Source organism: Schistocerca cancellata, chromosome 1 (genome assembly GCF_023864275.1).
Source record: "Schistocerca cancellata isolate TAMUIC-IGC-003103 chromosome 1, iqSchCanc2.1, whole genome shotgun sequence".
Classification (NCBI taxonomy): domain Eukaryota; kingdom Metazoa; phylum Arthropoda; class Insecta; order Orthoptera; family Acrididae; genus Schistocerca; species Schistocerca cancellata.
The window spans coordinates 772,182,921-772,327,099 of record NC_064626.1 but is presented as its reverse complement, the minus strand read 5'-3'; the positions used below and the strand labels follow the sequence as shown (position 1 = coordinate 772,327,099).

At 40.3% G+C, this 144,179-nt stretch overlaps 1 protein-coding gene across 1 annotated transcript; it reads right to left on the bottom strand.

Annotated features, from left to right (window-relative positions):
- Positions 1–31,655: 31,655 nt before the first annotated feature.
- LOC126187104 (nuclear pore complex protein Nup153) lies at positions 31,656–135,278 on the bottom strand. Its single transcript, XM_049928267.1, has 9 exons — positions 135,103–135,278; positions 134,425–134,653; positions 106,077–106,325; positions 105,864–105,986; positions 105,653–105,771; positions 105,465–105,578; positions 61,780–62,144; positions 58,372–61,692; positions 31,656–32,595 (listed from the first exon to the last, which is right to left on the bottom strand). Exons 1-9 carry the CDS (start codon positions 135,169–135,171, stop codon positions 32,511–32,513), a joined length of 4,674 nt encoding a protein of 1,557 aa, XP_049784224.1. The 5' UTR covers positions 135,172–135,278; the 3' UTR covers positions 31,656–32,510.
- Between the last annotated feature and the right edge of the window lie 8,901 nt (positions 135,279–144,179).

Here is a 144,179-nt window from a genome sequence, read left to right as displayed (position 1 = left end):
TGCTTCCTGTAGTATGCGCAATACTTGAGGCCCTTCAAGACGCTGTTAGTAGGGATGTCGCCACTGAAGCATACCAACTGCAGACTGCCATGGAAAAAGCCAATTTATCATGTCGCTTGTTATATTACGAACATTTTTTTCGTATACAGCGAACCTGAATAAAGCAATGCAGAAGGTCAATGTTGACCTGATGAACACTTGGAGTTATGCAAAAACAGTTAAAAGTACTTTACAAAATATTCGGAATGAAAGTGAGTTCTTAGTCCTTTTCGAGCAGGCAAAGCAGATGAGCTCAAGTGACATAACTGTTCCAAGAACGACTGGAAGGCAAACCCAGCGCAGCAATGTACCAGGAGAAACTGCTGAAATATATTATCGTCGAAATGTATTTTACCCTTTTACTGAACATGTGATCACAGAACTTGGTGCTCGTTTTAAACCACATGAAGCAACAATCGAAGGAATTCAGATGCTTCTGCCAGAGAAAACCAATAATGACTCCAGGACAAAAGAAAATCTTAAGAAGATAGCGCAAACATTTCTTGGTGAGAATGTAGGCACAACAATTCTGAGTGAATACGAGATATGGCACAATCACTGGAAATCTGTAGAGGAAAAACCCGTCACTGCTATAGAAGTTATTGATCAGTGTGATGAACTATTTTTCCCTTCGATAAAAAAGTTTATTATCATATTAGCCACACTCCCAGTGTCAACGCCGACCCCTGAAAGATGTTTCTCGACTATGAAGAGGCTAAAAACTTCCATAAGGAATAAAATGGGAGGTGAAAGACTTACTGATCTTGCTCTAATGAGTGTTCATCGTGATCTGGCGGTGTAACTAGATTGTGAAGAAATTATTAGTAAGTTAGCAGCAAGACGTAAAAGGCTAAATCTAATACTTTAAATTAAATTAATTAATGTTTATTTTTAAATTATCTTATGACCTGAAGTTACAGCAAAATGCCAAAGAGTCACAATTTAAATACAAAGACTAATGTAATAATATTATTGCTTAATATTAATGATTTATTATGATATTCAAAAATATATAATTACCTCCAATGTTAGCTTACAATTAGTTGCTTTTTCATAAATAAATACCTCAACAGCTACAATACATATGTTTTATTTAAAGACGCTTGGATCAATTAGCGTTTCTCTACAGTTTTACCTGCATGTAATATGGGTGCTAACGTATTTGTGTGTTTTTTTTTTAATTTCTGCTTGATTGACTCTATTGGCGTTAACAGCAAAACCTTTTTATGTGGTGGGCGAAGATAGGTTTACCTTCCTAAAAGACAGTGTTGCCGCCCCCCCCCCCTTTCACAAGCTGTAGGTACGTTCCTGAGTCAATCATACTTACACCAGAACATAAGCATGATTTACATGCCATATTGAAATAGTTCTCTCACGTTTTTGAAGAAAAACTATAGTTATAAAGGGATACGTGTATCAAATGAAGGTACACCCACATGAAACTCTCTGTCGCACGCTATATGCAATTTCATGAATGAAAAAGAAGGCAATAGTCAAACCTGATGTTAGTGTTCGCCTTGTCCTTGAAGCTATGGTAATAAATAAAATCATCATACCCATAAGAACCAGGCCAGACAATACTGAAGAGCAATTGTTAAAATTGCACGTAGTTAAGTATTTGACCTCAGGGCCTCGTACTGCCAGTTTGACTCCACCCTGGAAGACGCCAGTATACTGCCTTCCTGTGCAACGGTAGAAGTTTGCGTTCTGCCTTAATGTGAGTCTCGGCGTATTTATTGCAGCATTAGATACAGTGCTTAGGCCAGAACATTTGAGTCAAATCACTATATTATGTGGATGACCTTATAGCTACATCCACGTGGGAAGCACATGTACAAATACTTAGAAAAGTCTTAGAATGGTTCTCTGAATAAGAAGTTACCGCTAACTTGTAAAAATTTGAGTTTGCGCGGGAAGAAAGAAAATTTTTAGGCCGCATCATCTCACCTACAGGTATTAGACCTGATCCCAAAAAGCTAGACGCAATCGGACATTTTCCTTGACCACAGACAAAGAAATACTTAAAGGCATTCCTAGGGTTAGCATCATTTTTTCGAAAATTCGTGCCCAATCAGTTATTAAATAGCGATGCTCTGCCAAATTTATCAAGGAAAAACACACATGGTTGTGGATGCCCAAGTGCCAAGAATGAAGGCAATGAAACAGGTTTTAATAAACTCAGACACATACCCAGTCATCACAAGGACTGGGGACAATATTGTTTCAAACCACATCAGAACAGGGACGTCAACACATGAACATCATCAGTTTCGCAAGTCGTACAGTTACAGAAAGTGAACGAGCTTATTCAGTCACAGAAACTGAGACATTGGCAATAATATGGGCGTTTCGAAAATTTCAGTATTTATTAATGGGGAAATCACACTAAGATATTCTGTGGTAATCAAGCGCTTTCATTCCTATTAACATGCAAATTATTACACCAACAGGTAGCCTGATGATGCCTATTTTTACAAGAATTCGATTTTGATGTAATTTATGTCAATGGTGAACAGAATTAAAGTTGAATCAAATGAGCCCCTGGTCACAATTTTTAGTCTTAGTAACCAGGTTTCAACATTTCTAAGAGTGCCTTTATCAGAATGTAAACGTTGAAAGTTACAAATTATGGGAAAAGAAATTTTTTACAGCCAGCTGTACAGGTATGTCTCGGTCTTGTATTGTTAGTCAGTACTTAAACTTTTTTATATATAAAATATTTCTTTTCCCATTAATTTGTAATTATGTTATAAGCCACATTAAACATTTAAATTCTGCTGAAGGCACTCTTAGAAGTGTTGAAACCTGGTTAATAAGACTAAAAATTGTGACCGAGTGCTCATTTGTTTCAAGTTTAATTTATAAACCGTCAACGAAAAACTCAGCCATGTTTAAAACTTGGTACACAGAATATTTTGGCAGACGCTTTGTCTAGGATTCCGCAAGGATTGAGAGAATATGTGGAACTCAAGGAGCAAACCTCAGATTTCAGACTAGTACTTATGCATGACGATTCTCTTAGACCTTATTATCTTAAAATGGTGTAGGAACATGCCCCAGTAACAAGGAGAGGATGAACAGTGGCATAAGCAACATACAGTTTGTGAACAACAATTCTAAAGTAGGGAAACGACACAAATAGAAGAAAGGAGTATTATTTTACTAAAGAACACATGAATCTCAGAAGTGGTGTGGCTGCTTGCCAGAAAAATGCATTGACAGCTTCACACAGTTCACACACAATGCATGGGGACATTATGGCATGACAAAGTGTACTAGTAAAATCACATCTTACTGTTATTTCCCAAATATTAGAAAACGGCTACTGCAAGTAATCAATTAATGCATTATATGTCAAAACGCTAAACAACCAAATAAATCATGTCTGAATGAACTGTCTCCAATCCTACCAACAAAACCCAGAAACCTCGTGTCTATTGACGCGGCGGAACTGTTTCCAACCGCCAGAGGAGGTGCAAAACACGTAATCGTCTTATAATAACAGATTTCCAAATATATTAAAATTGTATGTCACCAAATCTCTTGTAGCGGGAGCCATAATAAAGAGAATAGTAGGAGGTTATTTTGTTTGAGTCTGCAAGCCGAACGCCATACTCACTGACCATACTATCAATTTTACAGGCTCTAAATGGAAAGAATGTGTTAAATCTCAAGGCATAAAACATATTTTTGCTATCTGAATTCCACCCAGAAACAAGCCCCATTGAACAGGTATTTCAAGAATTCAATAGACTCATCAGAACATACATCCCCACTAAACACAGTACACGGATACAGTATGTAACAAATTTCGAACAAATAATAAACAACTTGGCTCACTTATCTTCAGGGTACACATCTTCCTAAAATAATGTTTGACAAGCTTTAAAGTGATGATTGGGTCAAGCCTTTACCAAAATTATACTAAAAAACTGTATCTTTCGAAGAAATGGTACGACAAGGATTGATAGCTCTAGAACAAATTACACAGTACAGGAAGGCGGAGTACTATAAAAAGATTGGTCATACGACTGCCTTTCATGTTGGGTAAGAAGTGTTGTTACGGTCACATCCACTATCAACAAAACATAGGATACTTAACCGAAAATGCCAATTAGTGTATGTAGGACCTTGTCGTTGTTGTGGTCTTCAGTCCTGAGACTGGTTTGATGCAGCTCTCCATGCTACTCTATCCTGTGCAAGCTCCTTCATCTCCCAGTACCTACTGCAACCTACATCCTTCTGAATCTGTTTGGTGTATTCATCTCTTGGACTCCCTCTACGATTTTTACCCTCCACGCTGCCTTCCAATATTAAATTAGTGATCCTTTGATGCCTCAGAACATGCCCTACCAATCGATCCCTTCTTCTAGTCAAGTTATGCCACAAACTTCTCTTCTCCCCAATCCTATTCAATACCTCCCCATGTAGGACCTTACGTCATACATAAAATATAATATCCAGGATGTTACTGAGTAATACGAAAATCGGGAAAAATGTGTGGATTGTACCCACATAAAGATGTGAAAGTATTTATACGATAAGACGGAGGTCATGGACAGACTACGATTACGAAAGAGTCATTTGCAAATAACACATGAAAGCGAAATATGAAGGTGGTCATAAAAATCCCAAATTTTTTTTAGGATGATATTTATTCCATACTTTAGAGACTTGTATATAAGGAAAGAAGGTGAAGGAACTAAGTGAAAACACACACTTCTATATAGTTTGGGATGTAATATAATGTAAAGTAAGGTAAGTAATATGACTAGAAAAAATTAGTTTGTGAGAGAATTTATATTTGTAGCACTCTTAGAAAAGGTAAAAATTATAAACATTACACTGCGTATTATTTCACATTTGCTGGAACCTCATTGGAATTCGTTTCACGTGGAGCGGATGTCAAGCTGCCTCGAGAACAGTCAAGTAAGACAATGAGGATACGTTTTATGCTGTGCGTTACGCGTACGTACATCGACTCAGATGATACGGGGCGACAGCTTTACAGGCACATTGAACTTGGACAGCACTGGCCAGGAAAGTGATCCAAATAAGCTGCAGTTCTGCGAACAGTTGTAGTAAAGATGCAAAAAGAAACAATATAGCTTTGGATGTAAATAAACAATATAGCTTTGGATGTCAATTTTTAAACAGATGGAAATAATGTGTGGCAAAACTTACAATTCTTAGGTGACCAGTCGAAAAACATAAAATGCTCTCGATCTTAGCTAACATTGTATTGCAATTAGACACAAGATTGAAGAAAATTCCTGACTTTAACAAGGGTAATTTTTCTGCATGAACCGTGTGTGGCGTAAAAGCGCACTTCTCTTTCCCATGTAGTTAAATATTGAAGTCACTGAAGGTATTACACTCAGTAGTCTGGTAGCCTCTGAACTCATTTCGTATCGGACTTCGAGGAATACGGTACAAATCAGTTCTGTTACGTTGATAACGAGGCGATCAGTTACAGAATCCAAATACACTAAAAATCCACATTTCCTCCTCCTTTTTTATGATGTGTTGTCTACATTTCGCCATCGTTCGACAGTGACGTGTCACAAAGCTTCGTACATTAGTTTCAATACCTTTGGCAGGTTAAATGTCTCGTTATTACTCGCGAAAAATCCCTTAACTTGGCTCCAGATCAATTCTACTGGATCCAGATTGCAGTTTTACCGCGAAAATGTTTTCCATGTTTTTATGATGTTTAATCAGTCTGGGTCGTGTGAAACCACATCTGTCCACAAAGCAATGGGTATATTCAAATAAAGAGTATTTCATTTTCCATTTTTCTCCAAAAAATTTAATTGTGTACTGTTTTCTTAACTTCAACAATATTTTATAAAATATTGTCATGTAGAAGGAGGTGCAATTAGATGAATGACGAAAACTAACTTCACTTAATGAAGGTTTATTCACGACTTGCACATACAGGAGCGCAGGGCGAACTGCCTCCGGCCAGAACACATACAGTATATATACAGATACAGAACATTCCAGTACAATGAGTCTGGACATTTGTGGATACTTCTAGAATGTACTCGAACCGAATATAGAAATTAAGACTGTACAGTCCAGGTGAGTTTCGAACTCACGCCCCTCGATAAAACAGTTTATTATCATAACCACTACACCACAGTGCAACTCATCTTCTTTTGTGACATTGCTCCCTCCTTAAGAGAACAGCGTCTCGGTGTTATGTCCTCCTAGTCTGGCAATGAGTCATCGGTCCTGCATACTCTGACTCCCAATGACTGGCGGTGATCTTCTTAGAACTGCTGCTACGCTCTTCATCATCTTTCAACTTGTTGCCTGTCGCTGGAGCTTCGAATTTACTCTGGGTTGCAGGATCCTTGTAAGGCTTCATTCGAAGTATGTGGACTGTATCTCTGCTCTTTCATCGTCTTGTGTCAGGGTCGAAATCTTCCAACTTCATAAGTAACATCATACAACTGTCTTACAACCTTATAAGGTCCAAAGTAGCGCCATAGGAGCTCCTCAGAGAGATCAATCTTCCAAACAGGAGTGAAGATCCAGACAAGATCATCAGGCTGGTGGCTCACATCATACCTTCGTCGATCTTTTACTTGAGTCTGCAGCCTGTGGAGTCGAGCTAACTGGCGTGCTTCCTCATCTCTGATTAACACCTGACCGATGTAGTCGTCGTCATCCACATCATCAGGATGTAATGGAAACACAATGTCCATCATCGTAGTCGCCTCACGCCCATGCACCAGGAAAAATTGCGTACATCCTATGGTGCCTTGTTTGGCAGTGATGTAGGCAAACGTCACGAAAGGTAGCACCTCATCCCAGTTGCTCTGCTCAACACTGACGAACATTGATAGCATGTCGGCCAAGGTCTTATTAAGGCTTTCAGTAAGCCCGTTACTTTGTGGATAGTAGGCAGTTGTCATGTGATGAGTTATGTTGCACCGACAGTTTATCTCTGTCACAAGATTCGATTGAAAAACTTTCCTTTGATCCGTAACTAACGACCTTGGAGCACCGTGTTTTAATACAATGTCTTCCACGATGAATTTGGCTACCTCAGATGCTTCGGCTATTTTTGCGGCTTTTGTAATAGCATAGCATGTCAGATAATCAGTGCAAACAATAATCCATCTATTGCCACTAGGAATCGTTGGAAATCGTTCAAGGAGGTCAAGTCCAACACGCTGGAAAGGCGTTTCGGTTGGAGGAATTCGTATGAGTCGGCCAGGTGGTTTCTTAGGAACTGCCTTTCTCCTCTGGCACTCTTGACAGTGCGACACATACTGACGGACACTCCTAAATAAACCTGGCCAGAAAAATCTCTTGCGGATTCTATCGTATGTCTTAATAAATCGTAAATGTCCGGCCTCAGGTGTGCCATGGAATTTCTGTAGAACATCTAAGTGCATATGTTTAGGAATCACTGTTGCCACCTCTTTCAAAACGGATCAAAGTTTTTCGTGCGAAGTAATCCATTAACTAGCTTAAATTGTCCTTTCACATCCTCTGACCGATTTAAGGCAAGCATAATTTGAGATATCTTGGCGTCCTCCTTCTGCTCAGCTTCGACCCTGACTACTGGAGTGCAGCAAGACAGTCGCTATCTTAATCAAACTCTTGATGGTCTTGTGCAGGGTTTCTTGAGAGACAGTCGGCATCTTGGTGTTTTCTTCCACTTTTGTACACTATGGTAATGTCATACTCCTGAAAACGCAGTGCCCACCTTGCGGGTCGTCCTGTTGGATCCTTAAGACCTGTCAGCCAACAAAGTGAATAATGGTCTGTAACACCTGTGAATGGCCTTCCATAGAGATATTGTCGAAATTTTCACACGGCCCAGATCACAGCAAGACATTCTCTTTTTGTGTAGTTGTGTAGTTTCTCTCAGCTTTTGTAAGTGTCCTGGAAGCATAGACTATAACCTTCTCTTTTGCATCACAAATTTGCACCAGAATAGCACGAATCCCATACCAACTGGCATCTGTGTGTAGTTCTGTAGGTGCTCTCTCAACATACAGACCAAGTACAGGGTCAGTCGCCAGAGCTTTTCGCAGCACATCGAAAGAATCTTGTTGAGCACCAGCCTAGATAAATTTAGCATCACCTTTTAACAACTCTTGGAGTGGCCCGGCTTCGATATAAAAGTCTTTGATAAAATGATGGTAATAAGAACATAATCCGAGGAAGATTCTCACATCTCTAATACTTTTAGGAATAGGAAATTCCGTTATAGAGCTCACCTTTTCTGGGTCTGGCTGCACACCTTCGTTTGACACAATGTATCCCAAGTACAGTAGAGCGTCGATTATCCGAAGTAACTGGGGGACATGGGTGTTCGGAACACTGGTTTGTTCGGATAATCGAACTGTACATGTTTATTTGCCAAAAAGAAGTACTGTACAGTAAATTTATTCATAAAAACAGGCATCTCTTTTAGTATTACAAAGTAACATACAAAGGCAACTTCAGTAGGAATATATAGTATGTGGCACAGTTTATTAAACAAAAATATATACATATTACACACGCATTTTGCATGAACAATACACACAGTATACAAAATTAACGTTTAAAAAATCCTTTATTTTGTTCTGTCTAAGCAAGCCTACATGCTTACTAGCAGCTAAGTCACATACTTTTTTCATTACAAGTATCAGAAACTGGGCACTTTCAACTTGGGCTTCAAACCATCAAAAGGCAATATCTAAACAAGTGAACGCCTCAGAAGCTGTTGGTAAACTTTCATCTTCACTTTCTGGCGCACTGATTGATGAGATGCTGGCGGCGTCATCTTTATCAGTGACGACGTTTACAATATCGCTGTCCTGCCTGATTTGGTGTCCTGGATTTGCATCATCGATATTCATCCATTCATGAACGTCTTCTTCATCACATTTGTGGCAATGTATTTCTTTTAGCATACCGATAATTTCGAACATATCATTCTGTTCGCCATTTTCAATCACACCTTGTGAATTTTCTTCTGTGTCCAAAATTTTATTCCAGGCTTTCTTCAAATTCTCTTCCTTTACAGTATTCCATGCTGCACTTATCATGTAGGACGCGTCTTTCAAGTCAATATTCTTATGATTTCTTAAGAGACTTTCTTCTCTATCCTCTTCTCTTTCTAACAATAACTTACGTAACAATTCTTTCTTGTAATATCGTTTGAAAGTCTCAATAACGCCTTGCTCCATGGGCTGTAATAAGGAAGTTACGTTAGGTGGAAGAAATATTACCTTTATGAACTCGTCTTTATCGTTTAAAATATCACATGACGGATGAGTTGGTGCATTGTCAAGGAGAAGTAGTGTTTTCTCCCTCTTCCCATTCTTTAGCTGATGAGCTTTTACAGAGGATACGAAAACGTCCAGAAACCACTTCATAAAAATCGTACTATCCATCCAGGAACTCTTTTGTGAGGCGTACACAACAGGCAAGGCTGACATATTGCCGTGCTTGAAACAACGCGGTTTTTTACTTTTACCAATGACGAACATAGGCAGTCGGTGACTTCCAGTAGCATTAGCACAAGCCAAAGCTGTAATACGGTCCTTGCTTGTTTTAGGACCATGTGCTGCTAATTCATGACGTGAAACAAGAGTTTTTCTCGGTAAAGCTTTCCAGTAAAGTCCAGCTTCGTCAGCATTGTAAACGTTTTCCAGAGCATAATCTTCTTCCCTTAATACGTCCCTTAGTTCGACTTTGAAAGAATCAGCTGCTGAAGAATCAGCCGACAGTTTTTCTCCCTGTATTGTAAGCTCATGAATGCCGTGTCTTGACTTGAAGCGTTTTAACCGGCCCAGGCTCGCTTTAAAGTTCGAAGGCCCTCCAAGTTTTTCGTTGAACTGCATTGCCTTCTCACACAAAATGGGACCTGAGATAGGTTCTCCTTCCGATCTCTTTTGTGTAAACCACTTGTAAACAGCATCATCTAGATCTGTGTCAGTGGCGAGCTTCATAGTTTTACGGCTTGTTGATCCATCAGTAGAATCAAGCATAGCTATAAAATTTGTTTTTTTATGTCCGTAATTGTCGACTTCCCCACCTTGTACTCATTGGATAAAGTGGTTGCAGATTCACCTTCTTCTAACCTTTTAATAATCTCGTACTTGTCCCTCATAGAAAGGACAACAAGTTTACGTTTAAGCATTTTGTATCGTCAAGTTCACTTCTTCACGCAGCAGCACACGAGTGGTCGTAACAGAGAACAGAAGGTGACCGTTTGCACCGTGATAAGCTCTTCTTGGGGGTGCGCAGTCCTTCAAACTGCGCGGAGCGGCACGCTTCAACTCTTTTAGTTGGCGCAGCTGTTGCTGTGAACAGCTTTGATACTGCCGCTGCTTCTACTACCAATGCCAAGCCGACAGAAGTGTGCTGATTGTTGAAACACATCGACTGGCGGCTTCGCCGGTCAGCAGCGCCATGTGAAGGCCCCATTAGAAGCAATGTTCCGCCAGCGGTGGCCCAGTGCGGTGACTACTGTGGAATACTTGGTTTGGGAGTGAGGGGGATGATGGACGGTAGGGTGGGAGAGTAACAGGTGCGAGCGAGTACACAGTTCGGTTAAGCGGTCGTTCGGTTGACCGACGTTCGGATAATCGACGCTCTGCTGTAATTTGATTTCTTTTGCTCCAAAGAGACACTTTCTTGGATTAAGTTTCAGTCTGCCTAATTGGAGACACTTAAGAACGGGCCTCAGTCTTTTTATATGTTCATCAAACGTCTCCGAGAACACTATAATGTCATCTAAATAACAAAGACACATCGTCCACTTCAGGTGAAGTAGAAGATTATCCATCAACCGTTCAAAAGTTACTGGTGCATTACACAAACCAAACGTCATTACCTTAAACTCATACAGACCCTCAGGGGTGATGAATGCAGTTTTCTCACAGTCATCCTCATCTACCTCAATTTGCCAGTATCCCAAGTACATGTCCATGGTTGAGAAAAACTTAGCAGCCTTCAGCCAATCTAGTGTATCGTCAATTCGTGGAAGAGCGTAAACATCATTTTTAGTTATCTTATTAAGCTTCCTGTAATCAACACAAAAGCGCCAACTGCCATACTTCTTCCTGACGAGAGCCACTGGTGACGACTTCGGGCTCGGCAAAGGCTGAATGATGTCATTCTTCATCATTTTCTCTACGTAGTCACGAATTATCCGACTTTCTGTTGCTGACACACGGTATGCTCTCTAGCTTATTGGTTGATGGCTTCCAGTGCTAATCCAGTGCCTCGCCATCGATTTGCCTAATTTGCTCTTCACCTGTGGATTGAAGCACTCAGAGAACTAGAAGAATGGCAAGTAGCTTCTTCTGTTGTTCCTTAGTGGAATCTGGTGATAGTCGAGGTAGAAGATCTTGTCTCATAGTGGTAGCGCTAATTTCGCCCACAGACTCAGCATGGAAGGTTTCTATGACACACACAGCTGTTCTGCAATTAACGGCTCAGCGTTTGCCGTGCGCATGCGTCTTGGAAGGGCATGTTGTTCATAGTGACAGTTAACTATCCGCACTTCACTGAATCCATTATTAAACGAGACGACAGAGGCTGGGATGACGAAGTTATTCTTCAGTGGTATGCTTCTCTTAGATTCCAGTACAAGATCCATGGGTTGATGCATGGCATGACACATGACAGTTACCTTTCTAGTGCTGACTACAGGAATGATCACTTCATCCAGCACACAGTCTCCACACACTCGGATGCACGTCTTCCTGTCCACAGTATCTCACCCCGTCTAGCATAATCTTTGAACGACCACAATCTATAATTTTCTGAGACGCTTTCAAAAAGTCCCATCCGAGAATGACGTCATGACTACGCTCTTGTAAGATGATGAATTCTAAGGGCTGTGTGTGGCTACTTATACCCACACGAATGCTACATCTTCCTGTAGGTTTTACATATTTTCCATTAGCCACCTTCAGCAGAGATGTTTTGTTGTCGATTAATATGGTTTTCTAGAAGTGGGGACAGTACTTCTCCGAAATGACTGAATATGATGCTCCAGAGTCCAAAAGAGCTTGGGCTGGTCCGCCATTCATGAGGATATCGACGTAGTTTCCTATCACTTTTGTAGTGATCGACGACGAAGGATTTTTCTCCTTTTCGGCCTCACCTCCAAGGAAGGTCGCACCCTTTAGTTTTCCAGGTTGCGGCGGCCAGGTGATCGGCTGGAGCTTCTAAACCGGAGTTGGCATCGGCTAAGATCGGTCTGCTGTCTTCTGGCGCGGGTGTCATCAAATATCCGCCGCCTTTCTTGACACTAGCGCTCCACATGTCCCCGTTGTCCGCAGTGGAAACAAACTGGTTGGTTATCCTGGATGCTCCAGGCGTCAGTCTTCCTTGGTACCCAAATATGTTCCTCATGCGGCATTACGGGAATGTAACTTCACCTGGGTCTCGAATTGTTTACCGTTTTAAAGAGAAATGAAGGACGAGAGATTGGGTTCAATGTCTGTTCCACTTCCTCCTGTATGACCTCTTGAAGCGTCTCGGTTTTTTGCTCGCCTTGCAATCCAGATGCCTTCTGAACTTCCTCTCTCACTATCTGATGAAGAACACTTATGAAATCAGTTGCTTCCTCCATCACAGACATCGATACGACGTTTGGAAGCCATTCAAACTTTTTGCGTGTAATTCTTTTTTGATGCATTGTCTCGATATAGTGGTACATTTTATGAAGTCGTCTGCAATCGAAACTTCCTTCAGGAGTAGGGCTTCATACATGTCTTCAGCAACACCCTTCATGAGATGTGCAACTTTGTCTTTCTCCTTCATTCTAGGATCCACTAATTTACACATCTCCAAGACGTCTTGAATGTAGGATGCTGTAGTTTCTCCTGGACGCTGTGCCCCGCACTTTAATTTATCTGCAGCCTTTCACTTCTGTCGTTGTGTGTCGCCGAAATACTTGTGCAGTTCCATCTGGAATACTTCCCAGCTTGTGAACTTCTCCTCATTGTTCTCATACCATTGCCAGCCGCAGTGGCCGTGCGGTTCTAGGCGCTGCAGTCTGGAGCCGAGCGACCGCTACGGTCGCAGATTCGAATCCTGCCTCAGGCATGGGTGTGTGTGATACCCTTAGTTTAGTTAGGTTTAATTAGTTCTAAGTTCTAGGCGACTGATGACCTCAGAAGTTAAGTCGCATAGTGCTCAGAGCCATTTGAACCATTTCTCATACCATTGCTTGGCAGTGCACTCCAAGTAGAAAAATACGTTACCCAAACACATGGTGGCATTCCATTTGTTAAATTTGGCAATATGCTAATATACCTTCAGTCACTTGTTTGGATCTTGGCCATCGTCACCAGAGAACCTGCAAGGATGTGTCATGTGGTGGCACACAGTCTCTGGTAGATTGCGATCTGTTGAATATGGTTCGAACTCGGGTTTCTCGCCACGTAAACGGCAGCTCTGTCGTGGCGTGATGGGAGCTGCTGTGTCGTCGATAATGTGCGCTATCACAAGTTCCAATACCCAGCGCCTCCACCGGAATAATGCCACGTAGAAGACGATGTAATTAGATGAATGACGAGCACTAACTTCGTTTAACGAAAATTTATTCAGAACTTGCACATACAAGAGTACGGAGCGAACTGCCTCCGGCCATAACCCATACAGTATATCACTTTCAGACCAGCACCTAAACTTGAAATGAAAATTTTGAAATAAATGAATTTTTGTAACTATAAAAAATATAGAATCGTGGACCAATTGCTTAGAAAATTTTATTTTTTAATTTTGATACAAATTTTGAACCCACACGATTGTGTGGGCCGGGATTATCTTACATATTTATGTCATTTCTTGCAGTGATATTCCCGAAAGCAATTACTGTCTTTTGACAAACACAAATAAATGTTACACTTCAGACATCTTGTCCTCGTCCTCTTCTTCCAATTTTTTTGCCTGCAGCAACGAGCTGAAGGCAAATCATTAACAATGGCCAGTGATGATATCTGTCTAGCCGCTTCTCATCACATGGTGTGTTTGCTGGTTTGTACATTTTATTTGGTGGCTCTTCATCGGATTCACTTTCATGTTCCTGTCCTGAAGAAGAAGAAATTAGCGCTTCCCCAATCGCTTGTCGGAATCCAAGAAGATCTAAAGTGATTTTCTTTTGTACTTTATTGGCTTCGCATTCAACTTTGTATTGTAACCAGCAATTGACACAAGCCAAATCAAGTAAATGAATCAAAACTTTTTTGTCTTCAAGAAAGTCCTGTAGATCTCCATCATTTGATCGCAGAGGTCCACTCCTCCCATACACAGGTTGTACTTCACTACGACTGCAGGACATGGCAATAAGATGTACTTCTTTTCTGGTTTACTCCATCTCTCAACATCGCTTACAGGTTCACATGCTGTACAAGTAGAGGCAGGGGTCACAGCTTTTGAATCTTTCCACTGGACAATGACTATTTTATCATCGGCCCTGCAGAATTCTTCTATATCTCCTCTCTTCAGTCTTTTTTCTTCTGTCAGGTGAACTGGTTTCACTCTGTTTTTCATTATGGTTCCTGTTCCTTCCAGCCCTAGGTCAAGTAACTGTTGCAATAATGGTAAAGCTGTAAAATATCTGTCAAAATATAGCCTTGCACATTGAGGTAATGTTTGAGCAAGGTGAAGTATTACAGATGGCCCAAGACCAAGGCCAACATCTGGCAGAGGAGTTGATTTACCTTAATAAAATTCAAAATCAAGTACTAAACCTTTCGTTGTTGCCAAAACAAATTTTTTAATTCCCAAAGGGCGCGATTTGTTTGGAACATAATAAGACAATGTGCAGCGTCCAGTAAATGGTACCATTTGCTCATCAATGGAATAATCATTTCCAGAAGGGCGTGGAAGTCTCAAAGAAGCACTGCGTACAACATTAATTGCAGATTGTACTTTCTACAATCTATTAGTTTCTGATTCACATGGAATGTTGTTAGTGTCCACAACATGCAGTGCTGTTCTGAGAGTGAAGAACCTGTCTCTAGACATACAACCTGCAATAGTTGGCATACGCAATGACTTCTATCAGTACATACGTGTACAAGGATATCTAATGCATCCCATAAGTACATGCATGCCATACAGCTTTTTTATCTCTTGAGGATTTGTATGAGGCAACTTCCCTTTCTTCGAAAAGTAGTAACTGTTAGTGCAGTCAGATGCTAACTGAAAAAAATCTTCTGGGTAGTACTCGCTGAAATAGCTCATTGGAGTTTTAATTTCCTGTCCTACCTCAATCTCTGAGTGTGCAAAAATTTTGGAGGTGAATGGTCTTTTTCTCCAAGTGCACAAAGGACGATGTGTTTCCACTGTTTTTTTAGAATTCTTTCTACTGTATTGACTGGGAAAATTGTCCTGAACTTCTGGAGCAACTGTTAGTATTGTTGCAGAAGCAGTTACAATTTTCCTCCTCGTCAGAAGATTCAGAGCTTTCTCCATGTCTAGGTTTGATTGTTGGAAGACTCCCAAGTTGTATCTAACAATTCGTCATAACTACTGAAGACTTCCGCTTCAGAGTCATCTAATATCGCTAGAATTTCCTCGTCAGTAAGCCCTAAAACGAAACAAACAAACGAACTGTGAAAATAATGCGTAAATACAATAGTAAAATGACTTATCTATTCCGTAATCTGTTCCGAATCGTAACCACAAACATCGACCGAAAACGACAAGATGTCGGTAAAATACTCCCAACACGCACAATTGTGCGTATGGATATTACAGTCATTGTAGCTATGAAAGTATTCAAGTAATTGTGGCGGACATATTTTTGTTTACTTCTGTACACCTTACGGAATCTCAAACACATTTTTCCAAATGTCAAAACGCGATAAATAAAGCGCAATAAACATTTCCCTCGACACACATGCTTCCGACCCGCCATCTTGAAAATTACCAAAGATTAAGACACAATATCTCGCGTCTGTAACGAGATATCGATATAAATCGAGTTGTATACGAAACAGCAATTCCTGCACACTCGTGTGACTTAGAACTCAACTGCATAGCGGAATAATATGATGCTGCAACGCAAATAAACCGCGCCACACAATTGTGCGTATCGGGTCTGAAAGGAATATATACGGCGACAGGACATTCCAGTACAATGATTCTTGACATTTGTGGATACTTCTAGAATGTACTCGAACCGAATATAGAAACTGAAATTTTACAGTCCAGGTGAGTTTTGAAATCACGACCCTCCATACAACAGTTTAGTATCATAACCACTACACCACGGTGCTACTCAGCTTCTTCTGAGATAATATCGATAATAAAGAATGTATATTTGCAATGAAAACCAGACTTTGCATCCAATATGTAATTAGAAACTGGAAGACGTGCATTTTTATAGAAGAATGATAGTTAAGTATGAGTCAGTTAACATATATTTGATGAATTTAGATATTCTAACTGAAAAAAAATGTTTTATAGAACACATCGAGTTTCAAACCGCCGCCCACCAGCATACACGAATTTCATTCTACGACAATATCGTTGCCCCACACATAGTAAAATACAACACATTGTATTTATTACATAGTGTTTCTCGAAAAACGTCAGACCTGACTTTTCTCACTAAACTTGAGAACGGTGTTCCACATGAGTGTTTCACTAGGAAGCAGGAAACTGTTGTCCATGTCCACAGTGCATATTAATAGCGAGGCAATCAGAGCACAAGTAATATTCGCACAGACAAAGTTGATAATCGGCACGGTGGCTGATGAGAGCGACTGTAAGTGGGAAATGCCTTTACAGTCGCTCCCCTCAGCCACAGCGCCGAGTGTCAACTTAGTTTGCGTGTGCAGTAACGTTTACGGAGGTTATGACTGTACACAATTTTTGAAATAAAAATCACGTGGCTAAAGTATGATTAAGAAAAACTATGATGGTTGTTAATATATTAGAATATCTTAAAGGTTCTTTTGTAGTGACGTAGTAGTAAGATGTCTAATACATAAGTTGGACCTACTTCCAAGAGTGGAACAACGCCCAACTTACAAGAGATACGGATTCCGACCAATCATCGTGTTTGTGGATGTTTATATCTGGTTTATTCTTATGATGAACGAAGTATAGGAATACGCTGTTGAGGTTCCTACAAAGAGGCAAGCGCTACTGTGTGCAACTAAAAGAGCAATTAATCTGACCAATCAGATAAAGATTTCTTAATTCAGTTGAGAATAAATGTTGTAAATAGATCTTTGTTGGCTAGTGCTAACACATTCACCTACAGTATTAAGCAACGATAGGAAGGGCCAATTTATGTACATATTTATCTTAATTAAGGAATATGACACATCTGGTGGCTTCAGGAACGAACTACTATTCTGAATATTTGAATGAATAAATGAAGTGCCAGTGTTGTTACTCTTCATGAGCATGTAAATAAGATGGGAAATAGATTAGGATAGTGGGAAGCAATATATACAGGAGGAAAGGAGATTATACAGGGTGAGCACAAAGTCTTGCCCTGATTATAAAAATTTATAAGAGAATAACCGTTTGACATAGTAAGTAACATTTGATGCCGTTACAAGGGTTAGTGTTATTAGTTGTTGTGAGTTGTGACCAGTAGATGGCGCTAGAGCTCCACAACGCCGACGTGGTCTGTTAGGTCACGTTAGTTGCTGGCGAAATGGCATCGAAGCAGGAGAAAGTGCAGTGTGTGCTTTGGTTTCACGAAACGAAATGGCCCATTAGTGTTCAGTGTAAATTTCGGGCTTCTTACGGGTGCAGACCTCCTGATGTTAAATCAATAAAACGATGGTATGCAAAGTTTAACGAAATAGGCAGCGTTGAAGATCATCCTCGAAGTGGCAGACATCGTGTGAGTGATGCAACTGTTGATCGTGTTCGGCAATAGTTTCAGCGGAGTCAGTCTGAATCAACTCATTAAGCATCACGTGAACTTCAAATACTGCAAGCAAGTGTGCTGAAGATTCTGCAGGAAAGGCTTAGGTTGCATACTTACAAAGTGCAAATTGTGCAGGCCTTGCAGCCGAATGATTTGCTGACACGTGCTGAATTTGCAATTGAGATTCTTAACAGGGATGATGGTGCTAACATTTACTTAAATCACATATGCTTAACTGATGAATCCATCTTTCATGTCAGTGGAATGGTAAATAGGCATAATGTCCGTATATGGGGTTCAGAGTCCCCACATGCTACTGTATAGTCACAGCGAGACAACGAATGTTTGGTGCGGCCTCATGAACAACCAGGTTTTTGGACTGTTTTTCTTCGCGGAAAAATCCATTACTGCTAACATTTACTTAGACGTTTTGCAACAGTCCATTGCCCCACAGTTAGAAGAATATCAACCATGGATACTTTTCAGCAAGATGGAGCACCCGCCGCCCCCCCCTCATCCCTCTGGTCTTTGATAGTGCGTGATTTTCTGGATGAACCATTTCTGGATCGGTGGATTGGAAGAAACAGTCCACCACCCTGGCCACCCCGCTCTCCAGACATTACGCCTCTTGACTTTTTTTTCTGGAGTGTATCAAGGAAAGAGTCTTCGTCACAACAGTTGCTGACGTCGACGAACTGAAGGCTAGGATACAAGCTGCTGTGGATACTGTGACAGAATACGTTACGAAACACCTGGGCGGAACTGGAATATCGCCTCGACATTCTCCGAGCTACCAAGGGAGCACACACTGACGTTTACTAACGTAAGTGGTCTTAGTTTTTTTTTCAGAAAAAAAACCTTTGTAACGGCATCAAATATAAATTATTATGTCAAACGGTTATTCTGTAATAAATTGTTATAATCAGGACAAAACTCTGTGCCCACCCTGTATATACACACGAACTATTTAAAAACATAGAAACACAAAGAGAAGGAAAAACTATATACAACGAGATTATTAAGCGAACAAAAGAACGAGTTATACGAAAACTAAATACGCTTTATATTCTACTAGCTACTCCTATTTAATCTCAGAACGCCACATGCTAAGTTTGCTACGAACTACAACGGATTAAGCTACTCAGCTACAAGCTACACGAAACTACAGCTAGTGAAACTTATATGTAATTGGATTACTACTACGCTAAAACGCCGAAAGGAATGTTAGCTATACACGTAAATGGATTCGACACAGCACAGTGAGCGGAAGCAAGTTGCAAAGCTAAGTTAAAACGCCACAACACAAAACGTGATCCAGAAAACACATCAATGCAGGGGAATTCACTGCCAAATATTGAAATAAGCAGGTAAAGAGCGATTTGTTCTCAGGAAAGCAAATAAACAGGTGTCTAGCAATCTGCAGAAGTACATAGCTGCAAAATTTGTACGTATGTGTGTGTGTGGAAAAGTTGTCTATAGTCTCTCGGAGCGACATGTATACTTAAGGATTTATGTCATAATTAATATTGCATATTAAGTGTAGGCAGCAGGTACCCCAAAAAGGGACCCTCCCCTACGTTCTATTACTTTTAGGTATGTATGTTAGTGATTGTGTGCGAGTGGTAATGAGAATTGTCCAAGCCGAGTACAGTTGTTCTTTTACACTGCAGCGGTAAGCTTGAACTCTTGCTGCATTGCCTACTAAGGAAGAGAACCGATCCAATTCGCACTATTTACAGCCTGCGTGGTGGAATACTGACACAAAAAAGTATCAAATGATCCTTGTTCACGCATTACATTAGATTATGCATAATGTATAAATGCATTAATTAATATTCTATTACTCTAAGGTACGAGATTACAAGTTCTGAGGAATATGATAAAATATACATCACCGCTAATGTTTGTTCAACGCAATGACTTTTGAAGATGAAGGTAGCTATTAAGTCAGAATTTAATAAATAGCTTGACTGATCAGTTGCTTAATGAAGTCCTTTCCTATCCACACCTCATGTATGGTCGAAATGTTCTTGTATTTATGATGACAGTAATATTAACGATTTCCGAACTCAGCTCGCAGAAGTTCTCTCTGTTGTCTGAAGGAGAAAGCTATAATAAATAAAAGGAAAAAAGGAATGGTGTCCACGGAGGAAGTTTACCTCAAAAGTAGCTGGTAAGATGACACTAGAGGAGATCTAATTTAAATTTCAAAAATACATAAGATTTAAAAAACTCTAATCCTTCATAAAACTGTTTGTTTCCAAAATTTGTATATGTATGTTGAGTGTTGTATGTGGAAGTGCAAACATGTCTGATCGAAAAGTGTGAATTAGAGAGGGGGGGGGGGGGGGGGAATCATGACGCAATGAATTAAGCGTCCCAAAGGTCTTACAAACCACGCGAAGGAATCAATTTATTAGTGACACCAGGATTTATGATCATAACAATGATGCGTTGTTGGTGAAGACATGCGGTACCCACCTCAGATACTGGAATAATTTCTTCGGCTGTGGATGTTCTGGTGGGTTCCTAAGGCGATGCGCATCTGTGCTGTCATCGGAGTCTGTGTGTTATATAGACAAAATTAAGAACTGGTCTCTGACTCCACACTGTTACCCTTAAATTGCGAGGTGTCTTTTCTGTAACATATACCACGAGATGGGGTATCTGGAGCCCCTCTGTTTAAACCAAGGTTTAAGGCAAAAATCATTTGAAATTCTTAATTTATGCTATATAACTTTTATTTTTACAGTTACTTAAGTGTTGTTTAAATGCTTCTAGTTCATTTTATTGCACTAAACAAAGCCTGCAGCATTTTATTATTTATCACACAAATGCACAAAATTTTGTGTGGTTCTTTTAAATAGTACTCATAAATAGACTGTTGAAGAGTACTGAATTTGAAACTCTGAACAATTATACAATCTCTGTAGGAAATAGACTTCCAAATAAAACTTAATTCCTGGGTTTAAATTTTCGCATAAAAACTCCACCCAATATGTACAAAAAGAAAGTCGGTAAAATTGACACTCACTGCTGGGAAGTACATTTTTCTTATCACCACTCAGAACACATTCGATTTTAAGACATTTTACGTAATAAGTACTTTTTTCTCTTTTGTTTATTTTTGTCATAATAATAGAAAGCAATATTTTAATGTTAAGCTATGATCAAAGCAGTCTCCATCGTAACTGAACATATCACCTTATGTTCCCAGAGAACAGAGGTTGAAAAATAAAGCCTCTGCCCATATGGCCTCACTAAATGACAACACATTGCCTCCCCCTTTATATTTGTATATGAAATTTTTGTGATAACCAAAATCTTTATGTAAAGTCAATGATCAATTATCTATACGTAATGTGTACTGTACATCTTTGAAGTACCAAACAATAGGGGGAAGATGTGGCAGTACTTTTTAAGTTTATTAAAAGACATGCTCTCTGACCGCTAGTCAGAGATAACATTTGTGCCAACAATGAAAGATAGTGAGATCAGAGATGATTATTAATGAGCAATCCAGCTCGCACTAATTACTTAGAAGCTGTCTGTATGTATTCAGAGACTAGACGTGTGTGGACGCGCGTCAAGTATGATTAACATTGTGAATGTATTACGAAAATGTTGCCTGTGAAAATATATTCAAGACAGTTTTAAAAAGTTATTTATCAGTCCATCAATTCCAATGTAACAATTTTGGATGATCGTGAGGGTCTGCAAGGTCACCAGTAATAATAGAGGGAAACTCCAGTGTTAAAAGAGGTATAAAAAGAAAATGATTTCACAAAGAGACACATTACCATAGGGGTAAAAGTCAATAGTTACTGAACATGAAAAGGTAATGCAGAGGATGACAACAGATCTGCAACTGTACATGAAGCAAACAAGGGACACACCAAAGGGGGATCTAAAACAGATAGTCACACTTAATTACATTGGATGAGGAATTAACAATGGCCAAATTAGTCCATGACTTAATTGATAGTATAGAGGATGCTAGATTAGAGATTACTCTGTTGCAGGAAGCGATTCACCGTGCTACCCATTGGCAATTAAGTATTAACAACACAATGGTTGTTAAAGGGTCTGCAACAGGCAGAGAATGATTTTCCAGCTGGCCTACAACACAGTCACAATAGATAAGTAGCAACATAGAACTCTCTTATCAAGGTTTATACAGATCAAGCCAGACTGTACAGAAATACAGTTTCTTGTAACCAGATTAAATACCCAGTACTAATATTATAATATACAACAGAAACTTTTCAAGTGGGAACACGCCAATAAAGGGGGGCAGGTTTGAACTCACGAAATATTGTTTGGTTTGGAGAAGAGGAATACACATGTCGGCAGCAATTTCAGTAAGTGTATCAGGGAGTTAGTCACCATTTTTCCAGCCCAGGTTGTATATACTGTCAGACAATCATGCAACTTTCAGTTGTTGGGTCAGATGGAAGCACCAGAGTGTGAAGGAGTAGTGTCACTGCCTGGGCCACATTTCAAAAGTGTGGGGTATCACTGGATCTATTCTGTTTTTACCAGAAAGTGGCAATAAATTTTGAGACTTTCAAGGGTTTAGCAAATTTGAAGTACAGGGGAGGGGGGGGGGGCTATTGATTAATGGTATGAGATTTGATATGGCTGAAACACAATTTAACCTTCCTATTACAATTACTGGAACTGCTACGATTACAGATTCATGACCAATGTTGTATTAGCCAGGAACACCTTTCAGTGTAGTACTTACACAAAATTTAACTTTTCTGAATAGCACTTTAGATTTCACATTGCTACCTGATCAAATCAGAAAGAAGACAAGTGTCAATGAGTTGCATGTTACAACATGTACAGGAGTGTTATATACAACGTAAACTGTACATTGTAACAATTGGTGTATCAACCACTAGTATTACTGTGTTGCTAGCATTTGTTTGTGTTTTATATTCTTAGACAAATAATCAGGAATGCAAATGAGAGACCGATTCATGAAATTCCTGTACAATGAATTAACATAAACAAGTAAAAAGACGGAGAAATGTGCGATTAAGCTGTGTAAATAGGATAAACTCGAGTTAGAAGTTAGTAATTAGAACTATTGTTATAATAACATTGTACGATGTACTAATAAATAAACAAAATGTGGGACGAATGTTCTAAGAGGAGGAAGGTGTGGCACAGTGGAACATTTTTGTGTGGGAAGACAAAAAACTAAGGTTATCGGCCGAGCATTGCATCTGCAGTGAAGCCAGTGTGTCAACAGCTGTGGCATTTGTCTTAAGTGAGTACACTTGGCAAATAGGCTGGCAGAAACAGCAAGCTTGGCAAGGCAGTGTGTGGCTACGAGCAATTCAGTAAGAAGTGAGCAACACAGACAGGTGAGTCTCAATGTGCCTCCACATTATTTATGGAGCACGATTCACATTGCAACTCCATTCACCATGGGTTTATCAAGAGGGCTAACATAACAAAACAAATCGTTAAGCAGATGTAGCAGTGGGGGAGAATACTGATGGCTAGGAATAAATGGATGATGGTTTGGTCACTACAAATGATGTCTAATAGCAAGACCCCCTTCTCCAACTGTAATAAATACACCAACAGACAGGCCAGTAGTCACTTGATCAGAGGGATCGACAGCGTTCGTCTTGTTCATGCTCAAATCTGTTTGCTGTTAGGTAAAGTTTGTGAAGATTGTTCCAGTTCACTGGTATATCTCTGCTACACTGATGGGTCAGGATGACTGATATTTGTGAGCTGTCTTCAAGACTGGAAAGACAACTGCCACTGATGAGCTACTCAGGAGGCAATCATCATGACACTGAGATTGGGCACAAGCTGCTCTAGTGTCGCAGCCACCAATCCACCACCGGTTTGCAGAAGGGTGGGTCAGGATTGGTAAACAGCATGACATCACAACACAGTCATGTGCTGGGCAATAGCATCGGTCATCACAAAAACCAACAACAATTAAGTGCCTGGTGGTGCATCTGACAACTCTACAACACAGTGTGTGAGGCGAGGGGAGCCGTGGGAGGGACTGAGCACTCCTGCTCTCTCTCAGAGGTCCAGTCAGAGAACCACAGCAGCCAACAGACATTAGTCTCTGCTCCCAGGACCTAGCTTAGAAAGGAAGCAGCTCTCTGGATTGCAAAAATTACTAAACAAACATGTCTTACAATTAATTCTTCTGTCACTGCATCTGCTCATGCGTCTAGGAAACTACCACAACCATCAATGACACACTAGAGGCACCAGCTGGATGTGCTGGCTTCTACAGTAGTGAGATGTATCAAGTGCTATGCCTAAATGTTTCTTCTCATCATCAGCGTTAATTGCCACTTCTGGGTCTAAACATGTGGTGCCCTTTGTACAGGAATACCCCCGGCAGTGATTTATCCACAATTTCGGATCTCATACTCTTTAATAAAAGGAAGGCAGTCATTCTGGAGTGCCAAGATACCTTTCTCTCATACTTCACATTGACCTGTAGCTTTTTTAGTTGTATATCTGATATCAACCTTTTGAGGCCACAGCATACTTATGTTGTCATGTGGATCTATTTTTAAGCTAACCTGTTCCTACAAAACTTCTAGTTTGAAAAATTTCCTGTTTAAGGGAGCTACGAGAGCATCTGACTGATATTAGTCACAGATAGCTCAACCTGACTAGACAGTCTCAAAAGATGGGAGATGAGCTCTCAACAGCTTATCTCTCAAAGCCTGACTTAGTAATTCCAGTAGTGACTTAAGGTTTTTGTTTTGCCTTCTTTTTCCTTTGTTTTTTCACATACTTTTCAACAGCTGTTAATATTTTCCACCCACTAGAGAGGGCAAAACTTTTGCGAGACAACAGACATGGCTATAATATTGTTGGAATTAGCTGGGCAGGATGGTGGTCAGAAGCAGCCCGAAAAGCTTGCAAGGGTGTTGTCCAGAATAACTTTCACCGTTTCTGATTTAATTAGCATCAATGTTGGCCAATCGAGTTGTAACACGTGAAAATTCAAGCAGCCTGCCAGAGACACTGATGCCAAATGTGTTCATTCTTCGTTTGGTTTCCCAACTTAAATTTATCACTTCCAAAGAAGGAACATTTTTACTGGTAATAAGCATTTGAATAAGAGGTAACTTAGGGACCCACAGGTGTCTGTACCTTACCACATTTTAGTTCATGCAAATTCTTGAACTTGTTTGCATGGCGACCTGGTTGGCTAACTTCAATGATAAATAAATCAGAAATAACAAACGCACTGAATTTTTTTATTAACAATTATATCCCAGCTCAACCACCCCTCCAAAAGCCTTACAAGTTTTCTAACTGGTTCTAACCACCCTGTAGTAAAGCTCTCAGAAACTGAAAAAGGTTCTAGTCAACATTAGGACAACCTGTCCGAAAGGCAAGCCGTAAGTCCCAAAGCTCGGGATCCTCTGCATTATCCTCAATTTTAAGTTTGCTCTTCAGTTCTCTTAGGAATGTCTTATTAAAATTAGGGCCATCTATGGACACATGAACAACTTGGGTTTTCAGATATATCTTATATTGGGATGCACTTCGCTCAAATCCTCCAACTAAATCTTTCGCAGGACTTTTTCCAAAAATCATTGGACGAGGTACTTGCTCGAAACCTTGCCCAATACAATATTCCAGAACTTAAAAAAAAAAAAAAAAAGAAACAGATCACTCTGCTGGTTTTGGCTAAGCTTATTCAAACTCTCCCCAAACCCGATAATGACTATGTTGCAGGCAGCAACAGTATCCTGTAGTTGTTGACCGAGAAGCACTGTTATCAACTGTCTTTTAGTAGCAGCATGTACAGGGTGTATACAGGGACAAGGAAAAAAAATTCCCGGATATCTCGTTTAAAAAATATGCTTTTTCCCGGGCGACCTACTGTCACTTAGCACAGAAAAAGTTCCATCGGAACTGTAAAACTTATCAATCCTTTGAATGGTTAACGTTTTATATAATCGCGTAGAACTTCCCGGAAAAAAAAAGAAAAGCCGGAGCAGAGAAGTTTTGGAAAGACCTTTGATTTGCAGTAACATATACGCTGCATATTTTCGTATTACGAAAGTATAAATTCGAATTGCACCAAACACAGCTTGTTAGTTTCCGGAGCGTTGCAACCGAGGTTGTGATGTCCTTTTGTAAGCGACTCAAGGCACGAGATCTCGCCAGCCGATGACAGCAGCTATTCAGAGCATAGGGCACGTGTTATAGTCAACCACTAGCAAGATAGCGCGAACACACAAGAGGAAAAGTTAACGGTTTACATTAATGTACACAGTACCGTATATCTACAAGAAAAGCTAAGCTTTCACGTGTAATATTGGTCTTTTTTTGGTGTGATATACTTTAAGATACATCACACAAATGTGCCAGTAAATTTAAAATTGTGACATAAATGCTTCGGCTCGAAATTCTTTAAGTGGCTGGTCCTCAAACTGTTCAGTTTCGAATGCTCTGTGATTTAGATATCCATCCCACTTTCACACACGTAACATAATTCATCTTGCGTAAAAAGAAATTTACTTTGAAAGTAACGCTTCTCTAACCACCGTTCGCAATACTGTTAGTTATAGGTTCGATTTACCAGTTGCCAGAGAGCGCCAAAAAAGAATTATTGTGCGTGTGCAACTGCAGTGGTGTAGGAAGCCCGCATGTTCATGTGTATAAAGCACTAAGAGAGCTTACACTACACCATAAAAGAAACAGGGCATCAGAGGATACTCCAAAATGCATCAAAATTTCGTGAACCATACTAAAATGCATAATTCGGCTTGAAGTGCACATTGGTTTTTTCCAGATTCACAATGAAGTAGGTCCCATCTGATATTAAGCTTTTCAGTGTGGTTTTTGGGATGTAAATTTTCTTGGAGTACCAGTACTCTACGATCTCATGTTTGGTTCTTTATTATGGCATAATGCCATACATGGCAGAAGATAACGTGCACTTGAAATTCACCGAACAGTTGGAAGTACCCAAAATTGTTAAATGAAACACTTCGTTTCAAATAAAATGATTGCCTCAGCGGAATTTCTTTAGCAAACTTGCAAAAATAACTTCATTCTTCTGCAAGGCGATTAATGCTTGACTGCTACTAACTTGGAAAGAAAATAAAATCAGAAACTGAAATTAATAATATATTTTTGCCCTCTGTAATTATGTGAATGCATTTTAATTCACTTGATAGCTCCCGGCCACAGAAATCCGTTTTGTTTTCATTTGACGTGGGAGCTGTACACGAAGAGAAGCAGCGGAATCACTTAACGTAAACACGGGTCACGTGGAGACTAACCCCCTCCCCACTACAACTCAGACAACTCTGTGCAAGCGCGAATCTGGCAGCTAGGGCGCGCGAGAAAAATTTTTCTCGTTTGCATCTGGCTGCTACTACCGATGCAGCTAACAGCCAAACTTCAAGAAGCGGGAAGCGAGAGAAGGTACTGCTTATACTCGAGTCAAATGCGCATGCGCAACAGACCGCTGGCAACTGGTCAAACGAACCTAATGTGAACAGTTGTGACGTCATGCTCATAGCAAGCAGTTTATTGTTACGAAGAATTACAGTCTGCGCCCTACGGCCTTTAACATATTTTTGCTATCTGTAGACGCTTGTGCGTGCACGGTGTTTTGTTGTCGTAAAATGCACATTTCCTTTGTCACTACAGTTTTATTTTTTTCCCTCTCGTTTATATTTTATTGCTGCAGTATCATTCTCCAGTAGCAGGATACAATAACATTCTTTGCTAGAGAATCAATTCTGCAGTCAAAACTACAAAAATGTAACTGAAAGCTAAAACAATGAAAAATTCCCGGAATTCCGAAAAATTCCCGGTTTTCTCCCGGATGAAAAAATTCCCGGGTTTTTCCCGGTTGTCCCGGGTCGTATACACCCTGATGTAAGACATGCACAATAATTATTACATTTCCGTTAAGTGCCAATGGGGGGAAAAAAATCTGAACACAATACTATAATTTATTTTTGACTTTTGAAGCTGCACTTTGCAGAATAATGTTACTGCCTGGGAACAGATTCGGTAAAAGATTAACAAGGCTGCAAGAAGATTGACATCTCACAGCAGCCAACACACAAACAGATCTCTTTCCTTCATCACTGCATCCCTTGGTACGTAATCCAGCACCATTGGCCATCTATCAGACTTTTCTGCAGTTGGTGCTTGATGCAAATGCTTTGGGTTAGGACCATGTTGTCGAGACATCACAACTGCATGACACATTCAGTGCCCGAGCCACAGCAGACTAAATATGCATGGGGACTATTACAAAAGACTTTTTTTTTCCACTGAAATTTTTCTTTCCAGTGCATATACGGAGTCAAGAGCAGTCAGGATTGTTCTTTCCAATGTCAGAGTGGATGATTGCATTTCTTCAAAACTTCTTTTCCTTCTGTTCCTCATCTCTATGGATCTTGAAGTATGGGCACCAGCCTATTAAAATAAAATGTTAACTATTGTTGCAGCTTGAGACATGCAAACTTCATATGACTGGGATGGCCACAATTGAGTGTTTTATAAAACATACCAACATTTATCACCTAGGTATGTAACTCACCCTGAAATCTGTATCATTCTTAAAACTCACAGTTAAGGCTGTATCTCTATTCTGATATGCTCCTGTTGTCACTGACCAGCCCCATGATTGCTGAACACAAGCTTCCAGTGCCAGTGGTTTCTTCTTCTGGCAGAAGAGTTGAAGGAGAAGGAAGAGGGGGTGAAGGAAAAGGACTGGAGAGGTTTAGGGGAAGGGGTACAGTTCAGAACAGTCACCCAGAATCCTGGGTCAGGGGAGACTTACCAGATGGGCCTTCTCATCCCATCTGGTAAGTCTCCCCTGACCCAGGGTTCTGGGTGACTTTTCTGAACTGTACCCCTTTCCCTAAACCTCTCCAATCCTTTTCCTTCCCCCTTCTTCCTTTCCCTTCAACTCTTCTGCCAGAGTGAGCAACTGGCTCGGAAACCTCAAACAGTTAAATCCGTGTGTGTGTGTGTGTGTTTTTTTCCCCTGCCGCCACTTTTTTACCTGTATATTACTGAACTGACATCACATTTCTGTCTATTGTGATTCTTCTTGGCAGGTACACAGCACTAGGAGCAGGAAAACTTACCTGTGCAACTTTCACTCCCCCCCCCCCCCCCCTCTTTTGCTTCTGTGTGTAACACAATTATTAAATCAAACACCTCATTACAAAACCTCAGATTATAAGTTCACCCACAACATATTTTGTATTCCTTGAAAAAAAAATTCATTTGCAACCCTTAAATGCTTTCTTGATTTTACATTAAAAAATTTAGCAGACATGTGACTCCCAATGGTTCACACTAAAATGTCCCTACTGGGTTAACTACAAATGCCAGTGGCCTTTCTTAAGTTTGGCACTTAGTTTTCAGATATTCAAGGAAAGATAATGGACGGTCTACCAGTTTTCAAACTACTGTTGGAAAATCACACTATATGCAGTGCAGGCCACCATGCAAATTGTGGTAAGTTCTTTACAAAATCAGAATAGAGCCAATGGTGTAGGGACTTTAATCATGTGCTACCACACAAAAAGTAGAAGCACATACAACAGTTATAACATTTCCCTTTCAATGCCAATGGAACAACTATAGCAATACAAAATGTGCATTACAAAATTCACATTATAAATCATCATTTTTTGATGTTATCAACTGTCTTTTAGTAGCAGCATATAACATGTACAAGAGTTATTACATTTCCCTTAAGTGCCAATGGAACAACTAATGCAACAAAAAATTTACAACACAAAATTCTCATCAAAAAGGAATCAAATATTTCTTTAAGTTATCAGTCGTCATTTACTACATCATGGCATCTTTCAATACACATTCTAGTACTTCCTTGCCCCTGTGAGACTGCTCTATCTTTAATTTAGGGCTGCTGAATCCTGCTTCAGTAAACTGAAAGTTTTCAATATTTATACTGAGTCAGACTGTGTCTGACCCATTACGATCCTTAAGATATGAACAGTCACACTCTTTCAATATTGCTTACAAATAGCAACAACATGGTTTATTTTCCTGTGTTGAGTTACAGCCATTACTTCTTGAGGGGTATCTTCCCCATATATTATGCTGCATAATCAGAAGGATAATTCTAACACTATTTCTCTCTTGTGTATCTTCTAAAGAAAATATAGTTTTAAGAAATTATGTACTTAATTCTGACCATGCTCAATCTTTGCTATTTCGATTTAGAGGGGAAGGAGAGCAGAAGGAAAGCTGCTTCAAAAATAGAAGACTATAAAAGAATGGACTCTATACTAAGTGAAAAATTGACTTACAGGAAGATACCCACCAATACTGAGACTGAATTCAGTTTTCTACACACTACTTGCAACATCACACTACCATCCAAACATATATAATAGCTTTACCCTTTATTTTCAGGGGTGTTGTTGACTTTATTACATGGAAAAAAAATTATTCAACACTTAAGGACAACAGATGAACTATATTTAAAAAGAAGTTGTTCTATCAGTAAGTCCAGAATCAAAAATGGAACAGTGGAGATATATACATGTTCTTTGTGTAAGAACACACATGTGATACACCAAACAGCAATTTTAAGAAGAAACTTAAGGTTTGAAAACAATATATTTTGAACATGTTATGGATACAGATGTAATTTACATGTACAAGCTGTAATATGGAAACCGGATCATTTTCAAGTTGGTATAAATACTGATCAAAAATGAAATAGTATAAACTCTAGAAAAGAATCATACAACAATTCATACTGCTTCAACATTGTCTCTTAGACTTACATACACTATACTTGCTAAAATTCTTAAGGAAATTAATGTCACTCAGCACTGTGTCGGAAAAGGAAAACATTTACTGGGCCATAGAATAAAACAAAACGACTTTGAGAGTCTCAGACAGTGGGAACACACTGATATACCACAGAAAAATAATCATAAAGGCACAAATAATTGTATATGTGTGTTTGTCTGTGTTTGTGTGTCTTTAAACATACATATTTATATATTTGTTCACTCATTCATTCATTTATTTATTGGTGCTGAAAATTTCATCTTATATTTTCAACATATTTACACATATTCTGAAGAAACATAAAGTCAACAGGCATAACACATTTGCACACGACATACACATATATATATATTATATAAACAACTATTCAAGATGTCATGTAGAAATGTTTTCTGTTGATATGGAGTCACAACCATCTATGTACAAAACTATCATAAGCATTACAAAATGGTATTCCACAAATATATAATAAGTACCAAGATGAAACTTTCAGCAGTAAATTTAAAAATATGACATTACAATTTAGTACAGTATTTACACACTAAGCAGTCTAACTCCTTACACGCATTTTTTCATTTTCCTTTTTTTTAACCCATAAAAATTGTAACAAAATCATTTATAGATATTCAAAGCACACGTCACTCACTTCATAAATCCACTATGCTGGTGACAGTCATACTGTACAAACTAAAATAAGCTGTATAACAAATTGGCCAGCGTCATTATTTCTAAAGAGGAATCTTCAAGGAGTGAGCCTGCCTATGCACAAGGCCTGGCCCACTAGAATATCACAGAAATGCTCATTCCCCACAGTTTGTGGCGATTTTGTTTTGGGCCTTGCCAATTTATTCAATTGTCTTGTTTTACCTCAATATTGTGTACACACAGAAGCCTCAAAATAAATTCTATGGACCAGGCCATTATATCGGTGTGTGTGTGTGTGTGTGTGTGTGTGTGTGTGTGTGTGTGTGTGTGTGTGTGTGTGGTGTTTTGTTTACATAAAAAAGGTGTCATTTCACTGCAACTAATACTTATATCATTCTAGTGCAGTAAATGACCTCTACCACTAAGTCATTACATAAATATTCACTAAAACTATGAACATTCTCTTTCATTAAATACATGGCACTTAAATAAGGCCCTGATACAATTTACATTCTTTCAAAATATTAAATTCAATATACATATTCTAGTCCAAATACTCGAGGAATGACAAATGAGGACATAGCCCTCAGATAACTGAGAATGTTCACAGTGTTCTTCTTCTATTAAAAATCCAAAGGAATCTACATGCTCAGTCACAGTAAATGTGCAATCACTACTATGAGTGAATGATGTGGCTGAGCAAAGCTCTAAGGAAAGGGATAAGGAATTGAAGAAAATTCCAAACATCACAGAGCCTTAAAACTTAATAACAACATAGTGCACTGCACAGACACCTCAAGCACAACACATTAACAAGTTGTGCTAAAACGTGAATTATAATCTGATTGTTGGGTTAATCAATCAAAACTGTAATTTCAATAATGATTTCAGAATATTAAATTTACAAAATTATTTTACGATGATCATTATGCAGGTAAACTTTGAAAACAGTTCTCAAATGTCTGAGGTAGAACTTTTTCCTTAGGAAATTAATGTGAGCTTCTTTATTACATGAGAACATGAATATGCAAACAAATACAGTGTAACTAAATTTGCATCAAAACAATTTAACTACCAAAGGCATTAATGCTTCCATCTAGTTAACACAATAATGCTTAGCGCCACTGTAGTGAGCCAATTATAAAGCATTGGCTCTTGCCTGTGTTCTGCGTACTGCCTTTTTAATTCGTCGTTGAGCAGGAGCAGGTGAATTAGCTTCAGCTCTGGAATCAAAATGAATGAATTATTTATCCTCAATAAATAGAAAATTGATATGTCTGGATTACATTTAGTTAAGATTTTTATACTAATTTGCTCAAAGCGCTAAATACAGAAACAAAGAAATTGGTTCAATGATCTCTGTAAATCTCTTCCAATCGCGTTATGCAAACATCTATGAAGGTGTTGGCAGACAACACAGTTGTTAACTAAATGGTGACATTACGAAATTGTTATGACATGCAGATACCTAATCTCACCACTTAATTGATGTGTTAGCACACTTTACTTATCAGCCATGGTGATAACTGCCAAGCACCTACTAATTATCACAACTGTCAATTATCTATTAGCGTCTGTCAAAAGTGATTTAAGGCAGAACAACCACTTTAAGGAAGGTAGGATATCAAACAGGCCGACTTGGAGCAGGAGAAGCACCACAGGACACTTTAATTAGACTGTATATACTTTTACAAATTAATTCATAAAACTTTGCCTGGAAGGATTCAGGATTCACACTTACAGCAGTGGAAGTTCAAAAACATTTCATCATTTTTTCACTTACTATTGACTGAATTTGTTGCTATGGTACACTTTTCTTCATAAGTATGAGAGATTCTTCGATGAATTTTGCACTCCTTGCATACCATACTTATAGGTGTATCAAACTCTAGAATTTATTTAATTTATGACTGTTATCTCAATTTTTACCACAGTTTTTAATAGATTTGGAAAATTCTATACTTTCCTACACCTGTAGGTATGGTTTATATGCTGTGCAAAATTCATTGAAGAATCTCTCTTACCTATGAAGAAAAGTGTACCTATAGCAACATATGCAGCCAATAGTAAGAGAAAAAAAATGATGAAATGTCACATGTAAAAAAATTTATTTTGTTGTTTAGAATTTTCACTGTCATGAGTGTGAATCCTGAATTCTTTCTGGTCGTGCTGATAAAGTCTTATGAATTTATTTTTAAAAGTATAGACAGTGGAAATTAAAATGTTCTGTGGTGCCTCCCATGCTCGAAGTCGGCCCGTTTGACGTCCTACCCCCATTTGGTCATCTACATCTACATCTACATCCATACTCCGCAAGCCACCTGACGGTGTGTGGCGGAAGGTACCTTCAGTACCTCTATCGGTTCTCCCTTCTATTCCAGTCTCGTATTGTTCGTGGAAAGAAGGATTGTCGGTATGCCTCTGTGTGGGCTCTAATCTCTCTGATTTTATCCTCATGGTCTCTTCGCGAGATATACGTAGGAGGGAGCAATATACTGCTTGACTCTTCGGTGAAGGTATGTTCTCGAAACTTCAATAAAAGCCCGTACCGAGCTACTGAGCGTCTCTCCTGCAGAGTCTTCCACTGGAGTTTATCTATCATCACCGTAACGCTTTCGCGATTACTAAATGATCCTGTAACGAAGCGCGCTGCTCTCCGTTGGATCTTCTCTATCTCTTCTATCAACCCTATCTGGTACGGATCCCATACTGCTGAGCAGTATTCAAGCAGTGGGCGAACAAGCGTACTGTAACCTACTTCCTTTGTTTTCGGATTGCATTTCCTTAGGATTCTTCCAATGAATCTCAGTCTGGCATCTGCTTTACCTACGATCAACATTATATGATCATTCCATTTTAAATCACTCCTAATGCGTACTCCCAGATAATTTATGGTATTAACTGCTTCCAGTTGCTGACCTGCTATTTTGTAGCTAAATGATAAAGGATCTATCTTTCTGTATATTCGCAGCACATTACACTTGTCTACATTGAGATTCAATTGCCATTCCCTGCACCATGCGTCAATTCGCTGCAGATCCTCCTGCATTTCAGTACAATTTTCCATTGTTACAACCTCTCGGTACACCACAGCATCATCTGCAAAAAGCCTCAGTGAACTTCCGATGTCATCCACCAGGCCATTTATGTATATTGTGAATAGCAACGGTACTATGACACTCCCCTGCGGCACACCTGAAATCACTCTTACTTCGGAAGACCTCTCTCCATTGAGAATAACATGCTGCGTCCTGTTATCTAGGAACTCCTCAATCCAATCACACAATTGGTCTGATAGTCCATATGCTCTTACTTTGTTCAATAAACGACTGTCGGGAACTGTATCGAACGCCTTGCGGAAGTCAAGAAACACGGCATCTACCTGTGAACCCGTGTCTATGGCCCTCTGAGTCTCGTGGACGAATAGCGCGAGCTGGGTTTCACATTACAGTCTTTTTCGAAACCCATGCTGATTCCTACAGAGTAGATTTCTAGTCTCCAGAAAAGTCATTATACTCTAACACAATACGTGTTCCAAAATTCTACAACTGATCGACATTAGAGATATAGGTCTATAGTTCTGCACATCTGTTCGACGCCCCTTCTTGAAAACGGGGATGACCTGGGCCCTTTTCCAATCCTTTGAAACGCTACGCTCTTCTAGAGACCAATACGGTACACCGCTGCAAGAAGGGGGCCAAGTTCCTTCGCATACTCTGTGTAAAATCGAACTGGTATCCCATCAGGTCCAGAGGCCTTTCCTCTTTTGAGCGATTTTAATTGTTTCTCTATCCCTCTGTCGTCTATTTCGATATCTACCATTTTGTCATCTGTGCGACAATCTAGAGAAGGAACTACAGTGCAGTCTTCCTCTGTGAAACAGCTTTGGAAAAAGACATTTAGTATTTCGGCCTTTGGTCTGTCATCCTCTGTTTCAGTACAATTTTGGTCACAGAGCGTCTGGACATTTTGTTTTGATCCACCTACGGCTTTGACATAAGACCAAAATTTCTTACGATTTTCTGCCAAGTCAGTACATAGAACTTTACTTTCGAATTCATTGAACGCCTCTCCCATAGCCCTCCTCATACTACATTTCGCTTCGCGTAATTTTTGTTTGTCTGCAAGGCTTTGGCTATGTTCATGTTTGCTGTGAAGTTCCCTTTGCTTCCGCAGCAGTTTTCTAACTCGGTTGTTGTACCACGGGGGCTCTTTTCCATCTCTTACGATCTTGCTTGGCACATACTCATCTAACGCATAATGTACGACGGTTTTGAACTTTGTCCACTGATCCTCAACACTATCTGTACTTGAGACAAAACTTTTGTGTTGAGCCAACAGGTATTCTGAAATCTGCTTTTTGTCACTTTTTCTAAACAGAAAAATCTTCCTACCCTTTTTAATATTCCTACTTACGGCTGAAATCATCGATGCCGCAACCGCTTTATGATCGCTGATTCCCTGTTCTGCGTTAACTTTTTCAAATAGTTCGGGTCTGTTTGTCACCAGAAGGTCTAATATGTTAACCCCGCGAGTCGGTCCTCTGTTTAACTGCTCAAGGTAGTTTTCAGATAAAGCACTTAAAAAAATTTCACTGGATTCTTTGCCCCTGCCACCCGTTATGCACGTTTGAGTCTCCCAGTCTATATCCAGCAAATTAAAATCTCCACCCAGAACTATAACATGGTGGGGAAATCTACTCGAAATATTTTCCAAATTATCCTTCAGGTGCTCAGCCACAACAGCTGCTGAGCCAGGGGACCTATAGAGACATCCAATTACCATACCTGAGCCTGCTTTAACCGTGACCTTCACCCAAATCATTTCACATTTCGGATCTCTGTCAATTTCCTTCGATACTATTGCACTTCTTATCGCTATAAACACGCCTCCCCCTTCACTGTTCAGCCTGTCTCTGCGGTATACATTCCAATCTGAGTTTAGGATTTCATTACTGTTTACGTCTGGTTTCAGCCAACTTTCTGTCCCTAGTACTATACGGGCGTTGTGACCGTTTATTAATGAGAACAGTTCTGGGACCTTTCTATAGACGCTCCTGCAGTTTACTATTAGCACATTAATATTGTTATCCCCTGTTGCATTTTGCCTACTCCTACCTTGCCGCGTCTCAGGAGGCGTCTTGTCGGGCCTAGGGAGGGGATTCTCTAACCTAAAAAACCCCCATGTGCACTCCACACATACTCCGCTACCCTTGTAGCCGCTTCCGGTGTGTAGTGCACGCCTGACCTATTCAGGGGGACCCTACATTTCTCCACCCGATAGCGGAGGTCGAGAAATTTGCACCCCAGATCTCCGCAGAATCATCTGAGCCTCTGGTTTAAGCCTTCCACTCGGCTCCAAACCAGAGGACCGCGATCGGTTCTGGGAACGATACTACAAATTGTTAGCTCTGATTCCACCCTGCGAGCGAGGCTTTCCGCCTTCACCAACTCCGCCAACCGCCTGTACGAACTGAGGATGACCTCTGAACCCAGACGGCAGGAGTCATTGGTGCCGACATGAGCAACAATTTGCAGTCGGGTGCACCCAGTGCTCTCTATCGCCGCCGGTAGGGACTCCTCCACATCTCAGATGAGACCCCCCTGGCAAGCAGACAGAGTGAACACTGGCCTTCTTCCCCGAGCTTCCCGCTATTTCCCTAAGGGGCGCCATCACCCGCCTAACGTTGGAGCTCCCAACAACTAATAAACCCCTCCCCCCGTGTGCCTGCTCGGACCTTGCTGAAGGAGCAGCCACATGTCCACTCACAGGCAGAGCGGGCGATGCCACATGGCCAGCCTCCACATTGACCCTCCGCCTCGTGCGCCGCTGAACCCGCCACTCCCCTTAGGGAGAGGGTGGCCCAACCGCGCCCGGTACCCGCGAAGATGTCTCGACAGCAGGGACAGTGGGTGAAGCATGTAACACCTGGGGTGTACCTTGTGACGCACCAGACTCCCCACTGCCGCTACACTCCGAGGCATCCGGCCATCAACACGCTCAGCTGTTCGCGAACATTGGCCAGTTCCTCCTGCGTCCGTACACAGCAGTCACACACCCTATCCATCCTAAGGAATCAATTTACTGAAGAGAGTTAGTGCATTTCACTTTATATGGGACTCAACCTTTAACTAGACTGCTAATTCACTAAAGGCGGCTGTTTATTCACTAAACTGTGGTTGCTAGCCACTTCTCGTAGAAAACAATGAAAATAGCACTACCTGTCTCTGGACTGTATTGAAAACATCTCTGCTCAAACTCTTTGCCTTTACAAATGTCTGCTTGTGTCTTGTATGTATGGATGGATATGTGTGTGTGTGCGCGAGTGTACACCTGTCCTTTTTTCCCCCTAAGGTAGGTCTTTCCGCTCCCGGGATTGGGGTGCCTCCTTGCCCTCTCCCTTGGAACCCGGGTCCTTTCGTCTTTCCCTCTCCTTCCCTCTTTCCTGGCGGGGCGGCCGTTGGTTGCGGGGGCTAGGATTTTGTTTGTGTGTGTGTGTGTGTGTGTGTGTGTGTGTGTGTGTGTGTGTGTGTGTGTGTGTCTGTCGGCCTGCCGGCACTTTTGTTTGGTGAGTCTCATCTTTCTTTTTAGATATATTATTCCCACGTGGAATGTTTCCCTCAAAGATGATGAGACTTGCCGGGCGGGGGCGCTGGCGGGTCGATGGACGCACGGACGGGCACAGACATGCACGCGGGGTTCTGGCTTTCGCGGCCGGCGGTTGCCTCGTCGGGGGGGAGGGGGGGGGACGGAGGGGTGTGGGTTTTGGGGGGGGGAGGGTGGGGGGTCGTTCCGGTCCCGAGGGCGGGGGGACTTGCCTTGGGGGGGGGGGGGGGGGGGGGGAAGGGGCGGGTGTGCAATCGCGCGCGCATATCCGTCCGCGCATGCGCGGGCGGACGTTTGTGGAGGCAGAGAGTTTGTCTCTGCCCAAACTCTTTGCCTTTGCGGATGTCTGCTTGTGTCTGTGTGTGTGTGGATGGATATGTGTGTGTGTGCGCGAGTGTGTACTTGTCCTTTTTTCCCCCTAAGGTAGGTCTTTCCGCTCCCGGGATTGGAATGACTCCTTACCCTCTCCCTTAAAACCCATATCCTTTTGTCTTTCCTTCTCCTTCCCTCTTTCCTGATGAGGCAACCGTTGGTTGCGAAAGCTAGAATTTTGTGTGTATGTTTGTGTGTGTATCGACCTGCCAGCGCTTTTGTTTGGTAAGTCTCATCATCTTTCTTTTTAGATATATTTTTCCCACGTGGAATGTTTCCCTCTATTATATATATATATATATATATATATATATATATATATATACACCTAAAAACAAAGATGATGTGACTTACCAAATGAAAGTGCTGGCAGGTCGACAGACACACAAACGAACACAAACATACACACTAAATTCAAGCTTTCGCAACAAACTGTTGCCTCATCAGGAAAGAGGGAAGGAGAGGGAAAGACGAAAGGATGTGGGTTTTAAGGGAGAGGGTAAGGAGACATTCCAGTCCCGGGAGCGGAAAGACTTACCTTATGGGGAAAAAAAGACGGGTATACACTCGCACACACACACATATCCATCCACACATACAGACACAAGCAGACATATTTAAAGACAAAGAGTTTGGGCAGAGATGTCAGTCGAGGCAGAAGTGCAGAGGCAAAGATGTTGTTGAATGACAGGTGAGGTATGAGTGGCGGCAACTTGAAATTAGCGGAGATTGAGGCCTGGTGGATAACGGGAAGAGAGGATATATTGAAGAGCAAGTTCCCATCTCCGGAGTTCGGATAGGTTGGTGTTAGTAGGAAGTATCCAGATAACCCGGATGGTGTAACACTGCGCCAAGATGTGCTGGTCGTGCACCAAGGCATGTTTAGCCACAGGGTGATCCTCATTACCAGGTGGCAGGTGATCGGCGTGAAAGGAAGTGCTCCATCGCAGCGAGGCCCTGGACGTGCGGGATATTTGTGTATAAGGAAGTGGCATCAATGGTTACAAGGATGGTTTCTGGGGGTAACGGATTGGGTAAGGATTCCAGGCGTTCGAGAAAGTGGTTGGTGTCTTTGATGAAGGATGGGAGACTGCATGTAATGGGTTGAAGGTGTTGATCTACGTAGGCAGAGATACGTTCTGTGGGGGCTTGGTAACCAGCTACAATGGGGCGGCCGGGATGATTGGGTTTGTGAATTTTAGGATGAAGGTAGAAGGTAGGGGTGCGGGGTGTCGGTGGGGTCAGGAGGTTGATGGAGTCAAGTGAAAGGTTTTGTAGGGGGCCTAAGGTTCTGAGGATTCCTTGAAGCTCTGCCTGGACATCAGGAATGGGATTACCTTGGCAAACTTTGTATGTGGTGTTGTCTGAAAGCTGACGCAGTCCCTCAGCCACATACTCCCGACGATCAAGTACCACGGTCGTGGAACCCTTGTCTGCCGGAAGAATGACAATGGACCGGTCAGCCTTCAGATCACGGATAGCCTGGGCTTCAGCAGTGGTGATGTTGGGAGTAGGATTAAGGTTTTTTACCAAGGATTGAGAGGCAAGGCTGGAAGTCATAAATTCCTGGAAGGTTTGGAGAGGGTGATTTTGAGGAAGAGGAGGTAGGTCCCGCTGTGACGGAGGACGGAACTGTTCCAGGCAGGGTTCAATTTGGATAGTGTCTTGGGGAGTTGGATCATTAGGGGTAGGATTAGGATCATTTTTCTTCGTGGCAAAGTGATACTTCCAGCAGAGAGTACGAGTGTAGGATAGTAGATCTTTGACGAGGGCTGTTTGGTTGAATCTGGGAGTGGGGCTGAAGGTAAGGCCTTTGGATAGGACAGAGGTTTCGGATTGGGAGAGAGGTTTGGAGGAAAGGTTAACTACTGAATTAGGGTGTTGTGGTGCCAGATTGTGTTGATCGGAATTTTGAGGTTTTGGAGGGAGTGGAGCTGGAAGTGGGAGATTGAGTAGATGGGAGAGACTGGGTTTGTGTGCAATGAGAGGTGGTTGAGGTTTGCTGGAAAGGTTGTGAAGGGTGAGTGAGTTGCCTTTCCGGAGGTGGGAAACCAGGAGATTGGATAGTTTTTTGAGGTGAAGGGTGGCATGCTGTTCTAATTGGCGGTTGGCCTGTAGGATGATGCTCTGAATAGCCGGTGTGGATGTGGGAGAGGAAAGATTGAGGACTTTTATTAAGGATAGGAGTCGACGGGTGTGTTCATTGGCTGAGTTGATGTGTAGGTGAAGGATTAGGTGGGTGAGGGCAATGGATTGTTCAGTTTGGAACTGGTATAGGGACTGATGGAAAGAAGGGTTGCAGCCAGAGATGGGAACTTTAAGTGTGAGGCCTTTGGGGGTTATGCCAAATGTCAGACAAGCCTGAGAAAATAAAATACGTGAGCGTAATCTGGCTAGGGTGAAGGCATGTTTGCGGAGGGAATGTAAATAAAACTTAATGGGGTCGTTGTGGGGGTGTTGTGAGGGTGACATGGTATTAGAAGGTGGAAAGTTTAACATGAGGTTGAAATGAAAAAGAAAGATAGAAATATATGGGGAGAGATGAAGGTGAACTAGAAAGCAATTGGAGATCTGGTCTGAAAAAAGGCGAAAAAGTGTTGGTTAAGTTGATCCTGTGGTGAACTTGGGTTGGTAGACAGCGATGTGCAAAAAGGTTAGGTGGTTGTGTTGCCGCTAAATCACGTTAAAGGACGGAGAAATTCGGGAAAATTTCGAAAAAACGTATTAAAGGAGTGGTGTTGTGGTGAAAGATTACGAAAATGGGGCTAACAATTGTGGAAATAATGACGTTAAAACCTGTGGGTGCTTTCACACGTGGCTCTGCCTTTGATTGTGTACACCTTCCGGGTTACAGGACTGGAGTAGGTGGTGGTGGGAGGGTGCATGGGACAGGTTTTACACCGGGGGCGGTTACAAGGGTAGGAGCCAGAGGGTAGGGAAGATGGTTTGGGGATTTCATAGGGGTGTGTATGTTTGTGTTCGTTTGTGTGTCTGTCGACCTGCCAGCACTTTCATTTGGTAAGTCACATCATCTTTGTTTTTAGGTATATTTTTCCTTCATGGAATGTTTCCTTCTATTATAACCATATCATTAATTTGAACCCAACAATTACGTTTGTTATTGTCGCCTTTGCATTTCGAAATCTTTCCTGTCGTCTTATTTCTCTTTTTTCTCTCTTTCTGTTTTTACCAGTAGTTTCACTTTGTATTCACCTTCCCCTTTTACCGTAATCTACTATACAATTTTATCCCGCCTATATACGCTCAACAATACGTAACCCACTTCCCAACCATAACCAAAAATTTTATTTTCCGCTTTCAACACTACCGCTGCTATAAAATCCACCGTTTCTAGTTCAATAACAGCTGCTTTCACGTATTTAACAACCATTTCGGCTAGTTCTAATAACTTTAACTTTATTTCCACTTCCGTTTTTCGCACATTACTGATCATTTTAGCCGCTCCCCACAGGTTTTAACGTCATTATTTCCACAATTGTTAGCCCCATTTTCGTAATCTTTCACCACAACACCACTCCTTTAATACGTTTTTTCGAAATTTTCTCGAAATTTTCCCGAATTTCACCGTCCTTTAACGTGATTTAGCGGCAACACAACCACCTAACCTTTTTGCACATCGCTGTCTACCAACCCAAATTCACAACAGGATCAACTTAACCAACACTTTTTCGCCTTTTTTCAGACCAGATCTCCAATTGCTTTCTAGTTCACCTTCATCTCTCCCCATATATTTCTATCTTTCTTTTTCATTTCAACCTCATGTTAAACTTTCCACCTTCTAATACCATGTCACCCTCACAACACCCCCACAACGACCCCATTAAGTTTTATTTACATTCCCTCCGCAAACATGCCTTCACCCTAGCCAGATTACGCTCACGTATTTTATTTTCTCAGGCTTGTCTGACATTTGGCATAACCCCCAAAGGCCTCACACTTAAAGTTCCCATCTCTGGCTGCAACCCTTCTTTCCATCAGTCCCTATACCAGTTCCAAACTGAACAATCCTTTGCCCTCACCCACCTAATCCTTCACCTACACATCAACTCAGCCAATGAACACACCCGTCGACTCCTATCCTTAATAAAAGTCCTCAATCTTTCCTCTCCCACATCCACACCGGCTATTCAGAGCATCATCCTACAGGCCAACCGCCAATTAGAACAGCATGCCACCCTTCACCTCAAAAAACTATCCAATCTCCTGGTTTCCCACCTCCGGAAAGGCAACTCACTCACCCTTCACAACCTTTCCAGCAAACCTCAACCACCTCTCATTGCACACAAACCCAGTCTCTCCCATCTACTCAATCTCCCACTTCCAGCTCCACTCCCTCCAAAACCTCAAAATTCCGATCAACACAATCTGGCACCACAACACCCTAATTCAGTAGTTAACCTTTCCTCCAAACCTCTCTCCCAATCCGAAACCTCTGTCCTATCCAAAGGCCTTACCTTCAGCCCCACTCCCAGATTCAACCAAACAGCCCTCGTCAAAGATCTACTATCCTACACTCGTACTCTCTGCTGGAAGTATCACTTTGCCACGAAGAAAAATGATCCTAATCCTACCCCTAATGATCCAACTCCCCAAGACACTATCCAAATTGAACCCTGCCTGGAACAGTTCCGTCCTCCGTCACAGCGGGACCCACCTCCTCTTCCTCAAAATCACCCTCTCCAAACCTTCCAGGAATTTATGACTTCCAGCCTTGCCTCTCAATCATTCGTAAAAAAACCTTAATCCTACTCCCAACATCACCACTGCTGAAGCCCAGGCTATCCGTGATCTGAAGGCTGACCGGTCCATTGTCATTCTTCCGGCAGACAAGGGTTCCACGACCGTGGTACTTGATCGTCGGGAGTATGTGGCTGAGGGACTGCGTCAGCTTTCAGACAACACCACATACAAAGTTTGCCAAGGTAATCCCATTCCTGATGTCCAGGCAGAGCTTCAAGGAATCCTCAGAACCTTAGGCCCCCTACAAAACCTTTCACCTGACTCCATCAACCTCCTGACCCCACCGACACCCCGCACCCCTACCTTCTACCTTCATCCTAAAATTCACAAACCCAATCATCCCGGCCGCCCCATTGTAGCTGGTTACCAAGCCCCCACAGAACGTATCTCTGCCTACGTAGATCAACACCTTCAACCCATTACATGCAGTCTCCCATCCTTCATCAAAGACACCAACCACTTTCTCGAACGCCTGGAATCCTTACCCAATCCGTTACCCCCAGAAACCATCCTTGTAACCATTGATGCCACTTCCTTATACACAAATATCCCGCACGTCCAGGGCCTCGCTGCGATGGAGCACTTCCTTTCACGCCGATCACCTGCCACCCTACCTAAAACCTCTTTCCTCATTACCTTAGCCAGCTTCATCCTGACCCACAACTTCTTCACTTTTGAAAACCAGACATACCAACAATTAAAGGGAACAGCCATGGGTACCAGGATGGCCCCCTCGTACGCCAACCTATTCATGGGTCGCTTAGAGGAAGCCTTCTTGGTTACCCAGGCCTGCCAACCCAAAGTTTGGTACAGATTTATTGATGACATCTTCATGATCTGGACTCACAGTGAAGAAGAACTCCAGAATTTCCTCTCCAACCTCAACTCCTTTGGTTCCATCAGATTCACCTGGTCCTACTCCAAATCCCATGCCACTTTCCTTGATGTTGACCATCACCTGTCCAATGGCCAGCTTCACACGTCCGTCCACATCAAACCCACCAACAAGCAACAGTACCTCCATTACGACAGCTGCCACCCATTCCACATCAAACGGTCCCTTCCCTACAGCCTAGGTCTTCGTGGCAAACGAATCTGCTCCAGTCCGGAATCCCTGAAGCATTACACCAACAACCTGACAACAGCTTTCGCATCCCGCAACTACCCTCCCGACCTGGTACAGAAGCAAATAACCAGAGCCACTTCCTCATCCTCTCAAACCCAGAACCTCCCACAGAAGAACCTCAAAAGTGCCCCACTTGTAACAGGATACTTTCCGGGACTGGATCAGATTCTGAATGTGGCTCTCCAGCAGGGATACGACTTCCTCAAATCCTGCCCTGAAATGAGATCCATCCTTCATGAAATCCTCCCCACTCCACCAAGAGTGTCTTTCCGCCGTCCACCTAACCTTCGTAACCTCTTAGTACATCCCTATGAAATCCCCAAACCACCTTCCCTACCCTCTGGCTCCTACCCTTGTAACCGCCCCCGGTGTAAAACCTGTCCCATGCACCCTCCCACCACCACCTACTCCAGTCCTGTAACCCGGAAGGTGTACACAATCAAAGGCAGAGCCACGTGTGAAAGCACCCACGTGATCTACCAACTGACCTGCCTACACTGTGATGCATTCTATGTGGGAATGACCAGCAACAAACTGTCCATTCGCATGAATGGACACAGGCAGACAGTGTTTGTTGGTAATGAGGATCACCCTGTGGCTAAACATGCCTTGGTGCACGACCAGCACATCTTGGCGCAGTGTTACACCATCCGGGTTATCTGGATACTTCCTACTAACACCAACCTATCCGAACTCCGGAGATGGGAACTTGCTCTTCAATATATCCTCTCTTCCCGTTATCCACCAGGCCTCAATCTCCGCTAATTTCAAGTTGCCGCCACTCATACCTCACCTGTCATTCAACAACATCTTTGCCTCTGCACTTCTGCCTCGACTGACATCTCTGCCCAAACTCTTTGTCTTTAAATATGTCTGCTTGTGTCTGTATGTGTGGATGGATATGTGTGTGTGTGCGAGTGTATACCCGTCCTTTTTTCCCCATAAGGTAAGTCTTTCCGCTCCCGGGACTGGAATGACTCCTTACCCTCTCCCTTAAAACCCACATCCTTTCGTCTTTCCCTCTCCTTCCCTCTTTCCTGATGAGGCAACAGTTTGTTGCGAAAGCTTGAATTTAGTGTGTATGTTTGTGTTCGTTTGTGTGTCTGTCGACCTGCCAGCACTTTCATTTGGTAAGTCACATCATCTTTGTTTTTAGGTATATTTTTCCTTCATGGAATGTTTCCTTCTATTATAACCATATCATATATATATATATATATATATATATATATATATATATATATATATATATATATATATATATATATATATATAAACCAATATTCACCATTGCATTAGCAATAAGAATGAGTTTTGTACTGTTTGGATTTATTAATCACACAAGCCATATATTTACACTCTCTTGTAGTATTAAAGAAACACAAAAGAAACTCTGAAAATCATTCAAAAAATGTGTGCAGAGAGAAAAAATTCATCCAAACTGGGAAAAAACAAAAAAAATTGCGACTGTTCTTCACCAGACAGGAGACAGACAAGACAAATATCATCAGTCTCCCCTCAGAAAACAATAAGGAGGAGAAGGGACACATTTCAGCGAATTTTAGTTGTAATTTTTCCCCATGAAACACTATACCAAGTGTACCGGTATGAAATGAGCCTTTTTTTTGTGAAAATGGAACACTAATTTTGAATTGAAAAGTAAAAACATTTCATTCAAAGTACTGACCATTGCTTTCTATACATTTTGACCACCTTTCTGGCAATTTGTGGACACCACGCCAATAGAAATGTTCGTTTTTTTAAGCAAACCAATCAGACACCCAATTTTCGACTTCTTCGTAGGAATCGAAGTGTTCCTCAGCCAATGCGTGTCCCATTGATGAAAACAAATGGTAGTCGGAAGGGGCCAAGTCTGATGAATACGGCAGCTGGGGTAGCAGCTCCCAGCTAAGTGTTTTGATTGTATCCTGAACCAGTTTTGCTTTGTGTGCAGGTGTATTGTCGTGTAAAAAAAATTATTTTGCCATGTCTTCTGGCCCATTCTGGTTTTTTTCTGATCAATGTATAGTTCAAATTAATCATTTGCTGTCTGTAGCGATTAGTATTCACAGTTTCACCGGGTTTTAGAAGCTCACAATACACCGAACCTTTCTGATCCCACCAAACACAGAGCATTGTCTTCTTGCCGTATCAATCTGGTTTTGCAGTCGATGTTGATGGTCCCGGATTAACCCATGATTTTCCCCGTTTAGGATTCTTAAAATAAATCCATTTTTCATCGTCACTAATAGTTCGATGCAAAATTGATTTTCTTTCATGTCTTTGAAGCAAAATTTGACAAATGGTTTTTCGGTTTTCTATCTGTCTTTCATTCAATTCATGTGGCACCCATTTTCCACGCTTTTGGATATTTCCCATAGCTTTCAAATGGTCAGAAATTGTTTGTTGTACAACATTTAGCATTGCTGCCATTTGCTTCTGACTCAAAGTACCATTTTCATCCAATATTGCTTGCAATTCGGCGTCTTCGAACTTTTTTGGTGGTCTTCCACATTCTTCATTTCTTACATCAAAATCATTATTTTTGAACCGTTGAAACCGTCTTTTGCATGTTGCTTCTGATAAAGCATGATCACCATATGCCTCAACAAGCATTTGATGCAGCGCAGCACTTTTTTTCAAATGAAAACAAAAAATTAATGCTTTCCGCAAATCATCACTTTCTGGTACAAAATTCGCCATTGTTAACACGATGAAAATATATGATGTTGTTTGTTCCATGACTTGATGTATACTAAATATCTTTGACAGATGTCATACCAACCAAACCAAAAAAAAATTAAGGCTTGTTCACAACTAATGTTCCCTAGCGAACAATTTCATGTTATGTCTAATGGAAGTACATGCTATTCAAAACTATTTACACTCTTTTAAATCATTGCAAAACATGTTTGTACTAAGGTTAGGTATTATATGTATGGAAGAAACAACTCGAGAAGCTTTCTGCGTTACAGAGCTCTCCAGCAACCAGGTTGCCGGACCCATGGAGAAGGCATTTTGTGCGATGGAGTTCTCCAAGAGTGAGTCCACAACCACAGTGTCAGAAATTTAGGACCATATTTAACAAAGCTCTACCTACCAGGAAATCCATTTACAAATGGATGCAGAAGTTCAAGGAAACAGGACGTCTTTGTAAAGACAAAAGCAGTGCGTGGTCATCAACATCTGAAGAACAAAAAAACAAGTTGAGTGGACTGGGGGAACACTTCTCAGTAGTTCATGAAAGTCAAGTGTTTTGTACCTGTCAAGAGCTAGAATCCCCCCTGCCCCCAAACGTTGTTGAACATGTATAAGAATGCCAAAAGGTTACCATGTTTTGGGATTTGTCAATAATTACATTTTTTAACACATTGGTGCTCTACTGCATTGCCACAGTGACGGATGTGAGTTACCATGACGACAGATTGGTCATGCATCAAATGCCATGGGCCCCACATTCACCGGACCTGACACCACACGATTTTCAACTGTGGAGTTACATCAAAGACACCAGCTTCACGTCTTCACTTCCCCATACCATTGCTGACATACAAGGACATACGGTTGCACATACAAGGATATCATGGCACCTGCAACTGACATCTATGAAGACACTTTGGCCAACTTTGGGCTGAACTGGACTATTGGCTGGATATAGATGGTGCAGCTAATGGTTCACACTCCGAATATTTGTGAACATGACACAAAAACCTTCTCAGCCGCTGCTTCCATACATATAATACCTCACTGTAATATAAACATATTTTACAATCACTTGAACGTGCCTCGATCATTTTGTATAAACCTTTACAAAATTAAACACAAACACTGTCAATAATGACACACGGTCTGTTTTTTCATGGCATTTCAGATCAGAGCAGATCCAAAGGTTATTTAAAAAGGAAAGCATGTTATCTGGAGCACAGTCTTCTGTCTTAAGACACAAATGGCTGAGTTTAGGGATGTTGAAACTCCAATCTAAAATGCTTGGAGAGTCCCCCAATCTGTACAGTTACTGTTTAACAGACCTCCAAAATCTTCTTAAAATACTCTCCCAGGATGTAAGTCTGAGGCTGTATCCAGGGAAATGAGCTCACCTTTGTGTATCTCAATACATTAGTCTACCAGTTCAATAAAATCAACTTCTCATGTTCATCAACACATATTTCACAGTTTGGACAGAGTCATAGGAAAGCAGCTATATTCACACTTTCACATGCATGTCCAGTAGTGTTCAGGTGTGCCTTCTATATACAAAATGCAATTCTAAGATCACCTTTCTGACAGTCATGACATCTGGCAAAATGAGTTCATATACTTGTGATTTCTTGGCAATTTCAACAATGGGTAAATAACAGAATATCCATAGTATCCTGTCATGATCTACATGATTCGAGAACAAGTTTTATTTGCGGACAGCCCAAACTGTTTCCTTACTTTTGACTTTTTGGCAATGCACAGCTACAATACATAATCTGGAGCCTTCCAGTTCTTTTATTATTCTGAGCTCACTAGTCAACATGATGTCAAAGTTGTTATATAGTGGCTGCTTCCATGCTGCAAATAAATTGCGCAACACAATCAGGTTAAGTATCACACAAGCAGTTGTAACTTATTCAACTATCAACGTACATTTTATCGATGTGAGAACACAGGCCTCTTCAAAGGTTCTGAATATTTCTCTTCCAGCAGTAATTAAACTCCCTCATCCATGTTTGGAGTGTTGAACAGCTGGGCAAAGGATACTACTCTCTCCTGAAGTAATTCAATGCATTGGGAGAAAACAATGGATATTGCACGAACTTTCTTTCAAATCAGTTATGCTTCAAATTGGGTGCCAATTTAACTGGTATTTCATGTTATAACAATGGCAAAGACAGAAGCGAAAACAACTTGCTTCTAAATATTGAGTTCTTTTATTCAGTATGTCCCAGTGAGGATATGGCACTCAGTACACTGAAGTACCTGGCAGGATATGTTGTCTTCAAATGCAGGAACATCACCAGTTCACTGGGCAGTCGAAGAACATATTGTCAAATTTGGACTTTACTGGTGTAAGATTATTTTTAAATGTTCTTAGTTATTAAGCCAAGTGGCACTGTCCAAATGGTGTGATATTCAGAAAATTGACTTGTTACTATACTGAGGCAGTCGCAATGACTGACTATATCCCACTGCATGCCATAGTGTATACTCTCTGCCCTCCTTCCTGCTGTCGATTAGAGTCAAAGGTGCCAACATGTAATTCCACTACTGAAGTGTTGGTAGGAAGTGATCATCAGACAGTGTGTCACCAAGAAGCTCATGTCACACATGGAGTGGAGAGGCTTCTATGCAGTGTGGTTGGGTTGTTTAGGGGAGGAAACCAGACAGTGAGATCGTCGGTCTCACTGGATTAGGGAAGGAAGTCGGCCGTGCCCTTTCAAATGAACCACCCCGGTATTTGCCTGGAGCGATTTAGGTTAATCACAGAAAACCTAAATCAGGATGGCTGGACGCAGGATTGAACCACCGTCCTCCCAAATGTGAGTCCAGTGTGCTAGCCACTGTGCCACCTTGCTCGGTGCAGTGTGGTCTCTGCTCTTCAGTCAGAATGGCATAATTGGGTCTTCCTACAGATTGCAGTTGTGATCCAAGCATGATCAAGGCTGGGTCACAGGCCCTAGTTGCCTTTAGCCTTTATTTATTAGCCACCGAGTAGTCGGATATCTACAGATTTTTTTTACAAAGAAATGCAATCCCCATTATGCTGGCTGTTTTAGCAACTTAATGTCATCATAATCCATTCCATTACCTTTCAAGATACAGTTCTCTGTTGTTATTTATCTGTGTGATGCCGGTTCTCTGTGCAGCTTTGTGGCATGGTCTGACCTATGTACATTTTTCAGCACTGGCAGAGTATGCAGTAGATTTGTTTTCAGAATTCTAAGTCGTCCGTAAACAGACTTCAACAAGGCTTTCATATTTGTGTGGCGGGCAAAATGCATACTTTATGGTATATTGTCACAGTATTCTTCAAATTTCTAACAATCTTCAGTTTTTGCCATTCTGAATCTGGGGTAGTGGCTGTAACCTTTCTTCCAGAACTTTTGTGTACGTGCTGCAGCTCCACTGTCTTCATGAACCCTGTTATTATCAGCAGAAGCCAAAATGTTTATGGAGGCATTTAAACAACTTCTGGTTATGCAGCACACAAACCACCATGTTTCTTAAACACATGGACAATTATGTTTGTAACCTGACCAAACAATACACAAGACTTTCTGAATCTAGGAAATTGTTGCACTAAATCATTAGATTCATGACTGAGACAGAGAGAAACAAACACCCTCTGTTTCCTGAGTAAGCTATTAAAGCAAAGACTGAATGGCACACTAGGACAAAGCACATACCGGGTGTAGAAGTATGAAAGTGTAATTTCCCTATACATGGTGCTAGCCGTCAGTGTAGGGCCAGTGAGGCCGCATCTGCAGCACCATCTGCTTCCTATAATGGCTGATGAATGTTGACACACAGTAACCCAAGTTTCATACACCAGTATCCGTTTCAAACCCATAAACATGTCGATTTTTGTGCCTACGAACTACGACTTGCGAACAGCACTGGTTTTCTGTTATCATTTAAAGAAAACTGGCGCAGAATCACATCGAATGCTTGTCGAAGCTTTTTGCAAACATGCTCTTGGGAAAACAGTGTTTCAAGTGGTTCAAAAAATTTTAAAGTGTGATTTTGAGATGAGAAATGACGAGTGTGGGAAACCACACAAAAAGTTAGAAGACAATGAATTGCAGGCTTTATTGGGTGAAGAAGATATTCAAACTCAGCAGAAACTCGCAGAACAATCGAATGTGATGCAGAAAGCCATTTCTCTTCAGTTGAAAGCTGTGGGAAAATGGGTTCCACACGAACTGAATGGAAGACAGCAGCCAAACTGAAAGACCTCTTGTGAAATGCTGCTCCCTAGATACAAAAGAAAGTCATTTCTCCATCAAATAGTGACAGATGATGAAAAATAGATATATTTTGAGAATTCTAAGCATCATAAATCATGGGTGAATCCAGACAAACCATCGAAATCCACTGCAAAACAAAATCACTTTGGAAAGAAGACAATGCTCTGTGTTTCGTGGGATCAGAAGGATATCATCTATTATGAGCTGCTGAAACTAGTGAAACCATTTTAGCACTGATCGCTATCAACAGCAAACGATCGATTTAAATCAAGCATTACATGAAAAACAATTGGAATATGGAAAAAGGCAACACAAAGTCATATGTATTGTTCCATGATAACACCCCATCATACATTAAAAATGGCTCAGGGAAACGATCGAGGCATTCAGTCGGGAAATACTAGGGCATGTGGCTTATTATCCAGACTTGGCTCCATCTGATTATCATCTATTTGCATCACTGGGACACTAGTACACAGCACTCTTGAAACTTCAAACTGAAACATCTTAGCAGCAGGGCTGCATACCAGAAAAGTTAAGAAGCCTAGACCACAATGTGCAGAGGAAGATGAGAAACTTGTTGGGTTGATGTTTATTTCGTATGTCTGTAACATACTGATGAAAATGGGGGGGGGGATTGTCTGGTAATATGATATAAGTGTGTGTTTCGCCCCCTCCCAAACAAAAAGTCCTGTTGGAAGTCTGTTAAGGATGACCCAGACCTCTGAAACAAGGAGTCTTCCACATCCCAGGCCAATGCGCATACGTAAATAGGTCACATGATTCACATGGTGGAGGAAGCCTGTGGAGCATGGGCATCACACAGATAAAAAACAACAAAGTAAGCTGTTGCAGACCAATGCACCTCAAAACAGGCAACAGATTCTGGGAATGTATTTTAAAATATCTATAGAGATCCAATTACACTTTAGACTAATAAATAAAGACAGTAGCTTCCAACTAAGGCCTGTGACCCATCCTTGCACATGCTCAAAGCACAAATGCAGTCTGTGGGAAGACCCAATCATACCATCCCAACTGAAGAACTGGGAGCATCACACAGAACTCTCTGCTTATCCAGCAGTGACATGAACTTGGCAATAATGATTCACAGACTGCGGATCACCATTCACGTCAAGTCATTGCACTTCCCCACAACCTCAGCAGTGGCACCATGGCCTGGCATTACAGGCATGTGGCTGACAGTATGGATGAGAGAGGGTATATGAAATGACGCCTAGCAGAAGACAGTCAGTCATCAGGACTGTCTGAAGATGGAAACAAAGCAGTCTGACAAAGTATAACACCATTTGGTCGATGACTCTGAGCTGACTGCTCGAGAATATTTTGAAAGGAGTTCTCAGCCTGCAAAATAAATATTGTGAACATGATTGGATTAACGTGACTTCTAAAGGAGATGTCACAGCTTCCATCACCTGCATGGCAGAGTAATCAGTAGAATCTATCATATTTTTGTGAATGATGTTTAAAATAACATCACATTTAATTGATAAATTTGCATAACATACATGATGTGTCACATTACTATAATTTTATCATTATGATTATTATTTGACATTTATCCAGGGTGTCCAGTGATTGATCATTTTCAAATTCAAGGTTTTTTCCAAGGCTTTCAAGGCAAATTTTTTCCATCTTTTTTTTTTATTAATTTGAGACTAAAACATCCTTTTTTCAAAACTTTATATTGATAGTTGTTAGAATACGCGTCACTAATTACGTCATTTCTTTAGCAGTATAAACCACAGATACAAATTAAAATATTTTTAAAACATCATTAATACTATATTTTGATTTACAGGCAATAAAAAAAATATAAAATTTACAGATTTTTCTTTATCTATGTCATTAAAGGGGTTTTTCTACCCTTGTTCAAATGGTTAAGAGTGAAAGTACTGCTGAATACATGAATGCATTTGAAGGAAAGTGTTTATTTTATTTAATTTTCCCTGTACTTCATGCTGGTAGGAACTACTGCCCCCAGCAACACAATCCAACAGTGTGTGGCATTGTAGTAAGAAGCCATTATACAGTGAACAGTTGCTCATTTAAACATGATCAATGTTGGTGCATGAACGGACAAATGATGAATACAGCAACTACTTCTGCCCCATCCATATCTACGCTGCTATGGCCGCAGGGTGAAGCAAGAAAAATTATTACAAATATCACACAGTGTTGCAAATGGAAGAAAAAAATGAACAGGAGAGTACATTAAAAAAAAAGGGTGTGAATAATTACTTACTAATGATAATTGTATAAAAGTTACAAAATGAGACACAATTACAAATGTCTAAAATTTCATTCATCTCCTCCTGTGTGAGTACAGCCTCAATTCAATTTCTTTTGCTCACAGAAGCAATGTTAAGTTGTTCATACAGTTTGATACCTCATCTCATTTGTAGTCCATCTGTATCATGAAACTTAAAAAAAGAAAAATATTTTGGCTGTAAAAATGGAGCCTGCAAGTTATCTTGTAGTTGGCGTACAAAGTAGAAAGTTCAGCTGAGATGCAAACTACAAAATAACTCTTTGTCAACAATTGGTTGCCAGATTGAGTATTTTGAAACTTGTTCGACACTATGATCCATGTCTTTTTTTGTATCTGCATCAGTAGTTGTTCAGTCTTCATTGCAGATGGTTCACTGACGTTCATCATTATCTGTGTTCCATTTTCCTTGTAAAATAGCTAGTAATAATAGAAAACTGAGTTGCGCAGAACTTGAACAGCTAGCTAACATGAACTAAGGAGAATAGGATGAGTTTATGGATGAATTCTCTTAAGTGAGGATTCCGATGCAAACAGTGAGTGGAATGAAGAATGAGCAGTTTGCACAATAGCAGGCACTACGAATAACAGTGATGAATGGAGCGACATTCCTCAAGATCCACCAGTATGTGTATTTAACGAGGATGTTACACTGAAATTAAACTTACATTGGTAAAGACCGATCATGGGTTCAAATGTCAGTTTCTTTATCAGTGATGAAGGGGTGAGCCGAAAAAGTAGAACAATGAATGAATAAAAAGAAACAGTGAAGTATGCGTACTCAAAGTGGTACAGTCACTGAATATAAATCAAAAATAAAGTGTGTAACATGTGTAAAGTGCACTTAAGATTATCTTTTAATAAAAGGTTGATTTGATTCATTGTTTAGACAATGCCCAAATGTAAAAGAGGAGGAGATCTTGCCAGTTCTGAAGCAAAACTGCAAAAACAAAAAGAACAGTGAAGAAATGAAATGGCTGAAGAGTGCAAAGCAGGTTCTAGTTTCCAATGAATGGGAATGAGCACCACGAGGAGCAGAGAAACGAAATAACAATGAAATGAATGAACTGAAGAATCAAGAATTGCAACACAAACTTATAATAATAGACAGCAAATTCAAGTCAGCCATAGAAGCTATCATCCTATGAGAAGTGTGGACAAGGAAAAGTAAACGGTGCAACCTAACAAACGAAGCATTCCAATACAATCCATAACAAACACAAACACATCATAATCAGAAAAATGGATAACACATGCCAATTTTGCAACACAAAAAAATTCAGTAGAGAAACACAAGGATTCTGTTGCATGAACAGAAAAATTCAATAAACCACCACTGGAAGCACCTTCACAACGAATTTTTACATTACATGACTGGGGACAAACTTTGAGTGTCACTTCGATCAACACTAAACAATAACAGAGATGAAATCAATTGTTTTTTCAATCCAACGACAAATCTATCACAGCATGGTTCCATTACTACCACTACCCAATTATGAGCATATACTTCATCGGAAATGAAGAAAGAGAAATTGATCAATGATGTAAAAATATCAGTGGACTGAGACAATTATTATTGCAAGATTTACAGAGGAACTTACACAAAAACAATAAACTGATTCACATATTCAAAATAGAACTAGACTGAATGATTTTTGATGACTATAAACATATAATTCGACCTGACAAAAAGACCTGCTGGAGAACACGAATGTTGATTTAATGCACCTCAGATAGATGAAGATGCCATCATAACTCTGGACAACAGAAACACAAGCTGTGACATAATTGTACTACAAAGAAAATGGCTATTACACATTGCAGAGACACGCCATTCATATGATGTGCTCCAATATCTATTAATATTTCTGCACAGAGAGGATGAACATCATTTTAATGTGAAACAAATCCAACCTGAAACAGGTGTAGAAACAAACAAAAGAGTCACTTCCAAGGAGTTCAATGCTTACTGCTTTAATATCATTATTTACCTAAACATAGCATCACATTCTCGACACTGACCGTTTATTCCAACAATTCCAGTTAGATATGTATGTAAAAATAGAAGTGGAACGGATGCTTTACATAAGACTGAATCAGAGGAAACTATGCATGGAAGAATACATCCACCTTCGAGACACAATAATAAATACAGAAACAATGACAACACTGGAACAATGATAATCTTACCCGCATCATACATAGGAAGTCTGAGACAAATGCATGAATACACTCCAAATGCCATGACCTACTAAGAAAATAGGGACGGCCTGACCTCTTCATAACATTCACATGCAACTCGACATGGCCAGAAATCAAAGAATAACTAAGATACAGACAAGCCCCCATGCATCAACATGACACAATAGCCCGAGCTTACTGACAAAATCAAATGAGATTTGTTGAAGTCCCCACGAAATACGACATCTTTGGAGCCATTAGATGCTGGATGTACACAATCAAACGGAAAATACGAGGACTGCCTCAATTCTCACAATCTCATATGGCTACATGACAGACACCATCTCATGGGTAAATGGATAAACTACCAGTTGCACCACGAGATACTCAGACATCACACATCTGTAAATGGGAGGGAGGGAGGAGGGAGGGGGAGAAAATTCATTATTTTCCTGTATCATTCTGCTTATTTACAACTTCAATTTTGTAGTTGAAAGTTCAACAGAAATAAAATCACCATACACTTGGATGTGGTCATTAATTGTCAACCCTTTATAATGTATTCAAACTGGATAAAATTCTTGGGAACCAAATAAGGAACCCTCAAACGATTACTTTAAAAAAATTTAAACTGATCAGTGAAATATACATACAAGGTAATTCTGTGATGAAGCAATGAACTTTCCGGGACAACGGAGAAGGGTAAATGTATCAATTTCAGGTGAAGGGCCCTGGCCCAGGAATGACTTTAGTCGAAAATTGTAAGCAAAAATTGTTCTGACACCTCTGACAATGGCGTACATATTCCTGGAACATATTATTCGTCAATGGAGGGTGGGGTTTCAAAGTAAAGCAGCCCCACCTCACTTTGGACTGAAGGCTTGTGAACATCTGGGCCAGACAGTCCCTGAAAATTGGACAGCATGTTCACTTGATCTCACCCTATTTGATTTCTTCTTGTGAGGCCAAGTGAAATGTCTTATGTACGAGACGGCTGTCGAGACCAAAGAGGATCTCCTGGAAATAATTCTTGCTACCTGCAACACTGCTCAAGTGACACTGGGGATATTAAAAAAATGGGTACAACAGAATCTCGTGTGCTGATGCCACACCTGCTCTGACACAGAGCAGATGCCATTTTGAACAACTGTTACAAATATAGCATCTTGCTGCTTGGTGGGTGACGGGTTGGGGCCGGTGTCACAATGATATGTACTTGCCTGCAGTATACCTTTCAAAATTTTCTGATTGTGACTGAAACAATCAAACACATTTTGCAACTTTATTTGAGTTTACTCAGTCAAGTATTATCTTGCTACCAAAGGTTAGGCTATTTGTAACATTTCTAAGCCAGTCTTATACATGCTCTTATATGTTTTACTGGATTTGGGTGTGTAGGACCAAAAGTGTTTCCCAATAACAACTGACCATCATCCTCAAGTGGGAATGTGACATGCAGAAAAACACTACTAAAATAGAAAAGTACGGTTTCTATTCATGCATCTCAAGACTTATCACGGCATCTTGCACTTTTGTGTCCACAATATGAACTGTTTTCTATGCTATGCTGTAAAAAGGCTTTCACATGGCTAGTCATATTGAAAGTTATAGAGATAAATACAGGGCAACACTGAAATTAAATTCAAGCCATATTGATGAGATCTTTTACAATACCATTCTATATAGCATTTCATCAAATTTCAAAAACAGGTAGTAGAGTGCAGTTACTGCATTGCCATAGTATATTACCACTTAAAAAGGTGCTGGGCTCTGTAATCTTTTCATACAACATTGGATTTCCCAGCTTGATGAGTGGCTGAGAGTGAGTGAAGAGGTAAGAGGGAGCCAGGGGCAGCAATAATGGGGGTGGGGGACTGCACTGAGGAATGGCAACAACAATAGAATACTGAGGTCAATTAGAAAATTGCATTAAGCTGATCTGACAGATGTATTACTCATCCTGTTGGAGAGTTGTGTGTTCTTGCTTTCCTCAAACTTATGAACCAGCTCAACAACATTTTACACGTGAGCACTTGGATACTAGTCAGTACCTGTCACCTTCCCCAATTTTTAAAACTGCATAGCCTACAAGGGCACCTGATGATCCCAGCCATTGGTATGAAGCTCTGCATGCTGAACATTCTCAAACATCAACAAAGTCACAACAATCCGATATGAGCTGTTACATTGACTGCTGGTAAGGGTGTTGAGAATGACATCCATACAACAATCTAGTGTCTAGTATCTCATTTGTGGCCTTGACACTCACTATATGACTGAAATGTAAATGTCATGCACTCTTCCCCCTAAATTCAAGACCTACTAAATATAGCTGAAAGACGTCTCTTGTTGTTTTGGTGCTCCAATTTTAACATAAACACTCCAAAATATCTGTATGGGTGGGAAAAAAAGGAAAATCCAGGATGGAACAATGACAATATTACGAAACAGATTGCTACTCAAAGTATAGACCCAACACTGAGTTGCAGACAGGCACAAGACTGCTACAATCTTTTTGTTGCAATTGTCTGCAACTCAATGCCTCCTCTACAAGATGAGAAACATTACTTCTAATATTTTTTTCTGGTTTGTTGATATTTTCATGACATGACAGGAAAGTTTTTATTCTCATGCTTTGCATTATATATAAGTAATTTATTACCTTATAGCTCGAGATTTACGATTAGCTGAGGTAAAAGGTACTTACGTGAAAGTTGGTGTATTTCCACCGGTGAAATTGAACGAAGGTTTTGCATTAGGGTTGAATGTTGGTGGACCAGCAGGCTGCGTTGATGAAAAATTAAATCCCGAAGTTGCATTCTGACTTGCTTGTGCACCATTTGCTCCTTGGCTTGAGGTGAATCCAAAAACATTATTGTTTGTCTGCAAATTCTGTCCAAAAAAGGGAGATCCTGTAAATCCTGTATTCCCACTAGCCCCAAAGGCTGGTGCAGTTCCAGGTCCAAAAATAGCTGGTCCTCCAGATGACGAAGTTGCTGAGTTGGAGCCAAAATTACCAAATCCAAAGCCAGAACTCTGTCCTGCAGGAGAAGAGGTGTTGCCAGCTCCAAAGCTAAAGTTTGGGGGTTTTACTGCAGGTCCAGTAGCATCTGTAGCACTGTTCTGTGTTGAACCAAATGAAAATGGCAATGAAGGTAATGATGTATTAGAAGAAAAGACAAGTGGTGCAGATCCTTTACTGCCTGTGTCAATTGATGGTTTTGTAGTAAAAGTTCCAGAAACTGAAGAACTGAAGCTTGGTGCAGGTGTTGTTACATTACCAAAATTCTGAGTACTCGTTGCACCAAATGCTGGCGTTGTTAGAGGAAAGGCTGGTGTAGTTGCCGGTACTCCAAACTGCTGTGAAGTAGTTGATGGTGCACCAAATCCTGACAAGTTTGTAGCAGAAGCACCAAAATTTTGTGCTGAATTAGTACTGAATGTGCTTACTGTTGACACAGGGGTACCAAACCTCTGTTGCAATGATTTCTGATTACCAAAGAGGGTAGTATTTCCTGACGCAGACACTGTTGATGCATTTGCAAATACTGATGTACCACCATTACTTTCTGAAGTTGCAGTTGCAGCTGTGCCAAAATTCAGCACTGGTTTGTCACTACTGAAATTAGTGGTGGCCGTTGTTGGTGTGGAAAAGCTTAGGGCAGCTGATGAACCAAACTGTGGACTAGTTGTGATAGGGACTGATGTGAAACTTGATGTAGAGGCAGTACCGGCACCAACACTAGATGTATCACTTGTAGTCACTGCACCAGAATGTTGCACAGATGAGGTCACACTTCCAAAATTCTGAGTAGTCAAGGGCACACTGAAGTTTACTGGTGCTACAGAAACACTTGTAGCAGCCACTGATGTTCCAAAAATTTGTTGCACAGTGTTAGTGGCACCAAAGGCTAATGCTGTTCCTGATGATGAAATCTGTGAAACTGAAACAGGTACACTTGCAGCTGAAGCAACAATACCGACAGGCTTTTGTAGAATGGAGACAGATGAGCCTGAATCCTGAGTTTTGTTTGGAATATTAATTGGCAAACATGAAACTGAATTTGTCTGAGGCCCTTCAGCTAATTTTGTTAAATGCTCCTTATTGGTAAACACTGTGTTTGCAGTAGTTACAGGAACTGATTTGGCAGAGGCTTGTGATGCTCCAAAAATTGAAGCATCTTTTTCGGATTTTGATGTGACCTCATGAGCACTTTCAATCTGGCTGGGTTTCATTGATTTCTTTTCACTATCACTTGCTTCATTTGTAGACACTGTCCCTCCATTATCTTCAGATGAGGTTCGAACTGCAGCATTTGACACAGTCTTGGTACCAAATGAGAACAACGAAGGTGATACTGTTGAAATACTTTCAGATGAACTACTTGGCATTAAGAATTTGAAATTCACCACTGCAGATTCAGAGGATTGTTTATCACACCCACCAGACAAATGACCAGCCAAAGATACATCAGAACTTTTCTCTTGGTTTTTGGCATCAGCATATGGTAAATCTGATTTCTGTGTCACTTTCACTATTTTACCCTGCTTCTCACTTAATGATTCATTACTTTCTTTCATAGCTGCAAGCTTTGCAATGTTGTCATCTGATTTACACACGCCATCTCCAGAAGCTTTGCCTACTGCTGATGCGTTTGTCTTTATCTCCACAGGAGGAGGAATACCAAAAGTAAACACTGCTTTCTTCTCTGTATTTGTATTTTGAAAGTTGCTTTTCCCATTGTCTCCCATACCAAATGTGAATCCAGATGCTACTGCAACGGCCTCTGTTTTACCGAACGAAAATCCTTTTGGAGCAGAATCAGATAGTGCTGTAGTTTGTGATTTATTTATTCCAAAAGTAAATTTGCTAGCTTCTGCAGGGATATCGACATTAAACTTCAAAGTGGACTTTGCAACAGCTGATCCAGGTTTTAGTTCCTCACAAGCAGCACATTTTTGAGCTTCATTTTTGTTTCTTATCATGCAAGTTGGACACTCCCATGTGTCCGTGGGTTTCAAAAATTTTCCAATAACTGTTGACGTTCCAGTTTTTTCTTTTGGTTTACTTGTTTCACAAGCCTGACATTTGGATAAGGTTTCAGGATTTTTTATCCAACATGTAGCACATTCCCACGTAGTTTTTATTGGCTTTGTAACGTCGTTAGATACTTTTTTACTTTCGTCTTGTAGAAGTGTTTTCTCTTCAGCCTGTTCCAGTTTTGAACTTTTGTCCAGTTCTTTGGAGGAACTGCTTTTGAGTTGTTCCATGCTGTGAGAATAGGAAGAAGATTTTTGTGGTAATTCACGTGGTTCTGTACATGCAATGCATCTTGATGCACTGGGTTTGTTTCGTATCAGGCATGTTCCACACTCCCATGTGTCATCGGAAGTTTTTAAAATACTTCCCCAAGATGTAGTTAAACTTACATTTTTACCACTTCCTGAAGGTGTCCCCAAAGAGTGGAGAACTTCTCCATTTTTAGGACTAGTTTCAGGAACATTTCTGCTAGGACCACTGTCACCTTTTTTCCCTTCTGCTACCTTAGTCTGCGGAGGTGCACTCTTTACTTTATGATCTACTGAAAAAAGAGAAGCCTGTTGGCTACTCCCAGAACCACTAGTCACAGAACCCAAGAAACATGTTTCTTTTACATTGCTGTCAGATAGGTTTGTGTCCATTTTTGGCTTAAGAGGAATGTCCATCACTGGATACTGGCTTTTATCAGTATTTAATGAAACTGTATCAAAACAGTTTTCACTGACACTTAATGGTTCACTAAACATAAAAGGTTTTTCAGATGATGCTGTCCTTGAAAAATCTTGAATTGTAAAAGGAGTTGCAAATTTTAGAGCACCAGCCGATGTAGGCGATGGGCTGAACTGAGGAGGAACTTCAATATCGAACTTTGGAAGAACTGTGATGGGCAACGCAATACTTGGCAGATTAACTTCTTTTACAGTTTCTTCCTCTTCAATGTTTGTTTTTCTTCCAAGTACCTTTCCTGATCTAGAGTCATCTTTGCTCCTATAAAAGAAAAAGAAAATGAAGCACAGATAATACATTTAACACAATTATTTGTCAACACCTGTAATACTGTTAGAAACATCTCACCTCAATTGGTAGCTGCTATCTTTTGTTGACGTAGCTATTAATCTAGCAGACTCCAGGGAATCTTGCAATTTCTCACGACGGCGTAATTTTATTATGTCAGGTACAGTAGGAATGGTCAGCTGACGCAAGGAAGATTTTTGTTCAGTTACTGGTGGATCGAACCGTGAACGCTTAGAGGCCAAAGCGGGTAAAGATGGTGAATCTATCATCATTTTTTTTGCATCCTGCACTGGGGATGCAAACTGCTCCAATGCTTCTAAGATACGACGGGTTGTTTGACTCATTGCTGCCATATCACTTGATTTACTTGAGGAGCCACTGTTTACTGGCTGGACCTCTATGCTGGATCTTCTAGATATATGTAGCTGCAAAAATAAGAAAGTGACCTGAATCAGAAAGTGATAACATACTTTAAAGGAAAGACTATCTTAATATCAATAGAACAGCTCTAAAAGCAAAGTCATTTGCACAAGTATGGAAAAATTCATGATACCCATGTAAGGACAATTCAACAGTTGAGGAGGAGTCAGAGTAGGACACTTAACATTTTAATTGCTGTCTGGTTTAAAGATGTACAGCACCATCGTCATCAGCAAACTGATTTTCAAGATCCAAAATCAGAAAAGATCAATTCAATCCCCACTACTACTAACAAATCAGAAAACTGTCTAAATCTATACCCCTTTAACAAACCAACCTGGAATTATTTTTGCATATTAGTCATAAAAAGTGCAGAACATTTGTTCCTTACTGCCCCTTTCATGCTACTTCACTATCAATAGCAACCTTCGCTGCCATTTTTGCTGTAATTCTGATTTACTTCCTCTCATGAACAATCTTCCTTCAAGATACAAAAAAATGTGCAGAATAGAAACATAAAAAATATAGCATAATTATGCAATTCAAGTAAAGTGGGCTGATCAAAGTTGATCGTTCTTCATAATGAGTGCTCCACTCACTATAATGGAATTATTCTTGGAGATTTAAAAAAACATCGTCATGTTTTCTATTTTTTACTATGAAATATTTGTCAAACTTACAACACTACTCACAAATTACACATAAGAGCCATAAATATTTAACCCACACGTTTTCTCATCTCATACAGCAATAATTTCACATTTTTACGTCAATAAAAAGCAACCACCTCCTGCTTTAGTCCCAGAAGAGAGAATACAGCAACACATTTAGAACTGTGGGGGTTAAGTGAAAATTTTCCATACAATACCTATGGATTAGAATAGGAGAGCATATTATGACTGCTCGCATACAAGTCAGCAGACTAATGACATTTTTAAAAATCTATTATTCAATCCCTTCCAAACAAAGGCACTCGTTGAAAATCTCCAGCTTTTTATACAGACATTACTAAACAAACACTGTGTTCAATGGCAGTAACTTAGGAGGCAAATAAAGATTTTTTTGTGTGTAATTATTTATCTTTATCTTACACAAAATCATCCTCCACATTTTTAGAGACTACACAATATATGTCCTCCATCTGTATCAAAAATAGGTGGTAAGTAAATTCCTCTAAGGAACATAATTTATATGGTTTTCACACCATGAGGAGTTGTCACATTACATAGAATAGCTTCAAGCCTGCCTCAGTACCATTAGCCTTATTACCAGTCTGTGTAAATACCACAGAAAAAAAGAAAAATTAAGAGTTTAACAGTTTCTCAACAATAGTATGGGGTTTTTAAAAATGACTGAATACCTAAATCTGCATGAACACACAGGAAATTCATCCTTGCATCTTCCAAATGCAAGGCCAGTGACTTAATACGAAAAGTGCAACAGACTACTACTTTTGCTGCACTACACCCATTTACTGCATACATTATACTACTGGTATTAACTACCCAATCACACATACAATATTAAACTGTTGGACACCACAAACTTTTTAAAAATCTCTCTCAAAATTTCTCCAAGCTCAAAAATAATGCTGAAAGGATAATGCCATATAAAAATATAACAATGTGCCTGAAGATTTACGTGAGGATATTATGCCTCCAAGTGATAAAGTAATATTTTATGCTATTTAAAAGCAGAAGACAACAGCTTTACTGGGTGCAATACTTCTGGCCTAAATAAGAAGGTCTGTTTACCCAACACAGTGCTTCACTACACTTGGTCCCATATAAAGTGAAATGCACTAACCTTATTCCAATCTCTGATGGTAGACAACCATTCTTCTATAGGCCTAAAGTTTAACCCTAGAATGACAGAAAACGCTAAAGTGATCTACCTGTCATACTTTTTCCTTCAATGTCGTATCTAATTTTTGTAAATTGTTCATAAACCCATTTAAACTTTCCCAATTTTTCCGCTTCTTTATAATAATATATTAGGATCTACAAAATAATTATATTTTCTTGCACATTTCATTTGCTATGCCTTGAATGGCAAGAGGGATCAATTTGACACCACTGCAATTGCTCTTCTGAATATTTGTAAATAATCCAACAATAAAGCAGCAACAATCAGCAATCATCTAGAGTTGTTGTTGCTCACTGCTGTGCCACGGCATATGCACATTCCAAGGTGCCACAGTATATCATGACATTCACTATTTGTCCATGAAAGACATTTTCAAACATGTCATGAAGGAAAGTTACAAGTCTCAGAGAATTCCAAAACTGAATTGAAAATTGAATGTACTGACTAAAAATGGGGATTTTATACCAGAGACAAGTGAAAACCCATACACTGTGTTTGAGAGGAGGATTCAGATGCTGATATGCTGATCTATGTCAACCTCACCTCGTTCATCACATCAGGCCCAATTGAATGTCTCTACAAACACAATCAATAGGGATTGAATCTGGTGGGAGATAGACAATTTTACATCTTCTGGAAGGAGGTCAGCTGTGAACATTCTATAGAAGAGGAGGTCCCACTATTTATATTTGTCAATGAGCAGATGACTTTGTTATCAGTGCTTCCCATTTTTGATGAAGCAATGCTACATACCACGATAAAATACACAGAATGAAATGCTTAAGAAAGTACTAAAAAACAATGCATGAGCCATGTCACCTGACAAACCGAAAAAATTGACAGTCATCATATATCCTCAGGGTGTCAGTTGTACACAAGTTATGTCTTCAGATGATATTTCACTGCATTCTTCAGCAACAACTTTCACTGGAGCTTCTCAAGATTTCTCGGTTACAATTAAACGTCACCTACAGTTGAATGCCTGCCAGACAACAAATTCACTTCTGTATCTGAAATTGGGGAAGTTCAGGAAAACAGTATTCATTATTACTGCCCTGGAAAAAAAATATAACCGTAGATGAGCAACTATTACCAAGCAAAGCAAGATGGCGGTTCATTCAATTCAGGCTCAATAAATATGGTATAAAATTCTGGATAGCTGTCGATGTAGTGACAGAGTATATATGTAACGCTTTTCCCATACCTCAGAAAACAGGGCACACATAGTGAGAAGCAACCGCTCTAGAGTATGACACCATGGCTCTTGGAGCCATTTCTAAATCTAGGAAAATACATGATTACAGACAACTTCAAATTGCCAAGAAGCATAAAGAAATGGTAACCTTATTAGTTGGTACAATGAACAAGATCTGTTGTGAAATCCCAGGTGAGATAAAAAGGCCAGATGCTGAAATACACTACACCACCATCCTGCACCAGGCAACACAAACTGCACCTTGACTGTATGCCAAGGAGAGTAGAACAAAAATGTCATTCTTCTGAGAACACTGCATGCTGAAACAGCAATGAGGAAAGAAGAAACGTAAAACCACAACATTCTATAATTCAACAAAGTATGAAGTGTACGCCATTGATCAAATATACTACAAAGGTTGTATGCAGACGATGGCTCATGCAAATGTTCTACATCATCTTGGACATGGCAATGAATACATGCATCACCTAAAAAATAGTAATAAACAAGAAAATGGAAAGGAAGCAGTTCATGCTTCAGCTGCTGAATGAATTCAAAGGAACGAAAGAGCAAAAAGAAGAATGACAAAAGAGGTTACGGGACCAAAATCATCTAGACAGTGGCAGTAGTGCCAAATCAGACTCTGCAAAGGCAGCAAGACCACTGCCATCTGTGCAAAGTGCTACAGAGCCATGTGCAGAAAATATGCACATAAAATACTAGTCACTTGTGCTAAATGTGCCTAGCAGATTACACTGACTTCAATAAAAAATACAATAAAGCCCTGTGTCGAATACGTGTGAGTTAATGTGGACCACATACATTTTCGTTTTTCTTAAAGAATATATTTTTTTAATTGATCAACATCAACTCAGTCCCACTCAAAGTAACCCTTCTCAGATAATGAATTTGTGCCCGTACTTTTCCCAATCTTGGTAGCACTTCTGAAACCCATTTTTCATTATGGTATACTGGTACTCCTTCAGCAATCCTGTTTTTATCTCATCAATGGTAGCAAAACAACATTCTTTCACAGTTCCGTTCAGCCTCGGAAACAGAAAGAGATCGGAGGGGAGCCATGTCCAGTGAATATGATGGCTAAGGCACCACAAACAAGCATTGAGGTGTGAGCGGGAGCATTTTTGTGATGCAATTTCCACAAGTTGTTTTGCCACAGTTCGGTTCGTTTTCTTTGGATTGCTTCATGCAAACAGTGCATAACTTCCAGGTAGTATTCCTTACTGACAGTATGACCATAAGGCACGAACTAGTGATGCACTATCCTAGTGCAGCTGAAGAAAGCATTATAAGAAAAACCATCACATATGATCAAACTTGTTGAATTTTTTTCGGTTTTGGCTCTTCAAGTAGTTTCCATTGGGCCTTCATTTTGATGTCATACCCACATACCTATGTTTCTTCACCTGTTATAACCGTCTTAATCATTGTCAACTTCACTCGGCAAGTCACAAGTGATGTCTATGCAACACTGTTTTTGGTCAAAATTCAACAATTTCAGAACCAACTTTACTGCTACACACTTCAGGCCCAAAACACCCGAAAAACTTGCTTGACATAGGCCAAAGGATATGTCGGCACCTTCAGTGATATCTGTGGTGGTGATTCGCCAATTTTCCAGAATCTATTTCGTTACTTCTACCACACTGACATAAGTAACTGACATGCTACAGCTTGACCCTCTTTGAAACAACACTTATACCACTCATAAATTCTTGTCTAGTGGAGTTGAATAAAGCCGTAATCATAATTTCGAATGTGGTGCTACATTTTATTCAACTTTCAAGTAAAATTTAATGTAAATTCTTTGATCCACTTTTATCAAAAGTAAAAATTCACCGAGCATTCTAAAACCTGTATAACCTTTCAAACTGTCAACAACAAACCAAATATTCATAACAACTGAAAATTTAAACATACTTTAGAAACGTGTTCCGAAAACAACAAAAAAATTTGAAAATCTGAAGTATGGAGCCTGCGAAATATATTTCCTGTTACTTTTTGATCACACCTCTTATACTGTGTGTTTCAGCTGGTTTCACCAGTGTTAATGAATAATCAGCATGAGAATAACAGTAGCTTACCGTTTTAGATAAGGACACTGTAACACATTACTGACTATGTCCACCTATAAATCCAATGCAAATCAGCACTGACTGTTCTTCACTGGTGTAGGGAATCTCAATGGCCTTGAATGTGACTAACACAAATTTTTAAGCAATCTGTCTCTGGTGAACAAGGCTTAACCCAAGAAAAGCACACGTATACAGAAAACTGAGGAACAACCATACAATGCTGTAGGGTCATTCCATGGAAATTTGACAAAAATGGGCATTTTCCTCATCCACTATCTTAGATTTGGATGAAACTTCGTTTACTTGTCCTCTCTACAGAGATAAGCAAATGTCTCATTCTCTCTATGGAGATAAGTGTTGTTGTCATGGTCTTCAGTCCAGACACTGGTTTGATGCAGCCCTCCATGGAGATAAGTAAACATCTTCTGGATTTTATCTCCCCTCATTTTCACTTTAAAATCTCAAAGTTGTGTATTCTTTAGTAAATGATGGTAGGGAAAAATCTAATTCTTCCAGGGAAAACCACCAAGACAGGAAAAAATCTGTAACCTTATGTCGTCCATGTTGGATTGTTTTTCAAGGAAACTGCGACTGTTCAAATAAAGCAATTTACCTGTTTCAGTAACTTTTTGTTTTCCCCCAAGATGTGTTTCGAGGGTTTATACACTCATCTTCAGGTGGAAAACAGTGATATCTTGTTACACATGTACCAGCTGGATGCAGCTAGTTAATTGGTTTGGTTTCTTTCTGAATCTGTTCCAGTGAACATTTATGATAAACTGCAGGATTCTGTACAATGGAACAGATTCAGAATGAAACCAAAACAAACAACTAGCTGCATCCAGCTGGTGCACATGTAACAAGATATCGGCGTTTTCCACTTGAAAATGAGAGTATAAACTCTCAAAACACATCATAGGAGAAAATAAAAAATGATTGATACAGATAAATTGTTTCTAAAGAACTTTTAAAAAATATGTACTTACACTTTTGTACTTTATTTAAAAAAATGCTTTTTACATTGAAATCACATAAAGGGAAAATAAAATTAATGTGGTTTCGTTAAGTGATAATGGTTTTATTACAGAATGTACATATAGCCACCTCGGCTACATGCAGCTGAGGTGGCTATACAAACATTCTGTTAACGCACTGTTGCTGAACTTCAGCCTATATAATAGTTTTAAATTTTTTCTTGAGAATAATAATAATAAAAAAAATTAAACAAAATTTCAAAGGTACTGAACAATATACTTTCAAAATCTGTTAATTTAAGAGATTAAACTCAACCAATATAACCTTTTTTTAAAATCATGCTTAAGTTAATTCATTTCTTTTCATGAACACCAGATACGTTATACATAGTTTACAACAGTAATACTTTTTTCTGAATAGAGCACATACACTAAGTTCTTCAGTTGATACTTTAGGACATTCAACAACAAGAACATGAGAAACTGGAACCAGACAAATATCCTCTCATTTTGGTAAAATGACTTAGATCCTGGAGGATGCATAAATTGTACAGTGACATCATGTTTTGTTGTATTTAATTAACTGGTTACCCAATAGCACCACAGATTGGAATCTTTATAGGCTCCATATTCTTATGGGCTCAAATTTTCCCCTCTCAGAAAGGATGTCCAACTTTGTTTAAAGATGGGCTCCACATTACTAATGTCAAACAGTTCACTAAAGAGTTGAATGGCTTAAAATTACAGAAACTCCTGCTATCAAGAAGTGTTTGAAGTTCTGCAAAGCCAGAATGTGTCTGATATAAAGTGCCTTAAGGAATAAAGTGAAACTTAACTTTGGTGATGTAAATATTACAAAACTCAAACAAATCTACAATAGTATTTGATTTACTATGGGTCTTCGTAAACTTCAATCTTGTGCTAATCTTTTAGGTTCCTCCTATGCTATCACACTCAGTTTTTCCATAGCTACTTGCAAACAATAACCACTCAGCACAGATATTAAAATTGTTTTGATAAAGATGTATCAAATTAAATTTATTTTATTATCTTGTGCAGCTATCACTAAAATAATTTTTTAAATATTTGAATGTGTTCTTTGATGAATTCAGTCACAGTTTCTTCAATTTTGTGGACCACAAAGACATCATGTTTCATGTCATCAAATATAAGACACAGACACTTAATCTTTCATTTTCAGTACATTATGATTAATTATATCAGAATGTACAGCACATGTCGAATGTCCTAGATAGTGAAATAGTGATTTTCACTTTAGTCCTTTAATACTAGGGTGACATTTACATCAGATGATTTTTTTCAAGTGTCTTACAGTATTTTAATTGAGGATGTGATATGATGATGGGGACACAACAGGGAGGTCTTTAGGGCCCATATGAAAATGTAATGAGAGGGTGATGATAAATCAGAATTCAAAGAATTCTGAAACTTTAACTACATAAAAAAACAGCAAAACATTTGTCACACACACACACACACACACACACACACACACACACACACACAGAAATACGAAAATCATGAAATATGTCAGGTTTCAAACTTGGACTAAAAAAGAAAGAAGTTGTTAAAAGAATTAAAACAGTGTACCAAAGCGCTGTGGTTGACTGATTGATGTCCTTAATTAACGTATTAAATACATATGCAGGAGCGCAACCTCTTCTGTAATGCACTAAAATGAATTACTCTGGCTCCCTGTAGGGACCAAGGCGACGAATGGTTAAAACCCTGGATTTGGGATTGTACTTTCTCCACACTAAGTGACTCGGCACACATCGCATGCAGATCCGAAACGACCTTGTTGCTCATGGACAATTGGAAAAAAGGTGTTCTAGAGGTGCACAAAGAACGATAAGGTATGCAGGTGAATTTGGAGCTCTGATTAACTTACATGCCTGATGCAACATGAGGAGTTGCCATCAGACTGGAAGACGCAGTTCATCAGCCTCAGCACAGAGACTGGGCATGGGGCTGGTCCAACGTGCACCGTGGACAGACTAATGGTGAATAGTATCAATAAACTTAAAGTAAGAAGGCCTCTGCGATATATACACTATGTACCCACAGTCTAACCGTGGATGCATGAAAGTTAAGAACATAGCCAGGATTTTGTCAAAAGGGGAGGGGTCCGATTTAAAAGATGATCTTAAAAGGGCTATGTTTTTCATTTATTCTGTAACACATTTGTTAACTTTGTTTACATAATTAGCTTTCAGAAGGCTTTCACACAAATAGCAAGAAAAGCTTTTCTTAAAACAGTATAACACATTCTCAACAATATGACTTTTCTGAAACCAAGTCAGAATCCCTTCAGCACATCAAAGCAGCCCAAGTTCCTCAATTCAAACTCAAATTTTATTAAAATATCTCTCTTTTCATTAAAATTTTAATTGCCTTACATAATCAAGAACTTTTTTAAAATTACTATTTCAAAAGTCAACTTGAAACTATAGCTACCAAATTGATTTATAAAACAAAATGGAAAACACAAATACTGTGAGCTATAGTTTTTAGATTTTAAGGTTATATAACGTATTGACTTCAATTACACTTCTAATATATGCAATCTCCTACATGAGTTCATATTTATCCATGATAATATGGTGATACAGTCTTTGATGCTAAGAAACTCCTCTACAATGTACAACAAATATTGTTGTTTATATGCCATTTATTTACAAATAACTAAGACTCTCTGCAACAAGGATATTATGAACGAGACATTTCACTGTAGAACATCAGTCTTGTAGTAAAACTTGAAGACTTGGTATATCGTCGTTCCACAAGCGAGCCATCTTTATGCACAGATACGTACCACAAATTGATGATTGCTAGCACCAGCAAATGTAAATATCGCTGAACTACGCAAATTGCCAAAATGTTACTCAGACCAACATTAAAATTAAATACCGTCTTTCCAAGAAATAAATAATTTAGCCCAAAATCTAGATAAATGTTGTTACAAAACGTAACAAAAGAATTATTTTTACCATTGTTTTTACAATGTAAAAACATTGCAGTTTGAACACAATAACAGAACACCTGAAAAAGAATAAAAACTACCAAACAAAAGTATGCAAATAAAAATAATTAATTTGAATATATTAAATCAATATTTAATCCACAGTTCAGTCATACAAATCGTTATATGAATGTCTTCCATATCAGTTATCTTTACACGATAAGAACGGGCAAATTGCAAACTGAGTTAATCAATTTCACTAAAAATATTTTAATGTAGTACAATGAAATGAAAATAATATTTCCTTATGCTATTCATGTTGTATAAAATCAGAGTATTCACTGAAGATTAGAAAGACCTATAAACTACACAACTATTTGTTTTACATGAAAGATGAACTACTTAGATAATCAATTATTTAAAAAATGTTTGCTGTAGTTGGCATTTATCACCAATTTTATTAAATAACATTAAATTTGTTGTTATGCTTGCATAAATACGACAGAGTTTAATTTGATAACTAAAATCTTTGGCCCCTCTTTTGCCATGAAATTTTAAAAAATCTTGATTATTGCTGTCAGGGCTTTTGGAATAAATAGACCCGACATTATTTTGTTTGATAGAGAAGCTAGAACAATTTTTGGTGGCAAAATTGCAAAGGATCTGGAATTATTCTAGCCTACACTTTTCTACATTTCCTCATTTTAATCTCCATCTGTCAGTTTTGGCAATGCAGAAAAATAATTTTCTGCATTAAAGAATGTCCTGACAGTTAAACGTTTGCTCCTAAATAGGAGAATTTGGATTACTACTTATTTATTGTATGGCTTTTGGTGCTGAGATTTCCTGAAGAGATATCTGACTTGCATTTGATTTAGCTCTTTTCATTTAATCACAGTGGTTGCATCTTTAAGGGAATTTGAATCTGTCAGTAGAGAAAGGAATTCTGAAAGAATTGGCTCTGGCCTATGGTAGAAACCAACCCCAAAATTTGCCTAAACTGAATCGCAGCGTTACCCTGCTAGGTTATTAGGCTATTATACTAGCTATTATACTAATTATAACTTAACATAATGCTAGTGGACAACTGAAAAATGTTTTCCTCTTCTCTCTTGTTACATACTTATAAATAATTCGAAACCATCATAGCAGCAAGCAATACAAAAAACAGTAAACAACAGCAATTACATTAAATTTAACTGCAAATAAGAACTGAACTGACTAACAAAACAACAACTGAGCTCCAGTAAGGCTAACAATGTACTGTAGTTGGTAAGGAAGGAAGAAAGATTGGGTTTAATGTCCTGTTGACACCGAGGTCATTAGAAACTGAGCACAAGCTCAGATTGTGTCAATGATGGGGAAGAAAACTGGCCGTTCCCTTTCACAGGAACCATCCCGGCATTTGCCTTGAATAATTTAGAGAAATCTCGGAATGGTCGGACACGGGTTTGACCATCGTCCTCCTGAAAGTCAAACTGGTCTTGGCTAAAGTAGGGATAGGTGATAGCAGATTGTGCTATCGATATATCAACAGATTAAGTCTATCGATGGCCTTGCTGACTATCAATATTGCATATCTTTTTCGTCATACCTTTCAATTTCACTACATGGCAAAAGGTTGTGCCTCATTTCATTTGGTGATAGGGGCATCCAGATCTCCTGGACTACTCCTTTGACTACATCCTTCCGAAATCCCTATAAAATTGGAGCAGATGTACAATGTCTGCTCCCCAAGACCTGTGGCTAAGGCCTACAGGGTTCTGGCTTTCATGTTCCTCAGGTGCAGCAACCATGACAATTTGGAGTAAAAAAAAAAAAAAAAAAAAGATCCCCAGAAATCTCATGAAGTCTTTAAAATGTAGAATGGTATCTCTCATACGCAAGCCAGGTAAATTAAAATTACAACAAGAATGATTAAAATCAACACCAACACACACACACACACACACACACACACACACACGCACAGTTATAGGATGAAAACTGAAAACCTGTCTTAGCAGCCCACTTCTCTAACCTCCGCACGGCAAGCTGCAACTGACGAGTCACTGTTGCAGCAAAATCATTCATAAATAAGGAGCATTTTAAAGGGCTCTTTACCGCAAACATGATACTGTTTACAGTAAAGAGCGTAATAGTTAAGCTTGTCTCCCACGTGGACCCTAAAGAAAAAAACACTCAGGAAAGACCATACAAAGATGGTGACGCGGCCACGAAAGCCCCATTGATTAAGTTACTCTAGAATACCATGTGTCCAAGTAGTGTCATAGTGTCATATGCTTTACCGATGTCAAAGTAGATACCAGCACAGTAATGTTTACACAGGAAAGCCAGCCACAATCAGAGTAGCTTGTCGACATGGTTCGAAATCTCCACAATCCACATTGAGAGTGGCTAAGGAGTTGTCTGATCTCTAGCAACCAGATCGGATTATGGATAACCATTCGCTCCAGGGTCTTTCCAACACAGATTGTTAAGGCGATACTCCAGTAACAAGTGGGACATGTGCAGTCCGTTCCTCATTTGAGGAAAGGGATCAAAACTGCCTCTCTCCAATGGGTGGGAAGTAAACTGTCTGTCATATCAAATTAAAACATTCAAGGAGGATTTCCTTTGATGCTGTAGGCAAACGTCAAAGCATGTAATACCAGATTTGGTTGTGACAGGGTGCAGTATCACAAGTCTCAGACAATGCCAATTCCAGCTCCCACATGGAGAGATGGTAGTTGTAAGACTCAGAATAGTTGGATCTGATGTCCAACTTGCCCTTCTCTTCAGTAGAACAATAGCAGCAAAATGCTGGATCCTGACTGGCATTAGCAGTAATCTTTGCAAAATGCTCCACCAATGTCTGCGTGATGTCTCCAGGCACTGTCTGGAGACACCACTGTTTCAGTTGTCTGGAGACACCACTGTTTCAGCATTGCTGCTATTGGCAAACAATAGTGTTTGCCAGAAAACCTGTTGATGGCCTCACATATTTTTGTAGAACAAGTGGAACAGTTGATGGAGTCCAGGAACAAACACTTGCTGTGATATTTTCTTGCTCTTCTTAATCAGGTGTCAACTCTTGGCTCTTGCGACAAAACATGCTGCGACGATGTCTGCTGTTAGGTGGTACTTAAACCATTGAAGAGTGGTACAGCTGTCTGGATTGCTGACTGGCACTCACCAGACTACCAAGGTAAATGTTACCCCCAAGAGGAGATGACAACTTTGGGATGGATAATTCTGTGGCACGATCCAATGCGGTCCACACATTCCTGGACACTGCCACAATGTTCGAAGACAGCCAGCTGGCTGAACAGTGTCCAGCTAGCCCTGCTTAGCATCCATTTCAGTGGCTTCTGTTCAGGTAATGTTCCATCCACAGTGGGAAGTGGTAACTGGAATTAAGGTCAGCAACTGCTTCAAACTCAGAAGTCTGCCTGGGCAGGAGAGCAGAAAGAGAGGTCGATGGCCAAGAACAACCCAGTAGCAGCCTAGAAGTGAGTGGGACTGCACACCTCCTGAGAAATCATAAGATTCTCCAAGACTCAACCACTAGGGCAAATATAGTGTGAACTCCATAATATATTTGACATCTCTTAGTAAGAGAAATGGTTGGGGAAGTTGTTCCTTAAGATCTACCTCAGAGTCTATTCCATATTGTTTTTTTTTTTTTTTTTTTTTTTTGTGGTTTTAGGGTGCACAACTATAGTGGCCATTAGCGCCCAGACTAAATTATGAATGCACTGCAAGGCACAATGTTAAAACAGCAACTAAAAAGGACAACACTATAAAAGGCACATTAACAGGCAAGGGATTAAAAGAAAACAGCATAATCAAATGTCCTTAGACAGGTTTGTCAAGTGGATAAAACGAAGAACCCGAGCAGCTGCTCCTGGGTCATCCGCTAAAATTTCGGCAGGCCAAGATCAATGCGCAGTGTATTAAAATTTGGACAGGATGTTAAAATGTGGCATACTGTCAGCAATTGCCCACATGGGCAGAACGGTGCTGGCACAGCCATCAGCAGATGGCGGTGGCTGAACCGGCAGTGTCCAATCTGTAATGGGGCCAAAACAACCTCCTCCCGCCGAGAAGGGCGTGAAGAGGTCGTCCAAGCCGTTGGGAGAGGTGTCAAGGCCCGAAGCTTGTGTTCAGTAAGTGTAGACCAATCGGCATGCCACAGTGATAAAATGCGCTGACAAATGACCCTGCTAAAATCAGATGAAGGCACACAACAAGAAGCTGCCTGAGGCTGGAGGACCGCAGCCTTGGCCGTGGCATCTGTAGCTTCGTTCCCAGGGATACCGACATGGCCAGGAGCCCACATAAAGGTAACCGGAGAACTGTCGTCCACCAGCTGCTGAAGAGTGTGTTGGATCTGGTGCACAAAAGGGTGAACCAGAAACGGATCACTGAGGCTCTGGACGGCGCTCAGGGAATCAGAGCAGATGACATAAGCAGAATGTCGGTGGCGGCGGATGTAAAGAACAGCCTGATAGAGGGCAAATAACTCAGCTGTGAAGACCGAACAATGGCCATGGAGCCGGTATTTGAAACTGTGTGCCCCGACAATAAAAGATCACCCGCACTGTCATTGGCCTTAGAGGCATCTGTATAAATGAAGATCGTATTAATGAACTCCGAATGAAGTTTGAAAATCCGCGAGCGGTGTACCAAAGCTGGGGTAGAAACCTCCTTTGGGAGCGAGCTGAGGTCAAGGTGAACGTGAACCTGGAGCCAAGGTGGCGTTTGGCTCTCACCCACTCTAAAGGTTGCAGGGAGTGGAAAATCAAGTTGCTGAAGGAGGCGACGAAAGTGAACTCCAGGAGGTAGCAGGGCAGATACATACAACCCGTATTGACGGTTGAGAGAATTGTCAAAAAAGGAACGATAAGACGGGTGGTCGGGCATTGACAATAGCCGACAGGCATAACGACAAAGCAGTATATCGCGCCGGTAGGTTAGTGGCAATTCACCGGCTTCAGCATGAAGACTCTCGACGGGACTAGTATAGAACGCTCCGATCGCAAGACGTAACCCCCGATTTTGTATAGCATAGAGGTGGCATAAGATCGATGGCCGTGCAGAGGAGTATACAAAGCTCCCATAATCCAGCTTTGAGGGGACGATCGACCGATATAAGCGAAGTAGGACGGTTCAATCCGCTCCCACGACATACCGCTGAGAACACGGAGGACATTTAGGGAACGGGTACAACGGGCAGGCAAATATGACATGTGGAGACCAGGTAAGTTTCCTGTCAAATGTAAGACTTAAAAGAATGGGAGAGCAACGGGACCGAGATGTAAGGACGGTGGGAGAAATTCTTTGTAGCGCCAGAAGTTAATACAGACCATCTTCTCGGCAGAAAAACGGAAGCCATTGGCGACACTCCACGAGTAAAGACAGCGCTCCAGGAAACACGTACACTGCGCGCTGCAGTAAATGGTAAAATCGTCCCCAAAAAAGGAGCCTGACACATCAGCCAGGAGGCAATCTATTACTGGATTGATCGCTATGGCGAAGAGAGCGACGCTTAAAACTGAGCCCTGTGGCACCCCATTCTCCTGACAAAAGGCTTCGGACAGGACAAAACCCACACGTACCCTGAACTTTCGATCCATTAAAAATGCAAAAATAAAAAGAGGGAGGCGAACGTGAAGGCCCCATGTATGCACGATGCGGAGAATGCTCGCCCTCCAACAGGTGTTGAAAGCCTTCTCCAAATCAAAGAACACTGCCACTGTCTGGTGCTTCCACAAGAAGTTATTCGTAATGAAGGTCAACAAGGTAACCAGATGGTCAACAGAAGAGTGGCACCTACGAAATCCACATTGCACATTGGGAAACAGGCATCGAGATTCGAGCAGCCAAACCAAACGAGAGTTAACCATTCATTCCATCACCTTACAGATACAGCTGGTAAGGGAAATGGGTCGATAACTGGAAGGCAAGTGCTTGTCCTTCCGTGGCTTAGGAATCGGGACAATCGCCAGCATGCGGGAACACGACCCTCAATCCAGATGCGATTATAAATACGAAGAAGAAAACCTTTATCCGCAGGAGAAAGGTTCTTCAGCAATTGAATATGAATAGAGTCAGGCCCCGGAGTTGAGGACCGTGACCGGGCAAGTGCACTTTCGAGTTCACGCATGGTGAATGAGGCATTATAACTTTCATGATTTGAGGAGTAGAAGTTAGGTGGCCTTGCCTCCTCTGCCTGTTGTCGGGGGAGGAAGGCAGGGTGATAATGAGCAGAGCTCGAAACCTCTGCGAAAAATCGGCCGAAAGCATTGGAGACATCCTCAAGGGCCACAAGGACGTCATTCGCGACCGTCAAACCAGAAATGGGTGAGTGGACCTTAGTGCCAGATAGCAGGCACAGGCTACCCCAGACGACAGAAGGAGTAAAACTGTTGTACGAGCTTGTGAAAGCAGCCCACCTGGCTTTCTTTAATAACACGATGACACTGCACACGTAACTGTTTATAATTAATACAATTCGCCATCGTAGGGTGGCGTTGAAAGGTGTGTAAAGCACGTCGACGAGCACGTATAGTGCTTCTACATGCTGCAGTCCACCAGGGGACTGGTACGCAACATGGAGAAGTAGTATGAGGGATGGAATATTCAGCAGCAGTGATAATGACTTCCATGAGGTGTGCGACCTGACTATTGCAGCTTGCAAAGTTTTGATCCTGAAATGTCGCCCTGGAAGAGAAGAGCCCCCAGGCTGCTTTGGGAATGTTCCAACTAGTTGAGCACGGAGATGGGGTATGATGCAGGAGATGGATAACACAAGGGAAGTGGTTGCTTGAATACGTATCAGAAAGAGCATACCACTCAAACCGATGTGCAAGTCGGGTAGTACATATAGAGAGGTCTAAATGGGAATAGGTGTGTGTTGTGCCCGAAAGAAAAGTAGGGGCACCAGTATTGAGGCAGACAAGATTGAGGTGGTTAAAAAGGTCTGCTAAAGGTATGTTGTCCAAGACGCGACGCACACTAGCGACTGCGACAGGTCGCTACGTGACGGCAGAAGTTGCCTAATGGCGCATGCGCAGTTCGAGTTTGGGATGTGACGCGCGACTGTTGCGGCAGCACTGCACCAGTGAGCAGTTTTGCGATGGAAGTCGGACGACACAAAGACGTACGGCTGCCAGAAAGGTGTCGAGCCAGTCAAGGAAAACTGAAATGAGCCACTCACAGGATGTGATGCTCTGTGAGTTGGTCTCGCAACATCCTTGCCTTTACGATTTGAAGAACCCTAAATACAGGGACACTTTGTTTAGAGACAGAATTTGGGAAGAAACTGGTGCATAGTTGAAACTGGCAGGTGAGTGAAATACATATTTTTTCCCATTAATGCAAATTTTTCAGTCCTGTTATGAAAATCAGTATAATCCATGCAGATGTAGAATTAGAATGATGAAAATGAACTTGGAGGTTAATTTTCGCATTACTCTTTTTTTGTGACAATAAAAACTGAAAATGGCAAGTTACATTTTACAATACCATCACTTTGAAAGTAAACGGTAGATTGGTGTCTTGATGATACCTTCCAGTTGTGAAAAACCACCACCAGATTGTTGTGCAGCTTTCTGTAATCAATAGGTCTTCGTTTTTGAGGAAGGCGTTTCTCAACAGATTGCGCAAACAGTATGCTGCAATAAGTAATTTGTCACATCCACTTCAATTCATTGGTAGAAGATGGTGCTCAAGAAAGTTGTGCCAAAAGTGCACAACTGTTTTACAAGGCCCTTCTGGTCTGACACAGTTCACAACTGAAATTCGTCTTCTGTAAATCCTGGAGTCATCTTTTGAGTGCAGCTTGGCAAGATTGAATGTTCATGTCATCCATAATGATGTATGCTGTCAGAATATAAGAATATGGAAGGTCATTTGGATGGGGATAAAGAGTCAGTCGGCTATGAAAGTTGCCTTAGCTTGTTCCTAAAGTTTCTGCATGGGCGAAACTGACAAGTATAATTTGGGGAAATTTTGTGAACAAGCACGGACATTATTCCTTCCACATTTCTGCCAGAGTACACTGTAGACGTTCAGAATGAAAATTCTAGAGATGTGTAAGGAGTAACCCTATCTTGTTGTCAAGAACTTGAAACAATGCAATGACGCTAGCGTGCGCTTATTGTTAATAAACTTATCTTTCATTGGAATTTTAGGTGAAATGTGCAAAAACAGATGGAGGAATATTCGGGACTCTTATCAGAGAAATAAACAAGAAAGCAAGCTTGGAACAGATTCACATGCCTCACCAAAACCAAGAAAATGGATTCTGCTTGATCACTTGGTTTTCCTGGAGACAGTTCAACAGGAGAGGCAGTACATATATTTGTTGATTTTAAACACACTGCTTTCATCTGCACATCCGTTTGTTTCTTTGCTATTGTAAATAATAATTTTTGCCTCATATTGATATATTTAACAAGCTACAACCAAAAATACTTTGTTCCAGATCTATCTCCAATATTTCTCTATCGGAAGAAACGCCTGACAGTATAGTTTCTGTCATTATAACTGATTTCGAGGAGAATACAGACATTGAATCTCCTCATTCAGAAACGTCTGAAATGACAGAGGTGGAATGCACAGTAGATCTAGGTACAACTTCCAAGCAGTTGAATCAAGAACCTCGTCCCAGCGGCACAAACGTAAGTAAAAGGAAGAAGTTGCATTCTGAGGATAGAATATTTGACCTGCTCGAAAAACGACAGTGTGAGCGGAAAATGGCATCTGAAGAAATAAAAAAACCATGCCTGGAGACAAGTGCAAAGGAAGATGATGTCGATTTGTTCTTACGCAGCATGGGCCTGACAATGAAGTCATTCCATCCTACTACTTTGGCAGGGGGGGGGGGGGGGGGAGGGGGGGGGGGGAATCTGCATTCTAGTGATGGACATGCAACTTGAAAATGAAAAGTTTCAGACTATGGCAGAACAGCCTAAAACTATCTGAGGCGATTGTACCGTAAGCAACATGCACTGTACATTTTCTCTTTTGTAAAAATGTTGCTTCATTTATAAAAGTGCGCAGTTCTTTTTAAAATGCATGTTGTTTCATTCAGTTTCACTTTTTTTTTCCGTTTTAAATCAGTTACAATTATGATAATAAACTTGCTTATAGTGTTGAAAATTATTCTTTTATTTGTGGCACTACAAACTGAAAAGACAAGTACATTATAAAATTAACTATATTAATAGGAAATATGGCTGTCCTTCATAATAGTAATAATCATTTGTTGTTCTTGCCTGGGGTTCAATATCTGTTTTGCCAAGGTACAGAACCTTCATTTGCGAAATAATCTGTAAACTGCTTTCTAACCTGGAAACCTTCAATTTGAGAGAAACCGCCCTGAGGTGTGATGGCAACTAAGTTTTGCGTTGGTTGCTGCAGCGTTTTATCCTCGGTGTAGTAGGGTTCCCCATTTCTTTCAAGGTAGGCATCTCTCAACAGATTATGTGAACAACATGCTGCAATATCTATTTTGTCACACGTAGTCACTTTAACAGCAATTGGTTGGTAGAATACTCTGAAAACTTGGGCCAGGAGTGCAAAACTGTTTTCCGAGACTCTTCTGGCTCGACACAACCTGTAATTAAAAATTCTCTTTTGTGCATCCTGGCGTGCTTCACTTCTTGTATATGGTTTCATCATGTGTTTGCCAAGACGGAATGCTTCATCACCTACAATGATGTATGGTGTCACAGTATCAGAATCTGGAAGAGCAGTTGCAGGAGGATAGAACTCCGTTTGGCTAAGCAAGGTCCCTATTTTTGATTTATGTAAGATTCTGCTGTCTCCTTTTCCATATAATGCAATGTCTATCATTACAAACTTATATTTTTGCATCGACAATAGTTAAGAGAACAGTATAGAAATGCTCATGGTGACTGTAATAAAGGGATCCAGAATTAGGCGGGCAAATCATTCCAATGTGCTTGCCTTCTATAGCACCGACACAGTTTGGAAACTGCCATTTGTTACAAAATTCCCTTGCATTTTCCAAAAGTTTCTCTTTTGAAGGTACTGGCAGGTAAAGTGGAGAAAGTCTGTTGACAAGTGCAGTGAGTACTTCTTCCACTAGTCTACTGATGTATCCTGTGGAGATTCGGAAGGAGAATGCTAAGGATGTGAAAGATTCTCCTGTTGCCAAGAACCTGAAAATAAGGAACCCATTAAGCTACTATTTTGAATAGACTTAGCTTCCATGGGATACTAGTGAAATATGCAAGAACAGACGAAACATTTTTGGGCCTTGCTTGGAGAAATAAAAGAAAAATAAAGCTTGCAAAAGGACCAGTTTTTTGCTAATGTGGTGTTGGGAATAATAATTGAAGCCTGTGGTTGATAATTTTTTGTTAAGATGACCATGTACATGTGTAATGAAATGCATAACAGTGTTTGCTGAAATAATTTCATTCATACCAATTCAGTCAGTCGGTTTTGTGGTGCACCATTAAAAGTAGCTTAGGTCATATGAACGAAGGTAAATGTTGTGATGCTCCTTGTAGATTCGTCTGTCTCATGTAGGATATAGATGACATGTGTGATAAGTAAAAAATATTGTTTTCCATATTCCCTGGAATACGGTTTATGACCGAATCTGACGAATTTACGTAAATGTAAATATTATAGGACACATTCTCATGCATTTCCTTACAACTTTTGTTGATACATTTAACAAGCTATAACAAGAGAGACTTTGTTCCAGATATGTCTGCAATATTTTGCTCTCACAGTTGAATGAAATGATAGACAATACGGTTTCCATCACTGGGACTGATTTCAAAGACAATACGAAAGTTGAATCCATATCAATAAATCTGATAAAAGCCTGAGACAAAAGAAATACAAGCTGCATCAAAAGTTTCAGATGAACAAACAATTGTTCTGATGCCAGCGCCGCAAATGTACATAAGATAATAAAATTACATGTACCTTAGCGTCACTGCAAGTTTTTCAGCTGCACTGATAGGTTACACGATTTTCTCTGTATGTCACTTTCTATAAGTTCCAAAACATGAGCAAACTGGCTGACACTTAATCTGAAATAATGTCTGAATTTCGTATCATCATTTAAAAGGTGCCTGTTAAACAGCCTTCATCACCACGTGTCGCAAAAAGACAATGAACCTCCTCCTTTTTCCTTTTGTCGTGGAGCCACAACAACGTAACTGTGTCATTGTCTTCTTCTAGCTGTAAAATATCTAAGTACTTTAAAGTGAAATCGAATGTGGCTCTACTTCTCTCCATCATGTCAATGACAGACCACAGCTTGGGAAACACGCACCGCTACTGACAAGTGAAGGCAAATACAGCTGAGCGACAGATGGCACACCCATCTGTACTTATCGCATGATGTACTGTGAAGCGACAATGCGATACTCACGGGAAGTAATACTCAAACCCAGTGTCGCTATGATTTACCTACCACATAATATAAAAAATATAATTGATGGCAGGGCGATATTAAACTAATTTGAACATTTTTTCACTCTCCTGAAAAACGTAAATTTTTGACATTTGTTGGTTTTGTTAGGACGTCTACTTCTCCTAGGGTATCCTCGTCCAGGTTCAGAAGAAAATACCAGAGGTGAGTAATTTATCGTCTTCCCAAGAATGAGAAGAAAATATATTGAACGCAGTATTTCTTTACTTTTAAGAGACCTACATTTCGTGGCATTTTAAACGAAATTGTCAAGAACATATGGAGAAATATTAGTAACTCATACCAGAGAAATATATGACATAAAATGGTTTCCTTAGGTCCAAATGTGTCGGCGAAACAAAACAAATGCATTCTCTATCGTGTGATGACCACATGATTCATGTTGCACGTCAACATAACTGGCGGCTAGTCGCAACGCTCCCGGAGATATATGAGCCCAAATCTTGGAAACGGAGATCGATATCATTCTGATCTCAACTTTAAAAATAATTTTGATATGTTAGCTTCTTTCCATGGGCAACGATGTATGGCCTAACATGAACCATATGCAAAGTAGGCAGCGACCAAATTTTTCACTGTACACAATTCAAATTTTATGCAGTAGGTTACTTGTAAATTAAGTATCGGAATAACTGACAAATATCAGAAAAATAGACACCTCACTATCAAGCTGTGATGTGAAACTGTAAGATACGCAAACATCAATTTTTTGTGCCTTTTACTTTCCTCACAATCAATAGAGAAGTAATATACAGGGGGAAAAAAAAAAAAAAAAAAAAAAAAAAAAAAAAAAAAAAAAAAAAAAAAACGGAAGAGATACTTTTCAATTTTTTAAAGTAAAAGGAGGATCTGTATCGAAAAACTAACTCTGGGAGCCGATGTAACTTTGTTCCATTAACATACAGCACTTTTTACAGCAAGAAAATAGGAATTCTTATTTTTCTTATGTATTTGAATCCACCGCCGCCGACCAGAGCTTGGGAAACAGTGACAACTCCTGTCGTATTGCGGCCTTGTCGCCGTCTGCCAGGGTGGGAAAAGAGGAGGGGGCAGCGTTGTAGTTGCAGCCAACTGTCGCATCTTGGACAACGTAGCTTAACAGGGAGCCTCTCGGGCAGGATGCTGGAGAGCCCCAAAGGGGATGGTAGGCATTGAAGTCTCCAGTCAACAAAAATGGTGCAGGTAGCTGAGCAATAATTTGCATCATGTCTGCCCTAGTAACGGCAGACGACGACGGTGTGTAAACAGTACAAATGGAAAATGTGAAAGTGGGGAGAGTAATTCGGACGGCAACTGCCTGCAGATCGGTGTGCCATGTGATGGGATTATAATAGATATCATACCGGACCAGCAACATAACCCCTCCATGAGCCAGAATACCTGCCACAGGGGGTAGGTCTTACGCACAGAGGTATAATGTGCCAAGTCAATAAGATCGCATGGGCGTAGCTTCGTTTCCTGGAGAGCTACTACGAGCGGACAGTGCAAGCGTACCAACAACTTTAAGTCCTCTTGGTTTGAGCGAATGCCGTGAATATTCGAATGAAGAAGAGCCATCGTGAGAAGAAAAAGTAAAAGGAGAAGCAAGAAGGGGTCACCTTGAAGGCCGCTGAGGGCCTGGCTTCAAGCAAGCACTGTTGCCGCTATCAATAGGCGGAGAGTCATCGTCAATTTTTTCAATAGGTTCGTAAGCCACCATGTTAAGAAGGTCGGGAGGGGGAGCGTCCTCCGCCGGTGAACGGCCAGATGTTCGGCTACCAGTGGTGCGGCCAGGTGAAATGGATGACGGCGTGGGTCGACAACTGCTGGGTGGCACAGGAGAAGAAATGCGCCGAGGCAGAGAAGGAGAACTTTGCTTCCTATGAGCCTACTTGGAAGGTTGTTTAGTCCAAGTACTGGCCGATGGCTGGGAGGTAGGGGTACGTAAGAAGTCTTCATGGGACGGTTCCTTCTTGAATGCCCGTGCATCTGACTTCTGGGTCTTAGTCTTGGCAGAAGCTGATGAAGGTGCTTGTGTCTTAGGGGTGACGGGAGGAAGAGGAAACATTGACCGGGCGATCTTAGCACTAGCCGAACGGATGACCATAGCGCTAAAGGTCAGATCGCATGTCTGCGTCAATACCTCCCTGGTAGGCCGAGGAGAGGCGAGGACAGTACTGTATTTCCCCGCTGGGAGCAGCGTGGGCTTCCTACTAGCAAAAAGCTTGCGAGCAGCCGAGTTGGACATTTTCTCTTTGACCCGAATTTCCTGTATACAGCGTTCATCCTTGTAGATGGGACAGTTGCGAGAGAACACTGCATGGTCACCCTGACAGTTCACGCAATGAGGAGACGGAGGTGGACAGTCACCCTCATGGGCGTCCCTGCCACAAGTGACGCATTTAGCCGCATTAGAACAAGACTGGCAGGTGTAGTTAAAATGCTGACACTGATAGCAGCGCGTAGGTGTCGGGACATAGGGGTGGACAGAAACAACCTCATAGCCCACTTTGATGCGCGACGGCAGCTGAACACCATCAAAGGTCAAGAAAAGTGTGTGAGTCGGTACAAGGTCATTGTTGACCTTTTTCATGATCCTATGGACAGCCGTCATGCCCTGCTCAGCGAGGAAAGACCGAATCTTCTTGTTAGTCAATCCGCCGAGTGATGTAGTATATACCACACCACATGACGAATTCAAAGTGCGGCGAGCCTCCACCCGGACAGGGAACGTGTACGCAAGTGTGGCCCAAAGGAGTTTTTGTGTCTGAAAGCCACTCTCAGTTTCCAACAACAAGGTACCGTTACGCATCCTGGTACAAGACTTGACAGATCCAGCTATGACATCCACGCCCTTGTGAATAACGAAAGGGTTGACAGATGAAAAACCCTTTCCGTCGTCAATCTAGAAACTACGATGAACTTTGGGTCAGGCGGTAGTACTTTTGTCACTGGTGGCTGGTCAAGTTTCCATTTTTGGGCAGAAGTCGAGAGAGGAGAAGAAGAAGAGAAATCCATTGCAGATGAATCCCCTATGACTGCCAGCATCTCCTATGGCGCGGTCCTTCCTTGTGGGGACCCTCTCAGAGGGCACTCCCGCCTTAGGTGAATGTCTACACCTCAGGTCACACCTCCCAAGAAACGGACAGAGGGACCAATCTGAAGGTGTCAGCTTGGGCAATCACCCCTCCCCGGGCCTGGCATTTACCAGGGGGTACGCACAGGCCCTACTCGTCTACCCAGGGCGGGGAATTACACTTTACCCCGTCACCGGCTATGCGTGCGAACACGTGGGTCAGCCTTCAGGCACGCACAGGGAGAAGAAGAAGAAAAAAAAAGAGAGGGAGAGAAAGGACAGACTGTCTCAAATGCCGAGGCAGAGACCATAGGGTGGACAAGAAGGCAAGGAGAAGAAGCTAAGGTAAAAAGTAAGGAAGACAGTGAGAGAGGGAGAAGGACAAAGAAAGGAAACAAACAAAGGAAGGAAGAAACCAGAATAAGCGAAAAACCAAAATGACCACAAATGTAAGTCGCTGAACCGTCCGTCTCCGGACGCAGGTGCAAACTACCCCCTTGAGGGGGAGGGACTCCTTTCAGTTGCCTCTTACGACAGGCAGGAATACCTTGGGCCTACTCTTACCCCAGACCTGCAGAGGGGATCTTGTGGGGGTAAAAGTGAGCAAATAGTGATCCCCAAACACACGTGACTTTCAACTGTTACTGCTTGCAAGTCAGTAACTACGGGGAGAACAGGGGAGTGGTGTGCGTTACTGACCAACATAGTGACCCCTCCCTTGGCTCTTTTTCCAGTCAGGCCATCCTTGCAGTGGAGGGTATACATGTTTCTTGTAAACAAGCACAGGGGGCATTGCCTGTGCATGGAGCTTCAGTTCCTCCATATGAGACCTGAACCCATTGATGTTCCACTCTAGTATCGGAGCCATTTCAGCTCTTTGCACTGGGGAGGTGGGGCACATTTAGAGTGAGGGGGAGTGAAGCGAATGCCTGCATTCGATGATGCATTTAACACTATGATGTTCTCCTACGCAGTCAGATGTGCCAGAATAACTTCTGACTACACCCAGGCAGCTTTTTACCTGAACGCTGTGACCCCTTCTGTGCTCCCATTCCCTTCGAGGATATGAGGAAAAGGGGGCACTGAGTCACTCTGCTTTCATGTGCCTTCTTGACGCTCCCTGCAGAGCTGTTGCTCGTCTCTTCTGTTGTTGCCACCAGGACTGCTATGTCTTCACTCGCTTTGCTTTGCCATATACAGGTACAAGTACAGGTGGATGTGTCTACCTTGGGAACAGGTTTCCACACCATGCAACCATATGAAGTAGCAAAGACAGTGGATTTTGTCGCCTTATACCATATTTACTCGAATCTAAGCCGCACTTTTTTTTCCGGTTTTTGTAATCCAAAAAACCGCCTGCAGCTTAGAATAGAGTGCAAAGTAAGCGAAAGTTCTGAAAAATGTTGGTAGGTGCCGCCACAACTAACTTCTGCCGTCGAATATATGTAGCGTTACACAGGCATGCTTTGCAGGCTCAAAGATAAATACTGGCGCCAAAAATCTCTGCGTCAGTAAAAAAAAAAAGGGGGGAGGAGGGGTGTAAAACGAGCTCTTTTTTTCTCCGCCCCGAGTTTCGACCACTGCATTTTCATACATTATCCAACGAAGTAAATATAAATAACGTGTTGTTCATCTTCGAATGTAGCAGCATTTCAATGTACTACGAAAATCCGACTGGCAAGACTGTTTGGGATGTTTGTCAATATGGCCAACTCCACGTACCGAATTTTTTCCTACCTGGAGAAGACACAGTTGATAATAGGAACTTTTATGAAGTGTGAATCACATGCAGTATTCTCTTCACCATAAGAATAATACGAATATAAATATTTTGCCATGTATTCTTTCGTGTTTGCTGCTATCTCGTTTAAATCCTGTCTGCCTGATAAACTACGAAACTAGAGTGAGGCAACAGCAAACGCGGAAGAATATACATATTATGTCATGTTTATATTTGTATTATTCTTATGCCTAATAATGATACAGTCAGAAATGAAGCATGGCAATTGACTAGATTTTTAAATCTAAGATGACTAATTTTTGTGCAGAATGTAATGTACTAAAGAGGTGCCTGCAAAAATTTTCAAACGGAGAAAAATTTTCGCTAAACTCTCGTTCAGAACATCATCTATCATACGCAGTCTATTATTTGGTTCTTGTTGATCATTATCAAAGAAAGCAGCAGTGTAAGTAACAACAAATAGCACTCTCTTGCATTGTCTCGCTAATGAGACGATTTCTCTCTCTCTCTTTAATTGTAAGCGGCGGTAGGGTGCACAAACGCAAGCCATGCCATAAGCGACGACAGGCCGTAGACACTCATTATCAGAATGCGACAAACAATGCATGACACAGTACAGTAACGCGTTTTCAGCTTAGAGTGACGTAAACACCTATAACAAAGAGAACGGCACTTATCAGATCGAAGAAAAATAAGCAATCAATTCAAACCAGACGAAGCACGTGAAAAAGGAAGAGTACCCGAATAAATATGGACGGAGCGCCTGACGCATAGCAATGGCTACCTAGTAAAGCTTAACTGCTAAGCTTACGACTTGAACCAAAGTACTGTAGCTTTATCGTAACTTTTCTCTCCCCTTGAATTTCGAGTCTCAAATTTCAGGTTCAGCTTCGATTTGGGAAATTTTTTTTCCCTTGATTTCGAGTCTAATTTTTCAGGTGCGGCTTAGATTCGAGTAAATATGGTATTCTTGTTTTGCTTCGGCGTGGGGAATCCACATGGTCACTTTTAATTTCCTGAATTTTGCATTTCTCAGCAAAAACAGGGTAGTCCCAGCTCCACACTGGGTGGCTCCCAGAGCAGTTGATGCAGATCGACAGAGATGGGCAGTTCACTCCTAGTGTCATTGACTGCCTTTCCACACTTCAACTCCACAACTCACTGCTATACAGCCGAAACACTGGAATTTATAACACCACATAGGATCAGGTATGTAAGGCCTAACTGAAGCTGGAGGAATCGTGCCACAATACATTTAGGCAGTGTTGGAGAACTAAAGGTAACAATGAAAGTGGCAGTCTTCTCAGTTTCTCCATTATTCCTTTGCATTTGTTACTCCACATCCACCATCAAATGTGTGTCCATTCTTGGTTCAGGTCTGCTACGTCCATGTCTGTGGTATAACAGCACATGACCATACGAGTTGAGAGAGGTGTGCATCTCAACGATAGCAGTCACCCAATTTGTGCGATTTCTTAAGAAATTCCGCCCACTTTGACCGGTTAGTTTCGACCAACAACGAACCATTACACACTTCTTTAATAGCTTAAAAGGTGCCACCAAGTCCTAATTCTCTATGGATATAGAAGGGGGACACTTTTTCAAACGTTCCCTACTTCCTCTTGATCACCAAAAAAACAAATTTTGATTTTTGACTTCTCGAGGCCTGTTACTAAAGTCCAACTGATTCTGATTATCAGGAGAGCTAGCCTTCCTCATTTGTTTGGATGAATGGGTGTAACTATTCCCAGGTGATACACTCATAATACTGGGAGTAGAAGGAGAAGATTTCGAGGGTTTCATCTTGGTCCCACAAACAGCTTTGGAAACAAGGGTCTATCCAGACAGAGCCATGCGTACCTGAGGAAACTTTACACAACTGAGGTGCGGCAGGTTCCCCAGAAGTTGCCCACTAATGACTGTTCTACCTCAACAGCCATGCATCTCGTCACCATGCAGCACACCTTGATACTGAGAGATTTTACCATTCTCACAATATGGGAAGTTAAGCCAAGATACATGTTCCCTGTGATACACAATATTCCATCGCCATCCCCACAGCGGTTGTTGAGGCATGCCCAGAGCTTTTGGTAACAAGGACTGGCGGTGTCCATCAGTCCCCAGCTTAGGAACCACGGGGTTGCCAAATTTGGTGTGAAATATTAAAAACAGCCACACCCATCTCTAAAATGGAATCCTTCAAGTATTTTCAATAAATGAAAGATCCTCAATATAGTTAAAAATGTTTCCAGTAGGTGTGACAATTTGTGTTGCAGAGGCCAGGTTTTTGCATACTAGCATTCTAGTGATATCTTTATGGCTTTATTAGCTCATTAGTAAATTTATATGTTCTGATAAATAGTGTATATAGATAGTAAAAGGTCACCATTAGCATCTGCTATGAATCATCATTTGGGGTAAATTTATATGTTCTGATAAATAGTGTATATAGATAGTAAAAGGTCACCATTAGCATCTGCTATAAATCATTATTTGGGGCCAAGTGAACATAATGTAGAAAAACTTACTGCATTTTCTAGACATTCTCTTTTAAAACTTGAATTATCATCATGTAAATTGTTCTGACAAACTGTTTTCTTTCACAATACTTTTCCCTGTGCTTTTAGAATCTTTTATACACTTTAAAAACCTAGACTGTTCATTACTTTGGAAAAAAAATATTAAAAACCCATTGCTTCAAGATTACGTCCCTTAAGCTTTTTCAGGAATTATTCTGCTATGAATTCTTTTTCTTTAAAAAGAAGAAGAAGAAGAAGATTCTGTGGCTGCCATGCTGAGTACTCAGAAGCTTCGAAAATGTTTTGAATTTTTTTTCTGAAGCCAGTTCAGTGATGCAGGTATAGTCAGAAAATGAATTTGTTTGATCTTCATAGTTTGGTGTCAGCTGTTCCTTATGTTACAATGCATCAAGTCCATATCCTATTAAAGTATGTGGAACTTTGGGGAAACTTAATTTGAGGCCAGAATGATTTCAGGAGTGGAGAAAGAGTTCTAAGGATAACTCCCATCTGCGCAGTACAGAGAAGCTGGTGGTGGAAGGGAGGATCCTGGTGTTCCAGGTTGTGAAGCAGCCACTGAAACTGAGTATTTTATGTTCAGCTGCCTGTTGGACCACAAGTTGGTCCACTTTGCTCTTAGCTACAGTTTGGCAGTGGCCACAAGTCTTGGTGAACAGCTGGATGGTAGTCATACTAATATAAAATGTTCTGCAATGTGTACCAGGATGTATGGCCACTACCTAACTATGGCCACAAGCAAAAAGGACCTCCCTGTGGCACAACATGCAGCTGAACATAATGTGCTTCATTTCAGTGACTGCTTCACAACTTGGGCCGTCTGAAACCCCCTTCCAACACTAGCTTCTCTGGACTGCACAGATGGGATTTGTCTTACAATGTATTCTCCGCTCCTGAAATCATCCTGACCTCAACCTGATGCATCCTGCTATTCCCGACCCTCCACCCAACAGTTCTGCCCCGTCTGTTCTATCACCTCCTCCCAATTCATGTCCTCCACCCTCATTGTGCTCCACTTTGCCAAGATCACCAATCTTTTCCCCTCTCTCTTGTTCTCCATCAGCTTTTTCCACTTTCTGCTATTTTCATTTGCCGCCCCTATTGTCCCCCTCTCCCACAGCCTCCTGATGCCATGTCACGCAACCTTGTTTGGCCATCAACTAGTCCCTGCATGCTCAGTCAGGCAATGCTAATCCCCCTCTCCCCCCGTCTGTCGCTGTTCCTCTCCCAGCTCCAAATTGGTGCTTTCACTAGAAACAACACCACTGCACTCTGGACACAGCAGCCGGAGAGAGCAGCCATGTATGTGTGAGGTGTGCCAATTTGTGAGAATGTGTGTATTTTCCCTTTTCTTTTCTGAAAAAGGCTTTGGCTGAAATCTACGTGTGTACCAATCTTTTCACTGTGCCTATCTGCAACTCAATGTGTTTCTTTATGGGGAGTAGCAATTTATCCTTTTCATAATATTGTTGATATTTCAACCTGGCCTTTCTATTGTTTAATGTTTCATTTTAGCTAGACAAGAAAAAATTACAAGGTGTACAACTTTGCTTCCGCCGTTTGCCAATAGGTGGCGACAATCGTAAGTAGCGGTCGAAAGAAACATATCGCAGAAGTCAGGCAATTAGCTTGGACCTTGGTCAACATAACCTCATTCAAACATTAGTCGATTTGTGCCTGTATCATAAGTTGTTCTTGATTGAAAAAGTCAGTTTATGAACTAATTCTTGTCATTTGCGGGAGGTGTTACTGTTTTGTTTCAACATGAAGGAAACAGTAGCCGAGTCTCATCGAATGCTGTCAAGTACGTATGGTAAGGATGCTATTAGTGAAGGAACAGGTCGTGAGTGGTTTCAACAGTTCAAGAATGATGATTTTAACATCGTAGAACGGCACAGTGGTGGAAGAGAGAATGTTTCTGAAGATGTAGAACTGGAGACATTATTGAGTGAAGACTCGCGTCAAACTCAACAAGAATTGGCACGATTAGTGGTAGTGACACAGCAAGAAGGAACTTTGGTCCTATGTGAGCTGAAATCAAGAGACGGTGAACGGCGTTTGCATGTTGTGAATAGTTGCTTCAGAGGCAAAACAGAAGGGATTTCTGCATTGCACTGTGACTGGAGATGAAAAATGGGTTCATTACAATAACCCTAAACGCAAAAAATCATGGGGATATCCCAGCCACGCTTCCACGTCGTAGGCCAAACTGAATATTCACAGCTCCAAGATCATGCTCTGCATTTGGTGGGACCAGCTTGGCAACAATCACAGGTGCTCGTTATCGAACACAATTAATGCGTCTGAGCAGAGCATTAAAAGATAAACGGCCACAATACAGTGAGAGGCACGATAGAGTGATTTTGCAGCACGACAACGCTCGAACCCACGTTGCAAAATAGGTCAAAACGTACTTGGAAATGTTAAAATGGGAAGTTTTACCCCACCCGCCATATTCTCCAGACATTACTCCCTCTGTCTATCACCTGTTTAGATCAATGGCGCATGGCCTGGCTGACCAACACTTCCGATCTCATGAATCAATTTGTGGATCGCTTCAAAAGATGAACAATTTTTTCAATGCAGGAATCTTACACTGCCTGAAAGATGGGAAAAAGTAGTGGCCAGCGATGGAAAATACTTTGAATGATATGTGTGCAACCAATCTGTTTCATTAAAGCCTCAAATGTTGGGGAAAAATGGCGGAAGCAGTCGTACTCCTTGTAAAAACAATTATTTGTTACAAAAAGCAAAGAATATCAAAGGAACAAAAACACCATTAATTGTATTTTCCCGCAAATAATAGAACTTTTGAAATGCCTTCCATTCCTATTCTTTAAGATGGTGGCACTGAATGTTGTTATGATTTTCATACGTTTTCTTTGACATTAGTAATGAAACACTTCTCAATGGAACAGTATGTTGTCAGAGTGAGAACTAAAAATGTTGTGAACTTGTAGAAAGACTGTCCACAAATTTCGTGGAATGTTTGGTCAATGTAATGCACCAAATAAATCAACTGCCAAATTCAGAAAACCAGTTTGGATATGGACATTAAACTCTTGAGGCAACCTCATGTTACTTCTTCTGTGGAAAAAATCTCTGTCATGAATGATGAAGTAGTTGTATGTCCAGTGAAACCTATTTGCTGATTTTCCCAACACTGATATTTCCAGAACTTGTATGCAACGAGTTCTAAAATACACAATACCTTCTGGCCTATAAAATCCAACTGGAAAGAAATGAAGTCAATCATGAAAAGCACCCAGAATGTGGCCCATTAGGTGCTTACAAAACAAAGAGCGGACAATAATATCATCAAGAAAATAATGTTCACTAATGTGGTGCACTTTCTGTTGGAATGGCTTTGTGAACAAGCAAAACTGCAAGATTTGTGACACAGAATATCATGAAGTAATTACAAAGAAGTCATTACATCCATAACAAGTACTTTGTGGTGTGGCAGTTGGGCTATGAATGTTACAGGGTTGTACTTCTGCCAGAATGGCACCAGAAATGCATTTAACAGTGGATAGCGAATGCTACCGCAACACTTTAAAGTGTGTTTTTGAGGTCTTAAATGCATCATATGAATGTTGAAGGAATTTGGTTTCAAAAAGATGGTGCAGTCTGTCACTCAGTGATTGGAACAATGGAGAGTTATCATGACTGGTTGATTTCTTGCAACAGTGGTGTGAAACGGTCACCAACATCTATCTTACTGTATGATACCACATGATGCCTTTCTGTTGCACTATACTGGAAACTCATGCATACATAAACATACCACAGTCACTTTCAGCACTCATAATCAAGATTTAGTGTGTAATTTCAAATGTAGAGGTGCAAGTATGCCAAGAAGTTATGAAAAAGTTTCATCAAAAGAACAAGAATGTGCCTGCAGAGTCATGGACGGCATTTAAACAACAACATATTTCATACATAATCAAATGTAGTCCACATTGCAATAATAAGTGAATTATTTAATTTTGTCAATAAATTTGTTCATCATCCACTCAAAAGTTGTGGTCTTTATGGTACACCCTCTCCTATAATTCAGGTAGTGAAGGGAGACAAAAATTTAATAGTCATGGGTGACCAGAATTCGAGAATAGGAAAAGGGAGAGAAGGAAACATAGTGGGTGAATATGGACTGGGGGAGAGAAATGAAAGAGGAAACGGTCTGGTAGAATTTTGCACAGAGCATAACTTAATCATAGCTAACACTTGGTTCAAGAATCATAAAAGAAGGTTGTATACATGGAAGAATCCTGGAGATACTAGAAGGTATCAGATAGATTATATAATGGTAAGACAGAGATTTAGGAACCAGTTTTTAAATTGTAAGACATTTCCAGGGGCAGATGTGGACTCTGACCACCATCTATTGGTTATGAACTGTAGATTAAAATTGAAGATCTGCAAACATGTGGGAATTTAAGGAGATGGGACCTGGATAAACTGAAAGAACCAGAGGTTGTGCACAGTCTCAGTGAGAGCATAAGGGAACAATTGACAGGAATGGGGGAAAGAAATACATTAGAAGAAGAATGGGTAGCTCTGAGGGATGAAGTAGTGAAGGCAGCAGAAGACCAAGTAGGTAAAAAGACAAGGGCTAGTAGAAATCCTCGGGTAACAGAAGAAATATTGAATTTAATTGATGAAAGGAGAAAATATAAAACACAGTAAATGAAGCAGGCAAAAACGAATACAAACGTCTCAAAAATGAGATCGATAGGAAGTGCAAAATGGCTAAGCAGGGATGGCTAGAGGATAAATGTAATGATGTAGAGGCTTATCTCACTAGGGGTAAGATAGATACTGCCTACAGGAAAATTAAAGATATCTTTGGAGAAAAGAGAACCACTTGTATGAATAATAAGAGCTCAGATGGAAACAGTTCTAAGCAAAGAAGGGAAAGCAGAAATGTGGAAGGAGTATATAGAGGGTCTATCCAAGGGCGATGTACTTGAGGACAATATTATGGAAATGGAAGAGGATGTAGATGAAGATGAAATGGGAGATATGATACTGCATGAAGAGTTTGACAGACACTGAAAGACCTGAGTCGAAACAAGGCCCCGGGAGTAGACAACATTCCTTTACAACTACTGACAACCTTGGGAGAGCCAGTCCTGACAAAACTCTACCATCTGGTGAGCAAGATGTATGAGACAGGCGAAATACCCTCAGACTTCAAGAAGAATATAATAATTCCAATCCCAAAGAAAGCAGGTGTTGACAGATGTGAAAATTACTGAACTATCAGTTTAATAAGTCACAGCTGCAAAATACTAACGCGAATTCTTTACAGATGAATGGAAAAACTGGTAGAAGTCGACCTCGGGGAAGATCAGTTTGGATTCTGCAGAAATGTTGGAACACTTGAGGCAATACTGACCCTACCACTTATCTTAGAAAATAAATTAAGGAAAGGCAAACATACGTTTCTAGCATTTGTAGACTTAGAGAAAGCTTTTGACAATGTTGACTGGAATACTCTCTTTCAAATTCTACAGATGGCAGGGGTAAAATACAGGGAGCAAAAGGCTATTTACAATTTGTAGAGAAACCAGATGGCAGTTATAAGAGTTGAGGGTCATGAAAGGGAAGCAGAGCGGTTGGGAAGGGAGTGAGACAGGGTTGTAGCCTGTCCCTGATGTTATTCAATTTGTATATTTGGCAAGCAGTAAAGGAACCAAAAGAAAAGTTTGGAGTAGGTATTAAAATCCATGGAGAATAAAATGAAAACGTTGAGGTTCGCCGATGACATTGTAATTCTGTCAGAGACAGCAAAGGGCTTGGAAGAGCAGTTGAACGGAATGGACAGTGTCTTGAAAGGAAGATATAAGATGAACATCAACAAAAGCAAAACGGGGATAATGTAATGTAGTCGAATTAAGTTGGGTGATGCTGAGGGAATTAGATTAGGAAATGAGACACTTAAAGCAGTAAAGGAGTTTTGCTATTTGGGGAGCAAAATAACTGATGATGGTCGAAGTATAGAGGATATAAAATGTAGACTGGCAATGGCAAGAAAAGCGTTTCAGAAGAAGAGAAATTTGTTAACATCGAGTATAGATTTAAGTGTCAGGAAGTCGTTTCTGAAAGTATTTGTATGGAGTGTAGCCATGTATGGAAGTGAAACATGGACAATAAATAGTTTGGACAAGAAGAGAATAGAAACTTTCGAAATGTGGTGCTACAGAAGAATGCTGAAGATTAGATGGGTAGATCACATAACTAATGAGGTGGTTTTGAATAGAATTGGGAAAAAGAGGAGTTTGTGGCACAACTTGACGAGAAGAAGGGACTGGTTGGTAGGACATGTTCTGAGGCATGAAGGGATCACAAATTTAGCACTGAAGGGCAGCGTGGAGGGTAAAAATCTTAGAGGGAGACCAAGAGATGAATACACTAAGCAGATTCAGAAGGATGTAGGTTGCAGTAAGTACTGGGAGATGAAGAAGCTTGCACTGGATAGAGTAGCATGGAGAGCTGCATCAAACCAGTCTCAAGACTGAAGACAACAACAACAACAACTCCTATAAAGTGAACAAGCACCTAATTTAACATACTTTGGACAAAAATAAAAAAACCTAGTAGTTTAGTTTCAAAATGTTAGCTACTGTTGTTTCATTCCATCACAATGATAAAAACGACAAAACTTACAAATTTTGAAGTGCCATAAAATGGATACAGGCAGAGATAAAAATGTTACAATTTGATAAGTTTATTTATCTGCATAGGAAGAAAAAATCATCAAAGTTACATTTAAATTTTAAGTGATGGGTAAATAGCCTGTATGACTTGTCATGGAACGACCCTGTAGCAGTCACTGGCTCAAGAATAACTACTGAGATACAAGTCAATGACAGTTAAAATGATGCATTTTCTGTGAACAATAGGAATTTAGTTGCTGTTGCTATATTACTTTCCACAGTTATTTGTGCAATACCCATTTAATGTGAAACCAATCAAGAAATGATGGAAGGGACCACATTAATGTGAGAAATTACCGCTTCTGCTAAGTTGGGAGTATGTATAGATCATCTTCCTCGCCGATGGTCACATTGTGGTTGAATCTGACTTGTTTCTTTTAATTACTGGAACAGTTTTGGTGTGCGTAAGACATATCCTACAGGTGTGCCTGGCCTGGTTCAACCATTCAGCTTCCCTAAAGGTTCCCATTGCTTCTATATATATATATATATATATATATATATATATATATATATATATATATATATATATATATATAGAGGGAAACATTCCACGTGGGAAATATATATATATATATATATATATATATATATATATATACCCAACAAAAGCGCTGGCAGGTCGATAGACACACCAAATAAACACAAACATTTTTCCCACGTGGAATGTTTCCCTCTATTATATATATATATATATATATATATATATATATATATATATATATATATATATATATGAAAAAAATGCCTCATAAATGCATCACCCCTCCACTAACTCAACCAATAAGATTTATTCTTTTTCTGAGTGCACAGCCATGAGTTACTGCTACACATTGGTAACTGCTGTCATCTGCATTGCACTATTGCCATACTGGCAATAAAACAGTTCCATCCATAGGGTCAAAATTATTCATTGCAGTGAACTGTGTGTGATACTTTGTGATCACTGTGTAGTTATTAGCGTGTGTCTAAATGTGCTAATGTGATGTGAAAGTAAATATCGCAGGTGATGGCAATAAACATGAAGGGCTTCCAAACATATTGAGGAGTACAACTTACCATGTTAACAAATTTTCAAATGTGAATCTGAAAGTGTGTCTCCTACATTCTGAAGACACAAGAACAGACTGCAAAAGCCTGCAGTGTCAGTAAGCGAATTGTATAGCTAATTTTGCATGAAAATATCACAGCAGGAAAAAGGCTTCTAGAACTAGATTTTGTGTTGCCTGGAAGCATCCAAACCACAAAGAAAACCTGTAACACTGAAATCTATCATACTCTGCTACGGAGAAGTTGCAGAGCTTAGATATTTAAGTAAATCCACAAGACTTCCAGTTCAGTTTCTGTCAACAAGCAACTGTGAATTACTATTTTATTCATAATACAGTATGTATCACCCTGAAATGATAAATATAATAAGCAATTTCATCTACTTGAAAAAAATTACACTTAAGAGGAAACAAAAGCCAAAGGGGCCAAAAGATAGATTTTTATATTTTTGCATATTTGAACAGCCCTCTATTCCCTCTGTAAAACCATTTTTGCTTCATATAAAGACCACAATTTGTTCATGAGTTACGACTGTTTTCCTAATGCTCTGTGTGGTCTGGCATTTAAATGCCAAGCCTTCCTTCTTGCACCACACACAGAAAAATTGCACCGATTTTGATGTTCTTTGTACGCCATTTGCTGCTGCTATTATTTTATCGTGTCAAGGTTTCCTATCCTGTATCTGATATCAATACCTTTCATTCCAATCATGTTTGTAATTGTTTGTGAACACTGTTGTTTATACTTACTGAAGTTTGTTATGAGTGAAGTAAGTTCTGATTTATGTTTCCTCTGATTTCAACATTTTTATAAATATGCCATGAACAAAGAAATTCTTGCCCAAATTAAAATTCAGTGGAAATAAATAGGCAACGGTAAATTAAATTCATGGGCCAAAGGAGTCAGATGTAAAGAAAATGAGCCCTCAAGAAATTGTGGTATCTTTAAAATCTCTCGTTGCAGTCAGATAGTGTAGAGAACACTAATTTGAAAATACTGTGGTGAACTTCAGCATGCTCTCCTATTTTACTTCTAAAAATATTTTGTGCAGAATATGTTGTAGTGACATATCTTTGGGAGAGAATCTGTGACTTCATAAAGGGCTTGTGTCCAAACTGACATTGAATTAGGCTAGGCATGAAGCACCTGCTACAACAAAGGTATCATAAATGGTAAATAATACTCTGTATGATGATGATAATATAAGGCCAGTTTATGATCTCAGATCAATTGGTAAAAGAATGGAAGCAGGCTAATTCTTTATACAATGCTTGACATTCCAAATTCACCTGCAAAAGTTATGACTTTCAATGAAATTACTGGAACTGCTATTGCTGAAGTCTATAATCTCTCAGTGAAGGAAGCAGCTGGAGAAGCTCTCAAGGAAAGTGATGATGGTGAAAGTGGTGATATTTGTGCACATTATGATGGCAGCTAGCAACAATATGGCCACACTTCACTAAGTGGTACTGTGGCGGCTACATCATTTAATACTGGCATCACAACTGATGTAGAGATTGTAAGCAACTACTGTATAACTTGTGGCAATGGGACTGAGAAAGAGGACGAACACAACTGTCAGAAGAATTATGATGGTCCAAGTGGTGAGATGCAAGAAGCAGTAATTCTAAGGACTTTTAATTGATCAGTGGCAAACAGAGATGTTAGATACACACCGTATTTAGGGGATGGTGACAGCAAGGTTTAGGACCCGATATGTGCAGAGAACCCAATGGTCCTAGTGTCACAATTTCCAAATTGGATGTATTGGGCATGTGATGAATAGAATGGGGAAACGTAAAAATAGAACTGGAAGATGGTAAGAAGGTAGTTGGTAAAGATCTCCTGACAAACAATGAAATAGATAAATTATAGAAATAAATTACAGAATTATTATGGCTTGAAGATAAGAAGAAATGTTGGGAATTGAGACAACATGAAGAAAACTGTATGGGCTATCTTTTCCCCCAAAAGGTTTCCACAAACGATAATTCTCAGCATTTTCTTTGCCCAAATGTTCTTGACACTTGGTTCCAGTACAGGAAAACAGCAATGTATGACCACAAACGTTCTTTACCTGCTGCAGTAATGAATGAAATTAAACATACCTATATTTAGATATCTTTGTATAGATACTTTGTTGAAAAACTATCGCCATGGGAAAACACAAAATGTAAATAAATGTATAAATTCTGTCACTTGGTCTCTGTTACCAAAATCTGTACTTGTTCAGATCACAACCCTCAAATTTGGTATTTATGATTCAGTTTTATGCTTCAATGTTGGTGTAACAAACAAACCAAACTTTTGGAAGCACTGGCCATAAAATCTAGTGGAAATACTACAAATTCCACATTGCAAATAGATAAAGAGAGAATCCAACCAGCAGAAATTGCCAATTTAAAAAAAGGAGGGACCAAGAGAAGAAAAGAAGACTAGTAAGATTCAGATGATGCTCAGTATGGAGCAGGAAAACATTAATTGTACGTAGTTCTCATAATTAACTATTCTAAAATTGCAATATTGAACTTTAAATTGACTTTTCTAAAAACTACATTTATGACTTTTCAGATACCATTATTTTCTGAACTAAATGGCTAAGAAACATAAAATTTGGTCAATTTGTACTCAGATGGTAGTAAATTATTATAAGTAAACTGAGAACCACCAACCCCAACAGAAACTGTTTTATGATCACTAACGTATATGAAAGGGAACTTTTATGAGTGAAACATTAAAAAATTTAGCTGAAATCCATAAGAGACATTTTGTTCATTTTAATTATCAATGGAGGCATTTATGTTGCATACATTCAGTAAAAATTTCACTGTTCTGACACTTTTAGTTCTTTTGAAAAGCATACACGTTCACAGGCTGGAATAGCATTGACAGAATTGCGATAAAAAATGCCTTTCATCCCTACTTAACGTCCTCATGAAGCTGTGTCAGGTGTTCAGCATCTTTCATCAGGTTCATTGGAAAATGACTGTGTGTACAGTTCTGCAGCATCATCAAGACATGAATTTCAATTTTTCTCAAGCAGATGAGAAACTGTTCAAAATCAGGTACAACATTTATTATGTTTCTCGGGTATTTGAATGTATAATACGATGTACTGTAGTCAAATGAACCTGAGTGTTGGTTGCAGCAATACAGCTTGGTAATGTGGACACTTCTCCACCTCTGTTATCATACATAAGCAAACTTTATCTCTTACTTGCTTCCCTATCAAAGCCTGTACATGGTCACCTTCCAACATGCTGCATGCTATACGGTTGATAGATTGTACCCTCAAAATTTTAAATACAGATAGCAGTCTTACTGACCCTTATATCAAGACTGGCCGTGTCAGTGTACATTTCATGCCATCTGCTCTGTATTAGTGCGGTTTCTGTCTCAATCCCTCAAGACGTATGATTACATTTGGGTTGGGTTTATCTACCCTACAATCCATTACTTCTTACAAACAAAGATTTGCAAGTCCTTGCATTCCTGTGGCAGTTATCTCACATCATGATTGGCTTCATCACTTTCCAAACTGTTGTCTCCAAACTAGGGTTTCTTACCTCAAATTTAAACATCTGCCTTTGTTCAACATCCCTGAAAGTTTGTACTACTGTGGAAGTACAGTGTTATTTAGGCATTAGCGAAACCATATTTCTTCCATTCTTTTCTATTATTCTCTTGTAATGATTTTATGATGTACTCCACACTTAAACACTCTTCCTCTACTAAAACACTCTTCCATACTAAAACACTCTTCCCAAGTTCGGATATTACGCAGCCATAATATAATCATATATCCACAAGGTAATCCCACATTTAGACGTTTGGTGACATTTAGGGAATCAAGAGATGCCAGTTTTGTAATCTCCTGAAAGATTACTACTTATGACCTGTCATCTGAAGACTATTTCATATTTCTAAGTGCAGCACATGTTCTGTTGTCACAAACACTGAATTTTTAATTGGTGGTTTCTCCCTTTCTCCACTTACTCTTAATTATAATAAATTTACCTCTAACCACTCTTAACAGTTCATAAAAAACAGTGTTATTACATGGACAAATATTTTTTCCTAGTCACTGTTTGGTTTACTGCACAAAATTTTAACGCACACAAACTAAATGTGAAACCAATGTCTAGTGGTGACCAAAATGATTCAATAGTTTTGCTGTTAAGCCCCAGCTTGTTTAGAAAGTTGTAGTTTTGTCGTAGTGGATTGTTATGACAGCGTTTAAATATTATATGGTGCAGCAAAAGAAGATACCAGATGGAGAGTATTGCAAATTCTACTAACAGGATTTTTTTGAAAGTGTTGCAGCCTAGACTTCAATTGACTGTCAACAAGTTAACATTTGATTAAGAGCAATGGGATGATAAAATGATTACACAACAAAGCTATTTTGCTTAAACAATTTCACTCATTAAGAGCTGACTTATAAAGACTTCCTGGACCAGCTACAGGAAATGAAATGATTCTCAAACTCTCACTATGCTAGCAATCTTGCCTCTCAAAGTTGGTTTTCATGAGCTCCAGGAAATATTAGCTCCTATCCAGTGTAGTACACAATAATCACCAACAACTGATCTTCAAGAATTTTAGTAGCTTAGGGGGGTAGGACGTCAAACGGGACGACTTGGAGCACGAGAGGCACCACTGGACATTTTAATTTCCACTGTCTATACTTTTACCAACAAATTTATAAAACTTTGTCAGCATGACCAGGAAGGATTCAGGATTCACACTCATAGCAGTGGAAGTTCACAAACACGACAAAATAATTTTTTTTACAAATGAAATTTCATCACTTTTTCAGTTACTGGTGGCAGAATTTGTTGCTATAAGTACAATTTTCTTCATCAGTAGGAGAGACTCTTCGATGAATTTTGCACAGCATACAAAACATACTTACAGGTGTATGAAACTAGAATTTATTTAATTTATGAAAAAATGAATAAGCTGTTACATTTTAAACTTCATGTTTAGAACAAACTCAAATTTTATAGTTAATTATCTCAATTTTTACCACAGTTTTTAATAGATTTGGAAAATTCTAGAGCTCCATACACCTGTAACTATGGTTTGTATGCTGTGCAAAATTCATCGAAGAATCTCTCCTAGTTATGAAGAAAAGTGTATCCATAGGAACAAATGCAGCCAGTAAGTGAAAAACTGATGAAATTTCAGATATAAAAGAAAAAAATATATTTTGTTGAGTTTCTGAACTTCTGCTGCTAATCCTGAATCCTTCCTGGTCATGCTGCAAAAGTTTTATAAATTTGTAAAAGTATAGACAGTGGAAATTAAAATGTCCTGTAATGCCTCTCCTGCTCCAAGTCGTCCCATTTGATGTCCTACCCCCCCCCCCCTCCCCCTTAATGATGCGATTCAGATGATTAACACCAGATAATTTTGTGAATTGCATATTACCATTTAGCAGCAATGTAATGCTGCAATTCTACTTCCATCTTCCACAAATACAATTTTAAAAGAATTTCACTTGAATAGACCCAACCCAAGATGGGGAGAAGGTTCTGCTGGCAGCAATTGAGTACAGTGGATCATGGCTAGCATCGGCATGAATGACACATGCTGCCTGGGTATAGAGGCCATCCCTTGTTCTTTCCTACAGGTGACTAGCTGATTTGGTGAAGACAGGTAGCCTTGCTCACATGGTGGAAGCAGCTAGCTTCACTCGCATGGAAGAAGCAGAGCTATTGTTTTGTAGCAGTTCTCACAACTGGCCACTGTCCTCTAGTTTGGAGCCATGTGGACAGCTTAAGCCAGAGGCTGAGACTATTCTGTGATGATCTTTGACACATATTTCTAGAGCTACCTATCAGGTGAACAAATGTAGGACCGTACAACAATGGCTATGAGGGTAGCGGAGTAAGTGTAGCATGCACACATTGGTTTCTTAGGATAGAGAAATCCATCCACAGGCCTGAGAACATGCATTCTTAGTCCAGACAGGATAGCATTTGTCACAGCAGATCTGCGAAAGGAAATGTTCAGACATCAATTAAATTTCTGGGACCTATGGAAAGACCCCGGAACTAGACTAACTTATAAGCAGTTGCAATGGTCACATAGTACTAGGGACAAAAACTTGGCCAACATCAGGTGTCAATAGCAATCAGGTGTCAATAGCAATGCAATTCTGAACTCCAACTGCAATGTGTAACGCAAAGATAGGCTGAAGGCTGGTGGTAAAGGCAAGCTTATAGCAATAAAAGTGATAACATAATATCTAGTGAGATTACAACTGATTCAGAATGTGAAAATCTGGGTGAAGGTAAGTGTCGAAGGTGGACCAATATGGTCATCAGATGCTTTTTAGACCCCCTGGGCCATGGCAGAACATCTGAGGGGGGGAACTTGGGAGAACATGTGTTGAACTCCTGGTCGTGTTATAATTTTAGGTGGAGACTTCCATTTACAGTTTATAGATTGGGAGACTAGAGTGATTAGCACAGGTAATAGGGTAAGAGAATCATGTGAAACTGTTTTAAGTGCGTCGTCTGGAAATTACATTGAGCAATTAATTAGAGAACAGACTCATGAAGATGTCTGAAGTATTGGATGGTTTAAGCAAAAGCTTTTGAACGCTAGGCGTGTTTGTCGATTTAACTAAGTTGTTTGAGTTGATCACAAAATATTACTCCAAAAGTGGAACCATTATGGAATACAGGGAGTAGCTCACAATTGGTTCACCTCTTACTTTAACAACAGACAGAAAAAGGTCATTATTCACAATGTTGAGAATGGTTGATGTGGGGTCCGAGTGGGAGACGGTCAGTCAAATGGGTGGTGCTCTAGGGATCAGTGTTGGTGCCATTCCTGTTCCTTGTTTACCTACATGATATGCAGGTAATGAATTGCAGGTAATAAAGAATAACAGGTAATTCTAAAATATTTCTGTTTGCTGATGACTAAAGGGTGTGCGTGCAACATTGGTTCTGTTTCAAATAGTGCAGTTCACGACATAAGTTCATGGCTTGTACAAAATAAACTAACGCCAAATCACAGTGCGCCTCAGTTTTTATAGTTTCTAACACACACTTCAACAAAACCACACTTTTAATTTCACAGAATGGGCATATGATTAGTGAAACTGAACAATTCAAATTTCTTGGTGTCCCGATAGATAGTAAACTATCGTGGGAAATCCATACTCAGGATCTTGTTCAAAGACTGAATGCTGCCATTTTTACTACTCGAACGGTATCTGAAGTAAGCGACAGTTCGACAAGCGTCCCCCCCTCCCCCGCCCCCCCCACACACACTTTACTGTCATTTCTTGTTAACAATGTCAGCTTATTCCCAAGAATTAGCAGCTTTCACTCAGTTAATACTACGCAGAAAGCCAATCTGCATTTGGATCGCACTTCCTTAACTCTTGTGCAGAAAGGTGTGCAGTATACTGCTGCATCAGTTTTCAATAAGCTACCACAAGAATTCAAACACCTTAGCAGTAGTCAATGTGCTTTGAGGACTCTACCCAGAAATGGTGAATCACAGCAGATTATTGCAATATCATGCAATCTGAACATAAGCTTAGCAGTGAGTTACATTGTGTTACTCCTGCATGTTTTGTAGGGTGAAAGCTGATAAAGTAACTGGTTATATCATGACTATTTACCTCGGGTGTAAAGTCGTGACTGCGTCTGTATGCTGATGCACCTCCGTAACCAGTCCGTCCGGCATAAAATGGTGAATTAATGACAGCCGATCTTGAAAGTGAGGTATCCGATTCCTTGAATGCAAGGAGAAATCATTACAGCATTGCTTATATAAACAACAAAAATTACAATGTTAAACTATACCAACCAAACTTGGAGACCCAAATGCTGATACATTAAATAAACTTCTCCTCCTGTTCAAAGGAGTGTTCATTCTTGGACTGCGTGTACGATTAAGTAACAGTAATCTCCTGCTGTTCGTGGGAGCTGCAAATAAAATGAATATCATGCCAATAACAAGCAAAACACTAAACACACACTTAAAACGCATCATAACATGAAACAAAATATAAGCTTACTCGTGTTGTCAAAGTTTCTTTTTGTATTTGATGCACTATTATTAACGGATGTCTGATGAGTCACACGGTGTGGGAGAGATGAGCATCCACTTGTTGATTCACTACTCTCCGACACATCATCTCCTACACAAAGGTAAGAAGTACATTACAGAAATGAAAAAAAAAACCTGACAACATGAACACAGCTGAAATTACAGAAGTCTGCAGTCATACCATTTATTTTTCTGTCAACACTTGCTGAGCTGAGAGTAGATTGGTTTAAATAAGTTGACAGAGATGGACGTGGCCTGATGTTTCGATGCTCTCTGACAGAACTAATTCCATCAGTTGTAAGGCCTGCTGATGCTACAGCATTTAATTTAATTTGCTGTTTATTAAGGCCACTAGGGCCAGGGACTGGATCATCAGTAATCCTTTGAGGAGAATATCTCGATTCAGTCTCTGGTCTTTCTGCCACCAATGCTGTAACAAAGGAGAACATGAAATAAAAGCAAGTTTCCTCAATATTACAATTAAAATAACAATAACATCATGCACACAAACAAAAACTCTCATTTTCAAATGCTGGATGGTATGGCTCAATGCAATTAATGTAGACAAAACACACACACACACACACACACACACACACACACACACAGAGAGAGAGAGAGAGAGAGAGAGAGAGAGAGAGAGAGACTGGGTTTGTTGTACATTCTACATAGCAGCATTGCCTTTGACTCAAATCATTTATTTGCCGAATACTGCCATTATTATATGAAAACTAAATGTCAATAGCAAGTCTTCATATGTGCTCTGATACAATCTAAAAGAAGAGTCGGGAGGGGGAGTACTTCTGGCACTTATTGCTTTAGCACCTATTAGATTCAACTGCTGCACACTATGACCATGATCACTTTGACTAAATCCTGAGAAAATTTTATTAAAAATGAAAAAAATTATGGCTAGGAATTACCAATATTAAAGGAATCCTGATGATATAACAGCATTTCCAATAAAAGATTTATTCCTTCTTCAGGACTGGAACTGTGCAGGAGGAAGTAAGGTAGGGAGAGTCTTAGGGGCAACTGACACAGGGTGGTGCTCTTTGAAATTTGGCAGCTTCCCAAACTTTTCATTCGATTTTGTGAACAACCAAAACATTTATTTGAAATCTGTAACTACACTGTTTTCTGCTTCACATTTTCCATTTATATTTTGCTACAACTCATTGGGATACAACTTTTATTTCTAAATTTTTATGCAATATTACTACATAGGTCATAGTCCACACTTAATTCTTTCGTATGTCTATGGTAAATCATCAATACTTTTTTCTCAAAATTTTTCTACAACAATAGCACTGACCACAAAATGCAGGTCACATTAATGGTCTAATTGTACCCCTTTTCTAAGCCACTCCAGTAGTTTTCCTTCACGCCTCTTTCTTCCACTTCACCTCTTCTGCCAGAAAAAGCGCCACTGGCTCTGAAAGCCTGCGTAAGTTAAGTCTTTGTGTGTGTGTGTGTGTGTGTGTGTGTGTGTGTGTGTGTGCGCTCCCACTGCTGCCTGATGAGTAGCTCTTTTTTATCTATCCAATCATATTATATACCTAAAACAAAGATGATGTGACTTACCAAATGAAAGTGCTGGCAGGTCGACAGACACACAAACGAACACAAACATACACACAAAATTCAAGCTTTCGCAACAAACTGTTGCCTCATCAGGAAAGAGGGAAGGAGAGGGAAAGACGAAAGGATGTGGGTTTTAAGGGAGAGGGTAAGGAGTCATTCCAGTCCCGGGAGCAGAAAGACTTACCTTAGGGGGAAAAAAGGACGGGTATACACTCGCACACACACACACATATCCATCCACACATATACAGACACAACCAGACATATTTAAAGACAAAGAGTTTGGGCAGAGATGTCAGTCGAGGCAGAAGTGCAGAGGCAAAGATGTTGATGAATGACAGGTGAGGTATGAGTGGCGGAAATTTGAAATTAGCGGAGATTGAGGCCTGGTGGATAACGGGAAGAGAGGATATATTGAAGAGCAAGTTCCCATCTCCGGAGTTCGGATAGGTTGGTGTTAGTAGGAAGTATCCAGATAACCCGGACGGTGTAACACTGCGCCAAGATGTGCTGGTCGTGCACCAAGGCATGTTTAGCCACAGGGTGATCCTCATTACCAACAAACACTGTCTGCCTGTGTCCATTCATGCGAATGGACAGTTTGTTGCTGGTCATTCCCACATAGAATGCATCACAGTGTAGGCAGGTCAGTTGGTAGATCACGTGGGTGCTTTCACACGTGGCTCTGCCTTTGATTGTGTATACCTTCCGGGTTACAGGACTGGAGTAGGTGGTGGTGGGAGGGTGCATGGGACAGGTTTTACACCGGGGGCGGTTACAAGGGTAGGAGCCAGAGGGTAGGGAAGGTGGTTTGGGGATTTCATAGGGATGAACTAAGAGGTTACGAAGGTTAGGTGGACGGCGGAAAGACACTCTCGGTGGAGTGGGGAGGATTTCATGAAGGATGGATCTCATTTCAGGGCAGGATTTGAGGAAGTCGTATCCCTGCTGGAGAGCCACATTCAGAATCTGATCCAGTCCCGGAAAGTATCCTGTCACAAGTGGGGCACTTTTGTGGTTCTTCTGTGGGAGGTTCTGGGTTTGAGAGGATGAGGAAGTGGCTCTGGTTATTTGCTTCTGTACCAGGCCGGGAGGGTAGTTGCGGGATGCGAAAGCTGTTGTCAGGTTGTTGGTGTAATGCTTCAGGGATTCCGGACTGGAGCAGATTCGTTTGCCACGAAGACCTAGGCTGTAGGGAAGGGACCGTTTGATGTGGAATGGGTGGCAGCTGTCGTAATGGAGGTACTGTTGCTTGTTGGTGGGTTTGATGTGGACGGACGTGTGAAGCTGGCCACTGGACAGGTGAAGGTCAACATCAAGGAAAGTGGCATGGTATTTGGAGTAGGACCAGGTGAATCTGATGGAACCAAAGGAGTTGAGGTTGGAGAGGAAATTCTGGAGTTCTTCTTCACTGTGAGTCCAGATCATGAAGATGTCATCAATAAATCTGTACCAAACTTTGGGTTGGCAGGCCTGGGTAACCAAGAAGGCTTCCTCTAAGCGGCCCATGAATAGGTTGGCATACGAGGGGGCCATCCTGGTACCCATGGCTGTTCCCTTTAATTGTTGGTATGTCTGGTTTTCAAAAGTGAAGAAGTTGTGGGTCAGGATGAAGCTGGCTAAGGTAATGAGGAAAGATGTTTTAGGTAGGGTGGCAGGTGATCGGCGTGAAAGGAAGTGCTCCATCGCAGCGAGGCCCTGGACGTGCGGGATATTTGTGTATAAGGAAGTGGCATCAATGGTTACAAGGATGGTTTCTGGGGGTAACGGATTGGGTAAGGATTCCAGGCGTTCGAGAAAGTGGTTGGTGTCTTTGATGAAGGATGGGAGACTGCATGTAATGGGTTGAAGGTGTTGATCTACGTAGGCAGAGATACGTTCTGTGGGGGCTTGGTAACCAGCTACAATGGGGCGGCCGGGATGATTGGGTTTGTGAATTTTAGGAAGAAGGTAGAAGGTAGGGGTGCGGGGTGTCGGTGGGGTCAGGAGGTTGATGGAGTCAGGTGAAAGGTTTTGTAGGGGGCCTAAGGTTCTGAGGATTCCTTGAAGCTCTGCCTGGACATCAGGAATGGGATTACCTTGGCAAACTTTGTATGTGGTGTTGTCTGAAAGCTGACGCAGTCCCTCAGCCACATACTCCCGACGATCAAGTACCACGGTCGTGGAACCCTTGTCCGCCGGAAGAATGACGATGGACCGGTCAGCCTTCAGATCACGGATAGCCTGGGCTTCAGCAGTGGTGATGTTGGGAGTAGGATTAAGGTTTTTTAAGAAGGATTGAGAGGCAAGGCTGGAAGTCAGAAATTCCTGGAAGGTTTGGAGAGGGTGATTTTGAGGGAGAGGAGGTGGGTCCCGCTGTGACGGAGGACGGAACTGTTCCAGGCAGGGTTCAATTTGGATAGTGTCTTGGGGAGTTGGATCATTAGGAGTAGGATTAGGATCATTTTTCTTCGTGGCAAAGTGATACTTCCAGCAGAGAGTACGAGTGTAGGACAGTAAATCTTTGACGAGGGCTGTTTGGTTGAATCTGGGAGTGGGGCTGAAGGTGAGGCCTTTGGATAGGACAGAGGTTTCGGATTGGGAGAGAGGTTTGGAGGAAAGGTTAACTACTGAATTAGGGTGTTGTGGTGCCAGATTGTGTTGATCGGAATTTTGAGGTTTTGGAGGGAGTGGAGCTGGAAGTGGGAGATTGAGTAGATGGGAGAGACTGGGTTTGTGTGCAATGAGAGGTGGTTGAGGTTTGCTGGAAAGGTTGTGAAGGGTGAGTGAGTTGCCTTTCCGGAGGTGGGAAACCAGGAGATTGGATAGTTTTTTGAGGTGAAGGGTGGCATGCTGTTCTAATTGGCGGCTGGCCTGTAGGAGAATGCTCTGAATAGCCGGTGTGGATGTGGGAGAGGAAAGATTGAGGACTTTTATTAAGGATAGGAGTTGACGGGTGTGTTCATTGGCTGAGTTGATGTGTAGGTGAAGGATTAGGTGGGTGAGGGCAATGGATTGTTCAGTTTGGAACTGGTATAGGGACTGATGGAAAGAAGGGTTGCAGCCAGAGATGGGAACTTTAAGTGTTAGGCCTTTGGGGGTTATGCCAAATTTCAGACAAGCCTGAGAAAATAAAATATGTGAGCGTAATCTGGCTAGGGTGAAGGCATGTTTGCGGAGGGAATGTAAATAAAACTAAATGGGGTCATTGTGGGGGTGTTGTGAGGGTGACATGGTATTAGAAGGTGGAAAGTTTAACATGAGGTTGAAATGAAAAAGAAAGATAGAAATATGTGGAGATCTGGTATGAAAAAAGACGAAAAAGTGTTGGTTAAGTTGATCCTGTGGTGAACTTGGGTTGGTAGACAGCGATGTGCAAAAAGGTTAGGTGGTTGTGTTGCCGCTAAATCACGTTAAAGGATGGAGAAATTCGGGAAAATTTCGAGAAAATTTCGAAAAAACGTATTAAAGGAGTGGTGTTGTGGTGAAAGATTACGAAAATGGGGCTGACAATTGTAGAAATAATGACGTTAAAACCTGTGGGGAGCGGCTAAAATGATCAGTGAAGTGCGAAAAACGGAAGTGAAAATAAAGTTAAAATTATTAGAACTAGCCGAAATGGTTGTTAAATACGTGAAAGCAGCTGTTATTGAACTAGAAACGGTGGATTTTATAGCAGCGGTAGTGTTGAAGGCGGAAAATAAAATTTTTTGGTTATGGTTGGGAAGTGGGTTACGTATTGTTGAGCATATATAGGCGGGATAAAATTGTATAGTAGATTACGGTAAAAGGGGAAGGTGAATACAAAGTGAAACTACTGGTAAAAACAGAGAGAGAAAATAAAGAGAAAAAAGAGAAATAAGACGACAGGAAAGATTTCGAAATGCAAAGACGACAATAACAAACGTAATTGTTGGGTTCAAATTAATGATATGGTTGTAATAGAAGGAAACATTCCACGAAGGAAAAATATACCTATTTTTCCTTCGTGGAATGTTTCCTTCTATTACAACCCAATCATATTATATGCTACACATCAGTAGGTCATCACAGTTTAGATTTGATAATAAGATTCACTGGCCTTTCCAATCCAACCGTCATCGTCCGACATAACCTAGACCTCATGCTAAGATACAGATCTAAAGTCCAAAAAATAATACAGACCAAAAAGAAATATTGTCAGCATTCTAATCTCACTCTATTTGACTGCATATTATGTCACGCACCACACTGAGTTACAGGATGAAGTTGACATCCGGTACTGGTAGGTTCAGTTGACCTGATTGACATAACTGATAATGCCACTTCCTGTGAAGAATAAACTAAACTATGCTGGGTCCATGAACCATGGACCTTGTCATTGGTGGGGAGGCTTGCGTGCCTCAGCCATAAAGATAGCTGTACCATAGGTGCAACCACAACGGAGGGGTATCTGTTGAGAGGCCAGACAAATGTGTGGTTCCTGAAGAGGGGCAGCACCCTTTTCAGTAGTTGCAGGGGCAACAATCTGGATGATTGATCTGGCCTTATAACACTAACCAAAATGGCCTTGCTGTGCTGGTACTGGAAACAGCTGAAAGCAAGGGGGAAACTACAGCTGTAATTTTTCCCTAGGGCATGCAGTTTTACTATATGGTTAAATGATGATGGCGTCCTCTTGGGTAAAATATTCCGGAGGTAAAATAGTCCCCCATTCGGAACTCCGGGTGGGGACTACTCAGCAAGACGTTGTTATCAGGAGAAAGAAAACTGGCATTCTACGGAACGGAGCGTGGAATGTCAGATCTCTTAATGGGGAAGGTAAGTTAGAAAATTTAAAAAGGGAAATGGATAGGTTAAAGTTAGATATAATGGGAATTAGTGAAGTTCGGTGACAGGATGAACGAGACTTCTGGTAAGGTGAATACAGGGTTATAAACACAAAATCAAATGGGGGTAAAGCAGGAGTAGGTTTAATAATGAATAGGAAAATAGGAATGCTGGTAAACTACTACAAACAGCATAGCGAACACATTATTGTGGCCAAATAGAACGAAGCCCACACCTACCACAGTAGTACATGTTTATATGCCAAATAGATTTGCAGATGAAGAAGAGATTTATGAAATGTATGATGAAATAAAAGAAATTATTCAGACAGCGAGGGGAGACAAAAATTTAATAGTCACAAAAATTTAATAGTCGTGGGTGACTGGAACTTGATAGTAGGAAAAGGAAGAGAAGGAAATGTAGTAGGTGAATATGGAATGGGAGTAAGAATGAAAGAGGAAGCCACCTGGTAGAATTTTGCACAGAGCATAATTTAATCATAGCTAACACTTGGTTCAAGAATCATGACAGAAGGCTGTATACATGGAAGAAACCTGGAGATACTGGAAGGTCTCAGATATATTATATAATGGTAAGATAAAGAGATGAAATAGTGAAGATAGCAGAGGATCAAGTGGGTAAAAAGACGAGGGCTAATAGAAATCCTTGGCCAGAGGATCAAGTGGGTAAAAAGACAAGGGCTAATAGAAATCCTTGGGTAACAGAAGACATACTGAATTTAATTGATGAATGGAGAAAATACAAAAATGCTGTAAATGAAGCAGGTGAAAATGAATACAAACGTCTCAAAAATGAGATCGACAGGAAGTACAAAATGGCTAAGCAGGGATGGCTAGAGGACAGATTTAAGGATGTAGAGGCCCATATCACTAGGGGTAAGATAGATACTGCCTACAGGAAAATTAAAGATATCTTTGGAGAAAAGAGAACCACTTGTATGAATATCAAGAGCTCAGATGGAAACACAGTTCTAAGCAAAGAAGGGAAAGCAGAAATGTGGAAGGAGTATATAGAGGGTCTATCCAAGGGCGATGTACTTGAGGACAATATTATGGAAATGGAAGAGGACGTAGATGAAGATGAAATGGGAGATATGATACTGCGTGAAGAGTTTGACAGACACTGAAAGACCTGAGTCGAAACAAGGCCCCGGGAGTAGACAACATTCCTTTAGAACTACTGACAGCCTTGGGAGAGCCAGTCCTGACAAAACTCTACCATCTGGTGAGCAAGATGTATGAAACAGGCGAAATACCCTCAGACTTCAAGAAGAATATAATAATTCCAATCCCAAAGAAAGCAGGTGTTGACAGATGTGAAAATTACCGAACTATCAGTTTAACAAGTCTCGGCTGCAAAAGACTAACACAAATTCTTTACATACGAATGGAAAAACTGGTAGAAGTCGACCTCGGGGAAGATCAATTTGGATTCTGTACAAATGTTGGAACATGTGAGGCAATACTGACCCTATGACTTATCTTGGAAAATAAATTAAGAAAAGGCAAGCCTACATTTCTAGCATTTGTAGACTTAGAGAAAGCTTTTGACAATGTTGACTTGAGTACTCTCTTTCAAATTCTAAAGGTGGCAGGTGTAAAATACAGGGAGCGAAAGGCTATTTACAATTTGTACAGAAACCAGATGGCAGTTATAAGAGTCGAGGGGCATGAAAGGGAAGCAGTGGTTGGGAAGGGAGTGAGACAGGGTTGTAGACTGTCCCTGATGTTATTCAATCTGTATATTGAGCAAGCAGTGAAGGAAACAAAAGAAAAATTTGGAAAAGGTATTAAAATCCATGGAGAAGAAATAAAAACTTTGAGGTTTGCTGATGACATTGTAATTCTGTCAGAGACAGCAAAGGACCTGGAAGGGCAGCTGATCGGAATGGACAGTGTCTTGAAAGGAAGATATAAGATTAACACCAACAAAAGCAAAACGAGGATAATGGAATGTAGTCGAATTAAATCGTGTGATGATGCGGGAATTAGATTAGGAAATGAGATGCTTAAAGTAGTAAAGGAGTTTTGCTATTTGGGGAGCAAAATAACTGATGATGGTCGAAGTAGAGAGGATATAAAATGTTGACTGGCAATGGCAAGGAATGCGTTTATGAAGAAGAGAAATTTGTTAACATGGAGTATAGATTTAAATGTCAGGAAGTCGTTTCTGAAAGTACTTGTATGGAGTGTAGCCATGTATAGAAGTGAAACGTAGATGATAAATAGTTTGGACAAGAAGAGAATAGAAGCTTTCGAAATGTGGTGCTACAGAAGAATGCTGAAGATTAGATGGGTAGATCACGTAACTAATGAGGAGGTATTGAATAGAATTGGAGAGAAGAGAAATTTGTGGCACAACTTGACTAGAAGAAGGTATCGTTTGGTAGGGCATATTCTGAGGCATCAAGAGATCACCAATTTAGTATTGGAGGTCAGCGTTGAGGGTAAAAATCATAGAGGGAGACCAAGAGATGAATACACTAAGCAGATTCAGAAGGATGTAGGTTGCAGTAAGTACTGGGAGATGAAGAAGCTTGCACTGGATAGAGTAGCATGGAGAGCTGCATCAAACCAGTCTCTGGACTGAAGACAACAACATCAACATGCTGGGTCCAAGGGGTACGAAGGGTTTTGCAGAACTCTAAATTACAACAAAACCTTCAAATATAAAATTTGAGTGGCGCAGGTCTTCAGGACAAATTTAAGATCCAGGATGAAAATATTATGGGCTGATGAATCCAGAAGGTTAAAAATTGTGACAATGAAAGACAGTCAGAACATAATCATATTCATACTACAAAATACTATGTGGATAAAGCAGATGCCAGACACAGATTCATTGGAGGAATCCTAAGGAAACGCAGTCCAAAAACAAAGGAAGTAGGTTACAGTACACTTGTTCACCCACTGCTTGAATACTGCTCACCAGTGTGGGATCCGTACCAGATAGGGTTGATAGAAGAGATAGAGAAGCTCCAACAGAAAGCAGCGCACTTCGTTACAGGATCATTTTAGTTATTGCGAAAGCGTTACAGAGATGATAAATAAACTCCAGTGGAAGACTCTGCAAGAGAGACGCTCAATAGCTCAGTACGGGCTTTTGTTCAGGTTTCAAGAACATGCCTCCACCGAGGAAGTCAAGCAGTATATGGCTCCCTCCTGCGTATATCTCGCGAAGATACCATGAGGATAAAATCAGAGAGATTAGAGCCCACACAGAGGCATACTGACACACTTTATTTCCACAAACAATACGAGACTGGAATAGAAGGGGGAACCGATAGAGGTACTCATGGTACCCTCTGCTACACACCGTCAGGTGGCTTGCGGAGTATGGATATAGATCATCATACACTTGTCAAGTATAAAATCTGACAGCTCCTTCATATTCTCAAATACTGTTAACAGTGAAGAGGGCACCCGCGTTAGCACAGATGTCAGACAGATACGGAATCAACAACTACGTAGATGTTGGACAACTTTTTTCTCCATAAATAAACAACACAATTTAGATTTTTAGTGTGACAGTTATTTTTTGACCTATTTTAAGGCCACTGAACTACATCACCACACAGGACCACAAATTCAATTCTACTGCTCATGAATTCTTGAAAGAAGCTTATTCAACCATTTATGGATAAAATTAGGATTATTTCAAGTTATGCTGGGAGCAATACATCTTTCACAGCTCTTCTCCATAGTGATTGGATATATATTTTGCAATGAAATTGACGAGGGTATGCCTTACTATATTCTTTATATGCTGAAATTCATTATGCTGGCTGGTAATATCTTTATGCAACATCAATTCCTCCTTGACAGATTAATTCCAAAGAAACAAGCTTTGCTGTGAGTAAATTGTATTAACACTTGAGGTTTAACTCATCATTTTAGGGAAAATGATGTGATGATGATCTTTGGTTTGTGGGGCGCTCAACTGCGTGGTTATCAGCGCCCGTACAATTTCCCAACCTTTGCTCAGTCCAATTTCGCCACTTTCCTGGATGATGATGAAATGATGAGGACAACACAAACACCCAGTCATCTCGAGGCAGGTGAAAATCCCTGACCCCGCCGGGAATCGAACCCGGGACCCCGTGCTCGGGAAGCGAGAACGCTACCGTGAGACCACGAGTGGCGGACAGGGAAAATGATGTGTTACACTCTCTGTCTTTAAAGAAGATGAAAGAAGAATGTGACATTTAATGAATATTTGTATTAGTGAAGTTAAGTTTCGAATAAAATACTGTCAGAGAAACAGTATATTATTATTGCAGACAATGCAAGTTACATCGCGATAGGAAAGCATAGCCCCCCCCCCCCCCCACACACATATATGATAACAGACACAGAGTTGTTCAATTTGCACTAGCACATAATACGGTTGAAGGTAGCACTATGTTCCCACACAAAAGGAGTTATGAAGCAAATGGCGTAGCATATCTTCAACCAAAATGATCAATAATTATTGACGGCAGGCATTTCTCAAACTTACTAGATGTACATACCTACAGAGGAATAATGAGGATTCAGACCACCATTATGTAATTGCTAAACTACGTGCTCAAATATCTAATGCAAGAAAAGTGAAAGAAACACCTCGAAGAAAATATATGCTGTCAAAGCTAAAAAATAAAGAGATTGTTAAGACATACTCTACGAGAACGTTACTGAAAATCTTGTGCTAAACACTTCTAGTGTAAGTGGTACTCTGAATCAGAAATGAAGTGCTTGCAGGGACACAGTCATTAAGGCAGCAGAAGTAGTGCTAGGGAAAGAAGGAAAACAATCAAAGAATTCCTGATTTGATGAGAGAAGAGAATAAGTTATGAGGAAAAATCCTGGCTTATAGGAAAATGTTTGAGAAATCTTATACACATTTAGTGGCAAGAAATTATCAAAAGGAAAGAAGAGAAGGAACTGCATTGGAAGAAGAAAAGGGAAAGGGAAAGAAAGCTGGCTGAAGAATTGGAGTTAACTGGAAAAACAAATGATGTCAGAAAATCCTATCAGAAAACTGACAGAGAAAGAACATCATTTAAGCTACATATTAATACATGTAAAAGTAAAAATGGGGAATTACTAACTGACAACCAAGAGAAACTGTAACGTTGGATAGAGCATTTTAGTGAATGGTTGGATGCTCTAGAGCCCCCTATTGAAGAAATCCTAATCCACTCAGAAGAAGTTGTTGATGCCGTAGTCCCCACCCCTCAAGGAGAAGTAGACAAAGCAAATGCATGACTGAAGAACAACAAAGCAACAGAGACTGACAACATAACATCAGCAGCTATTCAAAGCCAGGAGTTGAGTTAAATTGCAGGGTATTCAAAATTTTGTGTTTCATCTCGGAAAAGAAAGAGTTGCCACAAGAATGGAATATAGGGATAGTGTGTTTGATACACACAAGAAAGGAGATATATTTACATGTGGCGACTACAGAGGCATATCACTCCTAAATATTACATGTATTGTCAAATATCTTGTGTAGTAGACTCCCGCCCATAGAGGAAAACATCATTGGAAGTTATCGATGCACTCAGAGCAGGAAAGTCAACTGTGAACCAGATGTTTACTTTCTGACAAATAGTAGAAAAAAACCAATGAATTTAATGTTGGTGTGCACCATCTTTTCATTGATTTCAAATCTGAGTATGAAACAATAAATCACACTAAACTTTATGAGGCAATGCGGGAACTTCGGGTGCCTGGGAAGTTGATGCGTTTGATAGAGGTTACCCTAAGGCACCCCCAGTGTACTGTGTGAGTGCAGTCTACGCTATCACCCCAGTTTTCCATACGAAATGGACTAAGACAAGGGGATGGGATTTCTTGCCTACTCTGGCACTCGAAAAGCGTGGTACGTGAATCAAGTATCCAGACAAGAGATACTACAAGTCTGTACAACTTCTGGGACATGCAGGTGATTTGGACCTAATGAGCAGAATGCATTCTCAGCTCTAAAACTGAATGCACGGAAGATGGGCTTGAAAATTAGTGAAGGAAAAACCAAGTATATGTATAATGGTACAAACCAACCCTTATAGCCCACATTAACCTATAAAATGACTGTTGAACGAGTGGAATGTTTCACTTATCTTGGCGCAAAGATATGAGCCAAATGGCAGCACTTCGACAGAAATTACAGAACAAAAATGGTTCTAATCAATGTTATTTTGGAATACTACAACATTTAAAATTCAAACTTCTACACGAGAGACCAAGTGCCGACTACAAAATGCAGATAGGCACAGAACTTACATATGGCTCAGAAACATGGACAATTACAAAGCAGGGTGAAAGCAGATTGAGATCAGACAAAAGAAGTATACTGACAAGAGTCTGTGTGCGCAAATGGGAGTTGGAGAAGGTGAAGGAATGACGAGCTTTACGAGTGCTGTAAGGACGATGATGTGGTCCAGTTCATCAAGTTGCGTTGATTGAGATGGGCATGTAATATGACTCTGAGACTGATCATGTAACGAAAGCCAGCTGCAGTGAACCTAGAGGAAGAAGCACAAGAGGATGACTGAAGTTGAGAGGAAGTGACGAGGTTGGAGAAGACACCGCCCGAGTTGGTTGCCAGAACTGGAGGCCTACAGTAAAGTCCACGGAGGAATGGAGGAAAATTATTGAGGAGGCCAAGTCCCATCCTGGGATGTAGTGCCAATGGAAGAAGAAGAAGAAGAAGAAGAATGCAAGGTACATGTCCACAGCAAATATGTGCACGATGGGTCATCAAGCTTAGAGTGTCTACCTGCTGTGGGCTGCTTGTTCCTACATATTGTGGCTTGGAGGTGTGTTGCAGCCATGGAAGTATGGAGCTCACAATAACAATAGTGATGCCATAGAAGAAAGAACAAAAGTAGTTTTAATACTGTTACTTCTTAGTCTGAAAATGGAAAGAGAGAGAGAGAGAGAGAGAGAGAGAGAGAGTGTGTGTGTGTGTGTGTGTGTGTGTGTGTAAAAATAAAAAAAATGGCAACTCAATGTATAAAGAAGTTTAAACAGATTAGTGTTGAAGAATACTGTTGGGCAATATGTAAAATTGAGGATCCAGCTCTCTTTCAGCCTATAGCACTGAAAACACTGCAACGAGAAGTCCACTAGCAAGAGCAGAAAACGGTTATTTGGATTTTGATTAACTGGGGTGGACAGTGATGTAAGTGACCACAGAGAATATATTACACAAGACAGAGTAAACCCAAAAATAAATAAAATTCCACTCAATTTTGTCTCAATTCCCTGACAGGGCTGAGAAATAAAACTGACACACCACACTAGACATCACTTGAAGTAGTAACAGCAATGTATTTCAGTTCACAAAATTCGTATATTCATCTGACAGGACAGGACAGAACAGGACAGTAAAGTACAGTACAGTACATCAAAGACTGAAATAAAACAGCTTGACATTGATGGAAAAGTTATCCTGTTCATGTTAGAGTGTCTTCCTCATCTTTGTTCTTGTGACAAGTAACAAAGGTTTCAGCCGAATGTTACATTTCTAATAAGCATTCCCTCACAATAGACTCAATACATATTTCAAAGTTAAGAATTAATTAGATTTACTGTGCTGTAGAGACAAATAAAAACAAATGTAGGTCACAGATACCGCAGTCAGAATCATTGAGGGAGAAAGTTATGTAGGACTTTGAACGAAAATAATATGTAAAAGGTGAAGCTGAAGGCCAATTCTGTATTGGCTTTTAAGAGACGTTCACTTTGCATGTATTTATTACTGCAAGTGAAAAAATACCTATATTTAGTACACCAATATTTTATTATTTCAGTTACAAGGAAAGTAATTTATGTACCATATTTATTTTGTCAATAAAGAGCATTTTTAACTTTGTTATAATACAATCATTTACTACCACTCCTAGTACCATAACACAAATACTATAAATGCACCTTTCTGTAAGATAGGCAGTCCCTTTGTAAGATAGGTAGTCCTTTATAAGTTCATTTACAGTGTTCAGTTCTGAACTGTGTGAAGTGATAATGATCACCTTTTGACAAGACATGACATTGCGCCGACATTCGGAGTAATTTGGCCTCTACTTTTGAAATATTCTTGAACATTTCATGTTTTTAATCAATGTGGTGTTGTGGTCTTCTGTCCAAGGACTCGTTTCAGGCAGCTCTCCATGCTAATCTATCCCGTGCAAGCCCCTTCATCTTCGAGTAACTACTGCAACCTACATTCCTCTGAATCCGCTTAATGTATTTATCTCTTGACCTCCCTCGATGATTTTTACTCCCCACGCTCCCCTTAAGCACTAAATTGGTGATCCTTTCATGCCTCAGACTGTGCCCTACCAACCAACCTCTTCTTTTAGTCACATTGTACCACAAATTTTTCTTCTCCACAATTCTATTGAGTACCACCTCATTAGTTATGTGATCTACCCATCTAATCTTCAGCATTCTCCTGTAGCATCACATTTCAAAAGCTACTATTCTGTTCTTGTCTAAACTGTTTATCGTTCATGTTTCACTTACATACACAGCTACATTCCATACAAATAATTTTAGAAAGGACTTCCCGACACTTAAATCTATACTCGATGTTAACAAATTTCTCTCCTTCAGCAACACTTTTCGTGCCAATGCCAGTCTAAATTTTATGTCCTCTCTACTACATCCATCATCAGTTATTTTGCTCCCCAAAAAGCAAAACTCTTCTATTACTTTAAGTGTCTCATTTCCTAATCTAATTCCCTCAGCATCATCCGATTTAATTCTACTACATTCCATTATCCTCACTTTGCTTTTGTAGATGTTCATCTTATATACTCATTTCAAGGCACTGTCCATTCAACTGCCCTTCCAGGTCCTCTGCTGTCTGACAGAATTACAATGTCATCGGCAAACTTCAAAGTCTTTGTTTCTTCTTTCTGGACTTTAATTCTTACTCCAAATTTTTCTTCAGTTTCCTTTACTGCTTACTCAATAACCAGACTGAATAACATTGGGGGTAGGCTACAACATTAACTCACTCTGTTCTCAACCACTGCTTCTCTTTTATGCCCCTCGACTCATAACTGCCAACTGGTTCCCATTCAAGTTGTAAATACCCTTTTGCTCCTTATATTTTACCCCTGCCACCTTCATAATCTGAAAGAGAGTAGGTTTGCTTTCCCTTAACCTATCATCTATGGGAAGTCGTAAGGGCAGTACTGCCTTGCATGTTCGTACCTTTCACCAGAACCCAAACTGATCTTACCCAAGTTCAGCTTCTACTATTTTTTTCATTCTTCTGTAAAGGATTCGTGTTGGTACCTTGCAGCTTAGACTTATTAAATACATAGTTGAGTAATTTTCAGATCAGTCAACGTCTTCTTTCTTTGGAATTGGGATTCATATATTCTTCCTGAGGCCTGAGGGTATTTCGCCTGTCTCATACGTATTGCTCACCAATGCTATCAGTAGCTCTAAGATAGGCTGTCTACTCCCAAGGCCTTGTTTCAACTAATGTCTTTCAGTGCTTTATCAAATTCTTCATGCAGTATCATATGTCCCTTATCTTCCTTTACATCTTGCATTTCCATAACACTGCCCACAAGTACATTCCCTTGTATAGACCCTCAATTACCCCTTCCACCTTTCTTCTTTCCCTTCTTTGCTTAGGAATGGTTTTCCATCGAAGCTCTTGACATTCATACAGGTGGTTCTTTCTTCTCCAAAGGTCTCCGATTTTCCAGTAAGCAGTAACTGTCTTACGCCTAGTGGACATGCTTCCACACCCTTACATTTGTCCTCTAGTCATTCCTGCTTAACCATTTTACACTTCCTGTCAATTTCATTTTTTAAAAGTTTGTGTTTCCTTTTGCCTGCTTGATTTATTGCAGTTTTGTATTTTCTCCTTTCCTCAATTAAATTCAATGTCTCTTTTGTTACCGAAGGATTTCTACAAGCCCTCGTCCTACCTACTCAATTCTCTGCTGCATTCACTATTTCATGTCTCAAAGCTACCCATTATTCTTCAATTGTATTCCTTTCCCCTGTTATCAATTGTTCCATAATGCTCCCTCTGAAACTCTCTAGAACCTCTAGTTCTTTCAGTTTATCCAGATGCCATCTTCTCAAATTCCTGCATATTTACAGTTTCTTCAGTTTTAATCTGCAGTTCATAACCAGTAACTTGTGGTCAGAGTCCACATCTACCCTTGGAAATGTCTTACGATTTAAAATCTGGTTCCTAAATCTCTATCTAACCATTATATAATCAATCTGAAACATTCCGGTTTCTCCAGGTCTTTTCCACGTATACAACCTTCTCTCATGAGTTAGCAATGAATAAATTATGCTCAGTGCAAAATTCTACCCAGCGGCTTCCTGTTTCATTCCTTTCTGCCAGCCCATACTCCCTACCACTTTTCCTTCTCTTCCTTTTCCTACTATCGATTTCCAGTCCCTGATGACTACTAAACTTTCAGCTCCCTTAACCAACTGAGTAATTTCTTTTATCTGATCACACATTTCCTCAATCTCCTCTTCATCTGCGAAGCTAGTTGTCACATAATCTTGCACTACTGTCGTAGGTATGGGCTTCATGCCTATCTTGGCTACAATAATGCGTTCACTATGCTGTTCATAGTAGCTTATCCACGTTTTTATTTATTTTTTTACTCATTATTAACCCTAAACCTGCATTACTCCTGTTTTATTTTGTATTTATAACCCTGTATTCACATGACCAGAAGTCGTGTTCCTCTTGCCATTGAACTTCACCAATTCCCACTACATCTACATTTAACCTATCCATTTACTTTCTTAAATTTTCTAACCTACCTGCCCGATTAAGGGATCTGACATTCCACGCTCCTATCCATAGGACGCCTGTTTTGTTTCTCCTGATGACGACGTCCTCTTCAATTAGTCCCCACCTGGAGATCCACATGGGGACTATTTTACCTCCGGAATATTTTACCCAAGAGAATGCCATCATCATTTAACTATACAGAACAGCTGCATGTCCTTGGGAAGAACTACGACTGTAGTTTCTCCTTGCTTTCAGCCATTCGCAGTGCCAGTACAGCAAGGCCGCTTTGGTTGATGTTACAAGGCCAGATCAGTCAATCATACAGACTGTTGCCCTGGCAATTACTGAAAAAAAGACTGCTGCCCTCTTCAGGAATTGCATGTTTGTCCGGCCTCTCAACACATACCCCTCTGTTGTGGTTGCACCGACGAAAGATGATGTGACTTACCAAACGAAAGTGCTGGCAGGTCGAGAGACACACAAACAAACACAAACATGCACACAAAATTCAGGCTTTCGCAACCAACGGTTGCTTCATCAGGAAAGAGGGAAGGAGGGGAAAGACGGAAGGATGTGGGTTTTAAGGGAGAGGGTAAGGAGTCATTCCAATCCCAGGAGCGGGAAGACTTACCTTAGGGGGAAAAAAGGACAGGTATACACACACACACACACACACACACACACACACGCACACACACGTCCAACCGCACATACACAGACACAAGCAGACATTTGTAAAGGCAAAGAGTTTGGGCAGAGATGTCAGTCGAGGCGGAAGTACAGAGGCAAAGATGTTGTTGAAAGACAGGTGAGGTATGAGCGGCGGCAAATTGAAATTAGCGGAGATTGAGGCCTGGCGGATAACGAGAAGAGAGGATATACTGAAGGGCAAGTTCCCATCTCCGGAGTTCTGACAGGTTGGTGTTAGTGGGAAGTATCCAGATAACACGGACAGTGTAACACTGTGCCAAGATGTGCTGGCCGTGCACCAAGGCATGTTTAGCCACAGGGTGATCCTCATTACCAACAAACACTGTCTGCCTGTGCCCATTCATGCGAATGGACAGTTTGTTGCTGGTCATTCCCACATAGGAAGCTTCACAGTGTAGGCAGGTCAGTTGGTAAATCACGTCGGTGCTTTCACACGTGGCTCTGCCTTTGATCGTGTACACCTTCTGGGTTACAGGACTGGAGTAGGTGGTGGTGGTGGGAGGGTGCATGGGACAGGTTTCACACCGGGGGCGGTTACAAGGGTAGGAGCCAGAGGGTAGGGAAGGTGGTTTGGGGATTTCACAGGGATGAACTAAGAGGTTACGGAGGTTAGGTGGACAGCGGAAAGACACTCTTGGTGGCGTGGGGAGGATTTCATGAAGGATGGATCTCATTTCAGGGCAGGATTTGAGGAAGTCGTATCCCTGCTGGAGAGCCACATTCAGAGTCTGATCCAGTCCCGGAAAGTATCCTGTCACAAGTGGGGCACTTTTGGGGTTCTTCTGTGGGAGGTTCTGGGTTTGAGACGAGGAAGTGGCTCTGGTTATTTGCTTCTGTACCATGTCAGGAGGTAGTTGCGGGATGCGAAAGCTGTTTTCAGGTTGTTGGTGTAATGGTTCAGGGATTCTGGACTGGAGCAGATTCGTTCGCCACGAAGACCTAGGCTGTAGGGAAGGGACCGTTTGATGTGGAATGGGTGGCAGCTGTCAAAATGGAGGTACTGTTGCTTGTTGGTGGGTTTGATGCGGACGGACGTGTGAAGCTGGCCATTGGACAGGTGGAGGTCAACATCAAGGAAAGTGGCATGGTATTTGGAGTAGGACCAGGTGAATCTGATGGAACCAAAGGAGTTGAGGTTGGAGAGGAAATTCTGGAGTTGTTCTTCACTGTGAGTCCAGATCATGAAGATGTCATCAATAAATCTGTACCAAACTTTGGGTTGGCAGGCCTGGGTAACCAAGAAGGCTTCCTCTAAGTGACTCATGAATAGGTTGGCGTATAAGGGGGCCATCCTGGTACCCATGGCTGTTCCCTTTAATTGTTGGTATGTCTGGCCTTCAAAAGTGAAGAAGTTGTGGGTCAGGATGAAGCTGGCTAAGGTAATGAGGAAAGAGGTTTTAGGTAGGGTAGCAGGTGATCGGCGTGAAAGGAAGTGCTCCACTGCAGTGAGGCCCCGGACGTGCGGAATATTTGTGTATAACGAAGTGGCATCAATGATTACAAGGATGGTTTCCGGGGGTAACAGACTGGGTAAGGATTCCAGGCGTTCGAGAAAGTGGTTGGTGTCTTTGATGAAGGATGGGAGACTGCATGTAATGGGTTGAAGGTGTTGATCTACGTAGGCAGAGATGCGTTCTGTGGGGGCATGGTAACCAGCTACAATGGGGCGGCCGGGATGATTGGGTTTGTGAATTTTAGGAAGAAGGTAGAAGGTAGGGGTGCGGGGTGTTGGTGGGGTCAGGAGGTTGATGGAGTTAGGTGAAAGGTTTTGTAGGGGGCCTAAGGTTCTGAGGATTCCTTGAAGCTCCGCCTGGACATCAGGAATGGGATTACCTTGGCAAACTTTGTATGTAGTGTTGTCTGAAAGCTGACGCAGTCCCTCAGCCACATACTCCCGACGATCAAGCACCACGGTCGTGGAACCCTTGTCTGCCGGAAGAATGACGATGGATCGGTCAGCCTGGGCTTCAGCAGTGGTGATGTTGGGAGTAGGATTAAGGTTTTTTAAGAAGGGTTGAGAGGCAAGGCTGGAAGTCAGAAATTCCTGGAAGGTTTGGAGAGGGTGATGTTAAGGAAGAGGGGGTGGGTCCCGCTGTGACACACAACACTAGACCTATGGAACCAATTACTGTTTTGTAGAATATGGCTGGCCACTGACAGAGCCACAGATTCTGCCTGACAGAATTTCAGGGCACTTATGACTAAAGCTCATCGCAGCTTCTGCAAAGTGTCTTCTTAGTGGTGTGCAATGATTATGGTTCCAGGTTTGAGGAACTCAACGTGCAGAAGACCCCTGCAGCCGAAGAAGGAAGTCATCATGGCCTTAATGAAACTTGTATGAACAGCCGGGATCCTCTGCCAGGGGAGATGTGGGATGTTTGCACTTTGGCCGCCATTTGCCATTGGGTTTGAATTAGTGGCACCACATTTCGTCCCCAGTTACAATAGAGGACAGAAAGTCATGTCCATCAAAGTACTGCAGATGACTCATTCTGTCCATCTTTTGTTCTCTGTCAGGTGATGCAAGACCCACTGCATAGAAATGCTGTAGTAATGCAAGTGGTTGTTGATGATGGCATGCAGGGAGCCATGGCTTATTCAGACCTTAACATGAATTTCATCCTCCTTGATTTGTCTGTCAACCTGGATAAGGCTATCAATCCCCCCCCCCCCCCCACACCAAAGCGTGTCAAGGGTAGTGGCTTGTAGAGCCTGTCCTGGGCATGAATTGTTTTTTGGTGATGTGTGCCTTTCCCGGGATCTTCTCTGCCACCCATGCATACAAGTCAGGGACATACAGTGTTTACTGTACACTGCGGTACTCCAGCATCCTCAGCCACCAGAAAACAAACCACACTTCTCTGCTCATTGTCAAAAGCCGAACAAACACACTAAACCGGTCTGCCAAAACAACATCATAATTCCACAAATGCGTGCACTTGGATAAATCCAATGAAGTGGTCCAATGGGGTTGCTTGACCATTTCTTAATATTTTGATTTTGTTTATGTGATTACCCTATAATTAAGAAGTTCAAAACAGTTAAAAAAATTACTTTGCACCATTACTGAATGGCAGCCATTTTTATTTGTAAGTGCATGATGGTTTTTCAATTTGGAGACATTAGCGTTAATTTTAATACCTCTACACTAGGTTAAGTTACAACATTGCAATTGACATGACTGTTTCTAGGGGTAAGAGAGGGGGGGAGTCAAAATGGCCTCCAAAGTTTCCTACTGAAAATTTAGAAAATTCACTTTTTAAAGCCACAAATAACAACCAAGCAATGATATATATATATAATAGAGGGAAACATTCCACGTGGGAAAAATATATCTAAAAAGAAATATGATGATACTTACCAAACAAAAGCGCTGGCAGGTCGATAGACACACAAACAAACACAAACATACACACAAAATGCAAGCTTTCGCAACCAACGGTTGCCTCATCAGGAAAGAGGGAAGGAGAGGGAAAGACGAAAGGATTTGGGTTTTAAGGGAGAGGGTAAGGAGTCATTCCAATCCCGGGAGCGGAAAGACTTACCTTATAGGGGGAAAAAAGGACAGGTATACACTCGCGCACACGCGCGCACACACACACACACACACACACACACACACACACACACATCCATCCGCATATACACAGACACAAGCAGACATTTAGTGTCTGTGTATATGTGGATGGATGGGTGTGTGTGTCCTTTTTCCCCCCCTAAGGTAAGTCTTTCCACTCCCGGGATTGGAATGACTCCTTACCCTCTCCCTTAAAACCCAAATCCTTTCGTCTTTCCCTCTCCTTCCCTCTTTCCTGATGAGGCACCCGTTGGTTGTGAAAGCTTGAATTTTGTGTGTATGTTTGTGTGTCTATCGACCTGCCAGCGCTTTTGTTTGGTAGATATTATAAACTACTAGCCTTATATACAGCTAGAACAATGACAAATGTTTCCTTAACTTTCAATATATTTTTGAAATTTTAAAATCTTTGTTTTTTGTAAAGTTTGGGGCTAGTTATCACTGGTGGGACTGAATATAAAAATTTGATTTTTGCATATTTTGTACACCTATAAAACAGCAAAGTACTGTAAAAATCTCAATATTGATATTTGACTGTGAACAAAGGTATGAATTTTTGAAAACAAGGAAATAATTCACATTACACTACAACTGATTTTATAGTTGTTGTCTATTTAAATCGTTTATTGTTTCGCTGTAACAAAAGTTAGTAGTAACCTATATTGAGTTAGCACTATCACCCTATATTTAATTAGTATTATTTATTTTAATAATAGAGTATCAAATAATAGGAGTTTCTGCTTTAGTTCTACGTCAAAAATTTCTCATTTTATCTAGGTTTACCCTCAATTAAGTAGCACATAATTACAAGTTCAAAATGATAAAAGCAAAACAATAAACACATCAAATTTCTCCATTGTTGAGAAGGCTACAGTTTTCTGCACGAGTTTAGTCCTTAAGACAAGTGTGTACAAGAGCTCAGTGGGCAGAGTAGCAAGTCTGCACAGGAGCCTGCAGTCATTGACAAGTTGGTACATGAACTGGGTCCCCCACTAAATTCGTTGTGGTCTATTCAGGAACTTCTGTTAGAGCGGATGTACATACTTCATTGAGAATGTAGGATATTTTATGTTCTATTGTCGTGAGTGTGATTTTTAACTAACTAAAATAACTTTAAAACTTAATAGTAAATAAATTTGAAAGACTAATTAGAACGCAATAAAATGAACTAATAGTGCTCTATTTGACAGATCGTGAGGTGTGTCACAAATCAGTTTATGATTAGGTTTCAAAAAACTTAAAAATGTTAATGACTTTGATGGAAATAGACAAACTTTGTTTAAATTATGAGAAAGTTCTTCTGTATCACCAGTTTGAGAGTACCAGAGAAAAAATACCTTCTGCAGTACACTCACATTTTTTTTTGGGGGGGGGGGGGGGGGGGGGGAAGGAAAAAAAGCTCTGATACACTCAAAATTCATAAAAAAAAAACAGTTATTAATGGTTCGAGGGAAATAAAACTTGAACATCTGCCCTGTTAAGTGTGAAGTAAACAGCTTCCCGAGCAACAATGTGAATTCTGGAAATTCCCTGTGCCCAAATTGTTACTCAAAAATATTTTACTTGAATTCAGAACGAGAGCCATGTAACCTTATTAATGACATTGTATTACTAATGAGGAAGTGATTAGCTAATGGAAATTTGCTTGTTGTAATTTAGAAGTATCTCCTGCATTGAAAATACAAAATCTGAGTAGCAGAAAAAGAAAAGCAGCTATCGAAAGCAAGATACAATGAATTTAAGACAAAATTAGAAAAGACTTAGGATCATGCTTTAATAATGCATACACCCATACACCAACAGCACTTCTAAAAAAGAAGAAAACCTATCTCTAGAATCATCTGACACTGAATTTTTGAGCTTAATCAAGAAATGAAAAGTATGTGTTTAGTGACACCGAAAGAGGGAAAAAATAAAATTTTAAGTTTGCTGCCTGACTCATGGTTAAGAGCAAAAACAGTTCACGAGTTCGTTGTTTCTGATTGTTTGGTTAGACTAACATAAAAATTTGTGAAAGAGCAAGGCATTTTACCAGTTTTAGGAAATAAGGAAGGAGTAGGTATAAATGAAGAAACAAATGATAAGATCCAGCATTTTCCTGAAGATGATGAAAATAGCAAAATGTGCCTGGAAAGCAAATACATTATAAAGAGTTGTTATACATCAAGTTAAAGTAACAAAGGAGAAGCGACTAGTGGTGTCAAATTTAAATGAACTTTATGTAGCTTTCATAAATGCTCATCCTGAATGTAAAATTGGAACGTCAAAGTTTTGTGATCTTCACACTAAGTGGTGTATTTAGGCTGGCTCCTCAGGAACACACTCCGTATGTGTTTGTTTATATCATCAATCTGAAGAGAAAAGCCTAACACTGTTACCTTCAAACAGTGGGTCACAAACAACAGGGCTGAAATGGAAACAGTGGTTAAACCTCAGGTAGAGTACTTTGTACCTTTAATTGATATCTTAGAAAATCTCGAAGTCACCACTATGTTTCTGAAATCTAAAGCAACTTTCTGAAGGACAAAAAAGCACAACTTTTTGATACTGAATGCCTACTCCTAGCTGATTTTGCAGAAAACTTTACATTTGTGGTTCAGGATGAAACACTAGGGTACCATTAGGTCAATGAGCAGGTAGCAGTGCCTAAGTGAGAAAGATGAAGTTTACAGTTCAAATGGCTCTGAGCACTATGGGACTTAACTTCTGAGGTCATCAGCTAAGAACATCACACACATCCATGCCCGAGGCAGGATTCGAACTTGTGACAGTAGTGGTCGCGCGGTTCCAGACTGTAGCGCCTAGAACCGGCTGGCCATCGCAGCCGGCGAAGTTTACAGTTCTTAAATTTGCATTCAAAGCAACTACTTGGAGCACAACATTTTGGATGTCCATGTGTGGATTACATAAAAGATAAGGTTGAGAAGCTCATATACTTTTCAGATGGATGTGGTAGTCAATACAACATCAAAAAGAATTTTTCAAATCTTTGCAACCACTCGGTAGATTTCAGGTTGGAGGCCAAATGGCATTTTTTGCCTCCTGCCATGGTAAAAATGCATGCAATGGCGTAGGGGCTACAACAAAATGTGACATGAGTACAGCCAGTCAACAAAGAACAATCACAGACCAAATTCTTACAATAGAGGACATGTATGCCGTTTGGCAAGGATATTAAAAGTATCACCTATTTTTTCATTAAGAAAGAAGGGGTAGTTCTTTATCTCAAAACAACACTGCAAACTAGATTTCAAAACTGTAAAGCAATAAATGGAACAAGGCAACTCCACGAATTCCCTGGCACTAAAGGAAGCAATTTGATACTATGTAATACCAGAAAGGCCGTGCTTGGCATCTTGTCATCAGTCTTGTGACTCACTCTGAGGATGGCTCGACGATACGCAGCTGAAATTTTATTTGTGCGGCTGCATGCCCAAAATTTAATGAACTACCAGAAACAGAAATTTACTAGTGCTATTGTGTAACACTGAATGAAAGTGGCATGCGTGTATGATGGACAATGGTGGCTTGCATAGGTTGAAAGAATAAGTTTGGAAAACAATTATGTTTTCGTGCATTTTTACCACCCTGCTTGCCCCAGAATGTTTCATTCAAGAAATCTACTAGTGACAAAGTTTGGATACCAAAGAAAAATTTATTAAGAAAGCTTTCGGTGCTTGAACTTACAACAGCAACTGGGATGTCTTATTCTATATCACAAAAGCTGTCTGAAGAAATGTGTTCTTAACAATCACCACTAGGATTAGGAAGCACCACATCTCTTAAGTATGTTAATCGAAAATATTTATTTTAAATTTGTCAAGACAATATAAATGTTTAATTCAGTAACTTTTCTAGTATTTTCATTTAATTCAGTACCTTAACTTCAATAATAACTGATTACATCGAGCCAATATCATGCATGAATTAGGCAACAGCCATAAGATCAATTGTAACTTGAACTACTTCCTCATTTTCAAATATTCATATATTTGTTCACAGTCAAATAACAATGTTGAAATTTTTACACTACTCTGCTATCTTATAGGTGTACAAAATGTACAAAACTCAAATTTTTATACTCAGACCCACCAGAGCTCACTAGCCCCAAACTTTACAAAAAATAAAGGTTTTCAAATTTCAAAAATTTATAGAAAACTAAGGAAACATTTGTCATTGTTCTTACTTTATATAACGCCAGTAGTTTGTGAAACAAAAACAAAATACACTCTGAGAAATAACTCCTTATTTTTGGGTTTAAAAAGTGGATTTTCTAAATTTTCAATACCAAACTTTGGAGATCATTTTCACCAGTTATTTTTGAATTCAAGGTATTTTGGGTATTATACAATGTTGTAGAGCAGACTTTTCTAAAGACAAACATGTCAACTGCAATGCTGTTGCTAAACCCAGTGCAGAAAAATTCAAATTAACACATATATCTCAAAATTGAAAAACCATTGTGCACTTAAAAATAAAAATAGCAAATGGAGCGAGATAAAATCTTTTTAAAAAGCATTTTTAACTTCTCAATTATAGGACGATTAAAGAGAGAGAGAGAGAATTTTAAAATGGTCAAGCAACCAACTTAAAAATGGAATGACTTTACTTGGATTGACCCATCTGTTATGTGGCACAATGCCACTGCCCTACCGCAGCAATGACAGGATCATAATGTAACAACTGTGGGGCCACCTGTCGAACGGATTGTGTATTACGACAGTTTTCATTTGACTGCCTCTTACATACTCCACACCTTATCCAACCAAAACCACTGGATCCATTTCCACCAAACTTGGTACACACATCACTTGCTGTCTGGAAAGAACTATTGTGGGATTAACAACAACCTACCTCTCAATGGCATGGGGCTGAAAAATAAGCGTGGCTCACAACATGGAAATAGCCAGTCTCTACTCATCCAGTATTTGAGACAGAGTACTTTGTGATTTTAACAAACTTCACACATAATATCAAACATGTATGAGACACATTCTCACCGACACTACCACAATACAACAAAAGGATCAAAGTTTATCGCTTATTACATTTTACTAGTCATGCAGTAAAATTGCTGCATCAGACATGACCTTTTACTAAATTACTGCTTAATTACTAACTCTACTAGCAACAATTTCCCAGTCAGTATCTACATAAATCAGTGGATGTTCCTGCTGCAGCATATAGTTCAAAAAGTACGACACCATGGACACTGAGTAACACACAAATGAAACTGCAGGATGAAATTCACTGAAGATAGCTGTGACATATGTATGAAACTTATGTGGCGTGCATACATGGGCAAAGCTGTGTGTGAAAAGCTCCTAAAATCTGAAGTGATTTTGACCAAATTTGGTATACGTGTAGGGGCAAGAACCAGCAACCTCCTCTCGAGGTGTGGGTGTTAATGTGGAGAGAGATGAGGGGGAAAAGAGGATGGACAGGAGTGGGGGGGGGGGGGAGGAAGGAGCAGATTGATTTTATAGAATTGGAATAAACATATACCTGGGCAATACCGGGTACTCAGCTAGTCATTTCATAATATTTTAAAATTGAAGGTCAAAACAGAGTACACAACAATGGCTGACAGGATACTAGGTAGATACTCGTGAGAGAGGTGTTTTGCATCCATATTCCAGTGGCAATTTTCCTCCTCCACCTCAATCGTCAATGATATTTTAATGTAGAGGGACTTCCACCACTGCCGTATGCAAGACCGTGACTCCTTAAACCACGCGACACATAAAAATACGAGAGAAAAAATGTGGAGTTAATATCACATTTGGAACAGAAAGCTTCTTATACTGTTAAATCCTTTAACACAGTGCAGTCAAACTTCCACTGCACACCTCGCTTCACAACACGCAGCTACAGTGGCTCAAAGCGGTTTAACTGAAGTGTCCGATACTGTGTCGTCAACTCTCAACTGACACTACCCATCCTAACCTAGACCTCGGTCTATATTACAAATTAGTGTGCCACCACGAACTACGTAATAAAAGATAATACAGACGAAAAGAGTATTGTCAGTGTTGTGTTCTCTTTCCGTTGGAGCACGCACGATATCACATCATCATTATGTTGTGGGAAGAAGCCATCATGCAGTATCAGTAGGTTTAGTTGATCCCATAACGCCTTACACTTTTTCCTTATGATTACTGCATAGCTCTTCAGCAACCCACAATTCAGTTTTTTGTAATATTTTATGATCATGTATAACACGCTAGTGAGCGAACCAATCTGAACAAATTACAATTCAATTAACTTATAAGCTCTTCATTTTACTGACATTCTCAAAAGGCACGTTATTACCACAACCTATTACACAACTGTACCATAATAAAAGCCGTGACCACTTCTTCCACGTGATGTTACCTTGTAATTATCTCCCTAACTGATATATTTGTTACATAACATTAAAAGAAAAGTTACAATGAAAATGTTGGCACTCTCCGCTCTTAGACAACCATGTGATATTTATCTCAGTGTGTGTTAATACATGAATCCATATTTATAAAAAGTAATTATAAAAAGCCCTTCTATGTTAAAAAAGAAATCTAAGACGTATGACAAATCCTGACACAGTTGCAATCTTAATCGAACAAAAGGATTTGACAGTTCATGAAAACCAAAGAGCAATAACAGAAACACACGAACACAGCAAAAAAAGTCTTGTACGTTAAAAGGTGTGCACATCAAACCAAAGACATACAACTTGTCAATTGTTGGCATGATAAAATGCCAGTAGGTGAATAACACATTCTCCAAGATTTGCTGTTTCATTGGCTCATAACACACATGTTTATATTTATTACTACCACAGGGTACATTAAGTGATATCCTACAGCTACTCTCAGGAATAGTTACATTCATATGCACCAGTTGTTCAGTAACAACAATTTCAATTACACATCAACCTACCAATCTCTCTCTCTCTCTCTCTCTCTCTCTCTCTCTCTCTCTCTCTCTCTCTCACACACACACACACACACACACACACACACACACACACTTTAAAAGCAGGAAAGTAAATAAGGCAGCTAACACGCACATAAAAAACAGTAATTGGGAAACATACCTTCATTATCAGATGGTGGTGCAACTCTGAAGCTGTTAACTGGGAATGATCGCTGGAGATCGATTTTCGGTCGTTTACTTGAACGGTATTCACTAACTGTCTCTGTGTCAGAGTCTTGATCATCCGAGTTCGCCTTATCATCTTCATTTGATGAAACAAACCACTTACTTAACCAAGAAGACTGGGGAATGAAGCTTGTAACACGTGATGCTACTTTTCTCACAAAAGACTGAAATGATGAAAAACATATTAATGGGTTTTTGACAGAGTACACAGCTAGCACTACCAATTATAAACACTGGACATCCACAAATTTAAATAATTAACACAGTAGCTACTTATTACGGTATAATCCTAAACCGGAGACTGAACTTCAGCGAATAACACCAATCTATATTCAATCGACGCACTGCTACCAGTTCATAACAGCAAGTTGCATAACAAAATCGGACCAAGTATTGCCTCAAGCACTGAACACCATACTGTTGTTGTATGCTTACACATCAAAGACATAGACACACTAGTTACTCCCACATTTAGCTCGGAGACGTACGAAATCATATAGTTATTCACTATCCAGCGCTGTTTCCCCCTGAATATAAATTCCTGAATATTCCATGTAGTACACTTTCCTATTTCAGCATTAGGCGCGAACTCCCGTAACAAGTATGTACTTACGTTAGATACATCATACGGCTTGGAAGAATGTGACTTCTTGCTCCTTGCGCTATTGCCTCCTTTCGCCATACTTTGTTTCTTGAAAACAAAAACATTTACTCTACTTATTACTTCACACCATCGAATTTCCTGTCAACTAACCCAACAACGACAATGAATATGGCGGCACCTGCGTAACTAGCCGTTGGTTGGTCTTTACACGTGATACTCCATGGAATTAGAATGCAATTGACGAACAAATGACAATCAACAACTATCATCGCCTTCTTTATTTCAAATTTTTTTGAGTTGAGAAGAAAATGAAGACGTGAACACTAACGGCAAAATTGAATGAGTTTTATGAAGAGTAATGCGCTTCTCTTTGTGATGAAATATCTCAGTATATTCCATCGAAATACACAAATTAAAAAACTGAGCTAAGCTAGTTACTTTAGCAAACGCAATTTTTGTAAACGTCCACTCGTCGTGCTTTAACATCTTGGTCGCCTATAAATAACGAAATCGTATTGTGAACAAGCAAATCACTCTTCAAAAACATAGTAATTGTAGACATCAGCTACCTGGACCGGAATTTAAATGCAGTTGAGGAACTTCGCTTCAATTTACAGGTATAGGATCTTCTGACCGTAAAAATAGCTAGTTAGTTGTGAAGTGGGGAATCAAGTTGAGCATTCTAAAAGCCAATGTTCCACTCGAAGCATTAAACAGCACAGCTCCATCAGATCCCAGCCGCCCGCTTATTCGATTGCCTTGTCTCTCCTACACAAGCACCTTATTGTGGGACTATGCTGGTGCCTGGTAATATGGGTCATTTTCTTGGGCAGTTTTTAATTTTTTTCTCATCTAGCTCGTTATTTATTTTATACTACTGGTGCCCACTTAGGCGTATAAAAACACAACTTACCACGTTTTTAGCTGAAGCAATAACGAAGGAACTGCTATGGGCTCGCAATTGAAAACAACAGTGGATCGGTACAAGACAAGGTTATTTGCGGTCGGCGCAATTTATACATAGGCGCGCCTGCTCGATGTTAAAGTACGTTAATTTTATCGCTGTTAAAATAAACTGAGATTAAACTGTGTTTTGCTCATAACTGTTTACGTTGGAAAAATGAAAACAGCTATTACATTTCGTTACATTAATACTTCTTCCATAGACCTTAAATGCGACTTTTCGTACTAATGTGGAATGTCTCAGTTTAACATAAGCTTTCATTACACAATATAGATTTTTTCCAGTTACTACCTCATGTCTAAAAATTCATCTGTTGAGTAGAAGTTGTTGTCATTCAGAAATTCTTTTAATTTGTATTCAAATGTTGATTGGCTCTCTGTCAGACTTTGGATGTCATTTGGCAAATAACCAAAGATTTTTGTGGTAGCATATTCACCCCTTTCTGTGCCAAAGCGCAATTTAACCCAGGATAGTGAAGATCATCTTTTCTTATAGTGTTCTAGCTATGCACTTTGCTGTTATTTTTTTATTGGGATGCGTTATTAATACCAAATTAAGTAATATCTATTTTGAAGGTACGGTGACTACCGAGAGTTTCTTAAATAAATGTCCGCAAGATGATAATGGATGGGCTCCAGCTATTATTCTGATAACACGCTTTTGTGCAATAAGTACGTTTTATCTTAATGATGAATTACCCCAAAATTTGGTGCCATATAAAAGCAATGAATAAAATTAGGCATAGTAGGCTAACTTAATGATATGTAATCACCAAAATTTGGAATAACACTAATAGGTTCAATAGCTGAACCTAACCATTTCAGCAGAACATCAATCTCTTTCTTCCAGTTCAATTACTCATCAATTCACACACCCAGAAATTTTGAATATTATACCTTACCAACAGTCTTCTTTTCAAAGTCTATAGTTACCAATGGTGTTATGTCATTTACTCTACAGAACTCTATATGCTGCGTTTTCTCAAAATTTAGTGGGAGCCCATTTTCAGAGAACAAATAAACGATTTTCTGAAATACATTGTTTACTATTTCCTCAGGTAATTCTTGTTTGCCGGGTATGATTACTATACTTGTATCACCAGCAAAAAGAACTACCTTCACATCTTCATGAATACAGAGTGGCAAGTTATTAATATATATTAAGACCAATAAGGGACCTAAGACTGAATACTGTGGGACACCATTCTTGATACCTCCCCAGATAGAGGACTGGGCCGATTTTTGCAGACTATCTGTACTGTTCATTTCAACCTTCCACAATCTTCCAACTAAATATGAATTAAACCCCCTATTGTTTACTCGTGTACAAAGTACACCTTGCACCCACTTGTGTACGAAAAACGGCACATTCGCTTGTGGGTTAAAGGAGCATCAATTGTTATATAACATCATCACATTTTATCGCTTATAAACGAAGTTTATATGTTGGAAGGCTTACTTGAGAATTAAGCCATTGTTTAGAAAATTTGCACTACTGCAAATTTCATATGAAACGATCAACGAAAATTATTTTCAATGGCATTGTATAGATAAGATAGCTACACATTAGCAGGAAATACTGAACAAATTGAGTTTCTGTTCCACCTGGAAAAGAGCAGATAAATTCCTCTTAGGTTAATATATGAAATATATTTCCAGCAGAAGAGGAGTGTAATTATTTTCTGTAACCAAATTACCAGAAACAAACTTTATACAATTATCAACATACACAGAACACCACTTGTTGATAAGACTGTTTATGTGGTCAAGTTGGAACTCTCTGGTTCAAGTTTAATGAATTTTAAGATTAGGGATTTATATAATTCTGATTGTTATATACAGCATATAAAACCATAGTAATATAAATGATATGGTAAAGCTATAGATATTTTGGTAATCATGAGAAAAGATTCCCAAAAACCGTTTCTAATATTTGCCATAAACGTGTTAAATTAGTTATGTATCACATATCCCATTGAGAAAAAGCTGTGAGATATGGAAAGAATTCTAAGACATAGATTTTGTATAATTTAAGTGCAACATAGCGAAATGATTTAAAATTACAAAATAATATCCTATTACAGTAGCAATTCTAATTTCAGAATGACCTAAACCATCAAATTTAAAAGTTCATTTGGTATAAATCATCAATGGTTAAAAACTGGTTCTTTATTTATTTCATCAATTTGATCATACCAGCAATGCAAATGTATAACATGTCATTGGACTACATGGAAAACTACAATACATAATTAAAAATATATTTAGGTACACTGTAGTACACATCTGGTTTTGAAACCTCTGATCAGCACCACAATATAATAAAAGAACAAATCATTTTAAATGTAAGGATATTTTTCTATGGAATGGAGTTTGGATTGAAACTTAATATGCAGTACAGTGGAAATATTGTTTACCTCTTAATAAATAATATTTTTCAAGCTATTGTAGTAAGAGGTAAGAGTATTTATGATATGAAGATGCTATTACACTAGTATGTGTACATGAGAGAAGGAGGTACATATTGTTGTTCATTATGCTACATCATATACATAAGTGGACAGAATTAGTGTCAGTCTAACGACTATTCTGACGAACTGTAGGATAGTGGGACAAGTAGAGTATATATATATATATATATATATATATATATATATATATATATATATATATATACACTCCTGGAAATTGAAATAAGAACACAGTGAATTCATTGTCCCAGGAAGGGGAAACTTTATTGACACATACCTGGGGTCAGATACATCACATGATCACACTGACAGAACCACAGGCACATAGACACAGGCAACAGAGCATGCACAATGTCGGCAGTAGTACAGTGTATATCCACCTTTCGCAGCAATGCAGGCTGCTATTCTCCCATGGAGACGATCGTAGAGATGCTGGATGTAGTCCTGTGGAACGGCTTGCCATGCCATTTCCACCTGGCGCCTCAGTTGGACCAGCTGTTCCAGTCTCTTCTGTACCTAAGGTCCATCACCGTTCCCTTTGGATCCCTACGTAATTCGGTGCTCTCCGATACACAGGATCGAACAGCAGAGGAGTGGAGCTCACCCGTCAACTTTAGGTTACAATATCTCCGGATGTAATTATCATTTTACAATGCAACAAACGGCACTGATTACGTATTCGTTTATATGTTCAGATGTGCTAACAAAACTAACGGGGTTCCATTTAAAAAAACGTAGGTTTGTGTTAAAAAACATACTTCCGTGCATTTTTTTATGGTTTGTATTAACCAATTACACTAGCCCCTCTCCTCACGTTTGGTCTGTGGAATCGATTCGTCAGTATTTGATGTGGTTTGCGAAATATATCCAGTGGTAATGTTAGGTGACCCACCCTGTATATATATATATATACACTCCTGGAAATGGAAAAAAGAACACATTGACACCGGTGTGTCAGACCCACCATACTTGCTCCGGACACTGCGAGAGGGCTGTACAAGCAATGATCACATGCACGGCACAGCGGACACACCAGGAACCGCGGTGTTGGCCGTCGAATGGCGCTAGCTGCGCAGCATTTGTGCACCGCCGCCGTCAGTGTCAGCCAGTTTGCCGTGGCATACGGAGCTCCATCGCAGTCTTCAACACTGGTAGCATGCCGCGACAGCGTGGACGTGAACCGTATGTGCAGTTGACGGACTTTGAGCGAGGGCGTATAGTGGGCATGCGGGAGGCCGGGTGGACGTACCGCCGAATTGCTCAACACGTGGGGCGTGAGGTCTCCACAGTACATCGATGTTGTCGCCAGTGGTCGGCGGAAGGTGCACGTGCCCGTCGACCTGGGACCGGACCGCAGCGACGCACGGATGCACGCCAAGACCGTAGGATGCTACGCAGTGCCGTAGGGGACCGCACTGCCACTTCCCAGCAAATTAGGGACACTGTTGCTCCTGGGGTATCGGCGAGGACCATTCGCAACCGTCTCCATGAAGCTGGGCTACGGTCCCACACACCGTTAGGCCGTCTTCCGCTCACGCCCCAACATCGTGCAGCCCGCCTCCAGTGGTGTCGCGACAGGCGTGAATGGAGGGACGAATGGAGACGTGTCGTCTTCAGCGACGAGAGTCGCTTCTGCCTTGGTGCCAATGATGGTCGTATGCGTGTTTGGCACCGTGCAGGTGAGCGCCACAATCAGGACTGCATACGACCGAGGCACACAGGGCCAACATCCGGCATCATGGTGTGGGGAGCGATCTCCTACACTGGCCGTACACCACTGGTGATCGTCGAGGGGACACTGAATAGTGCACGGTACATCCAAACCGTCATCGAACCCATCGTTCTACCATTCCTAGACTGGCAAGGGAACTTGCTGTTCCAACAGGACAATGCACGTCCGCATGTATCCCGTGCCACCCAACGTGCTCTAGAAGGTGTAAGTCAACTACCCTGGGCAGCAAGATCTCCGGATCTGTCCCCCATTGAGCATGTTTGGGACTGGATGAAGCGTCGTCTCACGTGGTCTGCACGTCCAGCACGAACGCTGGTCCAACTGAGGCGCCAGGTGGAAATGGCATGGCAAGCCGTTCCACAGGACTACATCCAGCATCTCCATGGGAGAATAGCAGCGTGCATTGCTGCGAAAGGTGGATATACACTGTACTAGTGCCGACATTGTGCATGCTCTGTTGCCTGTGTCTATGTGCCTGTGGTTCTGTCAGTGTGATCATGTGATGTATCTGACCCCAGGAATGTGTCAATAAAGTTTCCCCTTCCTGGGACAATGAATACACGGTGTTCTTATTTCAATTTCCAGGAGTGTATAATATTTCCAAGTGTGGTGTCTATTGGGAACATAGGACTGGATGAGTAATGGAGGACTCTAAATGGTTAAAGAAAGTATTGAGAAGCGAGTGTAAGGAGTGAAGCAGGATGTTAATTTCTCTAAGATGTATTCGATTTCCATGGTACATAAAGATGTATGATAGTGCAATGGACTATGAAGCCTACTCAGGAAGGAGAAGGAGGGCGCACCCAGCATTGATTGGATGGAAAAGAGCAGGTAGACATGTAACCACCCCTCACTTATCGACCTTAATGACAGTGAAAAATTAAACCGCATGTACCTAATGGAAATTTGGGAACAGCAATCGTCAACAAAGTTAATTTGTCGGTAAAGAGGGAGGAAAGGGTTACATCTAAATGAAAGGAAAAATGCTAATAAAACTGGTGGAAAGTAATTTTGAAAAGGGGTAAAGTTAACAAAGAAAGTAAATGTGCGGCCATTACGTTAACAATTAACTAGCGGTAATTAGATATTTGAGATTTGGGGGAAATTATGGTCGCCAGTCCTAAGGACAATTACTATAGTAACTGAAAAAGAAAGGTTATTGCACATATAATTAGCACTAGAAGCGTGGCAACTGAAGGTTGACACGTGTAGTGTGAAAACTGAAAGTTTGTCAAAAGTAATAAATTTCGCTACACTCTGACTTAATTTAGCAAAAGAATTAATAAAACCGGAAAATCGAAAGTTAATTTAGTGACTGAAGTTAATAGTGAGCTTTCTTTCTGAAGCACATCGAAATTCAGTAAAATACGGTTAGTCTTGGACTACCTCAACAATCATTTCAAAAGCTACTTGAATCTACGCAATTTAGAAATAAGAGATTTAACTTTGAACTTGAATTAAATGATTCTGAACAATTAACAATAGTAAAATTTAGTACGTACCAAGCTGAGCTGCATTCACAGGTAAGCTAAAATACGGTAACAAAACTCGCACTCTTAATTTGTGCTTGTGTAATCTAAATATTGTAGCCAGCTATGAATGCCTTAACTGAAATTTGAAATTAAAGCAGTGAAATCGAATTATATTACTTTAATGCTGGCGTTTGAATTTCAACGACACTCGGGTTCATTTCGGAAAAGGAAGGAAACCTGTTTGGCAATGCAAATGGGACAGTGAGCAAAACAAAGGTCTGCCATACAGTTCTAAAACTTTACGTGCTTCCAGTCTTCCTTGTTGGTTGATTGAAGGTTTGAAGCCGTCGATCGAGGAGGTGGCGACAGTCACTCATTGTCGGCCGTCGCTGTTGCAGAAGCTGGATGTTGGCGCGCCTTCTTCTCGACACGGTCTCCAGCCGAAACGAGCTCTTGATGTGTGACAGCTAACGCCTTCCATCCGCGACACCATGTCAGAAACTAACATAGCAAGTCGAGCGCAATTACATGCTGCTAAACCCCGAAAGCGCGGCAACTCGCGGGAGCATCACACAACACACCTACTCCACTGCACTACTCCAGCCAGACTCTCCCTGCCCGCGCTCCACGCGACAGCGTTAACACTACCAAAGATCCTAAACACTCTTGTTCTCCACACGACCTATCGACGTATTCGTTCGATAGCACAGTTTTCCCTAGGCAAGACCCAGCGTAAAAATACAAATAATATTTACAAAACAACCAATTATACATCGGCATAAATGCATAAATATATATATACAAACAGTAAAACAATTACAATATATAAAGAGACAGAAATGTCATATCTAGAGGTAACAAAACAAGGAAAAAAATTATAGTACAATAGATGGAAATAGGAGGATATGCATTTCCGGCGTTACACGTGCCCCACATTGTCTGAGGATGTTCGTGTAACGTAAACAGACTCAGAAAATGTCCCAAAAAAGAAACAGCGGAAATGCATATGCTCAAAACATCAACAAAATTTAGCATTCGTCTAATTAACCATAAATCAATTTTTAGACCATAATAATTGAGTGGAGACACTCCTAATCTTATTCCACTCTGTCATCTTGCACAAAATAAAACAGGTTGACAACATATTAAAATTCATAGAAAATATAGAAAATGGTTTAGCTATTCCAAAATCGTCAAAATTCGTAAACTATCAAGAAATGGAATACTATTTACAAAATTAATCAGAGTACATGGTCATAAAAACAGGTCGATCAAAATACGCAAATTAATTATTAATTACATATTATACACATTTTTATGTAACCTTTTCATATTTAATATTCTCGTCATGAGAGTCCAATTAGCGCTAAACAAGAAAATAATATTCAGCAGATCGAAAAAACCATAAATATTGACAGCAGAATTCTTTCAGCTGTCCGGGAAGAAAAACAATTCCGCCTTCCATACTCGCAAGTGCAAAGAATGCCGACAGCGGCACAAGAGCCGACAGCGGCTCCGCCTCGCCAGTATTGATGCGCCCGCCTGTGCGGCATGCTTGATCTCACTCGCCTGTGTAATGGCATTTACAGAACGTCCGTTTCACCGAATTCTTTCGGAAAAACTCACTCCCGAGTAATCTCAAGGAGTCCATTAACACTATCACAGTGGATAACTCAACACTGTCCATCATCACACATGTACAAGCCTGAAACCTAAAACATCGTCTAAGTACATCGGCAATGACTAGTAAAACACATATTCATGAATTCTTACAGCTTGTTACAAAATCATATTTCCATTCCTTAATCTACTGTGACTCAGCTGAAAACTTAAACTAGAAGCTTGTATTTTTCAGTAGATTAATAATCAGTTTCTCTTAAATCATTTAGTAAAAATTAATTACTTATTAATTACAACTTCTTTAATGTCCTCTTGGTCAGGCAAAAGCATGGCAATCTAGCAAATCGTTTAAATCTTACACTCTGTATTTACATACTGTACAAATTACCCATTCTGTGCTATTAATCAATCCTAGTTTGGTACAATTTCAAGTCTACAATGTTCCGTATACCTAATACTTTTCCAGAGCTTGGATACTCTAAGCAATAAGCATTTGTGTGAGGTATACCAATGACTTTATATGGTCCATTATAAACAAACTTAAATTTAGAGATATCATTGTCTTTCTCGCTCGATTTCTCATGAGCTTTTACAAGTACTAAGTCTCCGATTGCAAACTTAGCAAAACGCGCTTTAGCGTCATGATGACGTATGCGAGCATCGGCTTTTAGCTTCATTACTTCTTGGAAACGATCTTTTTTCACACCAATACTAATGTCAATCCGTGGAGGGAATTTGATTATCTCTTCCAATTCACTTTCTACACTTTTGTCAATGCCGAAATTCCTCACGTTACGGCAGTTCAAATTCATTCCTACGTCAATGTCA

Excerpts from the sequence above, each read along its gene's own strand:
- LOC126187104 (XM_049928267.1), bottom strand. The coding sequence starts at position 135,171 with ATGGCGAAAGGAGGCAATAGCGCAAGGAGCAAGAAGTCACATTCTTCC. Across the intron at positions 105,579-105,652 it reads CATTTGGGTCTCCAAGTTTG|GAATCGGATACCTCACTTTC; the intron begins GTTGGTATAGTT and ends CTTGCATTCAAG. Across the intron at positions 61,693-61,779 it reads GATAGCAGCTACCAATTGAG|GAGCAAAGATGACTCTAGAT; the intron begins GTGAGATGTTTC and ends TTTCTTTTATAG.